The sequence below is a fragment of the Emys orbicularis genome, chromosome 6 (genome assembly GCF_028017835.1).
Source record: "Emys orbicularis isolate rEmyOrb1 chromosome 6, rEmyOrb1.hap1, whole genome shotgun sequence".
Lineage (NCBI taxonomy): Eukaryota > Metazoa > Chordata > Testudines > Emydidae > Emys > Emys orbicularis.
The window spans coordinates 117,547,947-117,692,125 of NC_088688.1; positions in this window are offsets into that span (position 1 = coordinate 117,547,947).

Here is a 144,179-nt window from a genome sequence, read left to right on the forward strand (position 1 = left end):
CCACAAAGGGGTTGGCACACACCATTCACAATGAGATGTTAGAAGGGTGTTTATATGCAATTGAGCTACTGTAGGGGTCATTTACCTTCTGTGACTGATCTGAAGTTCATCTCACATATTTGGGTAGAATAATTTGCATTCGTTGGGTGGTGTGTTCAAACAGTCCCCATTTTGGCCAATTTTTTCCTTAACGCCACCCGTTACCGGAGCATTTCCATACAAAGACAGATACATGGAGTGCACCTAAGGTGGGAGCAGCACCCAGATTTATTGTGCATAATAAGTGTTTCACTCTCTGATATAGGGCATCCAAAATTCAATCCAATGTTGAAAAGAAACTGATCTTGACAATGCAGCAAAGTATTTCCCCTACTGTTGAAATACTACATTTCTTTTTAACTTCCTAGAAACCATACCTGCATAGACTCCTCTGGATAATGGAAAATAATAAATCAGGTCACAAATCTCAAGCAAGTACTACTTTTCTATGCTTCTAATTAGCTTTTGAAGATGTACAGAAAGACAAAGTCCAAGGTGTGAATCTTCACAGTTGCTGTAAGTCGAGTATGCCTCTCAAAGTGGCTTTCCCAGTTCATAATTGTCACAGTGTTGCAAGGCTGCCATACTTCTGAACAAATAAATGATACCAATGTTATTCTTAACCTAACATACATGCTCGTATTGTCGTATCATGCCATTCTGAAACTATGCACTGGTGCTTGAAATATTTTACATTTCATGACTCAGCTTCAATATGTATCTGCAATTTTCTAGTTAAGAAGAGTTTCCTTGTCAAATGGAACATGTAAGATTGTGAGGAGTCATTTACTTTATTTTTACTAATCATTCATTAGTATTTTGTGCTGTATACTCGTCAAAATGTATTTTTCCCCTTTGCATATCCATGCAGTTGATTCATAACTTCTTCCTTTTTAAAAATTCTTTAGATGTTTTACTAACATTTTTTCACTCACTATGTTAGGGAAAATTGGTTCTTTTGTTGCAAATATGCTTGCTTCTAGTGAAATCTTTTCTGATTCTTTTGTTCTTACCATGGCAGAAGTGTTCCTCATAATAAATTAATTTTTCATTTAGTTATTAGAGTTCATTCTTCATTTTGTGAAAGTAAAAGTTGGAACTCGATAAGAAACCAAAGTCTGCCTTCAATAATATAATAAGAAAATGTGTTACGAATACAAATGCTTATTTAAAAAAAATGTGAACAAGAATCCTTTGCATTTTGTAAATTATAAGAAAAAGGTTGCATAGTGATTGGTGATAAAAGACCAATATTCTGGAGAAATATACCCATGTGCACGAACAATAGTGGGATAGAATAAATCAGACCATAGGGAGTTACAAGGACAGTATGCAGTAGGACACTTTTGTTACTGATTGACCTTGAACATCAAGCAGATATAAGGCAAACTGTTCACTTAACTCATGGACTCTGGTGGGAAAAAAAAAAATCCAAACCCACTGAACATCAAGCTCACAAACTTATTGCTGTGTGGAAGAACTACAGCCTAATGTTTTGCCTGAATGCATCCTGCATTTGCAACTAAGAGCAAATGCTAGTCTTCCTTGAAGATTTATTCAGCTTCTTAATATATCCAAACCAGACAGAAGAACAGAAAGTAATTTGAGAATAAAACTCACCAGGCCAAATCCTGCTGTGTTACATTCACGCATGTCTGAAGTTGCACCGCCAGAGTCAAATCTAGCAACTTGAGTGCATTGGTGAAACTAAGAATTTGGCTCAAATGGAAGACTACAAGCAACAATTCTGTGCAGCAAACACCATTATTTGTAGTAGAGTCAGAATTATGAGATGAAAGAGGAATATTTGGTCACTCAGTCCCATTGCCCTGCCAATACAAAAGGTTTCCTACAGTACATATTCCAGCGTTTTGTCCAGCCTCATATTAAAAATCCCAAGGAACAGGGCTTCCATTCATTCACATGTGATATGTTCCTGCTGCTGTTGAAATTGTGTCCCTGAAAGTAACCCTGATAGAAAACCACCACACCATGAATTCTGCTTGCCAACATGAGAAAGCTAGTAAGGCAACAAACACCACATAATCTAAAACCAAAGGGAAATATTTCATGACACGATGCAAAAAGGTAGATCCTTGGTCCTATATTAGATTTATTGTTATGTCATTAGACATATCCAACCTAATTTCACCACTCTCTTACTCCTGTGACATTTGAGTATTATCTTTGTTCATTATTTGCTGGGTAGTGGGCTTTGTATTATATTGTGCTAACATGAGACGAGGACCTTACTGCCCTCAAGGACTTCATAACTAAAAGGCTGCATACTTCACATTACATAGAGCCCAAAGAAAGGGAGCTCCATTCCCTTTGAGGCAGTAAAATGCCTCTCTGATGTATAGGGGAAGGATGCCCACAGCTACATCCTTCAGCGGCTGCAGCATACTGCCCCTACACATTGATCCCATTCAGCTGGCTAGTGGCTTAATAACCTATGTCCTCAAGACCCTGTGGATTCAAGCCTGTTTAGGGGGCAGGGAGGGAACAATATCATATATAATAATAATTATATTACCAAGACTGTTCTCCATTTTACCTCTGTAACTGTTTGAATGATAGCACTGCTCATTATCAGTAAGTGTCTTTCAACCCATGCAGCCTGCTGACCATCACATTAGCTCAACAGGATTTTTCATCTTAATGGGAAATCCTCAGTCTTGCTGAAGAGATGAGAAAAGCAAGCAGCTTCTTCTATAGTGTCCATGACTGTGACAGATGTGTTTATTTCTGTGCTTGTTTCATTCAGTGGAGAGATGCTACCATCAACAGGATTTCTGCTAGTGGATACATGCTGTATTACCAAAATCCTTTTGTAAATCTCTGCAAACAACTTCTCCAATATAAGTATTTTAAAATCCTACCTCTACCCCTAAATAGAACATGTGGGTCTGGAAATTATTAAGGAAAGGGGTGGAGTTGGGGCAGGGCCAGGGGTGGGAAAGGGGCAGGGCCAGGGCCCGTGGAGTGTCCTCTTTTTTTTATTTTTTAAATATGGTAACCCTAGGTTAGAAAAGTAGCTCAAAAATGTGTAAATCACAAAGAGTTCATCTATCACTCATGGAAATAATTCTCATGTCATATTGTTCACTTTCATCTACAGATCATTCTTTTGGGGCTAGTGTTAGAGACCTTATTCCTTCACTCTCCCACTTAGACTCATAGACTCATAGACTTTAAGGTCAGAAGGGACCAATATGGTCATCTAGTCTGACCTCCCGCATGATGCAGGCCACAAAAGCTGACCCACCCACAACAGAATCTTCCAGCCTGCGACCCCTGCCCTATGCTGCGGAGGAAGGCGAAAAACCTCCAGGGCCTCTGCCAATCTACCCTGGAGGAAAATTCCTTCCCGACCCCAAATATGGCGATCAGCAGAACCCCGAGCATACAGGCAAGATTCTACAGCCGGACCCTCATTTTACCCGCGATGGCACGTTAATGCCTAATTGACTAAAATCACGTTATCCCTTCAAACCATTCCCTCCATAAACTTATCAAGCCTAATCTTGAAGCCAGAAAGGTCTTTCGCCCCCACCGTTTCCCTCGGAAGGCTGTTCCAAAATTTCACCCCTCTGACGGTTAGAAACCTTCTTCTAATTTCAAGCCTAAACTTCCCCACGGCCAGTTTATATCCATTCGTTCTCGTGTTCACATTGCTACTGAGCTGAAATAATTCCTCTCCCTCCTTAGTATTAATCCCTTTGATATATTTAAAGAGAGCAATCATATCCTCCCTGGTCCTTCTCGCATGAGCAGAGAGCAACAATACCCGAAGTCCGAAGGTGCAAACAAGTCGATGTTTATTGGGGTGAACTTCCAGCAAGCTTAAATCCAAGTTCCTTTTTCCTTATTTTTGAATCCCAACTTACTTCCTGTTTGCCCCTAATTTATATAGTAATATTCTTAGCTATAACTTAACCAATCGTTCTACTAAAATTTACCTAACCAATCCTAACATATTGTAACATGATTAGCCAACCAATTATATCCCACCACCTTAATTAGTTTACACCCAGCAAAATTAATTATACAGCAGACAAAAACAATCACAGAACCAGACAGAGACCATGCAAATAAACATAGCAAAGTGGGAACTATAATGACAAAACAATACAGAAGTGAGGACTGCACAACTACATCTATACAGACATAAGGGTTTCCCTATTGATAAGTGAGTTCTTACCAGACAGAAAACTATCAAACTAAATTTCCTTTTACATCTTCTAGGCTCTTCCCTTTCTCTGGAGGTGATAGATCGGATCACCTTCCTAACAGCCCCAGATTGTCTTATTTCAATATGACTAGTTTGGAATGTGAGGATGTGACCGTTCACTTCCCAGCTTATGGCTGCCTCCGCTGCTTAGCCAAAGGCCTTAGCCTAAGAACAGGGCTTCAGACTGTCCCAGTGAGAGAAGGCCCTTACACAGATTCTTTCTTTTATACCTCTATAACTAGCTCCATGATAAACATATACCTAAATTCTTAAAGATAGGCCTTTACAGACAGGCTTGAATAGCTATATCCTAACAGCTGGATCCACCAAGAGACATTAGTATTACAACATTCAGGGTTGCACTGCCTACATTTCAGGTGCCATGTCACTGAGTGGAAAACACAGTCCTGATTCACCTGCCTAGATGCCTTATACAATGCATGGCAAAAATTAGTCACCTAAAAATAGGATTATATAAAAGCAGGCAAATTGAGTGGTGTTGTATTAAGTTAGATGGAATAAACAGTCCAAAAGTGTTAACAAAGCCCAGTCACAGTCCAACATTAAACAAGCACTTGGGTTTTGTATACAGAGACCTCAGCCTGCTTAGTATTATGGCAAACACACCATGAGCAATCCTTTTAAACCTTTCATTAAAGATACATAAAAGAAGGAAACACAGTTAAAACATTTGAAAAGTAAAGTAAAAATGAAAGCCTTACTTAATACAACATTTCTTGTTCCCTTTCCCTTTAGCTGAAGAGAGTTTTACAAGGAAAAACACCCTTGTTTGACAGTCTCCCAAATGGTATCAAAGATGGTAATATCGGTCCTTCTGGGTAAAAGAGAAGAGGTTACTTGAGATGAGCTGAAGCTGTTATTGTTAGTCTGATCCCAGGTCATCTCAGGTGGTGTTTGGGATTCATCTGGAACTGGTAGAGGTGATGACGTCCTCTGGATCCCTGTCTCTGTACTGGTCAGGCCAGCTTTTAGGATTAGGATGAAGGTGGTCTGGAGTCCCAGCAAATGATGGTGATGCTTGTTTCAGTAGCTTCCATCTGTTCTATCTTTTCCCCCAAAAGATGGAAAGGACCCAAAAAGGGAGTGATAGCTGGAATAGCACATCCCCTTATCATTTGTCCAGTAGATAGGCTTTATATGCATTCATTTAGTTCATTAATTTCTAGTTGCACATTTTCACCAAGCACAATTTCAACACAGTCCTTGAGCTATGTTAGTAGGCCTTTTTGTTTAGATTAATTCAGTCTGTCTCCCGTTTATACCTTTTCTCAGCAACATTTCTTATAGATTGCGACACTTTATGAACTTTCACATACTTTACATTTCAGTTTACAGTTACAGTAAATTTGTAGACCCAATTATCACAACCATGGGGAGCCACCTAAGCTAGCCAATGGAGGAGAAGGGAGTGGCCTAAGCCCTGTCCTTCAGGGAGGTAGGTGCCTAAATCCAGGCTGGAGAAAGAAACCACTCTCTGCCTGGGGTTTTCAGCCATGAACCTCCTCTTGGAGTTAGGCTCCAAAACTATTTTTGTAAAAGAAACACTAGAGGAAGAGATGATAGTGCGATTGTCCTCAGTTTGTAACTTTTAGCCCAGTGGTTAGCAAAATGAAGGCCCGGGTTCAATTTCCCCCTCTGCCTGATGTGGAGAAGAGATTTGTACTTGGGTCTTCACCATCCCAAGTGTGGGCCCTAACCTGTGTGGTATTGGTATTCTGGTACAAGTTTCTCTTCATCTCTCCTGTCAAAGCTGTTCCATTTTTGTATAAAAATACTTGAATAGGGATTGAGCCACAGAAGGTGTGAGCATAACTCTATAGATAGTGGTTAAGGCACTCGGGTTGTAGAAAACCAAGGTGAAGTCCCCCTACTTCTCTGATTAATTTACACATAGCGGAACAGCTTCAGCAAGACAGACTGATAAAGAGCTGTCTCAGAATGTCATGTACCCAGCGGTTAAGGAACTCTCCTTGGAGACAAGAGGCTCAAATTCAAATCCCAGCTCTACATCAGGCAGAGGGGGGAACTGAACCTGTGTCTTCTCTGTCCCAGGTGAGTGTGCTAACCACTGGGCTAAAAGTTATAGAGGAGACAGCTCTTCCTCTGGCCATTTTGTGTGAGGTTAGCCCGGTCTGAGAATGCTTAGCGACTGGGGAAGATAGATGGGGAAGATAGAATACCTAGTTTGAGAATCCTGGTGGAGCCTGAGCATAAGACGAGCACCCAAGCACCAAAAGTAAGGTGGCCATGCACATGCTCACTGGCAGAAATTAGGCACACAGGGGACTTGAACAGTTAGGCAGCAGCTGAGCAAAGGTTGAGGATCACAGGAGCACCTAAATCCATTGGCTGGCGACAGGTAAAAAGATTTGTTCCACTGAGAAGGTTATAGTGACGATAACACTGCTCTACAGCCAAAATGCTTCTGAAATAAATGTAGTCAAACTTCACTAATTCTGGGTCACTGAGAACGAAAATGATGCTTAAAATTGTTGATTGGCTCTAGTTTTCAAGATATGCTATTGGGTCAGTATATACGACCCTTGACTTGGGAATGGCGGAAGATAAGTGAGTTATAAAGGGAAGGGATCTCAATTTAAACCAGAAATGACTAAAATACATCTTTGACTGGATCTATGAATAAATCTATGACTGGGTTTGGACAGTACTTGCTTTTTAGGCAAAACAATGAATGATGCAATCTGAAGCTGGTATTGCGTCATACATGATATGAATTGCATCATGTTATTCCTAGAAGTCATGGATGATGCAATCATAATGAAGCTTACATCACTCTGCTGAACAAATTGCCCTATATCAGCTCTAGAAATCATACAGTGTCCTGCTCTCTTATTTGTCAGTGTTTGATTTTGCAAAGGGACACATTTCTGTTTAGCCAAAGTGAGCAGAGATGCCTCGTACTTGTGTGAACAGTGCAGATAACTTCTGCTATGTTTGTGGTGAAGTGACTTTTGCATCACAAAAGCGCAGTATAACCACTATGGTTAAGAAAGCCTATCACCTTTATTTTGGCTGCAAAATTGGAGATCAGGACAAGAGGTGGGCCCCACACAAATGCTGCAACACTTGTGCAACAAATCTTCGCCAGTGGTTGAACAGGAAAAGGAAATCTATGCCTTTTACAGTGCCAATGATTTGGAGAGAGCCAACAGATCATACCAGCAATTGTTACTTCTGCATGGTGCCTCCAGTTGGGAAAGGTGTGTCAAAGAAGAAAAAGTGGACTGTGCATTATCCAAACATTCCATCAGCTATACGCCCAGTACCCCACGGAGAAGGACTGCCGTTTCCTGATGCACCAGAATCATTCTCACTTGAGTCAGACAAGGAAGAGGAAGAGGATGAAACTTCTGGTCCTGAACCATCAATGTCACAGGACCCACATTTTCTCCCATCCTCCTCCTCTGAACCACACCTCATAACACAAGGTGAACTGAATGACCTTGTCAGGGATTTGGAACTACCCAAGAGTAAGGCAGAGCTGTTGGGCTCCAGACTACAGCAGTGGAATCTCCTGGCAGGTGATGTTAGGGTTTCCATGTTCCGTGACCGTCAAAAGGATCTTGTCCCATTCTTCTTCATGGAAGGTGATCTTGTAGCCTGCAACAACATCGATGGTGTGATGGCAGCCCTCAACATCGTTCACGATCCAGATGAGTGGAGACTGTTCATTGATTCATCGAAGACGAGTCTTAAAGCTGTTTTACTGCATAATGGCAATGTTTTGCCATCAATTCCAGTTGGTCATGCAGTCCATATGGAGGAAACCTATGACAACATGAAACAACTTTTGAGGTGCATAAACTATGACCAACATCAGTGGCAGCTTTGTGGCGATTTGAAGGTTGTTGCTCTCTTGCTTGGTCTGCAGACTGGATACACAAAGTACTGCTGTTTTCTCTGCGAATGGGATAGTCGTGCAAGAGATTCCCACTACATCAAGAAAGATTGGCCACTCCGACAGTCACTGGAGCCTGGGAGGAAAAGTGTTCAGCATCCACCACTTGTTGAATCAAGGAATATTTTGTTACCACCCTTACACATCAAGCTGGGTCTGATGAAGAACTTTGTCAAGGCCATTGACAAAACACAAGCAGCTTTCAAGTACCTCCGTGTAAAATTTCCAAGGTTAAGTGAAGCTAAGATAAAGGAAGGTGTCTTTGTTGGTCCTCAGATTCATGGACATCTTCGAGATGATGCATTTGACCATGCACTGCGTGGCAAGGAAAAGACGGCATGGAAAGTCTTCCAGTTAGTGGCAATACATTTTCTCGGAAACAACAAGGCAGACAACTACAGGTTGTTGGTGGAAAACCTCCTCAAGGCATACAAAAGCCTTGGTTGCAACATGTCACTAAAGATACATTTTTTGCACTCTCATCTAGATTTTTTTCCACCGAACTGCGGAGCAGTGAGCGACGAGCACGGCAAGCGATTTCACCAGGACATTGCAACAATGGAGAAACGCTATCAGGGCAAAAGGAGCCCATCAATGCTTGCAGACTATTGCTGGACAGTGACAAGAGATGCTCCATTTAATGAATACAAGAGACAAGCCAAGAAGCGCCGAGTAGACACTGAATAGGACTAAACTATGTACATAATAGTTTTTTGCCTTTTGTTTCATAATAAATTTTATTTATATAACCCTTTTGCTGATTTTTAAAGTGTTACATAAACAGGACAGGTGAAATATTATCATGTAAAGCAACCATAAACACATGAAAAGACCTAGGTTTACAATTTATGATTAAAACTCTACTATCTACACAATATACATAGACATAAAATGTAAAAACTTAAATATCTTAGAAACAGTAGCCAATCAGTTGTTTCAATTGTCATATTTGAATTCAGCACATCAAAATACATAATAAATATCACATTTTATCTCTGAAGCAGACGACTTCTCAAAAATTGTAGACCAGTGTAACATTTTCTTATATACATTTAGTTGACTAATTTTGTTTGGAATTGGCACGTCGATGCTTTTAAGTATGAAGCTGGAGAACAGCCCATTTGATTATGGGATTTGGAACCCAAAGGTGGCAAAATGGCAATTTGTTCTCAGAATTACAGGATAAGCAATAGGTAAACCATTCAATTAGACCAAATTGAGTTGGTTTCAGCTTCTAGCTTATTTCTGATTAAATATTCTTTCACATGTGGAGCAGAGGCGTTGGGTTTTGTTTTTAAAAATAATTGAAACTGCAATCTCCTGGACATTCTTTTCTTAAATTGGTAGCTGGTCCCTTGTCAAACCAGGCATATTTTTTCCATCCCTGAACAACCTTCAGATACTGTATATTGAACCTTTTTGTTGTTTCTTAAAATCTCTGATGTCCCTTATCCCCTATGAGAAGCTGCAGCCTTTTCTGTTATTAACTTGAGTCTTCACATTTACTGCATTCATTCTTTTCACCTAGCTTCTGAGAAAAAGCTTTAGATATTGAAAGCTGTTATTGTACAGATTCCCAGCTTCCAGTAATGCCACAGGAGTACCCCAGAATATTGCCATATCAACTCCTGGGGCTTGGCTTAAGAGTTTATAAAATCTATTACATTTTAATGTTGATAAACTTGTTTATTTTTTTTATCCAAACCATTTTTGCCATAGTTATTCTTTGCACAAGTATTAATAGAAAATATAACCCATTTTCTATTATGTTTGACTTTTCCTTTTGCAACTTTATAAGTTCTTCATTCATGCAAATGTTTTTAGATTCATGTTTGAAATATGTAACTTCTCGTACATCCGTTGGTGGCAATTCCTGGTTGTCAAACACAAACCCCAGATTCGGGGACAAAGTGGAGTGTTATGCATTTTTAAAGAGTTAACATGCTTTTGTTTGAGGAAGTGGTGTTATCTAGTGGTCAGTGCAGAGGGGCTGGAAGTCAAAACTCCTGGGATCATTAAGAATGCTACTTTTCCATTGTGTGACCTTAGTCAAATCACATTCAGTCATCTACAAGCCTGAGAATATACTTCCTCTCTCATATAGTATTGCAAGGTTAAATTAGCATCAGGAAAGAGCTTTGAGATCTTTTCAGATCTCTACATTTTTTTTTCCTCTAGGGAAAAATTCTTTAAAGCAGATGGGTTTTTTGGCTACATCACACTTGGACATGAACCACCAATGAAATTTCAAGACCCTGCAGTGGACTGGAGACCTACAAGATAGGAAACGTAGAGTTGGTGAGTGCACACCATGTGCAGAAGATTAAGTTTGGGCTTACATATAAAAAACAAACCAGAGAAAAGGCCCACAATAAGTAAAGTTTTATCACCGAGCAGGAACATTGGGGGTGATCACAGGGCCAACATTTTGCCTTTTTTACTAGTGCAAAGTTTGCAAACGTTTCCCTAGTGTACATGTATAGTTTAGAAAGCAAAATAGTATATTTTGCATAACTCTGAATTCTGTTCCAGCAGACACCCAGTTAGACTGGAACATCAGGGGTGATAGAGTCATGACTGAAATGCATTAGGTGAGTTTAGTGGGAAAAATTCCGTAACATGTGTCTAGCTTACATACATGCTATGATCATTGATTAATCCCTCATTCTTCTGAACATTAAATTCACTCAAGAAGAATAAAGCCAGGTTATAAACTCTTCATAGTTAGGACTGCAAGTTTTATAGTGCCTAACACAATAGGCCTTTAATCCTGATTGGGCTCTAAAATAAGAAACAATTGTTAATAGAACTAAACCTGTCTTGATTTTATTTTTATGGGGCACCGAAATGCTGAAACTGGCTAAGCATTTTTTGTTGCGTTTATCTCAAAGATAGTGTCAATAAAATATAAATAAAGCTAGAAACCAAAGGCAGTGTTCACTCCAGGGAAATCATATTACAAGTCTCTTCCTAAAGTAAAATTTAATGGGTAGGTTATTATAACTCCCTCAAAAGGCATTTACAGGAGACATATTGACAGAGCCTTAGCTATATAGAAAGTGACAGGCGGAAGCAATGTGAGACTTTCTATCAGCTATATTTTGAGATGTTAGGGATAGAGTGCTAGGAAATTACTTCACCAATGCCGTATGTGAAAGAATTCTCAAAATAAGTCCAGTGAGAGGGGTTTTTCGTTTGTGTTTTTGTCTTTAAACTCACATCTAATTGTTCATTTACTGCCATTATTCTACTTGTCTGGTCTCCAGTAGAGAACTGATGGTCATCAGAAAGAAGTCTTCCCCAGTTACCCATGAATGATATCCTTAGTGTTAATAAATTCATTCCGTGACTAGAGAGGGAGTAGTTCTCTCGTGAAGCATATATTTTAATTGAATTAAACTTTCATTTAGGAACTACCATATTTAATGTATCTTAACAGCTCACTATTACAGGCTTGACAGATATAAGAATCCCCCTAGCTTAAAATGCAAGACAGATATATTAATACAAAGAGAAACTAAATTGGGGGAGCTGGGTGGAAGGTAGGAGGGGGAGGAAATGGAGTCTAGAAGCCAGATCCTCAGCTGGTGTAAATTGGTGTAGCTTCATGTTAGTAAATATTAACTCTTTTAATCCTTTTCTTTCTGTATATTTGATTAATTTATATATTAGCTATTTTTTAGAATCTTTATGATATTAACAAAGAGCATGTTCAATTCTAAGGCTCAGAACACTTGACTGATAAATACCCCTACTCAGGAGTTCTGTGTGTTAGACTATCTATCTAATAATCAGTGACACCCCTGTCTATTAACTCCAGATAGTCTGAGAAACCATCCCCTTTATATAATGCTTACATAAGCATATATAAACCTGCGAAACTGATAAGAGATGATTGTTACAGCAGATAGGGAAGAAAGACCCACTGAAAGACATTCTCTTGAAGAATTGTTAGACCTCTCAGCTGTAAATAATTATGCCTTCACACATAATTCATGCAACCTGAGAATGTACAGACATGACATCAGAACATGTTTCTTTTGACAAAGAGGGTTTTCTTTGTTTAACCCCCTCCCTCCCAATATAACGAAACTGTTGTTGGAACTTAGGGAATCAAACTGGGCATCCCTCCAGTTACACTGAAGAGAGACAGTGAGAGAGTCTGTCTTGGGAGACAGACCTGTCCTCGCTTACAGACAACCCCCCAACCTGAAGCTAATACTCACCAGCAACCACACGCCACTGAACAAAAACACTGACCCAGGAAACTATCCTTGCAACAAAGCCCGATGCAACTCTGTACACATATCTATTCAAGTGACATCATCATAGGACCTAATCACATCAGCCATGCCATCAGGGGTTCATTCACCTGCACATCTACCAATGTGATATATGCCATCATGTGCCAGCAATATCCCTCTGCCATATACATTGGCCAAACCGGACAGTCTCTACGCAAAAGAATAAATGGACACAAATCTGACATCAGGAATCATAACATTCAAAAACCAGTAGGAGAACACTTTAACCTGTCTGGTCACTCAGTAACAGACCTGAGGGTGGCAATTTTGCAACAGAAAAGCTTCAAAAACAGACTCCGATGAGAAACTGCTGAACTTGAATTGATATGCAAACTAGATACAATCAACTTAGGCTCGAATAGAGACTGGGAATGGCTGAGCCATTACAAACATTGAATCTATCTCACCATGTAAGTATTCTCACACTTCTTATCCAACTGTCTGTACTGGGCTATCTTGATTATCACTTCAAAAGTTTTTTCTCTTACTTAATTGGCCTCCCAGAGTTGGTAAGACAACTCCCACCTTTTCATGCTCTCTGTATGTGTGTATATATATCTCCTCAATATATGTTCCATTCTATGCATCCGAAGAAGTGGGCTGTAGCCCACGAAAGTTTATGCTCAGATAAATTTGTTAGTCTCTAAGGTGCCACAAGTACTCCTGCTCTTTTTGCGGATACAGACTAACACGACTGCTACTCTGAAAACTGAAGAGACACTGACCTTCAATCTTACAAAAGGGTTGTAATGTATCTAGTCTTTCTGTATAGTGCTGTACTATTCTGATTGATAATCTGATTAATAATTCCAATTGAGCCCGCTATTCGACAATCTTGAGTAGTCATTAACTCAGACACACAACATCCATTAACTTCAGAGCTTCACTGACTTACAGCAGCTGACGATCTGGCTCAAGAGTTAAAGAGAAATGATAAATCAGCCATATTACACATCCTGCACGTTTCCATAGAGTGAAATTCTGTGCTGTGTCTGAGGCCTGGTCTACACTATGACTTTAATTCGGATTTAGCAGCGTTAAATCGAATTAACCCTGCACCCGTCCACACAACAAAGCCATTTATTTCGAAATAAAGGGCTCTTAAAATCGATTTCTGTACTCCACCCCGACGAGCGGAGTAGCGCCAAAATCGATATTGTCATTTCGAATTAGGGTTAGTGTGGCCGCAATTCGATGGTATTGGCCTCCGGGAGCTATCCCACAGTGCACCATTGTGACTGCTCTGGACAGCAATCTGAACTCGGATGCACTGGCCAGGTAGACAGGAAAAGCCCCGCAAACATTTGAATTTTATTTCCTGTTTGCCCAGCGTGGAGAGCACAGGTGACCACAGAGAGCTCATCAGCACAGATAACCATGCAGGCCGATAATCGAAAAAGAGCACCAGCATGGACTGTACGGGAGGTACTGGATCTGATCGCTATATGGGGAGAGGATTCAGTGCTAGCAGAACTTCGTTCGAAAAGACGAAATGCCAAAACTTTTGAAAAAATCTCCAAGGGCATGATGGAGAGAGGCCACAATAGGGACTCAGATCAGTGCCGCGTGAAAGTCAAGGAGCTCAGACAAGCCTATCAAAAAACAAAGGAGGCAAACGGTCGCTCCGGGTCAGAGCCACGGACATGCTGCTTCTACGCCGAGCTGCATGCAGTTCTAGGGGGGGCCGCCACCACTACCCCACCTCTGACCATGGATTCCGAGGCGGGGATAATCTCATCAGCTACACCTGAGGATTCTGCGGACGGAGAAGAGGAGGAGGAGGAGGAGGAGGACGAGCTTGTGGAGAGCACCCAGCACTCCGTTCTCCCCAACAGCCAGGATCTTTTTCTCAGCCTGACTGAAGTACCCTCCCAACCCTCCCAAGCCAGTATCCAAGACCACGAACCCATGGAAGGGACCTCAGGTGAGTTTACCTTTTAAAATATAAAATTTGTTTTAAAAGCAAGCGTTTTTTAATGATTACTTTGCCCTGAGGACTTGGGATGCATTCACGGCCAGTACAGCTACTGGAAAAGTCTGTTAACGTGTCTGGGGATGGAGCGGAAATCCTCCAGGGACATCTCCATGAAGTTCTCCTGGAGGTACTCCAAAAGCCTTGCCACAAGGTTTCTGGGCAGTGCAGCCTTATTCCGTCCTCCATGGTAGGACACTTGACCACGCCATGCTTGCAGCAAGTAATCTGGTATCATTGCATGACAAAGCCTGGCAGCGTATGGTCCCGGTGTTTGCTGGCATTCAAGCAACATCCGTTCTTTATCTCGCTGTGTAATCCTCAGGAGAGTGATATCGCTCATGGTAACCTGGTTGAAATACGGGAATTTAATTAAGGGGACAGAGGTGGCCGTTCCTACTGGGCTGTTTGCCTGTGGCTGAAAAGAAATTCTTCCCTGCAGTTAGCCAAGCGTGGGGGGGGGGGCGGGGGGAATTGGCCCAGAGCTTTTCGCGTTTGGCTAGCAGGGATCTTCCCTGATACCAGCCACGCGGTAGGGGGAGGGATAAAGCGATCATCCAGAGAATTGGATGGGAGGGGGTTAGTTTGTTTTCTGCTGCTGAAGGTTAACAGGAAAACCGCAGCACTCAACGGGCTTTGCTTGGTATGTGGGAAAGGAGGGCGCAGAAGCCGAAAGACAATGGCTTACCATGGCCGCATGCAAGCCGAATTCTGTTGCCCGGACCTGCGTTTGTGATCTCTAGCAGAAAAGCCACAGGCACTCAATATTAAGAGGCAAAATGCGACCTTGCACAGAAATCATATGTGCTATGTAATGTGAATAGTGTTGGTCACCGTGAAAGAGTATAAGCATTGTTCTGCAAAATGTATCATTTAAAAAAATTCTCTCCTTTTTTCCCTCCCTCCAGCAGCTGCAAATTCTTCAAGCCTCCCTCCTCCGTCCCGAAGGCTATCTCAGATAAGGTGTCGGAAAAAGAAGACGCGAGACGAGATGTTCGCAGAAATCATGGAATCCACCCACAGTGAAAGAGCTCATCTGAATGAGTGGAAGGACACGGTTTCAAAGTATAGGAAAGAAGCCAGTGAACGTGAGGATAGGAGGGACCAACGTGAGGAGAGGAGAGACGCTCGAGATGAGAGGTGGCGGCAGGAAGATCAGAGGAGGCAGGATGCAACGCTGGGGCTGCTGCGTGAGCAAACAGACATGCTCCGGCGTCTGGTGGAGCTTCAGGAATGGCAGCAGGATAACAGAGTGCCGCTACAGCCCCTGTATAAGCCCCCTCCCCCCTCACCATGTTCCATAGCCTCCTCACCCAGACGTGTAAGAACGCAGGGGGGGAGGCTCCGTACACCCTCCCATTCCACCCCAGTGGACAGCCCAAGCAAAAGGCTGTCATTTTTTTAACCTTTTTTTAGTGGCCTTTTCCTTCCCGCCGATCCTCCTCCCAAACCCCACCCGGGTTCTCTCCCTCTTTTTATAATCAATTAATAAAGAATAAATGATTTTTAAACGATAGTGACTTTATTTCCTTTGAAAGCAAGCTGGGGGAGGGGGGAGGGTGGGTTCCTTACAGAGAATGAGTCAATAAAGGGGGCGGGTTTTCATGAAGGAGAAACAAACAGAAATTTCACACTGTAGCCTGGCCAGTCATGAAACTGGTTTTCAAAGCTTCTCTGATGCACAGCGCTTCCTGGTGTGCTCTTCTAATCGCCCTGGTGTCTGGCTGTGCGTAATCAGCAGCCAGGCGATTTGCCTCAGCCTCCCACCCCGCCATAAAGGTCTCCCCCTTACTTTCACAGAGATTGTGGAGCACACAGCAAGCAGAAATAACAATGGGGATATTGGTTTGGCTGAGGTCTGTGCGAGTCAGTAACGATCGCCAGCGACCATTTAAACGGCCAAATGCACATTCTACCACCATTCTGCACTTGATCAGCCTGTAGTTGAACAGCTCCTGACTCCTGTCCAGGCTGCCTGTGTATGGCTTCATGAGCCATGGCATTAAGGGGTAGGCTGGGTCCCCAAGAATAACTATTGGCATTTCAACATCCCCAACGGTTATTTTCTGGTCCGGGAAGTAAGTCCCTTGCTGCAGCCGTTTAAACAGAGTAGTGTTCCTGAAGACGCGAGCATCATGAACCCTTCCCGGCCAGCCCACGTTGATGTTGGTGAAACGTCCCTTGTGATCCACAAGTGCTTGCAGCACCATTGAAAAGTACCCCTTGCGGTTTATGTACTCGGTACCCTGGTGTTCCGGTGCCAAGATAGGGATATGGGTTCCATCTATCGCCCCACCACAGTTAGGGAATCCCATTGCAGCAAAGCCATCCACTATGACCTGCACATTTCCCAGAGTCACTACCTTTCGTAGCAGCACCTCAGTGATTGCGTTGGCTACTTGCATGACAGCAGCCCCCACAGTAGATTTGCCCACTCCAAATTGATTCCTGACTGACCGGTAGCTGTCTGGCGTTGCAAGCTTCCACAGGGCTATCGCCACTCGCTTCTCAACTGTGAGGGCTGCTCTCATTTTGGTATTCTGGCACTTCAGGGCAAGGGACAGCAAGCCACAAAGTTCCATGAAAGTGCCCTTACGCATGCTTAAGTTTCGCAGCCACTGGGAATCGTCCCACACCTGCAACACTATGCGGTCCCACCAGTCTGTGCTTGTTTCCCGGGCCCAGAATCGGCGTTCCACGGATAGAACCTGCCCCATCAACAACATGATCTCCAAAGCGCCGGGACCCGCGGTTTGAGAGAATTCTGTGACCATGTCCATGTCCTCATCACGCTTGTCGCTGCGCTGCCGTCGCCGCCGCCTCCTCGCCTCGTTTTTCTGGTCCTGGCTCAGCATAAACTGCACGAGAACGCGCGAGGTGTTTACAATGTTCATGACTGCTGTCTTGAGCTGAGCGGGCTCCATGCTTGCCGTGGTATGGAGTCTGCAGTGTTCACCCAGGAAAAAAGGCACGAAATGGTTGTCTGCCGTTGCTTTCATGGAGGGAGGGGTGAGGCTGTACCCAGAACCACCTGCGACAATGTTTTTGGCCCCATCAGGCACTGGGATCTCAACCCAGAATTCCAATGGGCAGGGGAGACTGCGGGAACTATGGGATAGCTACCCACAGTGCAACGCTCCGGAAATCGACGCTAGCCCCGGCACATGGACGCACACCGCCGAATTAATGTGCTTAGTGTAGCCGCATACATTCTACTTTATACAATCTGTTTCCAAAATTCGAACTATATAAATTCGGATTAATCCTGTAGTGTAGACATACCCTGAGACAGCACAGAACTCACAGCCCTGGGAGAGGAGGGTACCTTAACCACTTAGGTCACCTTAGGCCTTTTCAGCCTCTCGATCGCAGGCTGCTCCAGGGGCTGGAGCAGCCCCCAGCATAACTAAGGCTCTCTCTATACATTGGGCTGGGGGTGTGATTCCCAGCTCAGACATAGCCACGCTAGCTCTGCTAGAGGTTGCATGCTAAAAACAGCAGTGTAGCCAGGGTAGCATCTTCGGCTAGCCATCTGTTTATGTACCTAGGGGGTCCATATAGGTGCATACTCCTGGAGGCTAGCCACCCATGCTGTCCTGGCTATATTGCTATTTTTAGCCTGTTAGCTTGAGCAGAGCTAGCGCAGGTACGTCTATGGGAGGTGGGAATCACACCTGCAGCGCCAAGTGTAGACATAGCCTATTTCAGTTACAGCAGCCGCCCTGGTTGACCTATGGCAGCAGAGCTGCTCAGAATCTTTACAGCGCTGTGAGCTGTAGCCCTGTGACCAATCCCTAAACCAGGGCTTGAGAGGGGGTGTCTTCTGGAGACAGCCTTATGGAGGTCATCCACAGTGCCTGCTCCAGGAGAAGCCTCCCCCAGGCAGAACCACTGCCCTTTACCCTGTTCGAGTTCTGTTGTATGATATATAAAAGCCAGAGCAGAGGTACCCTACTTCCAGATCACTTACAGATTTTAAGTCCAGAATGGACCCATGAAGCTTGACCTCAATAGTACAGCCCTAGGATCAGGGGTAGTCAATTACTTTTTTGTCAAGGTCCAAATTTCTTGGTCAAGATATAGTCAACATCCAGACTCCAGAGAAACATTTCCCCACTGCAATAACAATAATGAAAATAATTAGACTAACAGACGTATTGGAGCATAAGCTTTCGTGGGTGAATACCCACTTCGTCGCATGCATCTGACGAAGTGGGTATTCACCCATGAAAGCTTATGCTCCAATACGTCTGTTAGTCTATAAGGTGCCGCAGGATTCTTTGTCGCTTTTTACAGATCCAGACTAACACAGCTACCCCTCTGATACCCGATAATAATTAGGGTTGCCAACTTTCTGCTCACACAAAACTGAACACTGCTGCCCCGCCCCTTCTCTGAGGCCCTGCCCCTTGCCCCCGCTCACTCCATCCCCCCCGCCTTCTGTCACTCGCTCTCCCCACCCTCACTCATTTTAACCGGGCTGGGGCAGGGGGTTGGAGTGCGGGAGGGGGTGAGGGTTCTGGCTGCAGGAACGGGATCTGGAGTGGGGCCAGGGATGTGGGGTTTGGAGTGCATGAGGAGGCTTCAGGCTGGGCAGGGGGTTGGGGTGGGGGGGGTGCGAGGGCTCTGGCTGGGGGTGCAGACTCTGTGGTAGGGCTGGGGATGAGGGGGTTTGGGGTGCAGGAGGGGGATCTGGGCTGGGACCAAGGGGTTTGGAGGGCAGGAGGGGGGATCAGGGCTGGGCAGAGGGTTGGGGCATGGGAGTGGGGTCAGGAGTGCAGGATCCTGGCAGCGACTACCTCAGGCAGTTCCCAGAAGCAGCAGAATGTACCCCCTCCGGCTCCTATGCGTAGCCATGGCCAGGTGGCTCCGCATGCTGGCCTGTCCACAGGTGCTGCCCCCACAGCTCCCATTGGCCGTGGTTCCTGGCCAATGGGAGCTGCAGAGCCGGCATTTGGGGTGAGGGCAGTGCACAGAGCTCCCAGGTGGCCCCTACACCTAGGAGCCAGTGGGGGCACATGCCGCTGCTTCCAGGAGCTGTGTGGCATACAGAGTCACGGCCAGCAGGGAGCCTGCCTTAGCCCCGCTGGACCACCGACCACACTTTTAATGGCCCTGTCAGCGATGCTAACCAGAGCTGCCAGGGTATCTTTTTAACCAGGTGTTCCAGTCGAAAACCGGACACCTGGCAACCATAATAATAAGAAGTAAACAAAAAAAGATTTTTGTTGTCTGTTCAAAAGCACCTGGTGGTCTGGATTTGGCCTGCAGTCCATCTATTGACTATCCCTGCCCTAATTCTTCACCCAGTAATTGCTGCAGTCGGTGGTATTATTCTCCCCTACTACTTTAATAAAATTAGAGCAAGCTGAAATATTGAAGAAAAAAAGTCTTCTACATTTTTTCTAAATTGTTAAGTTGTTTCCATTTCACAGGGTTCAAAACAGAATACTTTAGCTTTTCCAAATTTTCGAATTCCTCCCCCTCACTGGGTGCAATAAAATTATTTTCCTTCTGCCACTAACTCTTACAAAGTTGAAGTTTGAGAAGTTACAGAGCAACAAACGAAGAAAAGTGAAAAAAGTCCAAAGCCATTATTCATTCTATTGCACAGAGTAGCAAAAAAGGAACAAAGGAAAATGGGGAAGAAAAGGAAGAGATGACGAAATACTTCTTAAATTATAGAAAATAATTTAAAAATTTAGACTTGGGAGGGGTTGGACAATAGTGTATTTTTTAAATATAAAAACAGCTTTTTCTAAAATATTTAATTTTGGAAAAAAAGCATTTTTCATCAAAAAAGTTTTGGGGAAAAAAAACACTTAGCCGTAGTAACCATGAATTGAGTGCAGTATGTTCTGGCTGAAATACAATATATCTTTTAGTAAGACAGCCCATCTTCATTTAAAGACTTCAAATGATGGAAAATCCACCACATCTCTTGTTAAACTATGCCAGCAATTAATTGCCCTTATGGTTAATAAGCAGCATGTTCATTCCACTTTGAATTTTTCAAACTTTATCTTCCAACCATTGAGCTTGTTGTGCTATTGTCTGCTAGATTAAAGAGCCCTTAAATATCAGGTATCTTATTGTATTAGTACTTAGGCCATGATCAAGTTGCTCTTAACCTTTTCCTTGATAAGCTAAATACTTTTATGGGTATGCACTTTACAATATAAATGGTGTAATTTTATTTCATTTCCTTTAGATTCACTTTGCTTGCTCTCTGGAACAGGGAGGACATACTGCTAAAATGCCCTACCACCTGCATTCACAAGATTGGATGAGGAAAGAGAAATAGCTTTCTCCCCCTGCTTGCAGTTCTGCCTTACTGAATAATTTGCATTTTAATCATTTTAAAGATTACAACAGTGGCATTTAAACATCTTTAACAGTATGAGCACTTCTGCTGTATTTGTACTAGCAAATTCCTGAGTATCAGTATATTTTATTTTCCTCCGAGCCCATGAGTTCCTTTCTTCAAAGAATGAGGCTACAAATAACATTTAATCTGTGTTATAGTGGCTTGGGTAGGAACTGAACCAGGTGAAAAAGTGGTACGTTCCATGCTTCAAGCACAATGTAAGTACCACCCACTTAACAAAAGCTAGAGAGAAATGCAATACACAGTAGCGTAGCATATTAGTTGAATTCAAGCCTTTCCTGGGGCTGACAACTACAGTTGTGTCAAACTTGGCAAGTTCCATCCTTGCAGGTTCTTTTGAATTAAGATGAGTTTCTATCCTCGGTATTTTTGGTTTGAGTAAATCTAGTGAAACCTATCGAATTGCCTAATTTTTCATGGTGGTGGCAACATGTAATCATGCAAAACTACCAAATGTCACAGGTTTTCCACCTATGTATCAGTGCAGGCTTTCTTGAAATTGGACCTGTGCTCACACAAATCATGAACATGACCCATATTCTGGGTTTCTAAGAAGCCCAGAAACCAAGGAAATTTCACCTATTTGGGACTATTATGAAACTTAAAACACAGCTCTGGCTATAACCTCCACACTGAAAGTTATAATCAGAATCACAGCTATCAGACTGACTGCTGCCATAAGTCAAGGGCAATAAACTTCCAATTACTTCAATAGCCAGATCCTTTGATCTAGCAGAGCTGCTCCCACAGATCCTATAATTGGCTGGGAACTTTCCCTGTTCCCCTATTCCAGTCCAATCAGATTTGTATTTATCCAACACATTACCATGGTAACTAAGTACCTCACAATTCCCAGCATAATGGGAGCTCCACTGAAAAAATGAATGAAAATCTCAAGGTGCACTATTTTTTCTTCATGTTCTCCACTCAGCCATGTGTTCTGGCCCACCACCACATGCTTCATTACTATGTATTGATCTCAGAAGCAGTGGTTTGCATTGCTCAGGCCCAGACATGTGGATGATCATAAAATCCAGGCAGAAGGGGTGAAATACGTGCGTGGAGGGACCCCTACACACACACGCACATTTCAGAGAGATGAGCAAGACATTCGATATTTCTCAGCTGCACAGGTAAGATCTGCGTCTAACATTTCAGGTGGTCTTACTCGAACACTTAAAGCTTAGAATGTGCCACTCTTGCTCATGCTGATCAGTACCTGGCTCCACAAAAAGTCTTGTTATGAAAAAGTCCTTTGGGCTACTTGTACAGTATGGCACTAATCACTATCCATGCAACTGTGGCCAAATCTAGCCCATTTAGCAGTTTAAGGGCTGGAAAATAAGTAGATTTCACTTTTTAAAGATGGCCTCAGAAGGAACCAGGGACATTTTCACCTTGACACATTGTATGCAATTATATCTGGAATATCCTGAGGCATTACCCCAACTTAAAGTCGGGCAAACTTAAAGTTGACATGGGAGCCTGGACTCTGAATATCTTAACTTTGATGTGTTTAAAGTCAGACCAACATAGCTATTTGCTTTGTTTAGGAGCTGATTTGCTCCTAAATATTGTTGTTTCCATTTGGCATCAGCTGCTCTTTAAGGGTACTTGAGATCCTTCCTTTATGTCATCCGCTGCATTTGTTAAAAGAGAGTTTTGTGTATTTTAATCAGTCTTGGCAGAGCTGGAGGTGAAAACTCTCCTTGATTACTCTGGTATTCACTGTGTCATATACAGTATTTTCTTACCTCGGTATCATTGAACAGATGTAGAATAAGCATTCAGGACTTTCTGAAGAAGCATCCTTTGTAGCAAAGGGAGTTAGCTTTTGATGAAAGGCTAATAGGACAATATTCCCTCTTATTTTGCTTTGTTCGCATTCTTGTATTCAGTGACATTTTCCCTCACTGAACGCTCTTTTCGCTTTCTCTAGGAGATGTGGAGAAGATCAAGAAAAGCACTCTAAAATCATAACAACGACAGCAAAGAAATTTCAAGAGAGGATCAAAACTGGCTGAAAAAGAAGGCCTGTTTAAAAGAAAAGCAAACACCATATCCAACCGGAAAGAAAGCATTTTATAGTGAAGAAAGATCCCACAAGAAAGCCACCAATAAAAACTCTCGTAAGAGACTGAGAAGACATGAATTCTTGCAACAAGGAAGGTAAACAAAAAAGAAAAACAAAATAATGAAACACTTCTATGGGGAAATACAAATATTGTACCCCACTGTGAGTGCAGCACAGAAAACTCAAGCCTTTCATCTCTTCCTTTTTAAGCGGACATTTCTCCATTAAGGACTATGGTAGGAAGAAGAAAGTCTTATAAAGCTTGAAGGAATTTAAGCCTATGTAGGGATATAAAAGAAGGTACTAACAGTGATTCCCCAAGTGACAGTGACCCCCTCATAATTTGTCCCTCACACTTTAAAATCCAACAGTTTCACCAAGTACAAAAATCTCTTGGGTCTTCTGTTAAAACTTGTAAGCTACTGTCTGTAGAAACCATTGATTATATCTATCCTGTGAAAGATACTTTATTACTATGTAAAACTTACAAACAAGTTAATTGACTTTGTTCTTGAAGTAATTGATACAATGTAAACAAACACTATAAGCCGTTAAGTGACTTTCACTTCATTCAACGGCTCCTAGGACAGACCCCCACCCTCTGTGATTAAAGAGCCGGGAGTCTCAAATGAATTAGCACACACCCTGAAAGTGGTGGAGACAGTAAATTAAAATATGGTTAAGATATGGAATGTATGTTGATGAATGCTTGATGTACATAAATGGTTAGGGAGGTGCCAGCCTAGAAAGGGAGTATCCATCGGCCGAAGAATGTGTCAAGTAGGACCACCAGACAAGAATGTGTCAAGTAGGACCACCTGAGGGTAAACTGGGATCCACCCCATCACCTGGAAGGATGAGAAACACAAACTTTGGATAGTGTGGAGCCACCAGGAATGTGCCACTTTGGACAGGAATGTGTCCCATCTGCTGATTGAGTCAGCAACAGCAGGATGAAACAGTTCCCATAGACTAACATAGGAATTAATTCCTATAAGAATGGACTCTAAAGACTGATGACTTTGAGTCTCTGGTTCTGCTGCCAACCTCCAGGAGCATCAGGTGCACCTGACACAGACTCGGCTCCATCCTCATGACCAAGATACCTGGCCAGTAACTTGGCATGAGCAACTTCTAGGCTGGTAACTATAACACCTATACAGAACTTAAATGAATGATTGTGTGAATGAATCTCTCTCTCTCTCTCTATGTGTGTGTGTGTATAAGGAATAAGTAGTGATAGGAATAAGTAGTCAAAACAACGTTGTTTACTTTTATCTTTTGCTTTATCATTATATTTACAATAAATGTGGCATCTTTGCCTTATCCCTCTTAATAAGATCCTGCTGGGTTTTATTCTATTGGTATAACACCTAGACTTTCAAATATGAGTGCATGAAGTTAGGTCCTGATCCTGCAATTGACTCCAGATAACCCCTGCCCCTGATCAAAACCCCACTGACCTCAAGGGGTCTCCCCACAGGCAATAGGTCCCCCTGCATGGACACTGACCAAAGCACAATATCTCTTGCAGTTGCCTAGCACAAACGGAGGGTGCACACTCCAAACCATCCATTAGGGTAGCACAGATTGCTTTCCCTGCTTTCGGAGAGTGGGGAGCTGCTACATAGGCCAGGGCAGAAGGTGATGAGGAGAGAGTCACAACCCTACCTCCTTCTTGTCCCTTTTCAGCTGATTTGCTGGCAACTGGCAACAAGGGATGAGCAGTTCTATTGAGCACAGACTGATGATGTAACCAGCCCTTGATTGACCATACATGGTAGATGGAAAAGGCTCTTTCCTACAGCCCCTCTCCTTCCCAGTCAATCTGTCTCACAATGTATCAGCAATACAGAGACATGTATCTAAGATTACAAAAGGTGTAGTTTAGATATATGTGGTGAAATGGGCCAAGAATTTCACCAAAGACAGTTCATATGAGTTTATGTACATAGGTCCTAATCTTGTTCCTATTTAATAAAAATCAACCAATGGGAGTTTTGCTGTTACCTTCAGCAAGGGCAAGACTGGGGCCCAGAGTCACGCTGTAAAGTCAAAGAAGTATGGGGGAGAAGGGAAGAGCACATTTTCATTCCTTTATGTTACTTTATAGAGCTGGTCAGAAATGTTTCCTGACAAATATCTTTGCCTAGCTCTAGTGTATTCCACTGTTTGCATTACTAACACATAACATTAGGCATCATGACACATTTGGCAATGTAATACCTTATTGACATCTATTTGCACAAGGGATCAGAGTTAATCTCAATTTCTTGACTCTTTACAAATAAATTCACAGCCTTGACATTTCACTAATGTAAGTTTCCCCTTTAAAATGTCTAGGCATTAAAACTGAAACAAATTATTTTAGATATTGCATCAAAAACACACCTGCATTTATTGGATTTCCAACAGCCCTCCAAAAAACAGCTGAATAGATTTTTCTCTCCAAGTTTTCGGAATGTTTTTTTTTCTATAGGCTGTCCACAAGCATGAGACTTTTCCAGTCCCCGAGGTAATTATAAGCCACTGGAAATAGAAACAGAGAATAGAAAATTATCTCAACCATAACTTTAATAAAAAATAAAGCTAATGAATAAGCATGTTCTGGCATTAACATATAAAAATTGAAAAGCCCAATGTGAACAGTGTGGTATTCAGGAAAGTATCTAAGTTATGTTTACTATTATGAGGAATTGATTCCAGCAAGAAATTGAACCAGAGACCACCAAATCTAAAAGCAATGGTTCTAGGAAGTTAAGGGACTTTTTTTGTTGTCATTATCAGTCCTATTTGGAGGCCATAAGCTCTGGAAACCATACCAAATCAGGTGCAGTCAGACCAATGTAGCCCTGCTCTTCCCATAATCCAGCTACTTCCTATAGCTCAAACTATTTATTCAACCCAGGTTAAACATTCATGTTTGCTGTATTATTTTAGAGATGAGCCTGGGTTGAAAAGTATGGATTCAATATTTATAAGGGTCAAAACTTCATAAAAGTTCAAGGAGTTATTGTTATGGAGCTGGGGAGAGTCACATCAAAAAGTTCAGATAATCTAATGCCAGACTCCCCAGAGTTCAAGCAGTGTTTCAGTTCCGGCTTATTTAGATGGTGCTTGGTTTTGTTATACATTAGCAGAATTACTGTGAATAAGTTTGCTAAAAGTGAAAAGCCGCTGATAGTAGATTTAGAATGGAAGTGGACATGTTTAGAGTTTCACACATTGGCATTCACTTTTAAAAAACAGAGGACAGAATGAATGTATTTCATTTTCAGATGCCCAAAAGAAAACAAAGCTCACATGAATTATTTAACGTATGTAGGCCTCATGGCCTAGTGGCTAGAGGAATGGAGTGGGAGTGAGGACACCTGGAGTTCAGTCCAAGCTCCGCCACTGGCCTGCTGAGTGACCTCAGGCAAGTCAGTTCACCTCTGTGCCTCAGTTATCCCCATCTGCAAAATGGGGATAAGGATACTGTCCTCCTTCATGAATTAATTTTTTAATTTAAAGTGTTTTGAGGTCTCTTGATGAAAATGCTGTGCAAGATATAGGTGGTATTATGTGAAGTTTATATTTGGGAAGTTCTAAAAACGAAGCTTTTTTTCAAATCTGAGTTTATAAAAAAAAAGTCTGAAAAATATTAACACTTGAAAAGTAATTTCTAACCCCCCCCCCCAACTGCATTCTGAGAACTCAAATACAGCTACATTAATCCCCCACCCCTGCCAAAATCAAATATATGGAATCTAGAAAGGTAAGTCCATGAGAAGCCTCAAAAAAGTCTACACAAGTTATTCCAAGTTCACTTTGTGCATGCTGCAAGACCACACTACTGCAGGGTCTGTTCGTAGAGGTAAGGTGTATTGACCCCTTCCACTTCCTTGTGGATACAGGTTGTAAGCTCTAAGTAGTTATCTCAGAGAGAGAGAACTGAGGCAATCTAAATAGAATAGATTAGAACAGAACTGACATTTCGAATGAAGTGCAGTGACCTGTTAAGAGTTAAACCCAAAAACATTTACATGTGAGAGAAACAGAACAGTCCCCTGGAGAGAGAGAAATGTGAAGACTTGTTTTATTTCTGGCTTTGCTAGTGACCCACTGACTGACACTGGGCAAGCCACTTAATCAATACGTTTCCCTTTTTTGTAAGATGGAGATAAAGCTTTTTTACAGAGGCAGGCAAGCATCAAATACCATAGAAAATGTCAAGTATTAATTAATAAGCCAGGCCCCGGTTACTTAGTCCAACAATGTACAAGCGTATGTGAGTCGCTGGTATTCTGTAACATCAAGACTACTCACTTGCTTAAAGCTGTGCAAGTAGCTAAGTTCTTAGCTGGATCGGGGCCTTCATGACAGTGTTTTCAGAGGTGCTCAGAACCTGAAGTCCCCACTGATGTTGTGACTCGGGTCTTAACATTTAACCTGCATGTTTGGAAATTTTGGCTTAAGGCTTCATCTCTTTATGGCATTCTCCTATAGTAACAACAAAATCTTAAAATTAACATGGGAGTTTCTGGATTTTAGTGTGCTATTTACTCTGTTTTGATAGCTAACACATTTTAGTTCATAGGAAAGAGAGGCGACCAGTCACTATGAGCCAGACAGTGACCTGTCTCCCACACAGGAATCATAGCGCATGCCCTTACCACTTTGCTCTAACTACCTGTACTGCCTCTCAGCACAGGAAGGGAAGCAGACACCACATAACTGGTATGTTGTCTCTCAACACAGGAAGGGGCAAGGAATGGAGCAGAGAATTGGCTCCGACCTCCCCAATGCACCAGGTGGCATACCTGTAGAGTGATGGGTCAGAGGTGCACATTGTGCCAGCTATAGACATGACATAATTTACTCCCTCCCCGGAGCAGAAGGGGAACCAGGAAGGAGGCTGACTAACAACATCCCTTCTATACTGCTCCAAGGACAGCACAGCAGCAGGCTATCCCTTATTCCTCGAGGAGAGTTCTTGCCATCTAGCCCTCTGAGCACAACGTTCTCTGCTATACAATCATAGGCTTTGTCTTCACTACCCGCCGATCCGGCGGGTAGCAATCGGTCTATCGGGGATCGACTTACCGCGTCTAGTGAAGACGCGGTAAAATCGATCCCTGATCGCTCTGCCGTCGACTCCGGAAATCCACCTCGGCAGGAGGCGGCAGCGGAGTCGGCGGCAGCGCGGCAGCGGTCGACTTTCCCGCGTCCTCACCGCTAGGTAAGCCGACCTAAAATACGCAACTTCAGCTACGGTATTCACGTAGCTGAAGTTGCGTATCTTAGGTCGGACCCCCGCTGTCGTGTAGACCTAGCCTCAGATTCGGACTTTAAGGCCAGAAGGAACCATCACGATCATCTTGTCTGACCTCCTGCACATGGCAGATCACAGAACCTCACGCACCCACTCCTCTAATGGACCCATAAACTCTGGCTGAGTTACTGATGTCCTCAATTTATGATTTAAAGACTTCAAGTTACAGAGAATCCACAATTTACTCTAGTTTAAACCTGCAAGTGACCTGTACCCCATGTTGTGGAGGAAGGCAAAAAAACCCCAAGGTCTCTGCCAATCAGAACCGGGGGGGAAATTCCTTCCCGAGAAAACTATGTTGTATTTCATCCCAATTACTATTTAGCTTTATGTCCTACTTTCTCTTTCAAAAATTTTCCAAGACCTTGCATACAATTGAGGTCAAACTAATAGGCCTGTAGTTTCTCAGATCACTTCCACCCCCGTTCTTACAAACAGGTACTACATTAGCAATTCTCCAGTTATAGTGCACGACCTCCGAGTTTACAGATTCATTAAAAATTCTTACTATTAGGTTTTCAATTTCACGTGCCAGTTCCAACTAGCATATATATAGAGAGAGAAAGAGAGAGAGCAGAGGTGACAACAATTTTTTAGATCTCTCAAATTTAAATTGGACTGAAATGGTAATCTATGCTAAAAACAAAAAGTAAGAAAGGGACAATGAAAGTCATCCAGACTGTAATGTATAAATGCGTCTGCTTTATAATATGGATATATAAAATTGCTTTTTCTCAATGCACAATAACTATCAAATTAAAGTTTCCATAAATGAGAGTTCAATGTCAGGTTTAATATAGTTTAAATCACCAAATAGTTGGCCATTCCTGTTAATATACCATTCACTAAGCTGTCACAAGAAACATCTCGACTTACTGTATGTTCTCTCCTCATCCTATCTTCCGCTAGTATTACTCAACTCCGAGCCTGTCCACTTTCTGTCAACTGGTTTACTGCATTTCTATTCTACCCAGGAGAGCACACAAACAGATGTGTGCACACCTGATTCCAATGTCATTTTTTGCCTGGTTAGAAGATATTTTAGTACACTGAGGTCAGTAGCTGCCCCTTGAGCCCAAAATGTCACCTTGTTGAGCCCTCATCAGCCTAAGGGTGTGATTTAAGGTTAGGAGCCTTCCACTTATCAGTGCAATGAACATTCCAGTATCGCCAGCTGCCAGCATATTTTTTAAGTTTCAAAACTAAAAAATCAATCGTGGAGCTGTTCACAAACACACTGTTGGACAACTTATAATGGGAGTTACAGCTGTGGGCTGAACTTTTAAGATTTAAGATGTGCCAGGCTGCAAATACAGATTTTAAATCATTTAAAAACCATACACACTTAATTTAAGAGAACTAATTTTCTTCTGTTTCTAATAGAGAAAAACAAAGTAAAATGAATAAATAAAACCAAGAGAAGGAATAGCAACTTTTCTAATAAACATTCCCCAAATTCAGTAGTGGTACAAAGTAATCAGACTGCAATGGTATCTGCAATTCCACCAACAGACACTGATGCTTGAGTTGGGGGGCAGGGGAAGTGGGTAGGAAGCAGTGATAAATGATTTAAGACAGCTAAAACCTATGCACTGTTTCTCAATATTCAGGGTGGGAAAAGAGTAAGTTTTGTTTTTCTTGTTGGATGATTTATTTAATGTTAACATGCCACTGAATTCCCCCAGTAAAATTAGCTTTATTTTGTGTTTTTTGCCTGTTTTAGAGCTCCATTAAAGCAGCATAGGGTAGCTGTGGATTCAACCAGCACAGTGCATGAGGATAAGCCCCTGGGAGTATGAGATAGTGATCTTCAGCTACAGAACACTTGAAAGACTATAGGCTTACTTCAGAGTTGGTGTTGGTGCTGACTAAACCATCTGCCCCTGCAGACGAGTTGCAAAATACCAAAGTATCTGCGGAAATATGGGATATTGGTGGAGGAAGCAGAGGTGAAGAACTGTATCAAGGATTACCGAAATGCTGAGGAAGCATATGGCTTCACAGAAAAGGGGAGCGATTGGGGGGGCCATCAGTTAGCATACAAAAGCAAGAGGTGTAACTTAAAGTCAGGTCTGTCTCCTTTAAAAGGAGGGAAACAAAGCATTCAGGCATCAGGCATATTCAGCATGGTCCAGTCAGCCATCCATGTCAACAAAACCAGGGAAGCCTTTTGAGCAAGTACAATTGGGTCAGCATGAATTGAACTGTGTTTGAAAGGAAAACATAAAATCATTCACATAGAACAGAGGATCCATAGCTGTGAGTATGTACAGCTTTGTCATCAATTCACATAGGTTCTAGAGTTTATGATGAAAGCCTCAGTGGTATTTTGATTACTTGGGGGATAGTCAGTCAAACTAGTATTCCAGTTAAACAGACTCCATTTCTAACCCTTTTTGTGTGCCCATGTTTCCCAACATATTTGATTTTACCTGAATTCTTTTGTCCTCGCATACTACTGAATGGTGCACCGTGCACACATCTTATTGATCTTACACCTCTGCTTCTGTATACAAGTAATTCTATAATTTTACAGTCAGTTATATTATCAGTGTGCCTATTGCATGACTTCTTGGGGCAGTTAATATCTTAATGGAGTTGGCAGATCAAGTTTAAAAACTAATGGGACAAATTCATCCCCTCACGTAACTCCACTGATTTTTGTGGGTGACGGATGAATTTGGCTCATTCATTTTTCAATTTAGATTTAACTCAACATAGATGACAAGTCCTGATCCAGCAAAGCATTTTAGCACATGCTTAACTTTTGGCACATATATAATCCATGGGATGATGCACATGCTTAAAGTTAAGCACATGTGGAAGTGCTTTGCTGGGACAGGGATTAAACCTGACAGAAAGAATAACAATTTTAATGAAAGATAAGGTTATTCAAGAGTTTGTCTTGTGCATGTAGATCTTTAAATAAGTCAATTCTAGCTGGCTCATTCATAGCCATTACTCTGTGGGTCACTCCTGGCCACACTACTGTACCACCTTTCCTTTCATTTACTTACCTCCAATTTTCCCTTGTGAACAAAGCACTTTCTTGCCATCTCTGCAATTCTATCAACTTTATCATAGCCTCAATTCCTCCCATTTACTCAGTCATCATAGGGTCTTAAATCTTTTTTCTGCACATTGAACTAAGGTGCATTTACAATTACATTTCCCTTGACAGTTCTCACTCACTTGGACAAGCTCTCCTCTGCTCAGCAAAGCTGTAAGCTTGGAAAGCTTTTCCAGGCTTTTCCTGTTGTCATTTATTTGCTTACTCAGCTCTGCCAACACCAAGGGTTACATTCTGTACCAAGTCGTACCCTGTGTAACTTCAGAGGAACTGAACTCCTCTCCTTTCCTACCACATGCTCTTCTGACTCTCCTACTGGTGACAACTCTATTCTCCGTGTACCTAAAACTCACAACCTTTGTGTCAACCATGAGTCCTCTTCTTCCCTCTCTACATGGCTGATGCTGCTAAATCCTGCAAGGTCTTATGCTACAAATCTGTCTGTTCATTTCTACTGAGAGTGGGCACCCAATCGTTGGTTATTTCTCTCTTTGAAAACTGCAGCCTCTTTTTCTCTCCTCTCCTGAACTCATCTTCCTCACCAGGGTCCATCCAAAACCCCAGCCACAAAAATTGTTGCCTTTGCTCAGGGCTCTGACCCAGGGCCACCCAGAGAATTCAGGGGGCCTGGGGCAAAGCAATTTCAGGGGCCCCTTCCATTAAAAAAAGTTGCAATACTATATTCTCATGGGGGCCCCTGTGGGGCCCGGGGCAAATTGCCCCACATGCCCCCCCCCTCTGGGCGGCCCTGTTCTGACCATCTCCCAAGCCCTTCACTAACTTGCTATTACCTTCTGCATCAAATTTAAGCAGTTTGTCTTTGCCTTCAAGTCCTCAGGCATCACCTCTCTCCTCTAATCTCTTTTCATTGCCCTGCTCAGTCCCGTTCCTCTACTCTGTGTTTGTTTATGCACTGTTGGTGCTATAGAAATAATCTTGGTGCTAGTTATACTATGGTTACACATGGTCAGATTCATAATCATGTTGCAATTTTAATCTATTCATGCTGCATTTAAGTGCAATGGAATATTTGCATGTACAGAAGCACCCAACGTTCCAAAACAGTGTTCATCTGATTTCCATCTGTGATATAAGGTCAAGTTTATAGTAGTTAGATCAGTGGCATGGAAGTTAAAAAGGATCTAAATTATACTCCCATTTGAGCCCTATGGGCCTAAAGCTTTAATGCCTATTGAGCCATATGTACTTGCACAAGCAGTCCCCTATTGCCATTGGGTACCTCTGATTATGCTGTATAGTTTTTAAAGATGCCACAGATCCTACCAGACTGATTTCTGAACTGTGCGACGCTACCATCTTGAACACCACATTTCAAAAAGTAATGAAACCAAGAGTGCCAATTTACACCACCTGAAGGGCTAGCTCTATTTCACAAGCACGTCCAGACGTATGGATGTCACTTGCCCAAACCTCTAACTTGTCAATATAAAAATCAAAGGACCATTAGATCTCATTATTTGAAGAATTCCCATTGGGTCAGTTGTACATTTCACTTTCCCTTCCTCCCCATTTTACCATCCAGTCTAGTTCAGAACATGGGTCATTTAAAATTCCCACAACTTTTTTTTTTTTAAATGGGCTCAGACTTCCTTATAGACTACAGAAGTGGGTCTGCAGAGACCTGGCTTATGCTTGTACAGTTTTAAATGCACACACATAACTTCAGATTCGCTAGAGCTTTATTTTTAAATGACAGCTGTCTCTTGGATTTAATAAAGAGCAAACACTGCCTTAAAAGGAGGACCTAGCCTATGGAGAGATGTTTCAGGCAATCCATACAATATGATAAGCAAACATACTAAAGTTTTTAGAGCTGTAGTCACTTAATTATTAGCAATGATTAAGGAGCAAATCACTCAGATTTTCATTTAACATTTTGACATCCCAAGGAAACATTATTTTATAAAATTAAATATAATAAATTCCATAAATTAAGTATCTAAATACATGATAGTGCCTGCTGAGTAAAGTATTTTAGCATGATAAACCCGTAAAAGCAAGTCAAGGAATGCCAATGGCTATCAGGTATTCCTTGGCCTTCCAATAGAACTTCTAATATACTTCACAGAAAAGTGGAGTCAACAGGCATAATTATTTCTAGAGATTATTTGTAAAGCTACAAGTTCATGGAAAATTGCTCCAGCCAGTGAGTTCATAACCCTACTGAGAGCTTAATTCAAATAAGAAATAAATGGAAAATAAACCAACGAGTAAAATGAAAGCAACAAGAAATTAAAAACTGCTTTCCTCATCATTCAGAGGCTCCCATTCATAAGCAATGACAACCTTGATCCAGCAAAGCACTTAAGCATGTTTGCTATCTTAATAAATATATATAAAAAACTTTACATTATAGTCAATTGTGTTTCTGGTTATATGGTGTATTTATTTGCATAGCAACAACAGTATGAAATCAGTGCAACTTTTTCAGCTCAATCATGAGCTTCCTTAATTTCCTCCTCATCCAAAGGTGATCAGGAGGGCCTATAATCACCCATGCAGACTTCGCACTTGCATTACATTTGGAAACTAGTTTGGACATCTACATATCTTTGACTACTTGCTATTTTCCAGTATGTTACATTTTCATCATGCCTGACACAGTCTGTGTACCACTTCAGTTATGCGGTAAAGACAAGATCTCATCTTTTTTAAAATATATATATTTTTTAGCCCTAATTAACTCTACCAGATGATTTTGTTCTCCCCTTTAACTTGTTTGTACAGTGGTGTACAAACCACCTGTGCCTTTATTAAAGTGTTCTTAAGTACTCTCCAGGATGATTCTGTGGCTCCTAAGTATTTGTGCTTTAATCTTCAGAATGCTCAAAACAAACATTCAGTTCCAGGTTTTTAAACATGGGTATAACGAACTAAATCTTAACTCAATATAAACTCACATTTAAACTTTTACATCTGACTTTTGTTTTGAATTCTTTATGTGATGTATGTGAGCAATATGTATATTTCTTAGTTGTATCTAGGTCTCTAATAGTGTGTCTAGACACTTAGAGATTTATATATAGACACCTGAATGTAGGCACTCAAGTTTGAAAGTTGGACTTTGGATCTGGTCCTTATGACCTATCAAGGTTAATGGAAGGACTCCCATTGTCTTTGGCTCACATCCTAATGGTCAAAGGCAAGGAAATAGTGCCTAGCCTCAGTAGGTATATCCTTGGAAGAGTAAAGCGAGAATGAAGTTACTTGAGCCTAGTGGCCCAACACACTGTGGGGAACATGAGGGGACACACTCCTTTCCCAACTCAACCCACTGCTACATATGGAAACGATGTAGTAGTACACATAGCACATGCTGCCTTTCAGCTACAGCCCAAATAGCTCAATGAAACCACACGAGCACTACTCGGAGGACAGCTCTCTCAGCTATGAAGCTGGCTCGCCCCCTGCAAAAAATCAGCTAGGGAAGAAAGGCAACCCATTCATACTGAGAGTTGGGCAAATCGCACAAAATGTAATGGAAGCTTTCAGAACAGATATTCATGTGTTTGATCACATCTGTGACACTTTCATGTTGACATCCCATGAATATTTGAATGCTCAAGCTTTACTAGCGTGTATACTCATGAAACATTGGGTTTTTACTTCAACTACTCAAATATATACTAAAAGGAACTTTAGTTTGCAGTGGTGCAAGTTGAACAAATTTCTCATCTGGAATTTTACGTGCCAGTGTTGCAATAGAGAATTCCCCGCGTGAATGTCAAAATTCAGTTTGCAAATCATGATGAGTTAAGAATCATTATGACTGACCAGAATTATTAACTGAAGAATTTAAAAAAGTAATATATACAAAATTCTTAGCCAACCTGTTCAAGAGGGATCTCAATACAAGAAGCAACAGAGGGTCCTGTGGCACCTTTAAGACTAAGGCCAGGTCTACACTACCGCGGTAGTTCGACAGCTGGCAATCGAACTTCCGGGTTCGATTTATCGCGTCTGGTCTGGACGCGATATATCGATCCCGGAAGCGCTCGCCGTCGACTGCAGTACTCCAGCTCGGCGAGAGGAGTACCGCGGAGTTGACGGGGAGCCTGCCTGCCGCGTGTGGACCGCGTCTGAACCGCGGTAAGTTCGAACTAAGGTATGTCGACTTCAGCTACGTTATTCACGTAGCTGAAGTTACGCACCTTAGTTCGAATTTGGGGGTTAGTGTAGACCAGGCCTAACAGAAGTAAGTCTACTACTTCTGTTAGTCTTAAAGGTGCCACAGGACCCTCTGTTGCTTTTTACAGATTCAGACTAACACGGCTACCCCTCTGATACTCAATACAAGAGTGTGGCTTATGTGGACAGACTGTTGTGCCTGGGCAGATTCCAGACAGGACAGGGGCCTTAATTTGCCATCAGAAAAAAAGTGTTGAAATTCACTGAATAAAGTATGCACTGTGAAGTATTCCATCACAGGACTATAAGGTGGATTAAAAGCTGGTGGATCGTCGGGCTCAACGGGTAGTGATCAACGGCTCGATATCTAGTTGGCAGCCGGTATCAAGCAGTGTGCCCCAAGGACCATTCCTGGGGCCAGTTTTGTTTAAAATCTTCATTAACGATCTGGATGAGGGATGGATCGCACCCTCAGCAAATTCGCAGATTATACTAAACTGGGGGGAGAGGTAGATATGCTGGATGGTAGGGATAGGGTCCAGAGTGACCTAGACAAATTGGAGGATTGGGCCAAAAGAAAATCTGAGGAGGTTCAACAAGGACAAGTGCAGAGTCCTGCACTTAGGATGGAAGAATCCCATGCACTGCTACAGGCTGGAGACCAACTGGCTAAGAGGCAGTTCTGCAGAAAAGGACCTTGGGATTACAGTGGACCAGAAGCTGGATATGAGTCGACAGTGTGCCCTCGTTGCCAAGAAGGCTAACGGCATATTGGGCTGCATTAGTAGGAGTATTGCTAGCAGATCAATGGAAGTGATTATTCCCCTCTATTCAGCACTGGTGAGGCCACATCTGGAGCACTGTGTCCAGTTTTGGGCTCCCCACTACAGAAAGGATGTGGACAAATTGGAGAGAGTCCAGCGGAGGGCAACGAAAATGATTAGGGGCCTAGGGCACATGACTTACAAGGAGAGGCTGAGGGAACTGGTCTTGTTTAGTCTGCAGAAGAGAAGAGTGAGGGTGGATTTGATAGCAACCTTCAACTACCTGAAGGGGGGTTCCAAAGAGATTGGAACTAGGCTGTTCTCAGTGGTGGCAGATGACAGAACAAGAAGCAAGAGGCAAGTTGCAGTGGGATATTAGGAAAAACTATTTCACTAGGTGGGTGGTGAAGCACTGGAATGGGTTACCTAGGGAAGTGGTGGAATCTGCATCCTTAGAGGTTTTAAGGCCTGGCTGGGATGATTTAGTTGGGGTTGGTCCTGCTTTGAGCAGGGGGTTGGACTAGATGACCTCCTGAGGTCTCTTCCAACCCTGATATTCTATGATTCTATGGCTCTGTTTGTAAGCTTGACTGCTACAATGTCTTTCTCCTAAAAATTCTAAACACATGCTAGAGGGAAAAAAAAAAAAAAAGAGCAGGCACTGAACTGTGTTAGTGTCTAATGGGACAATACTGATTATTTGTTTTAATTTACAAGAGAGCTAGTTATATCTCTCTTTCTCTATTCTTTCTTCATAATAAAAGCCATTAGAATAACAGGCAGGGGCGGATTTAGAGTTAGTGGGGCCCTGTGCCTAGCTTCATTTTCGCTGCCCCCCCCCTTAGAACCCAGCCAAGAAAAAGAACAGTCTCTCTTTTCTCCCCCTGGTTTTTTCATTCTTTTTTTCTTCCTCCTCCTCCTATATTATAAGTAATGGGAAGTAAATTAAAATAAAGTGAGATACCTTGATTGGGGCAGGGGGTTGGGGTGCAGAAGGGTGTGCGGGGGTCGGGCTCTGGGAGGGAGTTTGGGTGCTGGGTGCGGGCTCTGGGCTTGGGCAGGGGGTTGGGGTGTGGGAGGAGGGGTGAGGGATGCGGACTGTAGGAGAAAATTTGGGAGCAGGCTCTGGGCTGGGGCAGGGGTGCAGGAGGGTGTGCGGGGGTGGGCTCTGGGAGAAAGTTTGGGTGTGGGCTCTGGGCTGGGATGTGAGAGGGGGTGAGGGGTGCAGGCTCTGGGAGGAAGTTTGGGTGTGGGATGAGGCTCTGGGCTGGGTCAGGGGGTTGGGGTATGGGAGGGGGGCAGGGGATGGCACTTACCTCAGGTGGCGCGGCTCCCAAAGCGACTGGCACACACACCCTCCGGCAGCGGCTCCTAAGTGGGGAAGGGGGGGAGAAGGGGTCTCCATGCACCGCTGCCTACAAATGCTGCTCCCGCAGCTCCCATTGGCCACAGTCCCGGCCAATGGGAGCTGCGGAGTTGGCGCTTGGGGCGGTGGCAGCGCGCAGAGACACACACCCCCAGAGGCCACAGGGACATGCCAGCCACTTCCAGGAGCAAAGCAGCGCAGAGGGAGGGAGGCAGAGCGGGCAGGGAGCCGCCTTAGCCCTGCTGCTGGCACATCTCTGCGCGCCCTTTGCGGGGAGGGGGGGCAGCGGGTCTCCATGCGCTGCCAGGGGCGCGCAGAGACGTGCTAGCAGCCGGCCACTTCCAGGAGTGGCGTGGGGCCACTGACCACAGCATGCAGGTAACCTGCCTTCCTGAGCCCTCCTGCGCCGCCAGCCGGGACTCAGGGGCAGGTTGTCGGATATTTGTCCTGCATTTTGGGGGGGCCGTCATTGGGGGCCCCGTGCTACCACACAGATTGTTTCATAGTAAATCTGCTTCTGATAACAAGAACTGCCAACTTTTATTAAAACTTGCTATCTAAGATTGGAAGAAGATGTGAATTAAAACCTCAGAGCCAATTTACCTCCCCCCCACACACACACTCTGAAAAAGCAAATTAAAACCTTACATCTGGCTCCTAATTCTAATGGGCCAAAGCAAAGCCCTAGCTCAAAAATGTCAAACTGTGGGGAAGTTCAGATCCTAGCTTTGCCTCTTGGAGCACCATCTCTAATGAAAAAAGACACCTGGTATTTTCCTTTATGGTTTTTGTATGGTTTGTTTTGCCAGTGAAACCACAGCTTATGGGCAGGAGATGAGAGCAATAAGTCAATTAATTTCACCTCTTCAAAAGTTTGCCTTTCCCGCTGGATGATATCATTAATTTCACTGCTCTACAGCCAAAATGCTTCTGAAATAAATGTAGTCAAACTTTACTAATTCTGGGTCACTGAGAACAAAAATGATGCTTAAAATTGTTGATTGGCTCTAGTTTTCAAGATATGCTATTGGGTCAGTATATACGACCCTTGACTTGGGAATGGCGGAGGATAAGTTAGTTATAAAGGGAAGGGATCTCAATTTAAACCAGAAATGACTAAAATACATCTTTGACTGGATCTATGACTAAATCTATGACTGGGTTTGGACAGTACTTGCTTTTTAGGCAAAACAATGAATGATGCAATCTGAAGCTAGTATTGCATCATACATGATATGAATTGCATCATGTTATTCCTAGAAGTCATGGATGATGCAATCATAACGAAGCTTACATCACTCTGCTGAACAAATTGCCCTATATCAGCTCTAGAAATCATAAAGTGTCGTGCTCTCTTATTTGTCAGTGTTTGATTTTGCAAAGGGACACATTTCTGTTTAGCCAAAGTGAGCAGAGATGCCTCGTACTTGTGTGAACAGTGCAGATAACTTCTGCTAGGTTTGTGGTGAAGTGACTTTTGCATCACAAAAGCGCAGTATAACCACTATGGTTAAGAAAGCCTATCACCTTTATTTTGGCTGCAAAATTGGAGATCAGGACAAGAGGTGGGCCCCACACATATGCTGCAACACTTGTGCAACAAATCTTCGCCAGTGGTTGAACAGGAAAAGGAAATCTATGCCTTTTGCAGTGCCAATGATTTGGAGAGAGCCAACAGATCATACCAGCAATTGTTACTTCTGCATGGTGCCTCCAGTTGGGAAAGGTGTGTCAAAGAAGAAAAAGTGGACTGTGCATTATCCAAACATTCCATCAGCTATACGCCCAGTACCCCACGGAGAAGGACTGCCGGTTCCTGATGCACCAGAATCATTCTCACTTGAGTCAGACGAGGAAGAGGAAGAGGATGAAACTTCTGGTCCTGAACCATCAATGTCACAGGACCCACATTTTCTCCCATCCTCCTCCTCTGAACCACACCTCCTAACACAAGGTGAACTGAATGACCTTGTCAGGGATTTGGAACTACCCAAGAGTAAGGCAGAGCTGTTGGGCTCCAGACTACAGCAGTGGACTCTCCTGGCAGGTGATGTTAGTGTTTCCATGTTCCATGACAGTCAAAAGGATCTTGTCCCATTCTTCTTCATGGAAGGTGATCTTGTAGCCTGCAACAACATCGGTGGTGTGATGGCAGCCCTCAACATCGTTCACGATCCAGATGAGTGGAGACTGTTCATTGATTCATCGAAGACGAGTCTTAAAGCTGTTTTACTGCATAATGGCAATGTTTTGCCGTCAATTCCAGTTGGTCATGCAGTCCATATGAAGGAAACCTATGACAACATGAAACAACTTTTGAGGTGCATAAACTATGACCAACATCAGTGGCAGCTTTGTGGCGATTTGAAGGTTGTTGCTCTCTTGCTTGGTCTGCAGACTGGATACACAAAGTACTGCTGTTTTCTCTGCGAATGGGATAGTCATGCAAGAGATTCCCACTACATCAAGAAAGATTGGCCACTCCGACAGTCATTGGAGCCTGGGAGGAAAAGTGTTCAGCATCCACCACTTGTTGAATCAAGGAATATTTTGTTACCACCCTTACACATCAAGCTGGGTCTGATGAAGAACTTTGTCAAGGCCATTGACAAAACACAAGCAGCTTTTAAGTACCTCCGTGGAAAATTTCCAAGGTTAAGTGAAGCTAAGATAAAGGAAGGTGTCTTTGTTGGTCCTCAGATTCGTGAACTTCTTCGAGATGATGCATTTGACCATGCACTGCGTGGCAAGGAAAAGACGGCATGGAAAGCCTTCCAGTTAGTGGCAATAAATTTTCTCGGAAACAACAAGGCAGACAACTACAGGTTGTTGGTGGAAAACCTCCTCAAGGCATACAAAAGCCTTGGTTGCAACATGTCACTAAAGATACATTTTTTGCACTCTCATCTAGATTTTTTTCCACCGAACTGCGGAGCAGTGAGCGACGAGCACGGCGAGCGATTTCACCAGGACATTGCAACAATGGAGAAATGCTATCAGGGCAAATGGAGCCCATCAATGCTTGCAGATTATTGCTGGACAGTGACAAGAGATGCTCCATTTAATGAATACAAGAGACAAGCCAAGAAGCGCCGAGTAGACACTGAATAGGACTAAACTATGTACAGAATAGTTTTTTGCCTTTTGTTTCATAATAAATTTTATTTATATAACTCTTTTGCTGATTTTTAAAGTGTTACATAAACAGGACAGGTGAAATATTATCATGTAAAGCAACCATAAATACATGAAAAGACCTAGGTTTACAATTTATGATTAAAACTCTACTATCTACACAATATACATAGACATAAAATGTAAAAACTTAAATATCTTAGAAAAAGTAGCCAATCAATTGTTTTAATTGTAATATTTGATTCAGCACATCAAAATACATAATAAATAGCACATTTTATCTCTGAAGCAGACGACTTCTCAAAAATTGTAGACCAATGTTTCCTTTACATATGAGCAGAGTCATAGTGTAGAAGAAGCACAGTGCACTTATAGGATCAGTAAGAAAAATGTCTGCAAAATATGAGCAATAGGGCTAGAATAAATAAAAAATATATACTGTTACTTATTTAGCTAAACTTTTGCAGCTGCTTGTCATGGCTCACTTTGAATTATTGTCTAATTTAAAGACAACATTAGCTTTCTGCAATGTTGGCAAAAATATTTTTTCTACTGGAGAACGTATCACTTCTCCTGAGGGGAATATTATTTCTCAGTTTGTTATTGAAGTAGCCAAAGGTTGCAAGTGATAATCTCAGAGTAGTCAATACAATTATTTGTACTATCCATGGTATTGATGAATGCTTAATCAGTACAGAGTGACTTTATGCCTTTGTGACACAATACTCATAGTGTCTACAGGAGCACTTTTCACCTGTAGCTCTCAAAGGCTGTTTACAGAAATTTGCAAGTATCAACCTCTCCATTTTACCAGAGAGGAAACTGAGATGCAGAGACAGAGGGTCTAAACTCCAGAAATGCTGAGTTCCCAGAACTCTATCTGAAGTCAATGGGCACTGAAGGTAATCAACACCTTTAAAAAGAAGAAATCATTAGTGTTCTCAAGGTCACATATAAGGCAAGGGCAGAACAGGAACAGAACCTATGTCTTCAGCTACCAGACCATTTAGCTCATTCTTGGTAATACATTGCCAGTTCAACATTTATTAATGATCCTTGAAAAGTGTCATAAGTGTCCACAAGGGGAAAATTACGTAAGTTTTTCCCTCAATTTCCACCAAATATAGGTCCACTTGAAAAATATTCAGAATTTCAAAGTTTTGTTTTTTGATGGAAAAAAAATATTTAAAAAGCATGTGAGATTCTTTCCCCGCTTTTTTCCAACCAGTTCCATTCAATAAAGATACAGATGTGTTCTATGCCTACAATCTGTCAGTCATCCAAGCTGTACCTGTCACAACATTTCTGCTATCAAAAGAGCTGTGTGAAGCTTGGTTTCATTTCACAAAGATTTGTACTATGTATATATTTTTGTCTTACAATCAGCAAAATGTGTTCAAATCTCACTCTTCTATCATATTTTGCTTAGAGTTTAGTGAATGAACAGCACAGAACATAAAAACAGAGTGAAATTACACTGAAGCTGCCCAGTGTTTCTTTATTTTGTGTCAAACCTAGAATCACTGAACGACTGCAATGCAAAGCCACGAAACAGCCAGATTTGCTTGTAAGATTCTCCAATCATAAGTTTTGTTAACTTGCATAAATATACCTTCTAGGCAGTAGATTGGAACTTAAGAATTGATTTTAATTAGAGACACTCAGACAAAGAATAAACTTTACTGGTGATATGCACAATTTCTAAGTACTGTATCACTGCTAACATCATAGCTTTCTCCCCACAATCTAGCTGCCTATATATTAAAATAGAAATTGTAAGACTATTTCTATTACTGCCTTCTGATAACACATCCTAACATTTCACTACCCTTAGCAAGACTTTCAGGAAATTGCTCTTGATAGTAGTAGCAAAGGAAAGTTAAGGCAAGGACACAAGGACAAATACCAAGTCTTATAAAAAAGCATCATATGGTTTTTAGCATCCTCACAGGACAGACAGGACTCAGTTCTTTCAAACCTGTCCAAAATGTACTATTGGCAACACTTGAAACTTTACCTCAAGTCGTGCAGTCTTTGGTGCTTTTCTTAAAAGCCCCTGTTCCTGCAGTAATGTGATTACATGACAAGTTTAGTTTTCATTAAAAAGATAGTAAGTTTCTAGCCCTTATGACTGCAGGAAAAAAAAAAAACCTTGGAAAAAGATGAACCCTAAAGATTTGAAAACTAGAAGATAATTAAAAAGAATACATCATTCGTAAAACCTCACAATTTCATTAGGTTTTGGGACCTGACTCATGATGTGAGGGCTTGGCAATACGGATTTTTAAAATACATATAAAGAGAGTATTACACGCACACATACACGGACACACTACATGGAACTCTTTCAGTTCAGAAACAATGTAAAATCCCAGCAACCAAGGGAGCTGTAATTAACCAAGTGAAAAAGCAGTGAACCAAGCTTGATCATTGTGAAGGCAGAGTTCTCTCTCATTGTGAAGGCAGAGTTCTCTCTCATTATGCCCATTGCCAGGGGAGTAATTTCTTGCTGTGTCATTCTTGTTAGCATTTTTGTCACAAACATGAGGCTCTGGGATTGCATTTCTTGTTTGCAAGATGTGTTTGTGCACAGTCAGTACTTGACCTTTTCCTAATAGTCTGCATTTCACTTCTCTCCGTATCCCATGTTTACTTTCTTCCAAACATGTAAAACTTGCCCTTTAAACAGAAACCTATTGATAGCTTACTTGAATGATCTTTAAACACCAGTTAAATGAAAGACAAAACAGAGTCTCTGTCCTTCAGAGAGCATGTTACATATTCTGTCAGTTGCTGCTTCACCAATAAATTCATGTTGGAGAAATCCAGCACAAGATGGGTTGTCACCTGGTTTCTATTGTTTTCAGGTTTAGGAGTAACTTCTAGGTATAAGTGTTCAGAGTTCAGAGCTTAGCTTTACCAGATGAGAGATGGTCTTCCTCCAGCTATCCTTCTCCTTTTGTCTGTCATTACTTAATTTACTCAACCTAGTTTTATTGTCAACTTGAGATTATTCTATAGGAAGAAGCCCCAATATAGCCAGAGCAATATGTGATACTTAATAACAAGCCTTCTAAAGGTTCTTATTTTGACTTAGAAATCTTCTAACTTTCACAGAATGTTCAGCACTGAACTCCCTACTTACATGAATGACCTTCCTGTTCAGTGTAGTCAAGCATGAAGTAAAAGGAAAGCTCCCCTGGCTACAGAGCATATAGCTCACTTAAAGAATAATTTGCCTTCAAAACCAGTCATTCATTGGTTTGTTAGGGTATGTCTACACCCAGCCGCTAGTTCGGCGGCTGGGAATCGAAGTTCTGGGTTCGACTTATCGCGTCTTGTCTGGACGCGATAAGTCGAACCAGGAAGTGATCGCCATCGACTGCGGTACTCCAGCTAGACGAGAGGAGTACCGCGGCGTCGACGGGGGAACCGCGGCGTCGACGGGGGAGCCTGCCTGCCGCGTGTGGACCGAGGTAAGTTCGAACTAAGGTACTTCGAACTTCAGCTACGTTATTCACGTAGCTGAAGTTGCGTACCTTAGTTCGAATTGGGGGGTAAGTGTAGACCAAGCCTTAGTTAATTATCCTCAGCTGCAGTTCAAAGAGGTTCAAACATCTCTGGCAAACTGGTCATTGACTGTGGTAACTATGACGACTCATGTCAAAGAGACCACCATGGCTGGTTGCGGGAACAACAGCATCTTCCTACTACTTTGAAACAGTGACAACTGTAACAGGAAGAACTTTTTTTTCCCCACTGGAAGAAAAAATGGTGTAGACTGACATTCTTCACATCCTGATTTAATTAGAAGACAACTGTGATGGAAAATTGGTCATTTACTCTTAGTTAATGGTTTATTTTACACCAATAAGAATGAAGATCACACTCCATTTGTTTTGTAATAAAGAATTAAGCAATACGGTGACTTACCTTAAGAAGCATATGTGCAATGCCAAGGTTAACTGGTTTTGGCATAGTGAGATTGGTGTTTCTGATCCCAGCTCCCAAACCTGGCTCATTTCAGCACTGAACAGTTACTTCTCTGAAATATTTAGATCACTTGGTTCCAGAAATGCCATAAATATTGGGATTTGCAAAGAGGACTAAGAGAATTAAGCACCCAATTTCCATGGCCTATGGGGGAGATTTTCAAAAGTATTTAAGGGATTGAAAGCCAATGGAATTCTTGTTCCTATTTGTTAAGCCCTTTTGAAACTCTCCCTCTTTTACTGGGAGTTACATGGCTAATTCACCTTTGAAAATCCCAGCCCCAAAGTGAATATTTGTCTTCAGTGAAAGACAATTACACATCTGACAAACCAGTGTCTTTTCTGATGAGTAACAACCCCTTCTTCCTCTCTGCTTTTGTAGATTTTATACTTTCCCACATGGACCAAAATATGTTTGCATCCAATTGGACACAGAAATATATGAAGTTGAGCTTTAAAACAAAATTACAAAAAGAATTTTTCACATTTAATCCAGATCCAATCAATTTCAGACAAACATTTAATCTGGCAAGGGGTTAGGGAATTTCAAACTGTGGTAGATAAATTACATGCCATAAAACATTATGTGTGTGTCAGACATGGGAATATCAGGATTCCCCTCTTTGAACACATGATTATGTTCAAACAAAATGAATCTAAGGATTCATTTAATTCCCAACTCCATGCGTATTGACTTTTGGATAGTGCACTAGAGGTAATTAGATATCACTCCTTGTAGTACAGTAGTTTAGAAGAGAATGGGATTGCTTGATATAAAGAAGACCAAAGGAGGGTATCATGTTGAAGCTCTGTGCATATGTTTCACAACTCACTAGGTGATCAAGTTACAAAGATTTTTTTTCTGTCCACATATCTAATTAGCAGCACATAAAGATGAATGTCAGTCTTTCCTGTGTGTTTTAAGATAATTTGTTTGCTGTCCTACTTGGTCCAATCACTTTATTATTTACTGTCAACATTGTTATACTTTTAAATCCCACTATTTTAAAATATATATTGATAAACAGAAAAAGATAAGGAACTGATGTATTAAGGGGCTTAAGGGGTCGGTACCGGGAGAGTTTGACTGGTATCAGAGCGCCTTTTCTTCATCGACTCCTGAGTTGGAGACATGGTATCTTGTTTTTTTGCCGCCTTCTTAGCAGGTTGGTCAGGAACCCTTTCCATGGAAGAGGGGTTCTTGTCCGAGGCTGCAGTCGGCAATTTCTGGCCGGGAGGGCTCAGATGCTATGCTATACGAAGAGATTTCTCCATGAGGAGAAGTTTTAGCTGGAGATATTTTGCCTTTCTGGTGCGAGCTTTCAATTTGTGACAGTGCAAGCATTTCTGAGGTTTATGTGCTTCACTGAATGCACTGAGAATGCCCGTCTGAAAGGGATATTGAGAGCCTGCAGGTAGTGCAGCGCTTGAACCCTGGGGAGCCAGGCATGCCCCTCAGGGAGCATACTCTCTCTCTAAGATGGAGAGATGTAGGGATATCATGCTGAGGAGTGTCGCAAGCCTGGCACCGCACTGCCCCTTTGGGGTGGGGGGGGTGGGATGGGGTGTCGGAACATCACCACTCCCAAGTTCGTGTGCTCGCCTCTCTGTGGGAGGCCCGATGCGACCTAATAGCCTCCCTCCATGCAATCACCCCTTGGTCGGGGTAGTGTACCCTAACCGCCAGAGTCCATATAAATCACTCCCAGCATCAGAGCAGTGCGGCCCAATGGCCAGAGACCATACAATCCCCCTCGCAAGCGGGGTAGTGCAGCCTAGCAGCCGGAGTCCGGGTAACTCACTCCAAACGTCTGGGCAGTGTTGCCCAATGGCCAGAGTCCATATGATTCCTGTGGCGGGGGTAGGGGGACCTGGGCCCGCCCTCTCCACCGGGTCCCGACCCAGGGCCCTGGTGGTGGCAAGTTCCCCTTGCCACCGGCTCGGCGGGGATCCACCCAAAACATGCCGAGCCTCTGTGTGGCTTTAATGCTGTTTCCTCTAAAGTTCCCCTGGGTCGCTTCCGACCATAACCTCCAGGTCCTCTGCTTCAGGGGGTCCTCTGGTCTGTTCCCCTTCTGTGACATACTCCTTCTGGGCATCAGGGCGTGTCCTGGCTTGGCTGGCTTCCAGATCCTGGAGCACAGGCTGTCCCTCCTCGGGAGCTGGCAGCGAGCCTCCTTCCCCTCTGGTGGTCAGCCCAGACTGTGCAGTTCTTCAGGCTTTTATACCTGTTCTCCAGTTGGAGCATGCCCAGCAGAGCCCCAGGGGCATGGCTTCCTCTACTAGGAATGAAGGGTAACCCCTGCGGTACCAGTGTGGGGCCGCCCTGCCCTGTCACAAGGAGAATTAAAATATTTTTTTAAAGGGACGGGGATAAGTAGGAAGGTTAAGTATTCTAATCTATTCTAACTGAAAACTATAAACTAAGACTAATGGAAGAAAAGGTATTTCTAAGCTGTGAGGCGCTGCTGAGTGCTCCAACTCAAGCCAACAGCGGTAGAGAAAGATCTGAGAGGGAGTTGGTCGCACAGTGCCAGTTAACCGCCTGAAGTGGCACAAGACGGGGACCGTGCATGTGCGACCCCACCGGGCACTGCTACCATAAATCTCTGGCTACGAGCGTGGGGCGCATCGACACCCAAGGGGAGCACCCATAGGGACATCACTCAAAGAAGAACCATAGGTTCACTGACATCAGAGCTATAAATTAGCCTGGCTATAGACGATCTGGCTCCCAGGGATTTTGTGTTAAACTGAAATGCATTCCACATTCTATAATGTGATCTAATGCTATTCCAGGACTATATTAAACAAATCCTAATACAGATGTAACATTTTTGGGGCGTGTTTTATCCAGCTTGAAGACTCGAGAATAAATTCCTGAGAAATGGGGAATAATTCTGTTAGCAACTTTAATCTGTTCCATAATATTTTTGAAGTTTGAACATAATCAATGTGATGACCAGGAAGTCATAGGGCCAAATCTTTTTGCCGGGTTAAAATGTGCCATTGACTTGAGTGGAATTTTGCCCATTTAGCAGAAGAGAAGTTTGCCTAAAATTTGAATAGTGAGGTAGAACTGAATATATGAGCAATTACTGATTTTAAAAATATCATCCCATCCTTTTATTGAATGATTTATTTAGGTCAATAGGTTATTCTTTAATGATTTACAGCACTGACTATAGGGAATAGTCCAAGTTTAGATTAAAATTCTGGTCTGACATAATAGAGAAAACACTAATATGATTAAGCAAATATGAACTCCAGATTGCACCATAAATGCTAGTGGTTTTTATAAACATAGGGCATGTCAAGGCTGCTTCCCCACTTTGAACTTTAGGGTACAAATGTGGGGGCCTGCATGAAAACTTCTAAACTTAACTACCAGCTTAGATCTGGTCCGCTGCCACCACTCCCAAAGCTAATTCCCTTCCCTGGGTAGCCTTGAGAGACTCTTCACCAATTCCCTGGTGAATACAGATCCAAACCCCTTGGATCTTAAAACAAGGAGAAATTAACCATCCTCCCTCCTTCCTCCCACCAACTCCTGGTGGATCAAGATCCAACCCCCTTGGATCTAAAAACAAGGAAAAATCAATCAGGTTCTTAAAAAGAAGGCTTTTAATTAAAGAAAAAGGTAAAAATCATCTCTGTAAAATCAGGATGGAAAATAACTTTACAGGGTAATCAAACTTAAAGAGCTCAGAGGACCCCCCTCTAGCCTTAGGTTCAAAGTACAGCAAACAGAGATAAACACTCTAGTAAAAGGTACATTTACAAGTTGAGAAAACAAAGATAAACTAACACGCCTTGCCTGGCTGTTTACTTACAAGTTTGAAATATGAGAGACTTGTTCAGAAAGATTTGGAGAGCCTGGATTGATGTCTGGTCCCTCTTAGTCCCAAGAGCGAACAACCCCCAAAACAAAGAGCACAAACAAAAGCCTCCCCCCCCCCAAGATTTGAAAGTATCTTGTCCCCTTATTGGTCCTTTGGGTCAGGTGTCAGCCAGGTTACCTGAGCTTCTTAACCCTTTACAGGTAAAAGGATTTTGGAGTCTCTGGCCAGGAGGGATTTTATAGTACTGTACACAGGAGAGCTGTTACCCTTCCCTTTATAGTTATGACATGCCCCCCAAATCACAGATAGTGTTGGACAGCCGGTTCCACACTGGCTGTGATTTCTTCCTGGAGCTCTAGGAGAAAACAGAGTTAATAAGACACATGAACCTTTAGACATACTACTGATTATATAAAAACTAACAATATGTTCCACATTCCAAGAACAATTTTTAACCAGTTGATTCTGGGAAACTTTCCCAGGAGAGTGCATCAGCCACTTTGTTAGAAGCCCCTGAAATGTGTTGTATTTCAAAATCAAAATCTTGGAGAGCTAAACTCCACCGAAGAACTTTTTTGTTATTCCCCTTGGCGGTATGAAGCCACTGTAGCGCAGCATGGTCTGTTTGTAGTTGGAAACGCCGTCCCCAAACATATGGGCGTAGCTTTTCCAGCGCGTACACAATGGCGTAGCATTCCTTTTTGCTGATTGACCAGTGACTTTCCCTCTCAGACAGTTTCTTGCTGAGAAACACGACAGGATGGAATTCTTGATCCGGTCCTTCCTGCATTAAAACTGCTCCCATGCCCCGCTCGGACGCATCTGTGGTTACTAGGAACGGTTTGTCAAAATCTGGGGCCCTTAGCACAGGGTCAGACATGAGTGTCGCCTTAAGCTGGTTAAAGGCCTTTTGACACTCATCAGTCCACTGAACTGCATTTGGCTGTTTCTTTCTGGTTAGGTCTGTCAGCGGGGCGGCGATTTGGCTGTAGTGTGGTACAAATCGCCTATAATATCCGGCCAAGCCAAAGAAGGATTGGACCTGTTTCTTTGACTTTGGAACTGGCCACTTTTGGATAGCATCCACTTTGGCCTGTAGGGGATTTATAGTTCCTTGACCCACCTGGTGCCCCAGGTAAGTCACTCTGTTTGGGCCTATTTGACACTTTTTAGCCTTAACAGTTAGTCCTGCCTGCCGGATGCGCTCGAAGAATTTTTCCAGTTGCTCCAGGTGTTCTGCCCATGAATCAGAAAAAATGGCCACATCATCGAGGTAGGCAACTGCAGATTCTCCCAATCCCGCTAGGAGACCATCTACAAGTCTTTGGAAGGTGGCGGGTGCATTTCGCAACCCGAAAGGGAGTACATTGAATTCATACACCCCTGCCTGGGCGACGAAGGCTGACCTTTCCTTAGCGGGTTCATCTAGTGGTACTTGCCAGTACCCTTTGGTTAAGTCTAAAGTAGAGATGAATTGGGCATGTCCCAATTTCTCCAATAGCTCATCTGTGCGTGGCATTGGATAGTTGTCAGGACGAGTTACAGCATTTAGCTTACGGTAGTCCACGCAAAAGCGTATTTCCCCACCTGGTTTGGGAACTAGAACCACTGGAGATGCCCATGCACTGTTAGAGGGGCGGATTATACCCATCTGTAGCATGTCCTGGATCTCCCTTTGTATAGCAGTTTGGGCATGAGGTGACTCCCGGTAGGGTGGGGTTCTAATTGGATGAGCATTACCTGTGTCAATGGAGTGGTATGCCCGTTCGGTCTGTCCTGGAGTGGCTGAGAAAATTGGTACAAAGCTTGTGCACAGCTCCTTGATCTGCTGTCTCTGCAGACGTCCAAGGGTCGCGGAGAGGTTCACCTCTCCCACGCCACTGTCACTTTTTCCTTCGTAGTAGACACCTTCAGGCCACTCCGTGTCATCTGTTTCCTGGGCTGTAAACTGGCAAACGTTTAATTCTCTGGAATAAAAGGGCTTAAGAGAATTAACATGGTATACCTTAGGCTTATGTTGGAGGTGGGGGAGGCTATGAGATAGTTAACAGCTCCTAGGCGCTCCTGGACCGTGAATGGTCCTTCCCACGACGCTTCCATTTTATGGGCCTGGAGCGCCTTTAATACCATGACTCGGTCTCCTACTTTGAAGGACTGTTCTCTGGAATGTTTATCATACCAGGCCTTTTGCTCTTCCTGAGCATCCTTTAGGTTTTCTTTAGCAAGGGCTAAAGAGTGTCAGAGGGTGCTTTGTAGGTTGCTTACAGAGTCTAGAATGTTAATTCCTGGAGAAGGCATAAACCCCTCCCATTGCTGCTTCACCAACTGTAATGGCCCCTTAACCTCGTGGCCATACACAAGTTCAAATGGTGAAAACCCTAAACTGGGATGTGGTACAGCCCTGTAGGCAAAAAGCAACTGCTGCAACACTAGGTCCCAATCATTGGAGCGTTCATTTACGAATTTACGTATCATGGCCCCCAAAGTTCCATTAAACCTCTCCACCAGGCCATTGGTTTGATGGTGGTAAGGGGTGGCAACCAAGTGATTCACCCCATGAGCTTCCCACAGGTTTTTCATGGTCCCTGCCAGGAAATTAGTTCCCGAATCTTTAAGGATGTCGGAGGGCCAACCTAACCTGGCAAAAATGTCTGCTAATGCCTGGCACACACTTTTAGCCCTGGTGTTGCTTAAGGGTACTGCTTCCGGCCATCGGGTAGCAAAATCCATGAAAGTCAGTATGTACTGCTTTCCTCTGGGTGTCTTCTTTGGGAAAGGACCCAGAATATCCACAGCTACTCGCTGAAATGCGACCTCAATTATGGGTAGTGGCTGGAGAGGGGCTTTAACCTGGTCTTGGGGCTTTCCCACTCGTTGGCACACCTCACAAGACCGGACATAATTAGCAACATCCTTGCCCATTCCCTCCCAGTGGAAGGACTTCCCCAACCGGTCTTTGGTTCTGTTCAGCCTAGAATGGCCACTGGGATGATCATGGGCTAAGCTCAAGAGCTTTACCCGATACTTAGTGGGAACTACCAACTGTCTTTGAGGATGCCAGTCTTCCTGGTGCCCACCAGAAAGAGTCTCCTTGTATAAAAGTCCTTGTTCTACAACAAACCGGGATCGGTTAGAAGAGCTGAGAGGCGGTGGGGTGCTCCGTGCCGCCGCCCAAGCTTTCTGAAGGCTGTCATCTGCTTCCTGCTCGGCCTGGAACTGTTCCCTTGATGCTGGAGACATCAGTTCCTCCTTGGACTGTGGACTGGGGCTTGGTCCCTCTGGAAGTGATGCAGGTGATGGGGCTGTTACCATTGACTGTGAACCGCTGTCCGCTGGTGCACTATGTGGTATTTCAGGCTCTGGCTGAGCCTCTTGGGTAGGGTTATCTGCTGCTTCTGCCAGTTCAGGCTCGCTGGTGCCCTCTGGCGTTGGAGTGGTAGACGGGTTTGCAAGCGCTGGACTCAATGCTGGCAATGGTTCTGGTGCTGGTTGCGTTGCCAGTTCCGGTTCTGGGACTGGCTTTGGCTGGGTCTCTGGGATTGGATCCACTACGGCTGTTGCAGTCGTTGGCAGGGGATCTGGTTCCACCACCTTTGTTTGGGTCTCTGGTAACACAGACGGGGCCCTGGTGGATGGCTCAGGAACAGGGATGGGGGTGAAAGCTTGCTTAGCCTGGCTGCGGGTGACTATTCCCACCCTCTTGGCTAGCTTCACATGGTTGGCCAAGTCTTCCCCCAGCAGCATGGGGATGGGATAATTGTCATAGATTGCAAAAGTCCACATTCCTGACCAGCCCTTGTACTGAACACGCAACTTGGCTGTAGGCAAGGTTACAGACTGTGACATGAAGGGTTGAATTGTCACTGGAACCTCCGGGTTGATGAGTTTGGGGTCCACTAGGGATTGGTGGATAGTTGACACTTGTGCCCCAGTGTCCCTCCAAGCGATAACCTTCTTTCCGCCCACTCTCAAGGTTTCCCTTCGCTCCGAGGGTATGAGAGAGGCATCTGGGTCTGGGGATCTTTGGTGTGATTGGGGTGTAATGAACTGTAATCGGTTGGGGTTCTTGGGGCAGTGAGCCTTTATATGTCCCAGTTCATTACATTTAAAACATCGCCCTGCTAAGGTATCACCGGGGCGATGTTGGTTGGTGGAGACTGGTGTGGTGGGGTGAGAAGGCGTCTGGGGTTTCCCTTGGAATGTGGGTGTGGCCTTGGGTTGTCCCCGGTGGTAAGGTTTTGTTTCGGCTTGCCCCTTCTGATATTCGCTCCAACTGCTACTAGTTTTTTTCTTTTCTGCCACCTCCACCCATTTGGCTGCAATCTCCCCTGCCTCGGTTACAGTTTTGGGCTTCCCATCTAGGATGTACCTTTCTATTTCCTCAGGAACACCCTCTAAAAACTGCTCCATTTTTACTAGGGAAAGCAGATCTTCCAGAGATTTAACATTTGCTCCTGATACCCAGGCATCACAATTTTTGTCAATGTGGTAGGCATGTCGGGTAAATGACACGTCTGGTTTCCACCTTAGGGCCCTGAACCGCCGACGGGCATGCTCAGGTGTTAGCCCCATTCTGAGTCTGGCCTTGTTTTTAAAAAGTTCATAACTGTTCATGTGTTCCTTAGGCATTTCAGCCGCCACCTCTGCTAAGGTCCACTGAGCTGCGGCCTCAGCTCTACCATGTACTGGTCTGTAGTGATGCTGTACCCAAGGCAGGCCCTTTCAAAATTTTCCAAGAAGGCCTCTGTATCATCGCCTGCCTTGTAGGTGGGGAATTTTCTGGGATGGGAAGTGGTACCTGGAGAGGGGTTGTTAGGGTTGGCTGGTATATCTGGCCTAGCCCTTGCTAATTCCAGTTCATGCTTCCTCTCTTTTTCCCTCTCCTCCATCTCTTTTTCTTTCAGCTCCATCTCTTTTTGTTTTTCCTCCATAGCTCTTTTGTGGGAATCCTCTTTGGCTTTCTCTTCTCTTTCTCTCTGCTCCATAGCTCTCTCATCAGCTTCTTTCTCAAGTTTTTTTTAATTGAAGCAGTCTCTGATGTTTTTTTTTCATTTTCTTCTGCTTCTAGTCTGGCCAGTTCTAGTTTGTTAGCTACTTCTTTGGTAGTCATTTTCCTGTTTTCTTGTGCTGGGCCACACCCCTCTGCAGTTGACTGAAACTGGGATGCACTCAGCTCAGGCTGCTGCTGAGGTAACAGAGACTTTCTAACTAGCTATCCCCGAGAGGTAGAGAGAAAAAAAACAATTCAGCTTGTAAATTCCTTTTACCAGCTGTTTGCTCACTGATTGAACCCTTCTCTTAACAAAGACCCTTGTTAAAAAAAACTTAACACCTCTGCCTTCAGGCAAGGAGAGATAAGATATGCATCTACCTTCAGCTCTGCTTTCCAAGCAGCTAGAAAGGAGAAAAAAAAAATCTTACTGGCTTTTGGTTTAAAATGATCCCACCGCTCTGCCACCATGTCAAGGCTGCTTCCCCACTTTGAACTTTAGGGTACAAATGTGAGGGCCTGCATGAAAACTTCTAAGCTTAACTACCAGCTTACATCTGGTCCGCTGCCACCACTCCCAAAGCTAATTCCCTTCCCTGGGTAGCCTTGAGAGACTCTTCACCAATTCCCTGGTGAATACAGATCCAAACCCCTTGGATCTTAAAACAAGGAGAAATTAACCATCCCCCCTCCTTCCTCCCACCAACTCCTGGTGGATCAAGATCCAACCCCCTTGGATCTAAAAATAAGGAAAAATCAATCAGGTTCTTAAAAAGAAGGCTTTTAATTAAAGAAAAAGGTAAAAATCATCTCTGTAAAATCAGGATGGAAAATAACTTTACAGGGTAATCAAACTTAAAGAGCTCAGAGGATCCCCCTCTAGCCTTAGGTTCAAAATACAGCAAACAGAGATAAACATTCTAGCAAAAGGTACATTTACAAGTTGAGAAAACAAAGATAAACTAACACGCCTTGCCTGGCTGTTTACTTACAAGTTTGAAATATGAGAGACTTGTTCAGAAAGATTTGGAGAGCCTGGATTGATGTCTGGTCCCTCTTAGTCCCAAGAGCGAACAACCCCCAAAACAAAGAGCACAAACAAAAGCCTCCCCCCCCCCCAAGATTTGAAAGTATCTTGTCCCCTTATTGGTCCTTTGGGTCAGGTGTCAGCCAGGTTACCTGAGCTTCTTAACCCTTTACAGGTAAAAGGATTTTGGAGTCTCTGGCCAGGAGGGATTTTATAGTACTGTACACAGGAGAGCTGTTACCCTTCCCTTTATAGTTATGACAGGGCAACATGACATTTTGCTGTACAATAGACAACCCTTGGTGAGCTAGGATGCTCATATTTCCCTCTGAAGTTATATCTGGTTTTATTTTTTGGCTTATTTGTAATTAATTCCTACTTTGCACAATGGTTGAAATGTTGCTTTGAAGAATTAACCTGCTATGTAGACATCTTTAAGAACTTAATATTTTATTAAAATATACACTGCATATTAAACTAGAGTTTTGTAGATCTTCTCCTGTTAACATGTTTTTCCAATCCAGAAACAACAGAATGAAGCATATCAACCAGGAACAACAACATTTGTATCAGCCTTCTGCATCTATTCCTCAGCTAAAACTTGGAGCAGTTTTTTCCCCTCCAATAGGTACATATTATACATCTGCAACGTGGTCTGGGACAATAAGGTACTGAGGCCTCTGAGACAGCCGTAGGATAGCACTGCATGATAGACCAACATAAATAAATCATCACATTCAGTCCCTATTTAAATGTGTAACTGCATTCAACTGTATATCCTCTAGCAAAGCAGGCTGGTGCATGCTCTGTTTACATATGGTAGTTGCTTTCTAGCTTAAAGAAAGCTTTTGAACAGCTGTGGAATACTTAAGCCCCACCACACTGAACCTGGATTCTCATTTTACTGCTACTAGTACCGCCACTGGTGGAACTGAACAGAAAATCGCATTGTGGCAGGAATAGACCATCAGTCCCTGACTTTACATATAATCAAAACTTGCCAAATGTCAAGTTAACACAATGTGTGTAAGATGCAGGGACAGAATCAGTAGATTTGTTGTTGATATGTAAGTGCTCTAATAGATTTGGGGAACTATTATGCCAGCACGGCATTTCAGGACGACAAGTTCGGAGGAGTGTGGCCACTGAACATTTAAATTGGATAACTAGGGACTCAGGACATGAAATGAACATGCTCCATGCAATGGAAAATGGCAATAGTGTGGGCGAGTCCTGTTTGCCTTCTTCTTAATAATAGTGTAATAGAAATCAAGGGCACTGCTCAGGTGCTATGCTGGATCAGGGCCAGATAGGGTGACCAGATGTCCCGATTTTATAGGGACAGTCCCGATTTCTGGATCTTTTTCTTATATAGGCTCCTATTACCCCCTACCCCTGTCCTGATTTTTCACACTTGCTGTCTGCTCACCCTAGAGCCAAACTGTTCAGTACCTTGCAGGAACTAGCCCTCAGTGATTTTGACCTGTCACACAGGATGGAAGTTTGTTGCAGAGATGGAAAATTGAACCCAAATATCTCAAGTCCCAGTCCAGTGCTTTTGCCGTAAGATTGTTCTCCCTTTTCTGGGTTCATGATTTTCCTCCTTCATTTACAGTGCCACAGATCATCAGTTTTGCCAAAGATTTACCACAGTGAAATGCATCTGTCACAACACTAAAGCTGCTTCACTGAAGAGGCTGAACAGTTTAGTGGCCTGCAACATGATGGATAATGATTATGATGGAGTATGTATGGTACAGTCAGACTTCTGCACTATTTGCTAATTGGATGCTAATATAGCTTTAAAAAAATCCTCATTGAAAAATACATTAATATTTTTGCTCTTCCAGTTCACTTGCATCAGATCCTATCAGTATAAAGGACTATTTGTGTGAATAAATTTCCCTACGATTCCACTTAAGCTGAGTTCCCTCCTGCCCCCACCCTGCACAGATGTTTTCTATGTAGATATTTGTTCAAGCCTTACAGCCCTGTGTGTGATATGTGGTCAAGCAGCAGACTGAGGATAGGCACATACATATGACGGCCTTCTAGCTCAAAAGACAGCATCACTTTATTTAATCCAGTCAACTTTCAAAATCCTGCCTTTAAAAATATATGGCTTCAACAAAGAGAATATTCTTCTCTTTAAAGTGTATAGTTATTAGATTTTATTAGTACATGTACATAACTTCCTTCTGTGAAATAAAAATATGTAGTGAAAATGCTGTGGGTACTTACTACTTATTTAACATATACGCCCGTTAGTGTTATAGCCCATTACATTATTCAGCCCTAGGAACATAGGAACTGTTATAGCAGATCAGCTGTCTGTCTAACCGAGTATTCTGACAGTGCCCAGTACTAAAGGCCTCAGTGGAAGATGCAATAAACTCCACAGTTCACAATTATGATATAACTAGCCCATACGGGAAGATTCCTTCCAACCATCATTGAGACATTGGCTCATGCCCTAAAGTATAAAACACCAACAATAAGATTTTTCAAAGGTATTTAGGTGCCTAAAGATGCATCTTATCACTATTGAAAGTCACAGTAAGTGTATGCGGCCTGGTCTACACTGGGGGGGGGGGTGGGAGGGAGGGATCGATCTAAGTTACGCAACTTCAGCTACATAGACTAGACGAGACGCGATAGACTAGACACGATAAATTGATCCCCGCTGGATTGATCGCTGCCCGCTGATCTGGCGGGTAGTGTAGACATACCCTGTATCTTTTAGGCACCTAAAATAGTTTTGAAAATCTGGCCAAGAGCCTGATCCCTGAGCTGTTGAGTAAAAAAGTGCACAAACAAAAAGTTACAAACAGCTTCTCTACGTTATTAATGCATCATCCAGGAGAATCACACTCACTTATCCTCGGGAAAAGGGGTGCTGGAAGGCAGGAACAGCAGGTATGTGTTAGAGGGCTTTCCCTCCACCCTCCCACTTCCCCAGTTCTTGTCACGCAGACAGCAAACAGCAAAAGACCATAAGTCTGAAGTGCAGAGTATGCAATGTTTATTGGGGTTAATTTCCAGCAAGCATGATTCCAGTTTCCCACCTACTTCCTGTTTGACCCCAGTTTATATAGTAATATTCTCAGCTATACCTTAACCAATCATTTTACTAAAATCTATCTAACCAATTCTAACATATTGTAACATAATTCTCTAACCAATTATATCCCACTACTCTAACTTACACCTAACAAAACTAATTATACAGCAGACAGAAACAATTAGAGAACCAGACAGATGAACAATAGAAAAGTGGGGGCCATAAAGATAAAACAATAAAGAAATGAGGGTTTCACAACCACAACCATTGATAAGTGATTTCTTGCCAGATAGGATGCTATTAAACTAAGTTTTCTTTAGCCATCTTAAGATCTGTTTTTTTATCTGGTGGTGATAGGCACTATCAGGACAGGATCATCTTCTTAACAGCCCAATACCACCTTATTTCAATGTGACTGATTTGGAATGTGAGGATGTGACCCTATGCTTCCCAGCTTTTGGCTGCCCCTGCTGCTTAGCCAAAAGGTCTTAGCCTAAGAACAAGGCCTCAGACTATCCTAGTGAGAGAAGGCCTATACACAGGCAGATTTGTGATTTTGATTCTTTGTTTTATACCTCTATAACTAGCTAAGTGATAAAAATACACCTACGTTCTTCAAGTATAGGCATTTACAGGCAGGCCTGCATATCTATATTCTAAAATTATGTACTGTTAGATGCCTTATCTTCTCAGTTCCTTGCTTGTGTGTTAGGTATGTTATGTATGCAACCTTGCCTCTCACAGAAGGATTTATAATATTAAAGAATAAAAACAACGGGGAGTCCTTGTGGCACCTTAGAGACTAACAAATTTATTTGGGCATAATCTTTCGTGGGCTATAACCCACTTCATCAGATGCATGGAGTGGAAAATACAGTAGGCAGGTATAAATACACAGCACATGAAAAGATGGGAGTTGCCTTACCAAGTGGGGGATCAGTGCTAATGAGGCCAATTCAATTAGGGTCGATGTGGCCCATTTCCAACAGTTGACAAGAAGGGGTGAATATCAACAGAGGGAACAGAGCTTTTTGTGGCTACCAAAGCCAGTTCAATCATGGTAGATGTGGCCCATCCTCAACAGATGAGAAGAAGGTGTATCAACGGGGGGGGGGGGGGAAATTATAGTGGGGGCACAAGACAATCAGCAGTATTGTACTGCTCTCTAACGAGCAAGATCGTGCAACAACTAACTTCCCATTCCCATGTTCTCCATTAGATGGTCATTGGGCATACTAAGGACTGAGTCATGACACAATACTAATAAAAATTGAGAGGGTCTCCCTCCAAAAGGCTCCTGTTTGTGAAGAACTGCATCCACTTCTGAATCAACTAGGGGAGTGGTTCTCAAAGCCAGTCCGCCGCTTCTTCAGGGAAAACCCCCGGCAGGCCAGGACGGTTTGTTTACCTGCCGCGGCCGCAGGTTCGGCCGATCGCGGCTCCCACTGGCTGCGGTTCGCCGCTCCAGGCCAATGGGGGCTGCGGGAAGCAGCGCGGGCCGAGGGATGTGCTGGCCACTGCTTCCCGCCTCCCCAATTGGCCTGGAGCGGCGAACCGCAGCCAGTGGGAGCCACGATCGGCCGAACCTGCGGACGCGGCTGGTAAACAAACCGGCCCGCCAGGGGCTTTCCCTGAACAAGCGGCAGACCGGTTTTGAGGACCACTGAGCTAAGGGACTTAATCAAGACCATGATATTAGTCAAAATAGCCCTTGTTTTGCCGCAGACCCTATTCTTCATGAAACTCTTTAACCGGTTCAACTGTGTCACTCCTGAACTGACTACACAATCAGAGACCGCGAGCTCTAGAGGTGACTGGAAGGTTTCACAAAGAATAGGATGTTTCTAACACTGTAGCTGTTGCTTTGTTGAAGATGCTGTTCTCAGTGAGATTGTTTAGTAGAAAAGCTTCATGAAGCTCCTGGTCTTTGACAAGCCAGCAGCTACTACTTTGTAGGGGACCCTGCTTGCTATAAGTCTTGTTCTTCTTTGGCTCGGTGTAGTAATAAATCAATTATGATAAAGAGCTATTTTTTTAAATTATTTTTGTTAATTAGAAACTTTACATAAATTCTGGCAGCCCCTATTTCTCACGACATTCACATTGGTTACTCTCGTTTGTAGTTTAAGCTAGAGGAGCCTGGAAAAGAAGTCATATGAATAATAGCGAGCTTTTTTGTGCCAATTTTTAAGCGAGTCAAACTAATTAAACAGTTATCTTCAGACTCACTTACCCCCCCCCCCCCCGAATCAACCTTACTGGGATTATGTAATGCAAATTTGGAGCTGAAACACCATGGCTTTTTTATTAAAAAACAGGTCGAACTCCCACTTTAAGTGCAAAATATTATACAACCTACATTATGACATTGCACATTTCAACCAACTCTGCCATTATACTTAGAGTGACTGGTATCCAATGGCAAAGGTTGACATTTTAATGTTTGTTTCTTATTAATGGCCAGATGCTACAAGGCACAGCCAAAATTAGGTTCCAAAAGAAGAGAGAGCAGCAGTAAGGTTGCATGAATGTCAGTGTAATGAAAGGAATGCCATAGCCAGCCATGCTATGCCACATCACTTAAACGTGCATATGCAAATATCTTCCTCTTCATTAACACTTATGCTCCAGGCAGAGTGATGCTGCAATTCCCTCCCCCATTTTATGTAAACAATTGCCAATGTGTTGTGTTCCCCACCCCTCTATGGTTTGTCATGAAATGGTCAAATGAACAGTGTTTTAAAAATACACCCGTAACAGGTTCTGATTACATTCCTAGTTCTTATGGAAAATATCTTGCATTAGAACCATCACAGACTAATCCACGCACTAGCTTACATAGCTCAACATCCCTCTGTGAGGGCCAGAAATCCACACGGCCATGAGTACTGGGTTTTGCTGCTGCTTTTGGATCTCTGATGTAGCTGAAAGGCATGTAGACACTCATGCAGCCAGTCAGCTGTATATTAACTAGGCACCAGTGAAGGCTCAAGGGCAGTGTTCACCCACACTATGTGTATGGAATATTTTTTTCTCAAGAAATGAATATATGAGGCATAAGGTTGAGCCTACACCCTATTTGGCAGATATTCAGTCATTGATGCACCAAACACTGTTTTTAGGATGTTAGGATTTCACAGATTATATATATTTTGCCCTCACTGTCTTGTGCCCCCACTATAATTTTCCCCCCTCTGTTGATACTCACACCTTCTTCTCAACTGATCCCCGACTTGATAAGGCAACACCCAACTGTTATTCCAGTTTCTGATGGTTCCTTGTATTACTTGCATTATAGTAGCATGTGGATGCCCCAGGCAAGACGGGGCTCCTATTGTGCTAGGCCCTTCCCTCAAAAAGCAGAGAATCTAAATAGATGAGACACAACATGTGGGAGGGGAAGCCGAGGTACTGAGTGGTAAAGTGACACACCTAAGGTCACGCAGCAGGTGAGTGGCAGAACTGGCACTAGAACGTATATCAAATCCCAATCTAATGCCTTAACCTGTGACCACACTGCTTCACCTAGTGCATAGCCAAACTCGTGATCAGGCGCATATAGTACTAGGATTCATAAAATGGGTGGACATCTTGGAGCGAATACTCAGGTTGGCTAGCAGATGTTCAAGCTATTCATGAATCTACCATAATGGCATCGTTTGGGGGCTTGGATGATTATTTCAACAATCAATTGTAATAGAAACAACATGCCTAGAATTTCCTCTGTAACTGAAAGCCCACTCAGGTCCTTGAAGGCCTCTTGAATTTCTGCCAATGAGAAACAAAAGAAAAGAGGAGGAAACAAGCAAATAAAGAGAACGGGAAAGTCTTTACAACACCTGGGAGATCTGTGGCAAATGTTAGGACCTACAGTATGAGGGACTATGGGCTCCCCAATACAGATCCATCACAGAGTTTGGAAACCACTGGGATAATACTTTGTTCTATCTAAACTTTCAATGCACAAGAGGATGGAGCAGCTGACCTAGCTCATAAAACTTGGGAGACAAGTTTGTGACCTCAAAAAAAAAATCAGAGAATAAATGAAGTTTCTGAATCTCAGTTAATTTTCTGCATGCCTACATGAAACCCAATTGCTAATTATGCACATCAGCTGCTAGAAGTAAGTATACCTCAGGGTTTAGTGCTGTATCATTGCAATGTGAACCAAGATCAGTGATTGATCACAGTGCTGGTAGCCATATGTGGAACATGGAAATTTCTGGGGAGTCTCACATAAAAGCTTTCCACCTGTCTGGATATTTATACTTAGAATAATCTTCCATCCAGACTTGCTGCTGTTGGGAGATTATAAGCCTCATTAGTATTCCCTTATGATAAAAAGAAATAGCGAGATATAAACCTGTCCTGTGCACTGCTTGGAAATTTAGCCCCCAGTGTTGGATACAAGATACTCCAACGTTAATAGCTTCATGGATAGTATCAGGCTTCATCTTCACTATGAACTAGGGGTGTGATTCTCCTACTTGTGTACACATACTTGCACTTGCGTTCATCGAGCTATCACAAGTATAAATAGATTCATAGAAGTGTAGGACTGGAAGGGACGTCGAGAGGTGATGTAGTCCACACCCCTTCACTCAAGGCAGGACTATGTAATAACTAGACCATACCTGCAGTAATAGAAGTCTTGGCAGCAGGGGCATGGCTGAGATGGGCAGAGTACAAACCCTCCTGAAACTGGGAGAATTGACTGGTTAGGCTATATTGTGCTTTCCCTTACACTGAGCAGTTCTTTATTCTGCAAATAGTGCCAGCACCTTTGCTGAGCAAGGAACTACTCAGCAGGAGTAATGTTGGAACTGTCTGCCCCTTTGTTTTGTTGTCATGGTGAAATAATCTGGAGTTCATCAGTAACTATACAATTTTAATCTTTGTTATGGGGGAAGGAACCAGGCAGTGCTGTTCTACAGAGTCTGTCAAGTTCTTTTTCTTAGAGTGCAGTGTTCAGTCTGAAGAAATGCCACATTGCTACTCTTGTGGTGCCATTTGTTTTGGGGGGACATGGGGCGGGAAACAGGAGAATTTGTTCACTGCTTTAATATCTCTAACTAGTGTTAATTCTTGAAGCAGAGTGTCTTCTTTGGAACCAGACATTGCTGTTCTGGCAGAGATTCCTGAAAAAGGGGATTGATTGCTTCTTGCTATTTGTAACCACCTCTGTTCTAGGACTAGCAGATGGGTGTAAAATTAATTACACTAATATACTCTGACTCTGAACTGCTCGTTTTTCTCCCACAGATTTAACTCTATGGCTCCAAGACACCTACTACAGTTGAGCATGGGGCAACTATACACAGACAACGTACACCCCCACACACTCTGCACATTTATATTTGAAGAGCTATTCTTAAAAAAAAAAAAAAAGTGTAGCAGAGTAATATTTACATCTTCTTACCATAAGATATGCAACTCTTACTACAGTAATATTTATTTAAATGCATCTAAGTATTGAAATTTAGTTACGGTATGTAAGCAGTCCATTTACCCCACATTATCGATGATCCATAGTGCACAGCAGAAAAGCTCCATCAATGCAAGCTCCCACTTGTACGAGTGCATTTTATCAAGTACGCGTTGTGGCATGATTTTTTTCCATGATTTTCTTTCACAGGAAATTTTTGTTTGTTTGGCAAAGTGCAATGGAAAAACCCAGTTCCCACATAACTCTAGCATGACGCTCATGGCCCTTAACTGGCAATGTTAAGGAGTTTGGGCATTGCATAAAGACACCAAGTGACTGTTGTTTAAGAAGTCTCCAATCTCTCACCGGCAGCCAGAGTTCTTCCCCTCCAACATTCCCCCTTAGGTAAGCTTCTGGGAGACAGATGCTTAGACTTGGTAGTGTAGGGAAGAAATCTAGTGGTTAGCCATTTCAGATTTTGGCATGTGTTTTGTCTTGACGTTAGGCTAGATTGACGCTTGCTCACTGGCTAAAGGGTAAAACTGATGACTACTTTCTGGGGTTAGGAAAAACATATTTTCATGATGCAGCAAAGTAGTCATGCCATGGTTTCAGGGCACAGAAAATGCCTTTGTCTGGGCACTGTCAATAACAGCATGCAACAGGGGAATGGTTATGGCAGGTGGCTATTTCTCTTGGCCCAAAGGACTACAAGATAGTATCCCCAGATTCAACTGTTTGTTATCCATGCAACTTAGAGTTTCTGGTTAGTTCTTATGCAGCAGCTTTCTGGGGGTGGGCCCTGAAGTGACTCATCTCTATTCCCCCTCCAATATCTAGGCTTCATCAGGATGCAACTTGCACTAGAAAAAATTATGAACTTAAAACAATTGTTATACAAATAAAATTAAAGAAAATGTATTCACTTACTGCAGTAGTGAATTAAGTAGGGTCATTTGCATCATCTTTCCCAGAACCCCCTACAATTGGTGAGTGAATGTTTTAAGAAAAGTCACAATTAAAGTATAATTGCAGATCAACAAATCATGTCCTCTGATGTAAAACCAGGCTGATGTCAGAATGATTGATTGTGACTCACTCCCTGCCTCAGTGTGCCTGACAAAATCACCATGACATGTGTGTGGTGCTCGGGTTTGCTTTTTTATTAGTCCTCTATTGGTATTTCACAAGCCCTCTGATGTTACTGCTGTACACAGGACCGCATGTGTGAACAAAGCAGTCAAATAACCGGAAATCTCTGGTGTAAAATAATTTCTAACACATGCAGGGAAAAACCTATTCAATTATTCACAAGTTGCAAGTGAGTAAGAAACACTGAACAAATACAACCCAAATATAATAGATAGAATGTGGGGAGGGAAGAAAAAGACTATGAAATCCCGCTTAACTGCATAGGAATAAACCACTCAGGCCTGCTATACTAACATATTATAAGAAAAACCTTGGTCTACCTTGAAGCAACGACAGCCTGTAATATAGCAGTGTTTCACTTCTGCAGTATAATTTTATGTTTTCTTCTGATGTGAAATCACTTGGCAGAAGGTTGTAGAAAGAAATAGAAGAGAGGCTCTAGAGACAAGAGAATGAATGAAAAAGATTTGATGACTCAGTGAGAGCTGTTGCTTTCATGTTAATTTGTATGGTAGTGTGAAGGTTCTTTGCAAGGACAGAAACTTTACTTTTCTTTCTTCACACACCCCTGGATGCTCCTTTGAAAAAAAGCTAAGTATACCCCTCTTTTGTGTTTGAACACTGCTGCATGAATAAGAAAAAAATGGGTTAAGCAGGTTTGAATGAATTCAGGGACTCCTGAAGACAGGCATATTTGCTGACTTGCAGATACCATAGGTAATTGTACTTCTCACATGCCACCTTAATTTATGGTGACTGGCTGAATCATAGAATCATAGACTTTAAGGTCAGAAGGGACCATTATGATCGTCTAGTCTGACCTCCTGCACAACACAGGCCACAGAATCTCACCCACCCACTCCTGTATCAAACCCCTAACCTATGTCTGAGCTATTGAAGTCCTCAAATTGTGGTTTAAAGACTTCAAGGTGCAGAGAATCCTCCAGCAAGTGACCCGTGCCCCACACTGCAGAGGAAGGCGAAAACCCCCCAGGGCCTCTGCCAATCTGCCCTGGAGGAAAATTCCTTCCCGACCCCAAATATGGCAATCAGCTAAACCCTGAGCATGTGGGCAAGACTCACCAGCCAGACACCCAGGAAAGAATTCTCTGTAGTAACTCAGATCCCACCCCATCTAACATCCCATCACAGGCCATTGGGCATATTTACCACTAATAGTCAAACACCAATTAATTGCCAAAATTAGGCTATTCCATTATACCATCCCCTCCATAAACTTATCAAGCTTAGTCTTGAAGCCAGATATGTCTTTTCTCCCACTGCTCCCCTTGGAAGGCTGTTCCAGAACTTCTCTCCTCTGATGGTTAGAAACCTTCGTCTAATTTCAAGTCTAAACTTCCTGATGGCCAATTTATATCCATTTGTTCTTGTGTCCACACTGGTACTGAGCTTAAATAACTCCTCTCCCTCCCTGGTATTTATTCCTCTAATATATGTATAGAGAGCAATCATATGGTTTGGAGTACCGGTTTGAATTTCAGGGAAGGGTTTAGCTTATGTGAAAGATGGCCTATGGTCTGAAAAACACCTCATATGAGTGCTCATTGACTTCAGTACTTCTAGAAGACCCCACATATATGTACGTAGATAAGATTGTTTACAGAGAATTGTGAAGACCAAGTAGTTTCTGGTAACTGACAGATAGAATCACACATCTGAGAAACAGTGCATAAATCCTCATGTTTAAGGACAAAGGGATAACATCAATTTGAGACTAACGCATTAAAATGACTAACTAGATTTATGAGGGCAGAATTTGGTCTATACTGAGACTTAGATGGCTGATGCTCCTCTTAAGAATGCTCTATTTCCTCTAAAAAACCTGCCTCCTGGGTGTTTAACTTCTGGGTCATAGCATTGTATTTAGTAAAGTAAATTTAAAACAAGCAAGTTTGTCCCCACAGCCCCAAGCAAGGAGAAGCAGGAGCTATAGAGGAGCTTTTCTTGCCCAAACCAAGGAGAAGGGTGTGGGGAGCTCTCCTTCTGCTTTTAGCAGACAGTACACCTGACCCGATCCCTACAAAGAGCAACCAGCAGTGAGAAGATGGGGTAAAGCATGACCACCTAGCCCCCTCCCCCAACTTCCAAATTAAGCATTGCCCTCAATGAGGTCATGATTTCAACCCCATGTTTTCAGTAGGCCAGATTCTGTCCCTGCCCTTGTGACCACTGAGTAGTGCCTTACTCTGGTACATAGTTTCAGTAAATGAACAGGTTACTTGCAGAAAAAGACACTACTGAACAGGATCAAGGGTTATATAATCTGGCCTAATGTTTGATTAGAACTGAGTGATGTACACTTCCACTCTTACAACCTTGCATTCTGACAAATAATGTGTTAATGAACCTAACGCAGTAATATAAACTGAGGAGAGAGACAAATAATTAAGTCTCTGAAATGAGGAGATAGAAATAACAAGAAGCTTCTTCTAAATAATGAGTTTGCACAAATTCCAGATCGAGCAAACATGTAAATGATTAAAATCTAATAAGCAAGGATTGGAGACTTTAATTTGCATCAGAAAAGTTTTTAACCAAATACAAAGTAGTAAATGAATTAAGTGTAATTAGAATCACATATATAGAAAGCCTCTTCCTTTAGAGTCTTGTATGTAGAAATACATTATATATTACAGGCAGCAATAGATTCAGCCAAGTGGAGCCAGATAATTCAACAACAGCAAGATTAAGTATTCTTGGTTAAGGGACTAATGTGCCGTGGATTTTTTTTGGACTACTGCCACCGTATTTCATCCTAAATGCATTATTTTCTTACTTTAAGACAAACTACTTTAAAGACCATTTTGGGGGACTGCTCTTGACTTATCTACAACAGATCAAGTTTCTTTCATTTCCTTGGCAGAGTACTAAGAGTTGATCTGGTAGCTGTAACCTGTGCTCTCTTAGAGAGATATCATTGAAGGTAATATTTAATAAGAGACAAGTATATATTACTTGGTAGTAGGTAACACTTTTTGCTTGATTGTTTTTCTTCCTTTATCACACATTCTTGTCCTCAGCTTAATCACGGCAGGCCTAATTCAAGGCACAATGGTGTCAATAGCGGCCTTTCCCAGTAACTTGAAATGGCAATGCATCAAGCCCCAACTAAGAATGATCTTTCTTTTACATCACGTTTCTTTTCTTTCACTTACAGTAGCCACCATACTCTGTTGCTCCACTTTTCATAGGGTCTCAGACCAGAATACCTGCCAAGATGTCCAGTTGCTGCTACCCACCCAAAATACACATGTACCTGATGAGAGCCAGTCCTGGGGTCTCTGTTCTCCTCTAGCATGTCTGATGCTGGTATCTTCCCCCGCTCCACACCCCACACCTTTTGGGGTGGAGTACAACAACTCTTCACTAATATGTTGCATTGCTGAACACTGACTATAGACTGTATCCTTCCTGTTGCTTTCTTTGGTAATTCACTCTTTAAAAATTGTTTCAAGATTAAACCTTAATTTTTAAAAAAGTCATATTGCCTTTATAAATATTTTACTGTAGGTGCCACTTTATCTTAATCAGAGAAAAGACTGTAAATTAACCACTACAAAGTGCAAATATAGAGAAGCATAAATCCTTCTTGTACCATGACCTTAGTGCAATATTTATTGTTTAGTGGGGAAACTGTGATCAATAACATTAGACTTTATCTGATTTTTGAATAATTGAGCTAAATGGAACTGAGCAGCATAAATGATCCCTGATACCAATCATTTATCTTTGTATCACTATGAGGCACATTCATATTTGATCAAAGTGAGGGTTTGTTAAAGAGTCTTGTGAAAATTCCTCTCTTCCTCTCTATCCCCAAAGCCTTTTGCTTACAACAACAAGTGGCCAGTTCTCTGCTGCCTTGCACAGTCATTTATTTACCCCTCTACCAAGTGGGTATAAAGTGCTATCATTTTGATTTGGCAGCATTTTGCAAAGGTTCAAATGACTGTGTAAGGTGCAAGTAAGACGGGGACAAAAACAAAATCAGGCTTAAAGGGCTCATCATTTCACTGTATTTAGTCTTTGTTCTTACTTAAACACAGTCCAGATGTCAAAGGGCTGACTGGCCTTTGAAACACTGAGGGGCAGCCAAGGGAGCTGACAACTTGATCAGATACCACAGTGACGTGATCCATATGGAAAGAGATGGGGGTGCTTAATTCTGGTATAAACATTTATATTTTAAGACGTAAAAAAAAATCTACAAGCTTTGAATATTTGCTTATTTATACTTCCATCAATAGAGCAATGCCAGTTCATTGTCTGAATTATCCACATCTCATGTATTACAGAACTAAGGTTTCCTGATGCCTGACCTTCTGTAGAAGACTTTGTATCCCATTAGAAGTGCTAACAGAAAGAAACTGGATGAAGAGCTTTGCAAAGGTGAATTGGTACCTAACTCCCACAGACTCTCTGTAGGAATAAGGTACTTACCTCCTCTTTGTGCTTTTGATAGTCTCCCACAGGATGATGTTCATCCTAATGTTACTTATCACCAGGGACACCAGTGGCACTTTATAAATAATAAAGAAAGGAAAAGGGAAGAAGACTGAAAAGGTTGAACAAGATATTCTGTACCTGCAGCTGGTGGTGTTTCAGCAGGCCTCCCTGGACTCAGTCTCGAACCAGACCAATGGGGCCATCTCGGTACCCTCGCTGGCCTGGCCAGGTTCTGTGCTCAGTCCCCCTGGGCTAGTTCACCCTGCCACAATTATATTCAAGGAATGGATGAAAGTGATATTGAAAAATTAGGGCCTCGTCCAAAGTCCACTGAAGTCAATAGGATTCTTTCCACTGAATTCAATGCAGAGTGAGTTGATTTGAATCTTTGACTGAAATCAATTTTAATCATGATTTGAATCAGCAAAAAGGAAAACTTGATTTTAATCTTGTTTTGCATTTGTTCATTTTAGTTATTTTCTGAAAGAGAGGATCATTCTCATTGGCTGGTATAACTATTAAACATGGTTTATTTGCAACTAAATATAGTCTTTACTCTAAATTTGGTACTTCTTTTTGCTAGCTAGGAGAATGCACTATATCATTACATGCGTATTTAAGCAATTACATAGCCAACATAAAATTAAAAGTCTGAATCTGTGTTACTTTATATTAGAAAATGGTGAGTGACTTATTTACTAGATTCATTTTTTTTTTTGCTTCTAATTTGAGTCAAGCTGCATTTGAAATGGAATTCAATTATAAATGCACAAAGCTCAGCATTTATTAATTAACTAAACTAGCTTAAATGTGCTGGATAGATAAGAAAAGTGGTATGTTTATCAAAACATGCTTTGCACTTAAAACTGGATTTAAAAACACATAGAAAGTATTAACTGTAGTGAATTCAGGGATTATTTCTGGTCACCATAGACCAGAGTTTCAAAGGAATTTAGGCATCCAAACATGCAAATAGTCACTTTTGAAAATCCTTCTAGGGCATATGTGCACCCTTTAGATGCACAAAGCTCTTTGAAAATTTGGCCTGTTGTCCTTAAAGTTTTTAAAGTTAGTAGATCTCATTCTCTCTCTCAGATTTTATTTATATATTGGAAGAGGCAAATGAGCTTTCCTGCTTTTTCAATTCTCAGTTGGTTTCTCAACTTTGAATGAGATAGTGCAAATGATGAAAATATCCTTGCTGCACCTGCAAAATAATCTTAAACCAAAAGTAATTAACACAAAAGATTTACCGCACAAAATCTGAAAGTACTGATATTTGGACAGATGTAAGTACCAGCATTTGCTCTACTGTAAAGATTTAAAAAGTTACTTGATGTTTATAAAGCTTGGGTTGACCTCAAATGTTAATGTTTTCTCCCTATTCAATACATAACTAAAACAATAGCACCCTTTAATTCTTTAAAACTTGGAAGACTCACTGATGCAGCATTTTTTTTCAGCTTATTTACATGACTTTAGGCCTTATCCATAGGATGGACATTTCAAATTTCATTTGAAACAGGTGGATTTTTAATGAAAAATGAATTTAAATAGTAAAAAATCCAAATTTAGGTGGGGGAGATTTTAACTCTGTTTTTTATTTACTGTGCTTCCAAGTACTTTGTATCAGACCCACAGTGAGAAAAAGTTATAGAAGAGTGAACAATTATATCCCAAAGTAGATGGGATGAGTATTTTATTGACGTACACGCGCACATAACAGAAAAGGAGAATAAGTTAAGAGAAGCTTCATAAGATGGCAAGTGGGAGAAATCAAACCAGAAGAAGGGGGATAAGGAAGAAGAATATGGGGAAAACCCTGTGTATTTCCAAATGAAAGCATTTTTACTAGGAAGAACTTGAACAATATGGAAGAAATAAACACACTTAATTTGGTCTATTACATGCCGTGTTGACATGATCCAAAGCCTATTCAATTCAATTGACTTAATTGGGCTTTAGACCAGGCCCTGAGAACAGAGTCTATGGTGTGTAAACTGTCCAGGCCTGGGGACCTTTCTTCATAGTGGCACCATGCTGGTTCAGTTCCTTAAGAGCTTCTGCAGCATTTGACTCTGGGTATGTCTACACTACGAAATTAGGTTGAATTTATAGAAGCCGGTTTTATAGAAATCGGTTGTATACAGCCGATTGTGTGTGTCCCCACATAAAATGCTCTAAGTGCTCTAGTCGGCGGACCGCGTCCACAGTACCGAGGCTAGCGTCGACTTCCGGAGCATTGCACTATGGGTAGCTATCCCACAGTTCCCGCAGTCTCCGCCGCCCATTGGAATTCTGGGTTGAGATCCCAATGCCTGAATGATGCAAAACAGTGTCGCGGGGGGTTCTGGGTACATGTCGTCAGGCCCCTCCCCCTCCGTCAGAGCAACGGCAGACAATAGATTCGCGCCTTTTTACCTGGGTTACCTGTGCAGACATCATACCACAGCAAGCATGGAGCCCGCTCTGCTCAGCTCAGCTCACCGTCACCATATGTCCTCTGGGTGCCGGCAGACGTGGTACTGCATTGCTACACAGCAGCAGCTAATTGCCTTTTGGCAGTAGACGGTGCAGTATGACTGGTAGCCTTCATCGGCGATCTGGGTGCTGGCAGACGTGGGTCTGGCAGATGTGGGGCTGCATTGCATACAGCAGCAGCCCCTTGCCTTTTGGCAGTAGATGGTGTATTAAGATTGATATCCATCGTCGTCATATTGCATGTCAATCATGGGCACGTGGGCAGACATGCTCAGTCCTATCGAACTGTCTTGACGATGATGGCTATCAGTCTTAGTACACTATTTTCTGCAAAACGCCCAGTATTTTCTGCCAAGCACCCAGAAGATGCCGAGGGCTATCAGTCATGCTGCACCGTCGTCTGCCAGCTTAAGATGTAAAAAATAGATTTGTTCGGTATTCATTTGCTTCCCTCTCCCTCCGTGAAATCAACGGCCTGCTAAACCCAGGATTTTGAGTTCAATCTTTGGGGGGGCCATTCTGTGTGACAGTTGTTTGTGTTTCTCCCTGATGCACAGCCACCTTTGTTGATTTTAATTCCCTGTACCTGTACGCCATGTCGTCACTCGCCCCTCCCTCCATCCCTCCGTCCGTCAGATACTAGTTTCGCGCCTTTTTTCAGACCAGACGCCATAGCACTGGGATCATGGAGCCCGCTCAGATCACCGTGGCAATTATGAGCACTATGAACACCACGTGCATTGTCCTGGAGTATATGCAGAGCCAGGACATGCCAAAGCAAAACCAGGACCAGCCGAGGAGGCGATTGCAGCGCGGCGACGAGAGTGATGAGGAAATTGACATGGACATAGACCTCTCACAAGGCACAGGCCCCAGCAATGTGGAAATCATGGTGTTACTGGGGCAGGTTCATGGCGTGGAACACCGATTCTGGGCCCGGGAAACAAGCACAGACTGGTGGGACCGCATCGTGCTGCAGGTGTGGGACGATTCCCAGTGGCTGCGAAACTTTCGCATGCGTAAGGGCACTTTCATGGAACTTTGTGACTTGCTTTCCCCTGCCCTGAAGCGCCAGAATACCAGGATGAGAGCAGCCCTCACAGTTGAGAAGCGAGTGGCGATAGCCCTGTGGAAGCTTGCAACGCCAGACAGCTACCGGTCAGTCGGGAATCAATTTGGAGTGGGCAAATCTACTGTGGGGGCTGCTGTGATCCAAGTTGCCAGGGCAATCAAAGACCTGGTGATATCAAGGGTAGTGACTCTGGGAAACGTGCAGGCCATAGTGGATGGCTTTGCTGCAATGGGATTCTCAAACTGTGGTGGGGCCATAGACGGAACCCATGTCCCTATCTTGTCACCGGAGCACCAAGCCACCGAGTACATAAACCGCAAGGGGTACTTTTCAATGCTGCTGCAAGCCCTGGTGGATCACAAGGGACGTTTCACCAACATCAACGTGGGATGGCCGGGAAAGGTACATGATGCTCGCGTCTTCAGGCACTCTGCTCTGTTTCGAAAGCTGGAGGAAGGGACTTTCTTCCCGGACCAAAAAATAACCGTTGGGGATGTTGCAATGCCTATCGTGATCCTTGGAGACCCAGCCTACCCCTTAATGCCATGGCTCATGAAGCCGTACACAGGCAGCCTGGACAGTAGTCAGGACCTGTTCAACTACAGGCTGAGCAAGTGCCGAATGGTGGTGGAATGTGCATTTGGACGTTTAAAAGCGCGCTGGCGCAGCTTACTGACTCGCTCAGACCTCAGCGAAAAGAATATCCCCATTGTTATTGCTGCTTGCTGTGCACTCCACAATATCTGTGAGAGTAAAGGGGAGACATTTATGGCAGGGTGGGAGGTTGAGGCAAATCGCCTGGCCACTGATTACGCGCAGCCAGACACCAGGGTGGTTAGAAGAGCACAGCAGGGTGTGGTGCGCATCAGAGAAGCTTTGAAAACAAGTTTTGTGACTGGCCAGGCTACGGTGTGAAACTTCTGTTTGTTTCTCCTTGATGTACCCTCCGCCCCCCCCCCACCTGGTTCACTCTACTTCCCTGTAAACCAACCACCCCACCCTCCCCTCCCCCCTTCAAGCACCGCTTGCAGAGGCAATAAAGTCATTGTTACTTCACATTCATGCATTCTTTATTAATTCATCACACAACTAGGGGGATAATTGCCAAGGTAGCCCGGGATGGGTGGGGGAGGAGGGAAGGAAAAGGACACACTGCAGTTTAAAACTTTAACTCTGATTGAAGGCCAGCCTTCTGCTGCTCGGGCAATCATCTGGGGTGGAGTGACAGGGTGGCCGGAGGCCCCCCCACCGTGTTCTTGGGCGTCTGGGTGAGGAGGCTATGGAACTTGGAGAGGAGGGCTGTTGGTTACACAGGGGCTGTAGCGGCGGTCTCTGCTCCTGCTGCCTTTCCTGCAGCTCAGCCATACGCTGGAGCATATCAGTTTGATGCTCCAGCAGCCGGAGCATCGACTCTTGCCTTCTGTCTGCAAGCTGACGCCACCTATCATCTTCAGCCCGCCACTTGCTCTGTTCAGCCCGCGATTCAGCCCGCCACCTCTCCTCTCGTTCATACTGTGCTTTTCTGTAGTCTGACATTTACTGCCTCCACGCATTCTGCTGTGCTCTCTCAGCGTGGGAGGACATCTGGAGCTCCATGAACATATCATCCCGTGTCCTCCGTTTTCTCCTTCTAATCTTCACTAGCCTCTGCGAAGGAGAAACATTTGCAGCTGGTGGAGGAGAAGGGAGAGGTGGTTAAAAAAGACACATTTTAGAGAACAATGGGTACACTCTTTCACGTTAAATTTTGTTGTTCACATTACACAGCACATGTGCTTTCGTTACAAGGTCGCATTTTTCCTCTTATATTGAGGGCCTGCCGGTTTGATGTGAGAGATCACTCACGCAGTGCCAGGCAACAGATTTTGGCTTGCAGGCAGCCATGGTAAGACACAGTCTTTTGGCTTTTTTAACCTTCTTAACATGTGGGAATGGTTTCAAACAGTAGCGCTCTCATTTCCCATACCAAGCACCCGTTGGGTTGGCCATTTAAAATGGGTTTGCAATGTAAAAGGAGGGGCTGCGGTTTCCGGGTTAACATGCAGCACAAACCCAACTGACTCCCCTCCCCCCCCCACATCCAATTCTCTGGGATGATCACTTCACCCCTCCCCCCCACCGCGTGGCTAACAGCGGGGAATATTTCTGTTCAGCAGAGCAGGAAGGTGCACCTCTGAATGTCCCCTTAATAAAATCACCCCATTTCAACCAGGTGACCGTGAATGATATTATTCTCCTGAGGATAACAAAGAGCGATAAGGAATGGATGTTGTCTGCATGCCAGCAAACACCGGGACCATACGCTGCCATGCTTTGTTATGCAATGATTCCAGACTACGTGCTACTGGCCTGGCGTGGTAAAGTGTCCTACCATGGTGGACGGGATAAGGCAGCCCTCCCCAGAAACCTTTTGCAAAGGCTTTGGGAGTACATGAAGGAGAGTTTTCTGGAGATGTCCCTGGAGGATTTCCGTTCCATCCCCATACACGTTAACAGACTTTTCCAGTAGCTGTACTGGCCGCGATTGCCAGGGCAAATTAATCATTAATCATTAAACACGCTTGCTTTTAAACCATGTGTAATATTTACAAAGGTACACTCACCAGAGGTCCCCTGTGTGCCCTCAGGGTCTGGGAGCACGCCTTGGGTGAGTTCAGGGGTTACTGGTTCCAGGTCCAGGGTGATAAACATATCCTGGCTGTTGGGGAAACCGGTTTCTCCGCTTCCTTGCTGCTGTGAGCTATCTACATTATCTCCATCCTCATCTTCCTCTTACCCCGAACCCGCTTCCCTGTGTGTTTCTCCAGTGAGGGAGTCATAGCACATGGTTGGGGTAGTGGTGGCTGCACCCCCTAGAATGGCATGCAGCTCCTCGTAGAAGCAGCATGTTTGCGGCTCTGCCCCGGACCTTCCGTTTGCTTCTCTGGCTTTGTGGTAGGCTTGCCGTAGCTCCTTAATTTTCACGCGGCACTGCTGTGCATCCCTGGTATGGCCTCTGTCCTTCATGGCCTTGGAGACCTTTTCTAATATTTTGCCATTTCGTTTACTGCTACGGAGTTCAGCTAGCACTGATTCATCTCCCCATATGGCGAGCAGATCCCGTACCTCCTGTTCGGTCCATGATGGAGCTCTTTTGCGATCCTGGGACTCCATCACGGTTACCTGTACTGATGAGCTCTGTGTGGTCACCTGTGCTCTCCACACTGAGCAAACAGGAAATGAAATTCAAACGTTCGCGGGGCTTTTCCTGTTTACCTGGTCAGTGCATCTGAGTTGAGAGTGCTGTCCAGAGCGGTCACAATGAAGCACTGTGGGATAGCTCCCGGAGGCCAATAACGTCGAATTCCGTCCACACTACCCCAATTCCGACCCGCTAAGGCCGATTTTATCGCTAATCCCCTCGTCGGAGGTGGAGTAAAGAAACTGGTTTAAAGGGCCCTTTAAGTCGAAAGAAAGGGCTTCATCGTGTGAACGTGTCCAGGCTTAATTCGATTTAACGCTGCTAAAGTCGACCTAAACTCGTAGTGTAGACCAGGCCTCTGAAACAGAGTTTTTGTAGTTTAACAGCCTAATGTTGGAGAGTACACCGAATATTTGTCCTGCATGACCTCTGTTCTGTTCCTGTCTATATCTCAGAGTAAGCTATCAGAATTCATAATGGAATTTAGACATAATGGTTATCACAGACAATGAAAATGATATTTTGTTTCAACACTGTCAGCTAGAAGGAGGAAATATAACTGCTTTTCCAGTCTGCGTTTAAATGGCCGTGCGTTATTAGCAGAACAGCACATACTCAAACTGAGCATTTCCTTCAACACAACCACATCTTTTCAGTAAGACACATGATTTCTCAAATAATTACATGCTTAGGATATTTGAGAACTGGGCCCACTACATGGAACTACTTGTTCAGATTTGTTTCTGTGACTGTAACACACCCTCTACTAGGCCATGGTCATTCAAAGACTTTCATACATGCTTAATTTCACATAATGCAGCTTAATTAACTTCAGTGGGACGAGACCAATTAAGTAAAGATAAGTACACAGGTAAGTCTTTACCTGATCGGGGCGTTACTCTGCTTCATAATTTCCCTTCTCAATTTTGTCAGAGAGGTTCTATCAATTTTATTTTGAAATAAAATGTACAAATACATATATTCAGTGTCCATTACAGTATCCAGAAAACTACAGAAGTTGCACTGAAATGAGACCATGTTTAAAGAGACCAATCTGCTAAACATAAATAGGGAGAAAACCCAGGTGGGATGAAGGCAGAGGATAAGAAGGTCACTCAAGAACTTAGACTTAGTTTAATAAGGTCTTTTTTATATCATCATCAAGGTGGTGAATATCAAGTGACTCATGTTGCAGGTGCATTGTGTGCTTTCCCACAATGTAAGTTTTCAGGGCTTTTTAATCTTTTCTAAAAGCCACCTCCATGACTTCTCATCCCAGAATAAGAAGTGAATCTCAGAATAAGACAGGACTTAACATCCCAAGTAATGTGGTGCTCAGCTCAGAAAAAAATATAGCCTGGATGCCTTCCTTCACAATGGACTGTCAGAATGAAAGTTGCTGCTTTCTGGCTTGAGTTGGCTGGGCTGAAATCAGAAAATAAAAATAGAATTCTGGCCACTTAAAGGACTGCTCTTTTTACCTTGGCAGCTGCCCTATCCTGGCATAGTTCAACAAAAACAAAACAAACACAAACTCCTATGTTTAAGTAAGCAAGTTTCCTCTCACTACTTCCCATTACTGTGGATGTGTGTAGATAGACTAACATCTAGCTGGACTACCTTAAAATGCTAGTAAATGGAGTTAAGGTTTTGTTACTTTAAATAACACTGTTGTGAGATCATGTAGAAGGAAATATTTTGTATGATGCCTTTCTATCTAAAACAAGTCTTAATACATTTAAAATAAGTTCATTCCACCCTGCAATGACATACAACCAATGATAGGAGGGGACACTTTGCAACAGTTTTAGGCTAGAATACCTTATTCAATTGAAACTGCAGGTCTCAGTTTATAGATTGCACACCTAGCAGCAGTGTCCTACACCACCATTTTAGATAATGGTTCAGTAGAGTTTAAGGGCCTGATTCAGCTCCCATTGAAATCAATGAAAGTTTTTCAGTTGAATTTAATGGAAGCTGAATTGTGCCATAACAAAAAAGCGTGTCACCTACTAAATCACCAGCACCAATTTCTGTAGCAGCATATAGACCATTAATGGCCCAGACTGCCCCAGCTTAGCTTGTAATATGCCAGATATTTGAGTAAATGCATAGATTATTTAATAAACAAGATTTACTAGCGCTGTAGACAGGAAACGTTTGTGTATCTGGATCAACATCCCAAAGAAGTGTCCCAAAATCTGTGATCATTTACTAAGCACGAACTGTTCATCCTTCAACTCAATACATTTAATTGTTTAGCCTCTCGTGTAACACCAACTTGAGTTATGAGAGTCAAACCCTGACTAACAACATCCAGTGGTAAAAATACAAAAGCCACTCACTAGTCACAAGAATTTGTGGATAGACACCTTTTTTTAGCAATGAACCTACAGTCTGTCTAAACTATTCAAATATTATAGCATGGCACAAAGCATGTCATACACATTCCCAGTGTACAAACAATTCAATGGGCAACCCTATATTAGGGTACGTCTACACTTACTTCCTGGTTCGGCGGCAGGCAATCGATCTTCTGGGATCGATTTATCGCGTCTTGTCTAGACGCGATAAATCGATCCCGGATCGATCCTGGAAGTGCTCGCCGTCGACGCCGGTACTCCAGCTCGGCGAGAGGAGTACGCGGCATCGACGGGGGAGCCTGCCTGCCGCGTCTGGACCCGCGGTAAGTTCGGACTAAGGTACTTCGAATTCAGCTACGTTATTAACGTAGCTGAATTTGCGTACCTTAGTCCGAAGTGGGGGGTTAGTGTGGACCAGGCCTTAGTAAGTACACAACATTCATAGAAGTATATGTTGGTACAGCACACACCTCCAAGATGAATAAATATCCCAGTGAAATTTGTACAGGAGATTACCTTTCTTAGGAAATCTCTGTTCTTAAATATCCCCCCTGCATATCAGGTACAATTCAGTTCCACAGCATCGGTTTACCTTGCCCAGCATCAGGTCATCTGTACTCGGTTTCCTCCCTGGTTGGATAGTGGATTTGGTTCTATGGCCACAACAAAAAACAAGAAACATCCAAACAAACCCCAAAACAAAGCAGTATTTTATTCCTCTCAAGGCTCAACAGAGTCTCTCTCCTCTCTGTGCAAGGGCACCCACACCACCTCTCCAGGCTAGCCACAGGCAGATTCTAAATTGTAGACATCACTCTGTACTCAATCCAAGTTGGCTCTGCTTTAATGTTTTCCAGGATTACTTCCCACAGTCCCTGTTGCTGGTCAGCCCCTCCCCCGCCCCTTCTATAGCTCGCCAGTTCACAAATCCCTACCCTGTGTCCTTCTGCAACCCACAACTAGTCATCTGTTCTAGCCATTTATTGTATCCTTCCACACACCCCTCCCAGTCTCCTTCTCCAGCCACTCTTCTTATCAAGAACGAGGGCCGGTGCAAGGATATTTTGCGCCCTAGGCAAAACTTCCATCTTGCCCTCCCTCTCCCCCCCTCCCCGGTTCATTGAGGGGCAAATCCCAATGAGCCTTTATAGACCCCAGGGGCCATCCATGCCCAGGGACTGCTCCCCAGACCAGGTTCCCGCCCCCCGCCCCCTGAACTCCCCTGGAGGGTGCACAGCCTTCCCACAAGCCCTCCCCACCCCACCCCACCCCGGCGGTCCCTGCCCCGAGTCCACTCAGGGCCGGCTCTGGCTTTTTGGCCGCCCCAAGCAAAAACAAAACAAAACAAAAACGGGGCGGCCAGAACGGCAAAGCAAAAAAAAAAAAAAACCTGCGGCCCGGCTGGTGCAGTGGGACCGGCTGGGGGGGGAGGGAGCGGGCGGGAGAGAGAGAGAAGGGGGCAGCCAGGGCTACAGCAGGGGCGCTGCCACGCGGCCCCTCCCGCTGCGCCGCCTCCTGCCGCCTGCCGCGTGGACTCCGCTCTGGTCAGCGGGGAGGGAAGGAAGAGGACTGCCCTGCAGGGCGCTCTGGTTCTCCACGCTGCTGCCCCCTACAGGGCGGCCGGAGCGGAACAAGAAAAAAAAAAAAAAAGCGGCCGTGCCGCCCTAGGATTGGGTGGAATGCCGCCTCCAACAATCTGCCGCCCCAAGCACCAGCTTGCTCAGCTGGTGCCTGGAGCCGGCTCTGAGTCCACTCACTAGCTTTGCTGGGCTTGGGCCGCTGCAGCAGTTTGGCAGGGAGGAGCCGCCTTCTGGAGGCACCAGAGAGCCAGAGCATCGGCTTGCGGGGGCGGTGAGCCCCAGCCATGGAGGAGCCGGTGCGGTGCAGGGGGGCAGCAGCCCTGCAAAAGCGGTGGCATGGCTAGCGGGGAGCAGCCACGCCCCCTGCCCCTCCTGCCCAGGCTGCGGCCAGGCACCCCCCCCGGGGGCTCCTACAGGCTGCAGCAGATGCAGGCCCCCCATGCGCTCCCCGGCTGTCCCCTTGCTGTGCTCAGGCTCTACGGCTCCCGGGATGTGAGCTGCCGCCGGGGCGCAGGGCCCTGAGCCTGCTCCGGGAGGGGCAGCAGTGGCTCACATGCCCGGGAGCCGCAGAACCCGAGCGTGGTGAGGCGTAAACCAGGGGGTGTGCCTGCCTGGGCTGCAACCCACCTGGCGTCCCCCCCGGGGGCTCCTGCAGTGGATGCACGTGGGCGGCAGCCCCTGTGCACCTCCCGGCTACCCCCTGCCATGCTCAAGCTCTGCAGCTCCCGGGAGTGTGAGCTGTCGCTGCCCCTCCCAGAGTAGGCTCAGGGCCCTGCAACCCGGTAGCTCACATGCCTGGGAGTCACAGAGCCCGAGCACGACGAGGGAGGAGCCAGGGGGCGCACGGGGGGCACCGACCACATGCAACTGCTGCAGCCTGGGCAGCAGGGGCAGGGGGCATGGCTGCTCCCCGCTAGTGGCGCCGCCGCCTTTGCAGGGCTGCTGTCCCCCTGTGCCATGCCGGCTCCTCCATGGCTGGGGCTCGCCACCTCCGCAAGCCGACACTCTGGCTCTCCTGTGCCTCCGGAAGGCGGCTCCTCCCTGCTGATCCAGGGCACCGCTTTTTTAGGGTTACCATATTTCAACAATCAAAAAAGAGGATTGGGGGGGGGAGAGCCCCACCCACATACACTCCCTCCCACTTCCTGCCCCCCTCAGAATGCCCAACTCCCCCTGCTCCTTGTCCCCTGGCTGCCCCCTCCTGGGACCCCTGTCCCTACGTGCCCCACAGGACCCCACACCCTACCTAAGCCTCCCTGCTCCTTGTCCCCTGGCTGCCACCTCCTGAGACGCCCCCACCCTATCTGTCCCCCTAGGGCCCTACCCTCTACCTGTCCCCTGGCTGCCCCAACCCTTATCCACACCCCCGCCCCCAGACAGACCTCCGGGACTCCCATGCCCCATCCAACCGCTCCCCGCCCCCTGAGAGACCTCCCCAGAACTCCCGACCCATCCAACCCTCCTCCCGCCCCCTGACAGCCCCCCCCGGGACTCCCCTTACCACCACGCTGCTCCAGCCGCTGGCTCCACGTGGAGCCAAAGCAAACAGGCTGCGGAGCACACAGCCTCTCCCCCGCAGCGTGCCGGCGACGCGACGCTGAGGCAAGGGGGGGGGGAAATGGGGGAGGGACTCTGCCTGCTGGAGGCCAATGGGAGCGGCTAAATCAGGCCAGGCACCCTATCAGCCACGCCACACTCTGTGTGAGGGGAAGGGAGGGGAGGGAGGAAAAATCTTGGACACCCCCAACCACTTGGCGCCCTAGGCGACCGCCAAGTTTGCCTATTGGTTGCACCGGCCCTGTCAAGAACCCACCACCACAACTTCCTGATTCCTGAAGAGCCTTCAAGCACAATGTGGATCTTATCAGCTCACTCACCCTACCCTGCCTCCCCCAGTGAGGACCTTGTTACATTTCCCCGGAGGCCTGCTTCTCAATTCACATAATATATGGGTAAATGGGGGTCAGAGAGAGGGACTCAGGCACAACTGGGGCTTGAGGACATTAAAACCCAACCTTAGCCAGTGGCAAACCTTTACCACAAGATCACGTATCACATCTGATATTTGTTAGATTCTTACAGCAGGTTTTGCTGTAGAACATGTAAGATGGCTGAAAGTACTGCAAGTCATGGATATTCTCACTTCCGTGTTGCCAACTCTTGCAATTTTATCATGACTCTTGTGTCAATTGGTGGATTTCTTAATGTTCCCGCTCCCGGATTCATGTGATTACAGGGGAATTTCAGCTTTACTTTTTTAAAGCAAGTTTCTAGCTCTCATGGTTTCAGAGAAAAGCTTGAAAACAAAACCCAAATGCACCCAAAAACTTACAAATCAAATGAAAATCACCCCCAAATTATTATTTTTTAAATATTATTTTAAAGCCAATATTATGATTTGTGATTGCTTGGGGTTGGCAATACTGTCACTTCAAATGGGGAAAAAAATGCTCTCTGTTCCTTGTAGGGTTCATCTTCATTTAGTTGATATTGTTATACAATAGTGTGATGGGATAATTACATATAGTAACATGGAATAGGCTCAGATAATCAGAGTGCAGTTTGCCAAAATAAACAATGGACTTCCTCCATGTCAGTAGACTTCTGAACTGTGATTGGTTATAGAGTGTGGTCTGCATAGTCATTGCGCACTTATTTCTCAGTAACTGCACAACATGCATATCCTTGTGCTGTCATATGTCAGTAGCAATTGTTAGCTAAAGAAAGTAGAGAGATTTGTATACCTCAGAGTGTTTAAAAAAAAAAAAACAATCATATGGGGAGTATCCAGTTTTATTTACTGTGGCTGCTATGATCTCCCTACGCTGATGGGTCCACGCACTCAGAATGTTGAAGCCGTGCACCACTGACAAGGGAGCTCCTTCATGGCTTTCAAGAGAGGACGGAAAAAACTCCCAAGTGCATACAAGAGCCAAGGAGGAAAACACCAAAAAGCAAAGAAAAGGTGACGACTTATAAATATGAAATTCTTTACAAAAATGTAGACACACACTTTTGACTTGTTTCCCTCCTCCTCTTACAGCAATTTCCCTGATAGGCCCCATCCTGCAACTGTATCCACCAAAGCATTCTGTTGTGTCTGCCGGGAGTCCCATTCACTTTATTGCAAGTCTGCGTAGCTATCAGGGTCCAGTCATGGGATCCAGGTCTATACTTCCTTTCTCCCCTATCACTCAGCAAGTTCTTTGCCCCAGAATAATAGTCAGACATGGATACTCAAGTGATTTGTTCACAACTGAAGCATTTCAGCCCTTGCAACTCCTTTAATAAGCAAACACAACAGAAGTACAATATATAGTAAACTCTATGGGAACAAGAGATTTGCTGACCTGTGCTGATGAACGACAGAAGAGCGATGAAAGGAAGAGGAGGGGACAGGAAGGGCTGAATGAGGTAGGGAGATGGAGGGGTGGGGGTAGGGGGCTGTTTGCTTTTAAAAACACTTATCTTTCAGGGGTTTGACAGTCCCTTTTTGTACAAAGAGGGAGGATGGTCTTGTGGTTAGGACATTATTAGACAGGAACTCATGACATCTGGGTTCAGTTCTTCGTTCTGCTATAGACTCCTTGTGTGGTCGTGACTAAGTCTGGCACACAAGTTAGTAGAACATGGAGCAGGCTGCTGCAGCTTTTTTCTAATAAAGAACTCAGAACCTGCACTCTGGATTCACTTCCCCCAGACATTACACAAAGTGGTCCGTCCCTACAAACTGTGATGGAAAATCAAAACAGAGGGAAAGAAAGTCTGAAACTGAAGGAAAGAATCCCACTGACTTCAGTTGTCTTTGGATCAAGGTCCTTAAGTGCTTTGCTGGATCAGAGCCTGAGCACAGGGGCAGTTCCAATGTTTTCAATGGGCCCACTCACGTGCTTACAGTTAAGCACATGCTAAAGTGCTTTGCTGGATCAGGGCCACAGGAAGGTCACACTGGACTGACTTTGGGAAATTGGATGAGCAGCAGAGTCACAGGTTCTGAGCACGGGCACAGAAAACAATGTACAACTTGTGCGGGGGCTAAAGGCTTGCAAGGCGAAGTCTCAAGATGTCAGAACGGGTCTCAAAACACTTGCAGAGATGGGGTGGGGCATACCCCAACCTTGCGAGATACTCAGCTTGGCCAGCTTTGGAAAGGAACATTGGAACTTTAGCAAGGGGAAAGCAAAACCACTTCATACCACAATGAGAGAGGAGAGAGTTCAAGCTCTGTGATGAGGACTGCGGTTGACAACTCCACTCCTCGGGCACAGTGGAACTCTCTACCTTAAGGGAGGAGCTTGCCTGTGCGGGAGACAGAGCTTTCTTGAAGGGCTGGTTAGAAACTGTGCAATGAACTCCCCCTGGAATTAAGGACTATCATCAACCTCACCACCTTCCGCTCCAACTTCTTTGATCTTGCCCTCCTTAACACAAACCCATTTAAAAACAAACAAGCCAACAACAACAACAAAAACCCTACCATAACAAACCACTATACTGCACACAGAGCTCACCTGGGGAGAGGATGAGTGACAGACTGAACCCCACGTGACAAATGCTAGTCATGTTGCTTAATGCATGATTGGAAGGGGCTCCGATACTATGGTGATGAGGGCAGTGTAAGAACTATGTTGAACAGAACAGAACCCAAGTCAGGACAATGGACATCCACCTAGTATGGACAAGACAGATGTCCAGTCAGGGTGCAAGAACCCCAATTTGGTCAAGCAATCACTATGAAAGAAGATAAGTCAGTGCTGAATCAGAGGAAGATAAAGGCATCTACATGATAGGATGACAGTTTGACCTTGCCAGACTTTATTGTTCTGAAAGCTGTGCTGAAAGATTAAAAAAAGATGCTTCTCCAGCATACCAGTAGCATTTATCTGAAATAAGCACATATGAAAGGACGAATGCACATGAATTTATGCTAGAAAACTAGAATCTGGATCGAAGCAGATGCTTCAACACAGTAGATTCAAGACTTCACACAGTTGCACACTGAAAGGGAAGTTCTTGAAAATGGACTCAAGCTAGCAAATGAAAGAAGAGATGGATTTATTACAAAAAAAAAAAAAAAAAAAAGACTGAAAAGGTGTTAAAATATGTGCAAGTGACTTTCCAGTAGCAAACAAAAGCAAAGGTAAAGCATAACTGCTGTTGACGGAACACTGGATGTACACAGACTGTAAAAAAGAGAAAAGGAAGAACTGGGAAGACAGGTAAACATTGCCTTGCATTCCAGGTCATTCAGAGATATCAGAAAAGAAATCAAGCCAGTTCTTAATGGAGGAAACAGATGCACAACATCACTAAAAACCAGGTGAAGTATTGATTATAAAATGTCTCCAAAATAGAGCAGTCCAAAAGACATATTTGAAAATTAGACCTCCTTAAAACCATTACAAATAAGAGCAGACAAGGAACCACCTTAAGAATATAAAGACAAGTGAAGAAGGTTTACATGACTGAAATAGCATCAAGCTATATGTAGCTCTCTGCAAAATTTTATGAAAATGTATTTGCTCTATTATAGCATGTATGCAAAAGGTAATAGACATATCCTCTGTGAAGATCTGGGATGATTATGTTTCAGTGCGATTTGTTTTGTTGAAAAGAAGATTAAAAATGGTTGGTGGAATGCGTTATGAAACTCATTCTGTCATTATTACTATTAACCCCTTATGTTCCCTGATCCCAGCCCACCAAATGTGTAGCCCCACATTTATATTGAACAACTTGTATCACTCCTAACAATACCAACCCTGCTATCGCACTCACTCAGTAACCCACTGTCAGCGTTTGCCTGAAAACTCCAACCAGTTAACAGGTGATGGTCCTGCTGGGAAATGCTATCTGAATTTTGCTGACCCACTGAAAGACATGGCTTTTTATGCCATAGGGTTATATGGGAGGTAGGAGCATGTATCTAGAGGGCGGGGGACCTAAGATGTGGATTGAGAAGAACAAATTGCAGCAACAAAGCCTGGAGGAAGGTTTGCATTGAATTTTGTTTCATTTTGGGGTCTTTTTGTCAAGAAAACCAAATACCGGGAAGAGGTTACATTTTAAACCTCCTACAGCTTGTATGGACTCATTGTAAACCAGGGCAGGGAGGTCATCTGCTCACATCCACGTTTTAATTCTTGCATATTGATTAAACAGGCTACACAGACAAATGACTAGTCTAACAAATAGACTGCTTGTAGAATGTTCCTGATGGTTTCGATCTGCATTCAACATTTAGAATTAGAAATTGCATTGCATGGTATTTGTTGCAGATTATATTGGATATTGTTGGCAAAACTGTCTTGCTGCCTGTTGATTATTCTGCTTTTGACTACCTTCAGCCTTAGTTTAACTTTTGTTCTATGGCCATAGATTGATTTTAATAATCTTAATCTAGTGCACACTAATTGTTCATTATGATTGTGGTACATACTAGGCCATTAGATTTTCCAACTTAGAAATTTTGAACTTTGCATTAATTGCCACACAGTTAATTAAATTAATTGTGTATTATGTTACCTCAGTTCAGCCGATGACACACAGATTTACTGATCTTTCAGTAAGAAAGTAATTTACATTCATTAGATAAGCCTCATGATTGCTTTGCTGTAAGACTTTGATAGATGGTTGCACATCATGATGTGTCTGAATACAAACAAAATGAAACTTCTAATGGATGACAAACTACTTTCATGGTACAGTAAAATGTCCAGGTGCCTACAGGGAGTTGTCCAGACCTTGGTGACACTGGGTTATCACCTACCTTAGTGACAGTGGGTTGTTATTTCAATGTTATGTTATTTGAGATCTAATTAGCTATATTTGAAGGATATCCTACCCAAGTCTTTGCATAATTACAATAGTAATTTCATAGAATTACTTTATTTAATGCACTGCTTGACTTAGGTCAAGTGCTAGATCCAATGTACCCTTTCTGACCCTGGGAAAACATGCCCTGATGTCCTGGATTTAGAAAGCCAAAGGCCAGCATTTTGTCCTGAAGGCAAACACTCAAATGTAAGCTACAGGGCACTCAATCCTCTAGCAACTCTTGTAGTTTCAATGGGTACCATAGGTAAAAAGTTGCATGCCTAATCTTGGCCTCCCCTAGAGAGAGGGAGGATTAAACCAGGATGGAGATCAAGGAGATCTAGTTCCTTCTCCACAAAGCTGCTGGGGGAAAGCCCTGAGTTGGGGGATCAAGCATGGAAACATTTATGAAACTGCACATTGATTTCCCTCCCAAAGGTGAAATTTCTTTGCAATTTTCCTCCTTCACTCCTCTTCAATGAAGTTCCTTAAGTCAAGGTGAGAAACAAAGAGCTAGCTTTTGCCCCCCCATCACTCCCGGATATCACAGGGCTGGGTTCTTTGTAGACACAGGATGGTTGCACCACTGTGGCTCGCTCCGAATGAGAGGGCCCTGCTGTCTATCCTTCATAAGGAGCATGTCCTCTTTCCCCCTTGCAGTCGACCTATTGGTACAGATTGGACAGTTGCCGGAGTGTGAACTATGCCATCTAGACACATCAAGTCACAGTGAGAAGCCTTCACCTGTTGTACTGGTGGGGAACAGGAAGGAGTTTTACTCCAATGAACTCAGGCCCTTACTCATTATTGGCAACCTCTTGGGAATTGAGAAAACATGGAGTCTGAGGGAACTCAGTGCAGTGTAGAGTTACTGATTGCGGTAAGAATTTGGTTATTGTTTTCGGCTCATACGAACTTCATGCCCCCTGTTGGAATTTCAGTGGCATTTTTCTGCCCAGTATCTATGAGCTTGGCATTTCCTAGGGTCCTTCCCTGCACTCCCCCAGGCTCCGTTTGTGGAAGTTGAAGAAAGCTCTCTGCAGGTTGGAATGTGCTCTTATTTAATTATTTTTTTATGGCAGAACAGGGGCATTATCCAGTCTGACTGCGAGACGTAGAAGCTCACCAGAACTCAGCCACAAGCAGACTCAACCAGTACCCCCCAATACAGCCTGCATCTACCTGCCCAAACCAAACTCTCTGGGATCCATGAATCCACTGCTCCCCCTGCACCAATCTGCCCCAGCCAAACTCCTAGACATATTACAACCAGGAACTCTCTCTGAGGCTTTGTCTTCACTACCCGCCGATCCGGCGGGTAGCAATCGGTTTTTCGGGGATCGACTTACCGCGTCTAGTGAAGACGCGGTAAAATCGATCCCTGATCGCTCTGCCGTCGACTCCGGAAATCCACCTCGGCAGGAGGCGGCAGCGGAGTCGGCGGCAGCGCGGCAGCGGTCGACTTTCCCGCATCCTCACCGCTAGGTAAGCCGACCTAAAATACGCAACTTCAGCTACGGTATTCACGTAGCTGAAGTTGCGTATCTTAGGTCGGACCCCCGCTGCAGTGTAGACCTAGCCTTATACAACCCCTCCCTGCCAAAGTCCTAAGCTCCTCAACGACTATCTTCTCCCTCTGAATCAGAGCAGCAGAAACACCTGTCTGTTTTCTTTATGTAACCCTTCTGCTATGCGAAGCCAGCAGCAACCGGGCCGGGTTCAATATTTAGGGGTCCCATTCCATCGATCCAACACAGAACCGGCTCAAGCCCCCACTCATTGGGAAAATTACACACCACCTCCAGGCACCTCTCAGAGGCAATACTTCCCCACTCGCCAGCACAGAATCTGAGTGTAGAAAAGAAATTTTTAACAAAAGGAGGGAAGTCACCCAACATTAATTAGGGAAAATGCCACAAGTGGGAGTCATAATCATAAAACTGTGAGCAGGACACCCACCCCAGAGTGTGTGGGGCAGTGCCTTCTGTCTCATGTTCTTGAGTTCTACAATCAAAGCTTCCTTTTCTGTGCCTCTCTCTGCTCTCTCACCGTACGCCACTCTCAATGGTTGTCCCTGGTCAGTGAAGATCCAGGGTCCAGAGGCGTATTTGTGAGAGTTCACCTCCCACCCGGGGAAGTTCTCCACCATCTGAGCACTTGCTTTGGCTGGCCGTCCCACCAGCTGCTGCGCCTCGCCGCCTGACCATCCCACCAGCCTTGCCAGCCGCTCGTTCTGCTCACCGCCTCACCAGCCACTCATTCGCCAGCCCATTGTCAGTCACCTTCTGCTGCCACTTGCCTCTTTGGCTGTGACCTCTACACATGAGTCTCTTAGTAATTTTCAGCTCTTTGCAGGCTGGGCAGAAACACTGCCCTATCTCAAGTGATTTCAGCTCTGATCGAGTATTTAAAATAACAAAGAGGCTCCTAATGAAGCCTATTTAGCTCTTTCTTTGAACAGTGGGGAGGAACAGGTTAAACCAGACCATGGGGAACCCTTGGGGAGGGTCCACATCTCCTGGCTGGGACACCTGTCCCCACCCCTCTGACTTTCACAGGGCTCTGGCTTTCGAGCCCCTGGCTTAATGAGGTCCTTTCAGCTGAGGGTGACCCCCTCATTTGGGTCAGGTTAGGCATAGTTCTGCTTCCCGGTATTCATACAACGCCAGCAACATTGGTAACAGCATTTCACTACCCCTGCATTCAGTACTAAAGTGATTTGTAACCCAACACCAGCCAAGGTTGATTATTTTGAGCAACACAATGCTCTATCTGCTGGATATCTAAGCAGAGTAGGTGTTTTCATGTAAATACAGTTTGCTCCTGAAGTCTCTCCTCGTCCCAGCTAGCTGTCAGGGGAGAATTCATTCTATTCATCTAGACCACTTTGGGGTCCCAACCCACAGTTTGAGAACCACTGATTTAGACACTTCCATCTATAATCTCTTATTATATAATTTTTGGCCTCATATTGCAATTAGAAAAAAACCCAGAACCGCCATTCCTAACACCAGAAAAATCCAGGTTCCATGGAAATCACAGCACTGTCGTCCCAGCTCTCAGCAAGGGATAAATCTTAAAGGTGCCAGTGATTTAAGGATTTCCTTGAACTTGTTACCCTGTTCACACTCTGACTCCTTTCCTCCACCGAACTTGTTCTTCATATATAAGGAACTTATCTACTCTTAGAACTTCCCTGGATTCCTCTTCTTTTCCTCACATGTGGCCCATTAAATCTCTTCATTATAGTTTTAATTGATCTTTTCTTCCCTCCCCCCCCCCCCCCGCATGTCTATGGCAATGGGTCTATGCATCCAACCCCACTCCTTCCACTCTGATGAATTGCCAAGTCCCTTCTGGAAAAGAAGGCTAGGCTTCAAAAAATGTTTCCTGTTTCCCATCTCCCCTCAGTTACAGTCATTCCTCAGTTTCCACTGGATTCTGGGTCTCCCATTTGCTATGTTAAATAACATTAAGGTTGCAAAAGTCAAACTCTCAAAAGTTAGGGAATATCAAAATTAAGGTTGTGCATGGAACTCTAATGCAACCTGCTAGTGTGCATGCATTACGATACAGCTTTGGATACATGATCACATACTATTTTTTCCATGGGATTGCTGCCTCCTTCAATACAAAGAATGGATGGTTTTCACTGAATGAGCAGCTGTCCAATATTTTCCTTTATCCTTATGGTTCCATGTGTCATCCCAGGCCTTATTTACAGAACACTATTCAAATCCTCCTCTGAAGGTGGCATTAGCTTCCTCATGGGATTTTCTATAGTGTTGATGTGAGCACTTCACAAACATTGATGAATAAATTTTCATAACCCCCCTCTTTGATGAGGGGAGTTATGAAAATATTTTATAATATAATTGTATATTATTATAATATAATTATTATTAACATTATAATTATTATTGTTTTTTCCATTTTACAGATCTAAGACAGAGAAATTAAGAGCAAAAGTCTCCACTAATTTTGGGTGCCCACCCTGAGATGCCTAGGATCTGATTTTTCAAAGTATTTACAATACTATAATACAAAGCATTTATAATACTTTACATGTCCAAAACACAGCTCCCATTAACCTCAGGTGCAGCTGGGTACCCAGGAATGAGACAATTAGGGACCAACTTGAAAAGTGTGGTTTACTTTAAGTCACTTGCCTAGAATTGCCTAGGAACTCTGTGGCAGATGCAGGGATAGAATCCAGTTCGCCAGGGGAGTATCCAACTGATTTCACCCAGGAGGTCTTTCTTTCTCTTCTTGCAGACTTTTGCCTGATTGGCTGCATAATATGTCATTAAAGAATGTATCACAGATTGCATCCACATAGATAATCATATAAACCATGTTAGTTTTAAGTGTCTCAACCATTCAGTAGTTGAGGGAAGGACATTAAGCAAGTCCCTGAGGAAACCTACCAGGCCTTGCCTATGGATGCAGCCTACAAATATGTGTCTGTCATCCTCTAATTGGTCACAGTGAAAAGGGGAGTCAAGATGGCCCTACGTACAGTCATTAGCTGCACATCTGATCACTCCACATTTGAAACAATTGAGCTTTACCCAAAGATGGTGTGAAAGGTCAAAACCAGGGGACTGACTTGTTGGCTCTGTCACAAGATAGGCACTGGCTAGGTTTATAGCTTGTTTTTGCCACCTTGTATGCCACCTGGAGAGAGGAAGATGTGGCATGTCTTGCACTTTAAGAAGTAGATTATGCAAATAGACAACAAACTAGCTCCTGGAGGTCCCAAAATATTGGTCTAAGTAAAACTTAGAATGGGCCGTCTCTCAGCAACAGTTCCAAAGCTGCCATAACAATCCACTTCAGTAAGAACAATGACAGTTTGTACAAAAGGTCTATGTGCCAGATTGTGTCATTTGGAGCAGTAAGATCTAGGAATACTCATCCTGTTTTCTGCCTGGTCTGGAAGCCATTCTCAATGTAGGTAGTGAGAGCCAGCACTGGGTTACAGATACTGTTTTGGTCTGAATCCTGCTAGGATATCACCAATGGCAAGGGCAATTCTTTGAAGTGTAAGCCTTTCAAGTAATTTGTACATGCAGCTTAGCAAAGAGATGGGGTACTAACTTGGTGAAAGTCAATGGCCTTTCCCAGGTTTTGGCAAGGTCTGTGCCAGATCTTCGGTATTTTAGTCTCCTGAATGACTCTTGCTAGAAAGTTGGCTCGGCAATCATTGTCTGATAGTTTTTTCAGGAAATTGGGGGAGATGTTACCAAGCCCACAGGTTTTACCCTTTTTCAATGTTTTGATTGCCCTTTCTATTTCATCTGCAATGAAAGGCTGGAAGTCATATCATAGAATCATAGAATATCAGGATTGGAAGGGACCTCAGGAGGTCATCTAGTCCAACCCCCTGCTCAAAGCAGGACTAATTCCCAACTAAATCATCCCAGCCAGGGCTTTGTCAAGCCGGGCCTTAAAAACCTCCAAAGAAGGAGACTCCACCACCTCCCTAGATAACGCATTCCAGTGCTTCACCACCCTCCTAGTGAAAAAGTTTTTCCTAATATCCAACCTAGACCTCCCCCACTGCAACTTGAGACCATTGCTCCTTGTTCTGTCATCTGCTACCACTGAGAACAGCCGAGCTCCATCCTCTTTGGAACCCCCCCTCAGGTAGTTGAAAGCAGCTATCAAATCCCCCCTCATTCTTCTCTTCTGGAGACTAAACAATCCCAGTTCCCTCAGCCTCTCCTCAGAAGTCATGTGCTCCATACCCCTAATCATTTTTGTTGCCCTCCGCTGGACTCTTTCCAATTTTTCCACATCCTTCTTATAGTGTGGGGCCCAAAACTGGACACAGTATTCCAGATGAGGCCTCACCAATGTCGAATAAAGGGGAACGATCACGTTCCTCGATCTGCTGGCAATGCCCCTACTTACACAGCCCAAAATGCCGTTAGCCTTCTTGGCAACAAGAGCACACTGTTGACTCATATCCAGCTTCTCGTCCACTGTGACCCCTAGGTCCTTTTCTGCAGAACTGCTACCCAGCCATTCGGTCCCTAGGCTGTAGCAGTGCATGGGATACTTCCATACTAAGTGCAGGACTCTGCACTTGTCCTTGTTGAACCTCATCAGGTTTTTTTTGGCCCAATCCTCTAATTTGTCTAGATCCCTCTGTATCCGATCCCTACCCTCTAGTGTATCTACCATGCCTCCCAGTTTAGTGTCATCTGCAAACTTGCTGAGAGTGCAGTCCACACCATCCTCTAGATCATTAATAAAGATATTAAACAAAACTGGCCCCAGGACTGACCCTTGGGGCACTCCGCTTGAAACCGGCTGCCAACTAGACATGGAGCCATTGATCACTACCCGTTGAGCCCGACAATCTAGCCAGCTTTCTATCCACCTTACAGTCCATTCATCCAGCCCATACTTCTTTAACTTGGCGGCAAGAATACTGAAATCTGCAATTTCAGCTATGCACCGTTTGTATTGCACCATTTCCTTTTTTTACCTCTCCTTTAAAATTCATGTTTTTTATCCACCTTTGTGACATTTATCCAATGGGTAGCAATACTGTTTGGAGAGACTGGGTAACTGTGCTGTGCTGGAGGCTTCTGAGCAGCACCACGTTTTTTTATTAGTGCCCAGGCTTTGTGACTGGATCGTGATGGTTAATTCCACAGTAGCCTGCTCCCATCTTACTCTTCTAGAAGCATTAACATTCTCTAAACAACGGGTGGCAGTATCTGGAGTACCACTCTCTTCACATCACTTGATAAGTTCTGCACACTCCATCTAGGCAGGGAACGTAGGTATTATAACAACCTCTTGGAATAGACTTGGTGGCAGCTTTGTAAAATCACTTTTGTGAACTGCATGTAAGCTTCTTCAATAGAGATGTTGTGTGGGATACAAGAGACATAGGGGTCAGTGAATTGCATAAAGTTGGGCCAATTTGATTTCATTTGTGCTCACCATAGGTATGATTACTCCAGCTTAGGTAAGGATAGGATAATGTGGGAAGTTTTTCAATATACTGCTCATAGCTTGAAGTGGCTGATTGCCTATGTTGGAAGTCCAGGTGAGGTCAGGGGAGTAGTCTTGCTTCCATCTGGCTGTATTATAATTCATACACACAAGAAGGGTGAATGAAGATGGAATGGGCAATTTTAATTCTGGCATTTCCTAACTTTTGAGTTCTTGCAAACCTAGTAATGTTTTTTCAACATAGTTATGTGTGTCTGTTGTTATTTATATTATGCTAATATTCTAAACAACTCCATGCCAGAACACAGAAGAAAAAAAATATTTTGGATAGTTTATGCTCCTGGCCCAGAGATGTATGAATCTGAGTTCTAGCTAACTCTCCACTCAGTTCTAGGGCCTGTAGCCATCATTCCATTAGAGTAGAGGGAAAAGCACTGAAAGGAAGAGTTCTGCTGGCAAAAAAGTGTTGCAGTTTGTATTCATGGTTTTATACATATACTGAAATGCACCTTTCAAAAAGCAATTAAACCCTTCCCCACCCTTTTTATTTCTTGAAATATTTATAATAAGAGTGAGGATGCATCATTTCCAATTAAGTTCTCTAGGTTATAAAGTTTACAGGGGGAAAAAATGCTAATTACAGCAATATCCACAGCAGTTTCATATACACAGTACATTTTCATTACAAAGTGCAATCGTGCTGTTCCCTTTTGCCCACCCCCCACTTTTTTTACTTGTACATTTGAAAGTATTTAAGTATGAGGATCTGTAGTTAGGTGCATACATATAAAGCAAAGTTAATAAGTGACATCTATTAGAGAAGATTGTGAGGTGTTCTCATCACAAGGAAAAGGAGTGAATATTGAATAGGAATACAAACAGAACTTAGAACAATTATGGGAGCACAGAGGAATGTTTGGGGGGCATGGTGGGGCCCAGGCCAGCCACCATACGGGGAAGGGGAGGAAGCACCCCCCTGCTCTGCTCTGCCTCCAGCTCCGCTCAAGCCGCAGAGCAGCCCCGCCCCACAGCCGAGGCCCTGGCTTCAGCTCCCAGCCACAGCCAGGGCCAGCCCCCATGAGGAGTGGGGAGGAAGCGCCACCCAGCTCCACTTCGTCTCTGGCCCCAGCCGCGCTCCAAGCAGAGTCCACGGCCCCAGGCTTTGTCACCTGGGTAAGCACCAGCGTTGTATATTGCTAATGCCTTAATATGCATTGGGAAGTATCTTGGGAAGGATTGAAGGTGTGAGTGTGGAGTGGAAGATTCCTTTGCAGGTTACAAGAGGCCGAAGGGAGAAAGGAATGGGTTAACCCGACAATCCAGCTAGGCCCAAAGAAAGGGAATGAAGCTACAGCCCAAGGCCAGCGCACACAAACAAGTTTTCTGCTGCCAAACAGCCAGAAGCCTCTGTCTCAACCCCAGCCAGCTGTGAGAAAGGAGAACTGAGCCAGACAGAACTGAAGGGGTGCAAAACTTGTAAGACTGCGAAGATCAGTGAGTTGAAAAATAACAGTCTCGCGACCCTGAGACCGGTGTGTTTTGGGGAAACTAAGGAAGCCGCGGAAGGCCAGTTCGGACTGGTACCGAGAGCATGGGGAATGAGGGTCCCTGGAGGAAAACGTCCCCGGAAAAACCCAGGGCCTAAAACCCTCCCAAGAGCTGAAGCAAGTTGGAGATTTACAGCGGACCCTAGACGACCTGTGCACAGGGCAGAACTCTCGTCTACCTTTCCCCCCCTTCTTCTTAAGTTACACCCAGGCTTGGCCAGCCTTGGGTTATGCGTGTGTAAGTATGAAAGTGGGTTAGAGCTCGGGCACTAACGCTTTCTTCTTCCCTTTGAGTGACGTGGGGTGCGCCCAGCACTCACTGCTGTTATTTGGTTAATAAAGCTTTAAACTTAGTCACTTGGTGTGCGCCTTCATCTCCTCCCTAAAGATCCTGCGGCTTCAACCTGATCACCTGAAGCCCCAGGCAGATTGGTAACATAAGTCTGTCACTCCTTGGGCCCCTGCTTCTGCTGCTGACAGACTACATTATGTGTGTGTGTGTGGGGGGTGCAGCATAAAAAGTTTGGGGACCACTGTCCTAGAGAATATAGAATACATTTCTAGACTGTTGAGGCCTAGCTTCCTTTTTTGTTGTGCAATTTGTACCTGAAAAATGTGTGCTGCTTGCACACACAACCTGTGGGTGCAAAATGTGGGCACAGATTTCGTGTCCCCCCTACCCCTAAAAAAAGAAAGAGGCTGCATTTTGAAAAATTGGCACTAAGCACCAAATCCTCAACTGGTGTAAATTAGCATAACTCTAGAGACACTAATTTATAGTAATTAAGGAGATGGATCCATCATGTGAAAATGACTATTACCTGCCTTTTCTAGATATAGGTCGGGGTGGCCAACCTATGGCTCCGGAGCCACATGCAGCTCTTCAGAAGTCAATATGCGGCTCCTTGTATAGGCACCAACTCCGGGGCTGGAGCTACAGGTGCCAACTTTCCAATGTGCCAGGGGATGCTCACTGCTCAACCCCTGGTTCTGTCACAGGCTCTGCCCCCACTCCACCCCTTCCAGCCCCCTCCCCTGAGCCTGCTGTGCCCTCACTCCTCCCCACCCCCCAAGCCTCCTGCACGCCATGAAACATCTCATCAAGAGGTGCAGGGAGGGAGGGGGAGGCGCTGATTGGCGGGGCTGCTGGTGGGTGGGAGATGCTGGGAGCGGGTGGTGAGACCTGCTGGGGGGCTGCTAACGTGTTACTTTGGCTCTTTGGCAATGTACATTGGTAAATTCTGGCTCCTTCTCAGCCTCAGGCTGGCCACTCTTTAAATAGGTGATTGGTGAGACGGATACACAAATGTCCAGCTTCTCAAGAAAATAGTCCATCAATCAGCTATGTAGGAGCCACCCCAGCATTGATTCTTGTATTGATTTTGCTAAGTTACTTACAGACTTGGAAAAACTTATTAGAGAATTAAGTAAACAAATCATGCTTTTTACCATGTTTTCCTGGACTATCTCACTTTTTATGAAGATGGAAAAATCTTTAAGTACTCAAATAAAATATCTAGTTTCAGACATGCTTTGTTGATTGTACATACCCAGTACATTTTGGTGTCTCCCTACCACTGTGCATAATCTAATGTATAATAGTGATGTCCCACACACAAAGATCACAATAATGACAACAGTATAAATATGCCAACGATACTTTTGCCATATGTTTTTAAATATAAGCTGAAAAATAGCAGATATTATCCAATAAACTGGTTAAGTTTTCCACATTTATCTGCAGTCAGAAATAATGGAAATGTTCATCGTTCAAACAATTTCTGTAATGCTGTTTAAAAAATGGTCAGGGAACCATTCACCCAGCTAGCCTAGAGCAGGCAATCAATAGGATATGAAATGGAAGGTTGTAGAAGGCCACTGAGATTTGATGCCTTATCAACCAGAACAAATCAGATTCACAATTCTCAGAAGATTTTCAAGTAATTTGCGGTCCCCTGAGGATTTAAACCATCTGTATGAGTGGGGGCAGCAAGGACTTTTGTATGACATTTGTAAGAACAGTTGGGAAACATCCTGTCTTAATTAAACAACAATTACTTACATGTTGCTCTCAGCTTTGTACTTGATCTCCACATGCAGAGGACAATAAACCAAGCCCATATGCTAGTTGATAATGTAATACTTTCCTGGATAATTAATAGATGTGGAAATTAATGAGGAGTGAGTCACAAAAGACTTGGAGGTTTGGTTTAATTAAGCACCTTGAAGTTTGAAGAGTTGTCTGAAATCCTCAAGTTTCTTGCATTGTTTTTTCTGCAAAACTGCACTGGAAAAGTTGGGACATATCTTGATAAACATTTTCTGGTTTCTTGTATCTAGAAACATGAGATTTTCCCTTTTTTAGCAGTATTCTGGCAATTCTACTGATAGGCCTGACTGGAAAAACAAATGATAAGGGACATGTTTTTTTATTATTATTATTTTTAAAAAATAACAAAAAAAATTGAAACTCTAAGCCTGGTTCAATGTACAAATTATTTTAATTTTCACAGAAGTTCTTAGAGGCCCTCCACTGTCTTAAGCACCATACAAACCTAAAGAACAAACAAACCTTGGACCACTGAACTGTCCTAAATATTTACTTGTTTTTTCCCCTTAATATAAACTAGTTCACCCATCCATAATGCAAATAAATTGCTAGATGATGTATTAACAAGGTGCTAGGTTGTGGAAAAATCTATTGAGAAGCATCAGCAAGAGGAAAACATTGGAGAGATGAGAGATGTCATGGAGTTTCTCCTAAATTCTTCTACTGGGAGTGTGGAGATTTCTCCCCAGAAAGTGAAAGTGAAGGTTTCACCCCAGAATGCACAGAGCTTTAGTTGGAAGTCAACAACCACCAGATGGTGGTCCTATGCTTCCATATCAGTTTAGGACCGCTAGACTAGAGCTGGGTGGGGACTTTTTTTTCCCCATCCTGCAAAATGTTTTGAGATTTCAGAAACTTTTCCCTATCCAGAATCAAGATATAAAGTCAAAATTAAAAATTTGAAAAAAAAAGTGCTCAGGGCAATCAAAGTGTTTCACTCTGATAATTTCAAATTTTTCATTTCAATTTCAACCATATAAAAATGAAATATACTATAATTAGCTTACATTTAAAAATTGTTGTTTTGAACTAGAAAACTGAACTTGGGTTTTTTTAAATGTTGAAATGGGATGTTTTGATAATTGTGAACTTTTTTCCCCAAAAGATAATTTCAAGCTGAGAAACTTGTCTAAAATGATCTTTTCCCTTGAAAAGTTTTGTTTTGACAAATGGGCATTTTTCAATTAAAAAAAAATAAAACACTCATCTAAAGGTTTCCAACCATCCCTACCTTAGATTCTTTTTCTTCCTGACAGCATAGGTCCATGAGAGGATCTCTATCATCTGTCCTGGGCCCTTGAATTCCCTAGTAAGTGAATTGCCAGCAATGAAGAGGCCTCACAAAATGTTTAGTTCAGCCTCAGGCTGTGTTTCTTTTGTATATGGTCTTCTTACTGGTTGCCACATGGAGCAATGAAATAACCCATTGCCCCTTGCCACCTCCATCCTACACCTGCCCTGAATCATTGTGTGGGATCAGGGCCTGGACAGGAAAAATGGTACCATGGAAATAGGTATTCCCCTTCCACCACCACTCCACGTGAGAAGGAGGAGGAGTTCTGTCCATGGAAAAACCCGAGTCCACATGACAATCTGACCCTCTGTTTCTAGTACTATAGAAGTCACCATGGGCAACTGCCATAGCGGAGGCAGCGAAACCATTGGAAAGGTTTGAAACTGAGGCTAAAGTCATTACATTAATTGATTGCTGACTATTATTTTGATGTGGCAGCAGATAAGCCAGCCTGACTGCCAAAGTGTGTCCAAATGATTGGTGACTCTTTAAGTCACCTGTACTGTCTGATTAAAAGTGGAATAAAATAAAGTAAAAACATGTAAAGAACAACATTAGTATTGCTCAAAAAAATGTAAAACCCATAGCAAATCAGCCTTCCCATAGCCAGACTATATGCACATCTATTGAGTCATAGTCATAGAATTTAAGGCCAGAAGGAAGTACTAGATATTTAATCTCATCTCCTGTATATCACAGGCCACCAACACCACTGAGCACCCACTAAACCCAACAACCTATACGAGACCAAAGTATTACAATCCACAAGAGACTAGACTAGATTATTATGTACCACTTTAACAAGTTCAGAATCTGGATGTTTACCCAAACTTCAAAAAAAAAAAAAAATAACCAGACCATTGCAGCCCTCTGTTTTGCTACTAGACATCATCTGGTCTCTTGGATAGATGGACCACTCTCCCCTCCAGAACTTTTGTTGAGGTGCCAAGCAAAGCTACTGGGGACATCTAATGTCCTGGATCTCACAGATCTTCATGATAGTGGGGAGGGAGAGTTGGAAAGAAAGTAGCATTCCCCACATGGTACTGCAGAATGGAGCAGCAAAGAACCACTCCGTGTTACTGCCAGTACGCATTTTTGCCTCACTGACTCAGACAGAATACACAAATTGCAGTCACTTCAATTATAAAAAAAGAGTCAAAATGGCTTCTGCTTATCCTTCTGTTCACTCAGGATATTCTTAGCCAGTCAGGAAAAGAGAAGAAGTAACATGTGACCAATGAAAGCCATTGATCCCCAGCTCCAAGTTAAAAACACCAAACACACATACGGGAAAACATGGTCCTATTGGGTATGATTTTTTGTGGAATAATTTCACATGTTCAGAAAACTGATTTCCTTTTAATGATAAACCCAACAACGGTAAAACATGCTAATTACAGTGTACTAGGGGGTAATTATGCTTATATCTCCCAGCTCTAGGCAGATGTTTTACGCGTGGCATCTCAAGACACAAGTTTCTAGTAACAGCCTTCTACTTATTAAAAATACATGAATAAAAATGATATGCTTGTTTTATATTCTTCAGTCAGACATTAGCATGCAATCAATCCCTTTCACATTTGTTCCATTGTCCTTGGAGTTTTAAGGAAAAACACCAGTGACAGACGGGCTAACGTGTTTGACAGAATTTAAAACCTATTTTTCCTTGAGTGATATGTCCCCCTGGACTATCCATCATATTTCAACCCCTAACAACCTCTTCATCAGTCCCACAACCCATTCTGCTCCCATCAGATCAACATTAGCAGGTTCAGAAATGACATACTTAGTAGACAACTTTTAATTGGACTTTCTACTGTGTTTCTTCATGACATTCAAAACTGTTATACATGCAGCTTCATAAATGACATCTGGTTATCACGTATTTATCAATCGGGTATTTGTCTATTCTTCCTGCACACTTCTCTGAACTGTCCTGCCTTTGCTAGCCTCTTTTCATGGGAAGTACAGTTGCTTTATGAACTATCTGGATTATTAGCCAAGATGCAGAAGCAGCCCGTGGCCTTCTGAGATGGAATGTGATGGTATATGTTCACAGATTGTGGTGATATTTTCCATATACATATTTACATCTGCAATAGCATCTTATTGATTTCCCTCTAACAGACAAATGCTCAGAAAAATAAGGACCTTGCATGGCTAATTAATGTCAGTCATTTTAACCTCTTCTGCTCTATAGCATTTCCAACAATAGATGGATTGAAATTTGGTCACATTAGATTGCGCTTTTTAGACCTAGGAGTTTGTCTCATATTACATGATGATTTTAGCTTTGAAATGAAACTCACAATTGTTTAATTTCCTAACCAGCTTCAAGTCACAAGAAGAAGGGAGTATGATGCAGTGAGGTAATACAAACATGATGCAAATGAGGTGATATTCACTAGCTGGCTTTTTTAGGAGGTCACATTTCCTGGGCTTTTTCCCCACCCTGGAGACAGCAGGATTATAGGAAGGCCAAATGTTGCCTAGTTAGGGCACACCTACACTGCAGACATGGGATGTGATAGCAACACATACAGGCGAAACTAAACTAGCTTTAATCTAGCTAGTTTCGGTACAAGCCCATCCAGAACCCTCAGGGGTTGAAACCTGTGCTACTGTGGCTTCACTACTCTGTTAAAGACAAAAGCTAGCTTGGCTATGTCTACATGAGTCGCAATCATACCCTGTGATCGCAGTATAGACATGCCTTTAGTCCCACCCTCCCAGGCACCACATCCTTCATGTCCCTTCATATTTTCCATTGTTGCAAAACATACCCTCCACATGACTTCCAACAGACACTCATCCTCCATCTACACTCTCCCTGAAAATAAATTTCATCCCATACTTGCTCCCCATGAGACATCCAAGCATTCTCCCATTAATTTAAACCCCACCCTGTTCGACATCCTAATGTATGTACTAATGGCTCACCATGCATTCCTTCCATAGGACAACTCCCCTCTTCTTGGAAGCAAATGCTTACAGTACCATATGGTACCATTTCCCCTGAGAGAAACCTAGCCACCAGGCCTGTTCCCTCACTTCCAAGTTCATCCCACGTAACTGTAAGATAAAGTATCAGAGGGGTAGCCGTGTTAGTCTGGATCTGTAAAAAGCAACAAAGAGTCCTGTGGCACCTTATAGACTAACAGATGTATTGGAGCATAAGCTTTCGTGGGTGAATACCCACTTTGTCAGACACATGTAAGATGAAGTGTTTGTTATGAAAAATCCCGTTTCCCATATCCATGCTATGGAGTGTTCCACGACTGTGTCTCTGTAGCTCTAGTCAAGGGCAAAAGATTATTTCTATTATACTATGCACAGATCCACCGATGTATAGGGTATCTAATTTCATATCACAACACTGGTGATGAATCACAACTACAGTCATTTATGCAGAATTGTAGAAATATATATAAATCATGTCTACAGATTTCCTCTGCTGTAGTTATTTTCATCACTACAACCCTCCCCTTTGGTACTAATTGGCAGCCTTGTTGTCAGTCTAATTAGACAGGCCAAGAATGAATGGGTGTACAGATTGGCCTACTCCTTGCCTACAGAGATTGCCCTTCTAAATCACAGCTGAGTCCCACTAATAGAGCAGTACAATGGAAATATGCATTGGGGCACTGATTCATGCACCTAGATAGATGAGTTCAACCTCCAGAGATGTCATTGTAGTTTAGGAGGGACTAAAAAAGGCTGGAGACCAAGAACCTGTGAGTTTAAGTCTTCTTCTCCCTAGTTTGTTTTTTTGGTAATTCACAGGGACATTAAAACAATAAATATCTGGTACCATTTCTGCTTTAGAACAAAATTGCATTTGGGTTTGTATTTTTAAAGTTAGCTTATTATAGTAGAAAATGGGAATGGGTATCATTAAGAAGCTAGCAGCATCTTCCTGTATTCAAGGCTAATTAGCTTGCACTCACCCTCAAGAGCCATTTGTGTTTATTACCCCTTTTCAAAATTCCTTTTATTTTAAGCACAGTATGCACAAACAGTTCATATGCTGTGAGTTTGTTGCTCCCCGCTTCTAATCTCCTTTTAGAAAACAGATTTTCCTCCCGGGGTAATAAAAACTCTCACACATGTTCAGAAAGAAACTAAAAATTCACGATGTCGGTGGAGGATTTGGAACAGGAGAAGAGGTTGCCCCAAGAGGGTAAAGGCTGGAACTAGAGAATGAGTGGTGGCAGCAGATTACTAACTGCTGCAAAAAGCCATGCTTCCTTTATGAGTTTTATCCTTTTCACTGAGTTGACAGCAAGTTCAAGCAAGTAAAAACTGTCTTACCTGATAGAAACTACATTACCAGCTCAGTGCACAGTACGAATTGCTATGCCGTAAGGGCCATAGCCCACGAGTCAGTGGATTTGGCTGTGATGTGCTGCCAAAATTTTAACAAGGGCACCCTCAAACATTTTCCAGCTTGAGTCTAGGATACACGTGATGTTCCCTGAGTAAAATACTCTGCCACCCATAAAATTCATTAGCCTAATATTCTTTCTCTATAATATTTCCAGTTGAATATTCCCTCTCCCTTTCATCCTTTTCCTGCCTCTCCAACTTCATCCATTCTTTCATCTGCAACCCTTTCAACTTGCGATGCTCCCCATCCCCACATCTTATGAAGGTCACAATAAAAGATTCCTTACCTGACAGATATTCCTTGCCATAGCAGCAGAAGGCAATTATACTTCAATCTTTCCTGGTGTCAGTGGGGAAGGCAGGATATCTTGCATACAGGGGGTTGGGTTGGAGCAGTTCCCCTCTGATGTTGCGCTGGGTGGTCGGATGGCTACGATATGGGGGGCGGGGGGACTACGAGCTCCCTTCCACCATTAGCTCTTCTAATATCAGAGTGTGGCTGGGCAGGTAGGGAAGAGAGCCAGGCTACACTTTCTGCAGGACTTTCCCTCAGTCCTCCTCCTGGTGCATAGCTGAAGCAGCCAGCTGGAGCTATATGGAAACGTCTGCATTCCTAAAGTGTCCCAGTTTGACATGTTCAAAAAGAAAAGTTTCACTGTTTCATGTTGAACTGTTTTTTTCGTTTTGAAATGTTAGTAAATTTAGACTAAAACGTTTAAAAAGAAACAGTCAAAATCAAAACATATCAAAATGAAATATTGCAATTGATCCACATCAAAAGGATGATGTTGGTTTTTTTTAAATTGACTTCTTGTTCTGTTTCAGGACGGGGAAAAAATAAACAAGTTCTCACAGAGATGGAAAAACTATTTCCCATAGAACCCTATTCAGGAACCTTAGCTATAAAAGCGTTTTGATGATTGTGCTAAAATTAGATAAACTGGTTATAAAATATGCTTTCCATGGACCCATGATGACTTCGTTAATTCTTGTTATTTCTAAGCACACTAGTAGATTGCATCCATCAGAATAGAAGACTTGCAACACTGCAGACTTCCAGCTGTATAGAACTGGCGCTTTGTAAACATGCCCGGTAGACGTACCAAGAAATGAACCCTCGGAAACATATAGGGACAGAAAAAACAAGCTTTGCTGTACTGTCTGAAATCCACTGCTGGATTGGTGTGGGCTTGTTAACAGAGTAAATTTCTATCTCTTTTCCTTGTGAAGGCATCTGACAATGTGAGCACTTATCATCCAGTGCAACCTGATTACTAGGGCTGAAAGGAACAACCAGCTGAGGTCTACTTCTGGAGCAGTGAGCAAGTGTGTAAGATTTCCATACACCTGAAAGCAGCAGGGGACAACTTTCATTAGTAGGACATAAATCTGAAACAGAATAACTTTTACTGTGTTGTTCTGGCATCAAGTCGCTTGCTTGCTTAGCAGGTCTGGCTGTGGTTGCTTTGCTAACCTCTGGACCAAGAGGGGCAACTTGCAAAGTATTGAAGTTCAACCAAGAAGAGAGCTATGTGAGTAATATAAAATGCTATGGAAACAGGGTCATCACTTGAGGGCGTTAAAGCAGCTACACCCAGCATGTTGCTCTGATGAAAAGATATGTTTGCCCCTTTATCTTTGAAGTGTCTGGGACAGAAAGAAGAGGATGTGTATCAATAAAGATCTATTGCTTCATGGTGTGTTCCTGAGAAAGAACCACACTTGAGGCTAGTACGCTATGTAATAATATTTGGCACTTGAAATCTTCAAAGTGGCTTGACAAGCATTAACAATTTAACTATCACCTCTCTATGGTAGATATCTCCATTTTATACATGTTGAAACTGAAGCGAATCTTATATGACAGAAGGCAAGGAAGGGAGTCACCATCAGAGCTGGCATTAGAACTCAGCAGGAGTTTCTGTTTCCCACGTCTGTGCTCAGACCATGTTAGACAATGACCCGTCCATATATGTAAAACATAATTTCTTGAAAGCCAGATGTTTGTCATAAACCTCATTGGTCTATTTATCACCATGCTTTATTGAATCAGGCACATTAAAGAGGCACTGGCATAATAGCTATTTTTAAGCATTTATTTCAGAGGTGAGAAAAGTTATGGAGAGGACTGAGATTTGTATACATGATTATGTTTGGTTACACAACTTGGCCCTCCAGACTGTATATTTATTTCTTCAGAAGCTTGTGAACTTCTCCATACAGCTAATAGGTCAAAGCCTCAACTGGCATAAATAAACACAGGTCAACAGAAGCCAATGAAGTTATGTTAGTTTACAGTAGTTGAGGACCTGTCCCAACGTCTTATACTTGGCTCTAATAAATTTGTTAGTCTCTAAGGTGCCACAAGTACTCCTGTTATTTTTGAGGATACAGACTAACACGGCTGCTACTCTGAAACCTTATATTCAATGATGCTTCATACAACTTCCATTGTGCTGCTGCTGCTGACAAGTGACAGTTAAGGAAGAAGGGGTCCCACCATTGGTTCATGTAACTGGTTCACAAATCCCTAGTATTGAAAAAAGTGTGACAGATCCTTGAAAAACATGGTTGTTAAGTTTAAGTATCTTTAGAGTCCACTGTTTTAAATGCAAAGGTTATGCATTACTGTGGGTCAGGATTGCATGTCATCTCTTTAGGGGCGAGAAGTGATGTGAATCCTAGGAAGTGTTATGAACTTCAAAGGACTGTATTGAACAATGTGCCAAAGAAGAATGGACTTTTGAGACAAACAGTATCAAGTGGTTTGCCTGGGGAATTTCAATGCAAATTCCCTCCCTTCCTCCCCATTTATGCAAAAGCCCAGTCTTTGAAGCTATACCCTGAGGAGGGAACCATTGTCTACTGAGTGCCTGTTCCTGAAGTCTCAAGGTAAAAGGCCCAATTTGTATAAAGAAACAGATGAACTGACTGCTGGTTGTGCTGTTTTGAACTTGTAACCACAGAAAAACCCTGTGTGGGGTTTGAAGGACTGCCAGAGCCCTTAATGGAGTTGGGGGATTATAAGCTCATTAGCATGTATGTACGTTCTTTTATTGTTTTAACATATTTTCTTTGTAATGCTTTCACCTTAAAAATAAATGTGCTTGCTTATAAAGCATTATGTGGTAACTTAACTGCTGGTAATCACGCTTTCATAGCCTTCAAAGAGAAAGCAAAGCATAGACACTGGCCTGTTTAGGAAGTCTGAGTTGCTGGGGATATCAGAGTATATGTTGGGAAACGCGCAGCCTGGAAAAATCTTGGTCAGAAAGCAAGGAGATGCAGGTCTTTACTCAAGACGGGTGACAGCTGAAAAGCCGGTAGCCTAGAGTGGGGGCCTTCGAGGGACCACAGAGAAGGAATATAGGTGCAGTTGCCCTTAACTGTGACAAGTTCAGTCAATATTGAACATTTGAGAAGTGCAGCTTTGGCTCTTCCAGAAGTTGATTTAAATAAAAATTCTTGTCATAAAATAATTGAGTTTAGTGTATTTTCAATAGGAAAGTTATTGTGAAAATGTGTAACAGTCTTCTGCAGAAAGTATACTGATAACCACGTAGAGTGGTTTGCAGAATAGACACTTTGACATACAGGAGTATGACACACAGGAATATAACTTAGCACTCTTTTAATCTGTATATATAACAACTTTGAGTGCAATTTCTTGATACTAGGTAAGAGCCTAAAAGCACATGCACTAATAAAATACAATAGAAATACCAAGATAAAAGATGTGTACCTCTAAGGCTAAGTAAGTACCGTAGTTAAATTGATAACTTCTGCCTAAATTATGGATTAGTGAATCAGATACATGAACCACTGCAGAACCTTTTCTTCCTTAGCTAGCACTAGTCAATATCAGCAGAATAGACATTTTATGGGCTGCTATAAACTGACTTAACTCCATTGACTTTCACCGTCAGAGGGGTGAAATTTTGGAACAGCCTTCCGAGGGAAACGGTGGAGGCGAAAGACCTTTCTGACTTCAAGATTAGGCTTGATAAGTTTATGGAGGGAATGGTTTGAAGGGATAACGTGATTTTAGTCAATTAGGCATTAACGTGCCATCGCGGGTAAAATGAGGATCCGGCTGTAGAATCTTGCCTGTATGCTCGGGGTACTGCTGATCGCCATATTTGGGGTCGGGAAGGAATTTTCCTCCAGGGTAGATTGGCAGAGGCCCTGGAGGTTTTTTGCCTTCCTCCGCAGCATAGGGCAGGGCTCGCAGGCTGGAATATTCTGTTGTGGGTGGGTCAGCTTTTGTGGCCTGCATCATGCGGGAGGTCAGACTAGATGACCATATTGGTCCCTTCTGACCTTAAAGTCTATGAGTCTATGAGTCTATGAGACTTCTGCACAGCTATGCCAACATACACCAGCTGAGGACCTAGCCCATTATGTGTTTGAAGAAGTTTGCAAGCCTCCGCAGGAAAAGATGTAAACAGTAGCTAGCCATACTGTATAATGAGACACAATAATGTTACTAAAACTCAATCAGCTCACTATTATTTCTCTCCTTTGTGCTACATGCCTAAAAACAGTTGTATGTCCAGGACTACTTAATATGCCTGCTTCAATAAAGCATGAGTAAATGCATGAATAAAATACAATATTGTATAGACTTTTCAGTAATTTATTAAAATACTACACAATACTACAAATGCTATACCATCTCAGGATGTTTAAAAAGTTGGATTTAAAACAGAAACATCGACCCAAGTGTGTCTGAGAGTAACCCCCAAATACCAGCAGGTAATCAAGAAAACCAAAACTAAAAATAACAAAACTACATTCAGTGCTAGCTAGAAGAGGTTATTCCAAAATGCCCAAAATTAGACCAAAAGAATTAGAATTACCCTAGCATTCTGCCTCCAACACACACAGGCTGCAACCAAATATTCTAATCCCTTCGTTTGCAACCAGGAAAACACCTCAGTCCACATGGCTTACCTCTGATCTGCCATGCAGCCTAGTCTGTGGGCTATAGCCTTCATTGTTTGCTGCTCTCTTTCCTAAATAAAGGCCATTGCTCCTTCTGTTAAGCAGTGAAGAGTGCTTGGCACACCTATTGTATCCAAGACATTTCTGCTGGCAGCCATTGATACCTTTTAGCATAACAATAGGTTGTCTCAGATGGGCAGCCCACATTGATAATCTGCTGCAGATCAGATTTTGTTGATTTGCTTGTTTGATGACATCAGTGCCCAGGCCCTCTCAGAGGTCCAGAGGGGCCTGGGCCACTTCCAGCTTTTGAGGCCCTTACAGAACACCACTAGCCGTTACCTTCAGCCCCCAACTAAAACCTCTCCAGTGCATCATCAAAGATCTACAACCTATCCTGAAAGATGATCCCTCACTCTCACAGATCTTGGGAGACAGACCTGTCCTCGCTTACAGACAGCCCCCCAACCTGAAGCAAATACTCACTAGCAACCACACACCAAATAACAAAAACACTAACCCAGGAACCTATCCTTGCAACGAAACCCGATGCCAACTCTGTCCACATATCTATTCAAGTGACACCATCATAGGATCTAATCACATCAGCCACACCATCAGGGGCTCATTCACCTGCACATCTACCAATGTGATATATGCCATCATGTGCCAGCAATGCCCCTCTGCCATGTACATTGGCCAAATGGGACAGTCTCTACGCAAAAGAATAAATGGACACAAAACTGACATCAGGGAATCATAACATTCAAAAACCAGTAGGAGAACACTTCAACCTCTCTGGCCATTCAGTAACAGATTTAAAGGTGGCAATTTTGCAACAGAAAAGTTTCAAAAACAGACTCCAACGAGAAACTGCTGAACTTGAATTGATATGCAAACTAGATACTATCAATTTAGGCTTAAATAGAGACTGGGAAGGGCTGAGCCATTACACACATTGAATCTATTTCCCCCATGTTAAGTATCCTCACAGTTTCTTGTCAAACTGTCTTAAATGGGCTATCTTGATTATCACTAAAAAAGTTTTTTTTCCCTCCTGCTGACAACAGTTCATCTTAATTAATTAGCCTCTTAGAGTTGGTTGGGCAACTCCCACCTTTTCATGTTATCTGTATGTATATATATCTCCTCACTATATGTTCCATTCTATGCATCCAATGAAGTGGGCTGTAGCCCACGAAAGCTTATGCTCAAATAAATTTGTTAGTCTCTAAGGTGCCACAAGTACTCATGTTCTTTTTACTATGATCACAATAGTTGCTCACTAATTACCCACTGCAGGTAGCTAGAGAAAGATTACTCCCTATAGGCCCCCATCTAGTGAAACTTAAGCATCAAGTGCTTCACGCTTTTAAAGAAGGGTGAAGATGGGCTGTTGGGATTTTTTGGGAAGGGCATGCACCAGCAAAGCACTTAAGTACGTGCTTAATTTTAGCCATGTGACTAGTCCCTTTTGACTTCTATGTGACTAGTCACATGCTTAATTAAGCATGTCTAATTTTTATATGTATATAATATGCATAGTTATGCAAGATATTAAAAAACCTCTCTATATGATTTTTTTTTTTGGTTTTCTTTCAACTAAAGATATGTAATGAGTTCCATTGTTGCTTGTGATCTGGTAGGGAAATAACAATGGTGTTGGAGGTACCCAATCTACCCAGACATCAAAGACTTCTGTGTTATACTAACCAGGCAGGCAGTCACTTTTGCAGAGCTCACATAAGAGATGCAGCCCAATAAATATATCTAAGCTCCCTAGCAAAACAATAGAAAATTGTTGAGCTATTGTTTGTATTAATCACCTGACTGTATTTGAGGCAGACAGCATGTCCTGTATTACTGAACATTCAGGACTAGATTCTGATCTCCATTACACTAGTGTAAATTCTGAGTAACTTGGTTTGATGAAGCCAGCAAAGTTACTCTGGGTTTATCCTGGCGTAATGGAGATCAGAAACTGGTCCAGAGTAACTGGGTGCAATGCATCTATTAAATGACAGAAGTATAGAAAGATACAAAAGGATTTAAAGCAAACAGGTTGAAAATCAGGCAGTGCCTTTTCGAGAGCCAAACAGATAATTTTAGTATGTTATATAGTTTTGGTCATACTCTTTCCTTGGTTCTTTGTTCCTTATGAATTATACTTATCTGCCCTTCCTGAAATGTAATTTTTATCTGAATTCATAATCCTCTGTTTGTTGCATCATTGTTATTTTCACAAGAAGGGCATCATGAGCAGGTTGTGATTACTTGTGAGGAATAAGAAGCTCATTCACCCCTAAAGAAACAAGGATCCTATTCTTGTGACGATGTTGGTGAGTGCTAAAGAATTAGGGAAGAGAAAGACATACAGAAATTACTGGCTATAAAAATAAATTTGTCTATAAAGAGAATCTTAAAAAAAACCATCTCAGAGGACATGAACTCTGCTTTAGCCGTTGGGATGAGCCATGATCTAGGGTTTAATCACACTGGTGCTAAGCACCCCCTATGACCGGGGTCCCAGTGGGGGCTAGCTGAGGTCACTCAATTAGCATGAACTGCAAAGAATAGGGCAGATAATCCCCAAAACTGGTGGATATTATCAATATTAGATTTACCAATCCAGCATAAAACAGCTTCTTAATTACCTCTCCAGTTGCCCAGAAGCCAACACAGTTCCCTTGAAGTAACCCAGCCTCAGGCCTCCATCCAGGTACCCAAGTCAAATATGATGAAGATTTCTGAAAATCTTATTTCATCATATAAAGGAAAAGGTTCTACCTATCCCAAAAGATTGAACACATTACCTCCCAGATTAATGAATATTCCAGATTTTACCCTAATACATGCTTATAGCCAATTCTTATGAACTAAACTAAAATTTATTAAAAAAACAAAAGAAAGAAAGAATGGTTAAAATATTAATATACATACAGACTTGAGTTCAATTCTTGAAGTTCAGATTCATAGCAGAGATGGTTAGCTTTGTAGTTGCAAAGAGTTCTTTTAGAATTTAGTTCATAGGTTATAGTCCAATGTCCAATATCATATCCATGGTGTACCAGCTTAACTGGGTTCTCATTTTACGACTCAAACTTCCCTTTATGAAGCTTAAGCAGAGCTGAGATTAAAAGGATCAGGACCCAAGGATCTTTTATACAATTTCATGTCTTCTTTGTCAAGTTGGATTCCCTTGGGGAACAATAGGTAATCAGGGCATCTCTGAAGTGGGTCCATCACCGGTACTTAGCTATATGAATTAACATAAGACAATTGCCTGTTTCTCCACTATTCACCGATGATTTACTATACATTTCAAAGAGAGATGAATACAGAGATATCCCGTGTTTACAATTCATTTAAATGCTAGGGTGTTCTTTTGATCTCTGAATTATCAGAATACAGCACAGACAGGGACTGTTGATTACATTGTTGACTACTACTTACACACACACACACACACACCATCTCCCTGCATGTCTTTAAGGGTTGAATCTGAGTCATTTATTTTTCAAGATGTTTAACCCTTTCTGGCCATTTGTCTGCATTCTTAACTAGTACTGAATTTAGTGAATTTCTAGGCACTCAGCAATTCACAACAGATTCAGCATCTGGCAGGATCAAGCTCTTAAGGATTACATGCTGGAGAGTGGCTTCTGATTGAAGGAAGAAACAGTGTTTTCTTCACTCTACTAAGGTCAGTTTTTGGATAGCCTGGACTACCTCACTCCTTGTTGATGGGTAGGTGACATAATACCCACTTTTTCCTTGGATAGGAGACACCCCGATGAATGTCCACTTTCATCCAGACAGATTGCATTATTTATAACTAATTGTACACATCAAATTCATCCATGGTATACCTGCACTCCAGTGACAACAATAGAGCTACTTTGAGAGAGTCCTGCATTTCCAAAATTCTGCTAAAGCAATGTCTCTTGTTCATTCAAAGTTATCTTTAAATAATGGGTTAACTTTGTTAGATTTACAACCTATGTCCTCCTGTTAATTCTGGGGTGTAATCAGCCATGGGACTGGGGAACAGACTAGCAGTTAACTTGCCCCAATGTATTTTGAGTTGAAACAATAAGGTAAGCATACACTGCACACGTTTTGTGCCTTATATTTTAAAAAGTAAAATGGCCGTTCTGTGTTCAGCTTCTTTTGCCTTTATCAATTTAAAACACAGACGCACTGGGCTGTGGATTTGGAATCTTAAGTGGACGAACATTTGAGTCCTCACCTCATAATGTGATGGAAGCTTTGAGGCATCATGTGGTTTAATCAAAGAAAGCCATTACAGATTAAATGAAAAACTAACTAAGGTTCCGTATGCTAATACAGAGAGATATCATAAATGGGCAACAAATTCCAGTTCTAGTAACAATAAAATCTTCCTTTGAAAATGTTCTCATTAAAGATTATTTTATTCCTTATTTTTCAACCCTGCTCATGTTTGCAGATGCTCAAAATACAGTTAGTGGAAATGATTTTTGCCAATAAGATGCTTTATCTCATTTGAGGCCAAGAAAATAATTTACAACTATGTAATCCTTTAAGGGGTTAGAGGCTTTCCCTTTAACCTTTAAAATGTTTTTTATGATTTATGCAGTACTGCATCTTTCTAAAGGTTAAATACATGGCACCAAGGGAATATCCCACAATCCTTCACTTTGCCCCTTTCCTTTAGACCAGATTAGTTTTATGCAATTTGCCAGGATTTAATTATATATTTCAGATTCCCTGATTGTTTTCATTAAACTGAGAAGTTCAGAAGTTAATGTCTGCTTTTCATCTTGCTGGTTTTTGCATTTTTGATATGCAAGAGAGATAGTTCACCGTAGAGGAATTTACAACACTAATCAAAGGCCACTGCCTCTTCTTTTTAACCCTGTTACAACTGGGTCAATGTCTTCTGCAGGTTGAAATTTACCTTTTGCCTTCATTTTCATGAGCAGTATCCTTGGGAATTACAGAGCGCACCACTGAAAATCCAACAGTCAGTATATGCAGTAGCAACCAGAATATCTTCCTTTACTTGGAATACGATACATAATGTAACTGAACCTGCAATCAGGGCCTGAACCAAAGACCACTGAAATCAACAGGAGTCTTAAGATTTTACTTGTACCCATGGTAAAGTCTAGGAACTGTTTGTATCTAGGTTCACAGTATGTAAAGTGTGATCCACAGATTATCAGATTATCTCCTTACATTCACACCCTCCATTAGCCATCCCAACATATTGCTTCTCCTCAGCATCTTGCTCTGGAATTATGGGTACTTGGTTGTTCACAAAGAATAGATCCCTTTTTGGTTCATTTTCAGTTTTATGGCATTGGCTTTAATCACACTTCCTTTGTCCCTGACTACACCCTCTACCTCACACACTCCTCTCTCTCTTCCTCAGAGAGTGCTAATGTTGGTTTATGTTTACAATTTAGCAGAAGTGGGAAAGATCCCTGGGGATTGCCTGCCGGTGTTTGCTGAAGCTTGCAAGACTATTTTCTGATCTTTCTGCTCATGCTACTTCCTCTGCCCTTCTAATCATCTTTCCCATTGCAACTATTCATTGTTCTTCTGAGCACATGGGGAGGACGGAGATCAAAATTCAGTGAAGCTAGGAAATCAATCTGAACTTCAGCCCAATGCTACCAGTAATAATCTTTCATTTAAACTGTTTAAATCACTCTCTCTCTCTCACTCACACACTCACACACACACGCTTCAAGGAGTGTTGTATATGAGAATGGTGTTCTCCTAGATCCTTTTCCTTTACTGGTAGCATTGGCCCATTTTGACTGGCTTCGTGGTGAGATCTTAATGGCAGCTTTTCAGTCAACCAGTAGCTACTGAATTCCAGTCTGGGAGCACAGAAGACTCTTGTGATCCCATAGCACTGCATAAGCCAAATTCTTCCCATGTAAATGGAAGCAAATAGTGATGTTACAATAGTGACAAATATGGCCCTGTGAACCTCAGCAGAGTTGCTGAACTGCACTGTTATTCCTTTTTTTAAAGGGGCTCAGATCTACAGCTTTTATAGCAATGGGCTTATATAAGCAATTACTTTGAAAAGATATCTTTGGGGGGGGGGAAATAAAACAAATCCCTATAAAAAAGGTCAACTTTTTTTTTCATGAAACATCTGAGACACAAAAATTCATCTCTAAAAAAGAAAATCCCTCATTCTTAGCTGCTGTCATTATCATTTCAACTTACTAACATTTTGTGCTTCAGCTTATTACTTCTTGGTGATTAAATGGTTTCAGATTTATAGGGTCAAACCCAGAAAGATGCTCAGCAGTGGCCAGATTTACAAAGGTATTTAGTCATCTAAGGATGCGGATAGGAGCCTAGCGGAATTTTCAAAAGCCCCTAAAGCTGGTTAGTCACCTAACTTCCATTGAAAATCCACTTTAAAGTCAATGGTAGTTAGATTCTAAGGTGCAGATCCTCAGAGGTATTAGGGTACCTAACTCCCACTGAAATCAATGGGAGTTAGGCATCTAAATACCTTTGAGGACCTGGGCCTAGCTCACTTAGGGGATTTGGTAAATCCCAATAGGTGCCTTTCTGCATCCTTAGGTGCCCTAAATACTTTCATAAATCTGTCCTCAGGTGCTCATGATTTGGCCCAGGCACAGTATTGTAGTACATTTCAAATGAAGGATACCAGTATTTTACAAACGTTTAAAGCCATTTATAAATCCTGCACCTGGAACTCATTTGGGAGTGAACGGGATCCATTGCACGAACAAAAAAAAGCAGGATGTAGCCTTAAGATCACCTCCCCCCCACACTGCAAAATGGAGTGATGCATATGGACCCAACAAGGCTTGAATAATCCCTTAACCAAAGGAAACTGAAGAAGGTATTTTTTTCTGTTACTTAGCAAGCAATTATCCAACCTGGAATTTGGGAAGGACAGCGTGAAATCAATTCTCAACAGGAAGTGGGTTAATACTAATAGAATGTAATGACCCCAACTCATCCGAAGCTCATTTTTACATCCCATCTTTACTGTTGGTGAATTAGAACTCGTCAAGGAAAAACAAGAAAAGGAAGTGGTGGGAGAAATGAATGAAATATTTTCCAGATAAAAAAATTCAACCAGCTCTAAGTTATTTGAAACAAGGAGGGAGAGGGGAAGAGTCTTGTGAAAGTGTTGTAAGTAGTTTTTCCTCTTTTCTTAAATCTCATAATGGTAACATTTCAACTAGCTATATTGGTGCTATACACTGATCCATCTTCCCAGGCACCCTTTGCTGGCAATGGCCCTGATTCAGCAAGGTAGTTAAGCATGTGCCTAGCTTTTAGCCCGTGAGTGAGATCAATGGATCTACTAATGTGCTTATAGTTAGGCATGTACTTAACTATCTTGCTGAATCAGGGCCAACACCAGGTTCATCTTCCAGCATGTGAGGAAAAGGTCATTTATTTGATGGGAAGTGCAGAAAGAGTTACCATGGTGCCACCTTCAGGGAACAAATGTAGAATTACCCTGGACTTATTTGCCAATGAGAGACACTGTGCATTGGTGCTGGGATCAATTTTTCGTTCTGCATTAAATAAAACTGTCACTGGGATTTGCCAAGCAACCTAAAGGAATGATTTGAGACCTGCAGCCTAGTCAGCCTATTAATATTGAGGAACAGTGGCTGGTCTGAATTTATATCTAAAAAACAACAAAAATTACAACCACTATTTCCATCTTTTTTCAAACCATAAACAATAGCATCCGGTCTTAGATGTTTGTGTGGAAAAACTAAAAGCCTACACATAAACACTTCCCATTAAATATATATATACACATGCACATGAACTTCACACATCCACACTGTCATGAAATAAATGGATTTACACCAGGGCTGCCTTTGTTTGTACGTTTTTAGTGAAGGGAGAATAATAAAAGCACATTTTCTGTATTTTCAAGCTGGCTCCTAACATAACATAAGTGTTCCATTAATACTCAGCTAATTACAAATGTATATTCATTCCCAGAATTATAGCTGGAGATGTAGGATGGCTCTTTTTTATTTCTCCCATCAGGGCCGGCTCCAGCATTTCTGCCGCCCCAAGCAAAAAAAAAAAAAAAGCTGCGATTGGCGGCGGCAGGTCCTTCGCTCCTAGAGGGAGTGAGGGACCTGCCGCCCCCAAATTGCCGCAGGTGCCGCCCCTCTCCCTTGGCCGCCCCAAGCACCTGCTTGTTAAGCTGGTGCCTGGAGCCGGCCCTGTCTCCCATGGAGCTTTGCCCCTCTTTTGATTCCATGCTCTGTAATAGGGTGTATACAGTCAAGACTATTTTTCTAAAAGCTCAGTCAGTATTCCCATGAATATTCTCCAGTATTCTCCAGTGTCTTAGCAAAGTGTATTATGCTGTTAGTACTACTCTGTTTGAATCAGATATTTGGTCCAGATTTTTTGGCAGTTACTCTAATTTAGACTTCCTGGCAGTAGCACTGAATTTCAGCCATACCCCTGACACTCTCCCAGTGCTGGGAATTGCTGAGGACGTGTACAGTTGCACAGAAGTTGGCTGTGCCCGCTTTAGTGTAACCGGGGATTCCCAAGTTGTGGAGAGAAAGCCAGTTTCTTACCCCTTTGTCTCACTGGATTGGTTCAAAGGGGATGAAGCAGGTGGGAGGGCCCAATATTGTCCCTTCCCTAGTCCACAGTGTCTTGAGAAAGAGAATGACAATTTGTATTACACTAGTGCCTCAAGAGTCTAATCTGGACTGGAATTGGGTCCTACTGTGCTAGGTGTTATACAAATTATAAATGAGCACAAATATTCCTTGCTGTACCTCCACTGAAGCCAATGAATTTATATCAAGGAAGAATTTGTTCTTCTAGAAAGGCACGTCCCAGTCTTTGAGAGTTTACAAACAAATTTAAACCTAGACTTTCCAAGTGGGTATAATAAGCAAGAAGAGGGAAGTGGAGGAGGGGAGGAGGGATGTCAAAGATATGGGGAACAGCAGCAGAATGTGAAACTACAAAGATCGGCTATGTGCAGAACTTGGTGGTCCTGAGTCATTTAATTAATTTTTTTTAAAGATATAAATGAACAAATCAGTAAGACAGATGATAAATACTGCCCTCTTTCAATGGTAGGGTTGCCAACTTTCTACTTGCACAAAACCAAACACCCTTGCTCCACCCCTTCCCCTGCCCCACCCCTTCCCTGAGGCCCCACCCCCTGCTCAGTCCATTCCCCCCTCCCTCTGTCGCTCGCTCTACCCACCCTCACTCACTCATTTTTACCAGGCTGGCACAGGGAGTTGGGGTGCGGGCTCTGGGGTGGGGCCAGGGATGAGGGGCTTGGGTATAGGAGGGGGATCCGGGCTGGGACCGAGGGGTTCGTAGAGCAGGAGGGGGATCCGGGCTGGGGTAGGGAGCTGGGGCGCAGAGGAATTAGAGGGCTCCTACTGGGGGTGCAGGCTTGGGGGTGGAGCTTGGGCTGAGGGGTTTGGGATGCGGGAGGTTGCTCCAAGCTAGGGCTGAGGGATTCGGAGGGAGGGAAGGAGCTCCAAGCTGGGGCAAGGAGAGAAGGCCCTAAACACAGGTATTTCTTTTTTCTTTCCTTTTTTCTCCCAGTTTTTGAAGATACAAGTGTAACGACCAAGGATTCACTGCAGCAGCGGGAAGGCTACTGAGGAGCAGCAAAAAAAAGGGATCTGCCATCATGAAATTATCCAAGCACGGTGTATTTTGAAACAACATATGCTGTTCAAAGAACAAGGAGGACTTGTGGCACCTTACAGACTAACAAATTTATTTGGGCATAAGCTTTTGTGGGCTAAAACCCACTTCATCGGATGCATGCAGTGGAAAATACAGTAGGAAGATATATACACAGAGAACATGAAAAAATGGGTGTTGCCATACCAGCTATAATGAGACTACTCAATTAAGGTGGGCTATTATCAGCAGGAGAAAAAACTTTTGTAGTGATAATCAGGATGGCCCATTTCCAACAGTTGACAAGAAGGTGCCAGTAAGAGTAGGGGGGAAATTAGCATGGGGAAATAGTTTTACTTTGTGTAATGACCCATCCACTCCCAGTATTTATTCAAGCCTAATTTAATGGTGTCCAGTTTGCAAATTAATTCCAATTCAGCAGTTTCTCTTTGGAGTCTGTTTTTGTTGGAGTATTGCGACTTTTAGGTCTGTAATTGAGTGACCAGGGAGGTTGAAGTGTTCTCCAACTGGTAGATGTGCAGTTGAACGAGCCTCTGATGGTGTGGCTGATGTGATTAGGTCCTAGGATGGTGTCCCTTGAATAGATATGTAGGATTGTTAATCCAGATTTCACAAAGACTTTTTTCTTTTTAGGAAATTAAAAAGAAAAAATTCTTTGGGAAATCTGGATTAACAATCCTACATCAGGTCACTATGGTCAATTTCTAGTTAGGTTTCTTTTCTCTATTACCTACAAACTGTTGGTTTGTACCTACAAATTGTTGCACTTTTTGTTGCACAAAAGCAGCACTTTTTTCCTCTGAAAACATATAGGGTCTGCTTTTAATGGGTTCCCAAATAGAACTGTGTGAATAACTTATTTTATCAGTCCAGTGGCTAAACCAAAAAAACAAAATCAATACATTTAAAATTTGTTTTGGGTCAGATGAAAAGTTACATATCACTTGAGAGATTTTTTAAAAGCCTTTTTAAAATAAATGATAAATTCTTAATATAAAATTGCTTTGAATAAAAATTGGAATGTGATTTTTTTTTCAAATTTCCTTTTGTTGGTTGGTTGGTTTGTTTTTCTTGATAGAAACAATCTGGTGAATTTGACACAAATTCATGAAATGTTTTGGTTGACCCACTTCTCCATTTTTCATCAGGAAGAAAAGTTTCAGCTGAAAAATATCACCCAGCTGTAGTCCCATCCTGGCCTCCACTAGGTACATGTGCAATTTTAGGGAGGTAGGAATTGCCTTACCTCATCAAACCAGAGCTCCACCTAATTGAGTATGCTGTCTCTTACAGCGCATCACCCCATAGGCTTGAGAGAAAAGTGCAAGAGACCCTGGTAGTTATGGAATCATCCATCCATGAGGAAAGTTTCTCTGTAAACTCCATTGGTTATAACTTTCCGTAAGTCTTAAAGTATTTTACTTGAACTCTATCACGCAGCTCATATTTTCATATGCAAAACTCATTTGGACATCTACGCAAGTGACAGAATCTACAATCTACTTGCACGATTGATAGTGCACAAGAAGTGTGCACATGTGTGAGTGGAGAATGTCTTCTGAAAAATCAGGTCCAACATACTTATTTCCTTTTATTACTCATGTCAATTAGAATAACACAATTTCTGGACCTTAGTTTACAATGGCTGGAATAAGTGCAGTTATTTTAACACATGTTTGCCTACTAATCCTTGCTTTGTTTGCACAGACTGCTAAAAACCTTTTACTAAAGTGGCTTTTGCCTATGATATGCATTTTGTTTGTGATTTACAACTAAAGACCAGCTCTGCGAAGTACTGATTGTAAACCACTCAGGTACTGGCTATTACCTTCTCCCCTCAGGAGCTGTTTTATAATCAGTTGTATTGAAGTGCTTCCACAATTATTCCTATGGTGGCAAAAAAGAAAAAAAGGAAAAGAAAACAGAAAAAAGAAAAAGAAAAGAAAGAAATGAAGTGCATTGTAACTTCTAGGAGATCAACCCCCCTCAAAGCTGATTTTAGTATTGGAAATGTATTTACATTATTTAATAAAATATTCCAAAGTAAGCAAACAGACTTGCTTCAGCTCTTTCCATATTAAGAACACGGCTAAGCTTCCTGCCTACTGATTCTTATGAAACTGGAAAGCCAGCATGGCTTTTCAAATTTGATTTCCAATTTTTCATCTAGAGGAGCAGCTGCTTCTCATCCTTTTAGGTGAGGCTCATTTAACTTGGAACTTCAAGCAACAATTTGGTTCAAGATTGCCCCCACCAGAGACCAGAACTGCCGCTAAAACAGATAAATCAAGAGCTGCCTCATCTGCAGCATAAGGATAGAATGAGAACAACAAAGTATACAAACCAGTCTTAGTAGACAAAGATGAGGCAAAAAGGGAGGAGACGGTAATTATGATCCTAAAGAGAAAGACAGAATTTGATTAGTATGGGTTATAAATAGCAATTTAAAACCACAGGGTAAAATCAATTCTGCTAAGTGGTAATTTTACTGTATTAAATTAATTCTGTCTATTCTTCTGTCAAATGCTTTCAGTTTAGTTCTCTTAAGGAAAGGGAAAAAATCCTTTGTTTTACAAAGATCTCATTGCTTTTAGATATGCAGAATGCAGTTTGTCAGGAAAAGTTTAATGACAATTCAGGGAAGTTCTCTTGAAAGATCTGCACTATTGTTTGTGTAAGTGCTTCCCCCCTCCCTTCAAATTACCAATACAGCTCTGCCTTCTCTTCATTAAATGCACAATGAAATAATGAAATTTTATTACATTTGTGACAGATCGATCATAGCCACTAAGCATATTACATAGTTAGTATTAGAGACAGTAAAAATAGCTCAGAATTACTCACTACCGATTGGCCCATTGTGCCAGCCTCCACTGCCCACTTGTTACATTTTCAAACAAACACCATTGTGTTTTCTCCCATGCTGGCCCACACTAGCCAGGCGCTCCCATTAACATCTGTAAAGCTACCTCATTACCTCTTTCAAGTTTCTCCTTAAAATGGTCCTTTGCCATAATGCCTACAAAAAAACATGACAACACTTGGCCTGCCAGAGTGTAGAGACCACTATCTATCATGCTGACCAATATGGTCTATTTGTTTGTACTTCCTTGTCTGTCTGCATCCATCTATTGCCTCTTGTCCTCAGGGCCGGCTCTAGGATTTTTGCCACCCAAAGCAAAAACAATTTTGCCCCCCCCCCGTTTTTTAATTACCCCACCCCCGGCCCCGCCTCAACTTCGCCCCTTCCCCAACTCCCCAGCCCTGCCTCCTCCCCCCAGGCCTCCCAAGAGGTCTGTGGTAGAGGGCTGTTGTGGATGGGATATTTCTTCTTTCTCTCCCACCACAGGGATAGAATGAGGGCAACCTCTTATTCCACACACAGGTTATCACTTCAGTTTTCAATGAGAGTTGGATGCCTAGCACAGTTAGGGCTGGTCTATAAGGGCCAGTACTGTGCTGCAAGCCTGGGTGTGACTCTACAGTGCACCAACTTGCCATGCAGTAACATCCTGTGTGCACACTACAACAACACTGCTGAATGTTCTGGAGGGCCATTTCAAATCGGAGTACATCCAAAGCACATTCTAGAACTTTCACTATGCTGTAGCGGTGTCCACACAGGAAGTTACTGCCCAGCAAGTTAGTGTGCTGTAGACTCACACCCTGGCTTGCATCACGGTAACATCCCATGTCTACAGCCCTTAGACGCTGAATGCTTTGGGGAGGCTGTTTTGGCCAAAGCTAAGTTTCATTCCCAAAAGAAGTTCTTTGAACTTCCCTGTAAATAAGGGTTTAACTTCCCTTCTTCTGATTATTTTTCATCTCCTACCAATTTTTACTGCCCACATGGTGGCATACTTCTTCCCCCTGCTGCTTCCTCCTGCCCCGTGGTCTTTCTCCGCATATAAGAGGTGGCACCTCAGTCCCACCACATAAGTACTGAATTATAATAGCAACCTGAGATTGCAGACAGCTTCATATTCAACAGGACTCAATATTCAGGCATCTCTCCAATGAAGGCGCAGCAGTGGAAGTTCTCACCTGGAGGAGCCAAGGCCATCACAACCTCTGGGTATCTCTGTGAATGGACACCTTCCTCGGCTTGCTTCTTCTTAGGGAAAGAGGCCACCCTATTACAGTGGACACCATGGATTGTGCCCTTTCTCCACGATAGGTTGAATTATGGGACATGCATGGTGTTGCAAAAAAATACCAAGACTCAGAGGAAGTGGGTGACCCTTTGCCAGGGCCCAGTATGAACAAACAGAGGATTATGACTTAGGCATCAGTTAGGAAGGACACTGACATCTAGCTAGCACTTGGGATTTTCATCAAGAAACCTTTAGAAAATTATAATGAATTCTGAGGTAACTCAAGAAGAGTTGGTGCAACTAGCACAGCAGTCTGAGCTGGTGAAAATGCAAGTCACCCAGCAGGAAAGTAATGGAAATATGGTGCAAGAAACAACAAACAAAAATCCCACAGGGAAAGAAAGACCTAGTATAAATACATGCCTTATGTTCTCTGGGAAGAATGTGACAGAGAACATAGGTAGAACCAGTGGAAGCATGAGTAGGAAACATGAAGAAAAAAGGAACATATGGTTTGAAGTAAAGTAATTGGGGAGATAGCCCAAACAAAGGCAAGTGATGTGTATTTATTTGGAATTATGTCCAAAAATAGCATTCACAAACAGCCTTGGACTGCTAATGTGCACTTAGAGCTAGTTGAAATATAACTGAAAGAAAGTCTTCCTGGAGAGGGAGAGTGAGATTCCTCAAAATAGACCTTTTTTGTGGAAAAATGTCAATTTTGACTAATTTTTCCAACAGGAACCCTCAAAACATTTCATTTTGCATCAACATTTCAAAATGTCAAAAATGCTGACATTTCAAAACAAAACATTTCATTTCGATCAAAAGCTTTATTTTGACTTTCATCACATTTCAGGGGAAAAGAAATATCAGAATTTCCTATAGGGGGGAAATTCAGTCTTCCCAACAGCTCTACTTGCAATATTGTTAAATTTAAAGTGGATCAGGGACAGGGTGGTTGTGATTTACAAGGAGACTTTTAAGGATATGAGCCCTCATCTTGAAATGGAGCAGCCCAGGGGACACTGGTCAACTGAAGGCCACAAAGGCAAAGATCATGGCCCATATTTTTAAAAGATATTTTCAGTGTTCATAGAAGGGTTGGAAGGGACCTCAGGAGGTCATCTAGTCCAACCCCCTGCTGAAAGCAGGACTAATCCCAACTAAATCATCCCAGCCAGGGCTTTGTCAAGCCTGACCTTAAAAACCTGTAAGGAAGGAGATTCCACCACTTCCCTACGTAACCCATTCCAGTGCTTCACCACCCTCCTAGTGAAATAGTGTTTCCTAATATCCAACCTAGACCTCCCCCACTGCAACTTGAGACCATTGCTCCTTGTTCTGTCATCTGGTAGCACTGAGAACAGCCGAGCTCCATCCTCTTTGGAACCCCCCTTCAGGTAGTTGAAGGCTGCTATCAAGTCCCCCCTCACTCTTCTTTTCTGCAGACTAAATAAGCCCAGTTCCCTCAGCCTCTCCTCATAAGTCTTATGCCCCAGCCCCCTAATCATTTTCGTTGCCCTCCGCTGGCCTATCTCCAATTTGTCCATATCTTTTCTTTAGTGGGGGGCCCAATACTGGACACATTACTCCAGATGTGGCCTCACCAATGTCGAATAGAGGGGAATGATCATGTCTTTCGATCTGCTGGCAATGCCCCTACTTATACAGCCCAAAATGCCGTTAGCCTTCTTGGCAACAAGGGCACACTGTTGACTCATTGCTCTGTGTTGCTCTGCCCAGCATGGTAAGGCCTAAGACCCAAAACCTCAAAGCTATTTAGGCACCTAACTACCCTTGAAATCAATGGAATTAAGCTCCTAACTACGTTTGAGGATCTCAGACTAATTGACCTAGGAGCTTAAGTCCCACTAACTTCCAATGAGACTTAAGAGCCTAAGTCATTAGGGCTTTGCAATGCTGAGCACAGCAACCCCTAAACATTTTTTTTAAAATCTGGGCTTGTGTGTTTGACACCTTTGTCATTAATAGGGTAAGAGCAAGTAATTTCCTGGTCTGTACCACAGCCATTGAGATGGACCTCCTACAACACAGAGGGAAATGGGGTACATAGCTTGCTTAAAAGAGGATCAGTGTGGGTTGAATGGAAAGAGAGGCCTCTATTACTGGGTGCTATTGTTAAGATTAGAGGGTGTCAATCTCGCTGCTGCTTCAAAGTGAATAAGACAGGATGGGAGAAGAATGGTGTAAACGAGCCTATTATTGAACCGCTTGAAAGGTGCCCATCTTTTCCATGGAGAGGCTATCTCTGAACCTGAGCAGACAGAAAGGCGCTCAATGACGCAGAGGAGGAGGCTGTTTAGAATCTGCCAAGCTAGAACCTGGGGCTATAGGGGTTCTGGATCACTGACACCTCCACATCGACACTAGAGACTTTGGCTGGGTTGCCATGGGCGGGCACTGTGAGGTTAGGTTTGGCAGGAAGTATCGTCCAGTAGGGTCTGAGTGGCGGCTCCTCACAGCCCCCTGATTGGCTGCTATCAGTACTTAAACCAGGAAGCCATGAAGGGGAGCTATCTGAGCAACACCACAGACTGCCTGCCCATCTCTTCTTCAGACCCTGCTTGCAATAGACCCTAGACTCTGGCTTTTGACTTTGGTTTGTCTTCGACTTCACTATTTGATTGCTGTCTGTAACATGGTGCCCAACCCTGGTCTCCTGGTAACCTGACCCTGCCCGACAAATGCTCTGACCACTAGATCTGACTACCCTCATCTCGGTCACGACAGAGGAAGGTATAGTCTGCCCATCCTGGAAGATATAATCTCCAATTGGGCAGGTAAAACAGGCTGGTCCCTGGTCACTAGATCATGTTTCCTATTCTATAAATTGCTGAGTCCTCCTGTGAATTGTTGAACGCACTCAGCTCCCACCTATTTCAATGAAAACAACTAGAGGGTTCAGGCAAGTTTTGCCCCACCCAGATATTGCTGAGATGACAAACTTCATAAAGCCTTTCAGAAACTATTGCTTCATTGCCTCCCATCCACTATGCCTGTGCAGCCATAATGTAAGTGTTTCCTTGTGTCTCCTCCAACAGAGTCCAGTACCAACTGAGAGGTATGGTATTGAGTCTGTGTCAGGCGGAGGTGTTTTAATATTGTAATTAAACACTTGTTCATTCCAAAGGGTCAGAATATTTATTTGGAGATTATCTGGAGTGTAGCCAATTCAGAAAGGCTGTAAAAGCTGCAGTTAGCATCTCATACTGCACTTGCTTAAAGAAAAAAAAGAGGAATTTACTCCAAATCTTGATCCAAGAGGGAATCCAGCACAGAAATGTGTCAGGGGTGTACGTCAGCTTCCTCTGTAAACCAAACGTCACAGTCACTGAGCCAGACTACTGAGATTCGATTCCATTCTCCCAATAGCTTCTCTAATACATAGGTTTGGAAAACTGCTTAGAACTGCTTAGAAGATCTGCTAGGAAAACGTCCAAACTGGTAGGTTTGGGCAATCCTCCATTTGGAAGTGAGGCCTCAGCCTGGGTTAGGGAAGCAGATAGGGTGTAAACAGATTCATCCCAGTAAGACTCAAGTGTCTCCTTTGCACAATAAGTAGTACTCTAAGTGGGGGATTGGACTTCTTAGAGGTACAGCTCAATATTAGAGCATTGGAGCTCTTCACTCAGGAGAGCCAGAACCAGACAAAAGCACAGCAGTGGGGCGTCTGGCCAAGTTGGTTGTTCAGTCTGTCCTGGTTCCTCCCAACAAGACCATACACATCTGAGGCAAAACAGAAACTATTTAGCAAAGCCATTCCTGTCTCTGTACTCACTCCTGAAGGGCCATCAAAATGACCATCGGGAACTCGTTGACTGACAATGACAAGTTTGAGAAGTAACTGAGGGAATATATCTATTTGAATAGGATACTAAAATGTAGCTATATTTGTTTTCTATTACAAGGACATGGACAGTCAGCTCCTTGACCACTCATATTCACCTTCTACCATCTGTTGTCTCTGTCATTAGATTGTGAACTACTTGGTGAAGCGATCATCCTTTCTTTACATTTGAAAGGTGTCATGTTGTAGACACGCCCAAGAATAAAACACTAACAAGTGTTGTTAGAGAATGGTTAAATATAGGGCTCAATTATAAGAGGTGGTGAACGAAACTGAGGGCACTGAGCACCTTACAGGATTGGGCCTAGACTGAATACAAAGCAGGCCCAAATGTTGAGCCATGGTTAGGTACCTACTGCATATGATTTAAGCAAATGAATGCTTTTTTCCTCTTAATACAGAACAAGAGAGACAATAACATCAATGCACATAATGTATATAAAACATTGCAATGTGTACATTCCATTGCAGTTTAATTACACACACACACACACACACACAATATACACATACACACATATAAATGATAAAACAGGAGAAAAATCATTGTGCCAAACTTAACCCAAGTCTAAAAGTGAAATACATTGAAAATCTGAAGAACTTGTAGATTGTATTATGCATTTACTGAGAAAATATTAATGGTTGGCATGGTGACTCAATAAGAAAGCCGGAGGGCTCACTTGTAAATCCCACTGAACTCTAGAGACAGTGCTTTGATTCCTAGAGCTTTCAGTCAAATTGAGAATCACAACTGTGGCAATTAGTAGCATGTTTCCAAATCTCATCACAGAAAGCAGGCTCATGGCTTCTTGGAGTGATTGCTTTTCTAAAATCATGCCATAATGGAGGGAGAGAACATATACCATGAACAACAGATTGTCGCTGTTGGTTGTCAAAGGCTGTGATATGGGGAATTCCAAGCAGGGTTTCAGTCTCAGCACGTGGCCTTGGCAAGTCAGTTAAGATCAATTTTCCCATCTGGAGCCATAGCTAGACTAACAGCGAGAAAGCTGCTGGGAAAAACACTGGGAGGGGAGCATAAATACACACTTAACACTGAAGTTTGTGATTTTCCCTTTCCATTCCAGCAGCCTAACCATATACATCTTGACCACAACCTCTCTCTCTCTCTCACACACACATCCCCACAGTGTCTTCACCCTCCAGAGTGAAGGAAGGCAAGGGATTACCCAATGGGAGTTGGGATCTTCCCCTACTCCCACCATGAAAAGATGGGCCCCATTGCCAAGACTCAGGGGTGAGGAAGCCTAGTTCTTTGCAGTATGGGCGAATTTTCTGTCTACAAGAAGAGTGGGAGATAGAGAAGGGGTAGAGGTGGATGGGAAAATGGGGACACTTCATACTGGACAGACTAGATTGGGGTCACAGACAGAGCAGAAATATCTCCTTTAGCCTGGCTTGCCTTGACTCCCACAAGGGGCTCAAGCCTATAAGCTTGGGTGAATTTCAACCAACATTTGAATCAGAGACCTGTAGTTGCATTGGGAGACACCTCATCAGAGACCTTGAAGGTTTGGTTCCGTGTGTTTGTCTCATCTGGGCGTATCACATGTGGGAAGGGAATGGTTGATGTGAAATACCTCTGTGGGACGTAGCATGAACAGTTTATGTGGGGGTGTGCTCATGGCGGCCATTGCACTATGGGCATGGGTGGCCCATGACTCTGGACCCACCTGAGAAGAACCTATTCCCAGGTTCTACTTCAGGGGCTTGTTGAATGGCTTCTGTGAGCTTTAGAGAGTCAGGGCTGGGGCAGAAAACTGCTGATGCATGTGTCTCCCAAGGATAAGTGTGTTTGTTGTCAGGCACTTATGTATAGCACCTTGCCAGAATGTGGCACTTAGACACCTTTGCTGACTGACTTAAGAGAACTCATAACATGACTTCCATTTAACAATTAAAAAAAAAATCTTTCAAATTACAAAACATGTGGAGATGCATTAACAGCAGCATCAGAGTATCTGCATCTCACTCTCAGATCTGCTACACTGAAATATCATTCTTTTACTTCTATAAAATGTTAGCAATCAAGGGCTAGATCTCACTGTCCTGCTGGAAAGCCTGCAGGGATGAGGAAAAGGGGAAATCTCCTTGAGATACCTCCAGATTCTCCTTTTGCAGGAGCTGGGGTTTGCCCCCACGTGAAGCAAGAGAAAGTTCTGGTCTCGCAAACCTTATGGATTGTCTGAGACATAGATTAACCTTACGGAATCTCTGGGGACAGAGAGCAATCCACACTAACTCAGCATTTGTGGCAGTCTCTGGATCTCCTCTTTAAGGAAAGTTCCCCTTTGCAGAGGGAGGTCTGCAGAAAATTTTATACAGTCTCTTGCAGTATTAAACATTCCTGAGTTATGTCCACAGATTGACCCCTCTAGTAATACGAGTTCCACCTCCTGGCCTGCCTCTCCCCATTCACAGACCACTCCCACCCTGGGCAGGTTGCGGGGGAAGATCCTGGGAAGGCAACCCACTTTGCACATGGCTGGGGGTTAGTTTGCATGTGTAGGGCAAATTCCATGCATAGACCAATACATCATAAATTCAGATTTCAATTAAATAATGCCGTAAGTGAAGTAAGTGTACAATCAGTCCGTTAAATATGTCGCTTGCAGAAGAGCTCATGTTTATTATCAGGAAAATAAATGGGTGACTATTTGCATTTATACAATAAGAATGAGCCATGGCTCTATGAGATGCAAGTAGGACCATCTTAAGGGGGAAAGTAATAGCTTTTGTGACAGAGAGAAATATTAAGAGAATAAGAATTGACAGGAAAGATTAAAGGAAAGGAATGTATATGGAAGATATCCCAGTGGGTAGAACATGCCAAAAATACTAGAAGCCAAAAGTGAATAAAATAACCTTGGAAGCATAAAACTAAAATCATCACTATATAGGCAAGTGGGAAAAAAGATACTATGAAAAATGAGATGAGGCGTGACAGTTATTGGAAACAAAACGAAGGCAAATGGAAACATATAATTTAATAGCTGGAAAATGCAACACTAAAGAATACTGTGGGAGAATGAGAGGAAATTAAGCAGATACCTCCTGCGTGCTGCAGAGAGCTATATGAATTAGATTAAGAGAGAATAAATAAAAGATTGACTCTTTCTACATATAGCAGAATTGACAACATACCCAGAAATTGATGGCAAAATCATTGGGACTCTAATATTAGAGAAGGACATTATGGAGTTGATGGGGGGAAAAAACAACCTCTAAGAGTAGGGAAAATATATGGGTAACATTCTCACTTACCTTGCCCATATACCAAGAAAATATTACACACGCTCAGGCTTTGCGGGTATGAGTCAGAATGCAGCTACCCTCATTTTGGTTCCCATGAAAACACATTCAAAAAGTGTCTAAGTGATATAAGAGCTTAAGTCCCATTTTAAAAATGCATTTGGGGACCTACAGACCATATTTACAGAGATATTTAGGTGCTAAAAGATGTATATAGATATTTAGTGGGATTTTCAAAAGATCCTAAGTGAGTTTGGTGCCTAACTTCCATATCTATGTAACAGCAGTTAAGCACCTAACTCACTTAAAGTCTTTTGAAAATCCCCATTAGGTATCTATACCTTTTTGCACTTAAATACCTTTGTAAATCTGGCCCTTAGAAACCTAAGCTACTTGGACTTTCAGTGAGCCTTAGGCTGCTAAATGCCTCAGCCACTTTTGAAAATGGAATTTCGGCTGCTAAATCATATAGGCACTTTTGAAAATGGCATCTATTGTCTGTTTTGCAATGCCTCTATGATGAGATCCACAGAGGGGTAGAACAGGAGCATCAGGAGTCTGTGCAATGTTACCATACACATACAGAGTCAGGTTCTTATCTGCTATACAGGTTAAAATCCAGAATAACTCAATGAAAGAAAAAAAGCAAGAGTTTGAATTTACACCAAGATTTTCCTAACGTACGACGACAGCTGGTTGATGAGCAGTGCAGGAGGAAAGTTAAATTATGATAAAAAATAAAAAACTTTGTTGAAAACCTGCAGTCATCCCTAATGATAACCCCTCCAAAGGAGGGTTACAGAATGGGCAAAGCTCCCTAATCACCAGTATTACTATTATCATGAGTGGCTATTGGCAAATCTGTTAAGGCAGGAAGAAGGAGGGGTTTTGAAAGTGGAGTTTAAATATGCTTATTTGCAGATGACCTGCTAATCGAGGTGTTGAGTTATAGCAAAACTTCACTGATAATAATCGGAAATAATAGCAAGAGAAGGGGCAATTTGACTTCTCTCTCCTATTATTTACTCCATCATAAGTCAGGAGAAACTCCAGTGAAGTCAGCTGGCTTGATAGTACATTGCATTGTGGCACCTCTAAGGTGCAGTCCCTTTATGGACTGGAAAGAGGTTAGAAATGGTCCCTGGAAAATACCGCACCCCCACCCCCTGCATTAGAGGGCTTCTCTGCTAGTTTAGACGTAATAGAATAGTTCTATGTCAGCCTCATGGTCCATGGACAGGGGAGTATCAGGGCCATTTTGTGGGGGTAGACATAGGTGGAAGGAAGGGGCCTAGGCAATTCATTGCATTCTAGCTACTGTCATCTGCTCATGACCACTGGACACTTTGGGCAGCCTGAGCATAAATTACAGTAGCACTGAGGTTGCTCTAAGTTATGCCAGAGGGATGGGCAGGACTTCAGATGCTTTAAAACTAAAAGGCTCACATAGGCTACCTTTAGCCTCTCTCCTTTCATTCCAGCACCAAGTATGGTCAGAGAGCAGAAAATCAGGGCCAATAAAGTTAAACCTATGCCAAACCAGGGTAAGAGAGGAGAATCAGGCATTAGGAATAGAACAGGATGAGGGGTAAGTAAGAAGTGAGATTAGATACAGAGAGTATTCTGCCCTGAGGCTAGTCACAGAAACTATGAGCTAGTAACTAGCAACAGGGTTTAGATTGCCTTAGTGTAGTTTGAAGTCAGGGGAAAATGGATAGTGTGTGAAGCATTGATCTAGATTATGGCTGATCCTAAGAGATGGCTGATCCTATAGCTGATACCATAGGGGCAAAGCAACTGTAGCTCTGCACTTATCTTTCCCTGCAACAACCCATGGGGCAGGCTAGGCACACTGTGGAAAGCAACTGCACCTTATAAGGCACCTTTTTTCCTAGAGTTCCCATGGAGGCGTTGTGACTCTGTCTTGTGGGTGTCTGCCTGTCTGGTACACTTTGGCTCTAAGAGTGGGGAAATCTGTAACCTCAGTAGTAGAGTATGTGTCTTGGTCCTATCCTATTGGCTAGTCCATGGAAAAGGTTTATGAAACCTACTGCTTCAAACTGATAGACTAAGCTTTTTAGCTCAAGTAGTAGAGGGTCATGACTTGTTCCAGAAGGTCCATCATTCAAATCTCACCAATGCCCCAAGCAGGGACATTTGAACTATCACTGCCCATTGTCCTCTTTGGGGGATACAGACAGGCTTCAATCTACATCAGTGGCTCTGAACCTTTCAGGAGTCTGATTTGTCTTCCGTAGCCCAAGTTCCGTCTCACTTAAAAACTACTTGTTTACAAGATCAGACATAAAAATACAGAAGTGTCACAGCACGCTCTTACTGGAAAATGGCTGACATCCTCATATTTACCATATAATTATAAAATAAAATTGATTGGAATATAAATATTGTACTTACATTTCAGTGTGATAGTTGAGCCTGTTTTTCACTTGTGAACTTGTCATTCTGGGAGGCAGTGAAGCACCAGGAACGACTATGTTTTTCCTCCACATTGAGTCTATTCCTACTCTCAGGACCAGCGTTAGGGGGTGTCAAGCAGGGCCATAGCCTGGGAGCCCATGCCAGAGGGGGCCTCGCAAAGCTAAGTTACTAGGGCTTTGGATTCAGCCCCAGGCAATGGGGCTCGGGCTTCGGCTTTCTGCCGTAGGCTCCAGTGTAATCAAAGGACCTGGGTCCTATAAAAGCTACTTTGGAAAAGCCCTCTCAAAAACTAACTTCTGCTAGCCTCCAGGAAGACTGAACTCCATACATATCTCTGTGGGACCTTTCAGCTGGGAAAAGACAACTAAGGGGGGATATGATAGAGGTCTATAAAATCATGACTGGTGTGGAGAAAGTAAATAAGGAAGTGTTTACTCCTTCTCATAACACAAGAACTAGGGGTCACCAAATGAAATAAATAGGCAGCAGATTTAAAACAAACAAAAGGAAGTATTTCTTCACACAATGCACAGTCAACCTGTGGAACTCTTTGTCAGAGGATGTTGAGAAGGCCAAGACTATAACAGGGTTCAAAAAAGGATAGGTCCATCAATGGCTATTAGCCAGGATGGGCAGGGATGGTGGCCCTAGCCTCTGTTTGCCAGAAGCTGGGTGTCGCGGAGTATGCACACCGCATACCCCTTTCAGGGCGGGGCAGGGTTGTGATACCACTGCCATCTCAGTCTCCCCAACAGCCTCGCGGCCAAAAGCAGCCAGAGTCAATTCCAGCAACCCTTGTGTTCAGGACCGCGCAGGCTAGTGGGCAGATTCAGTTATGGCAGCCCTTACATTCACGGCAGCATGGCCCAGTGGCCAGAGTCAATTCCAGCAGCTCTTGTGTGCAGGACAGCATGGCCTAGTGGCCAGAGTCAATTACGGCAGCCCTTAGACTTGTGGCAATGTGGCCTAGCAGCCAGGGTCCTTATAACAGCCCTCTGGTATGGTGTAATACGTCCCAATGGCCGGAGTCAATATCGCAGCCCCTAGGCGCGGGGCAGTGAGGTCCAATAGCCAGTATCAATATTGCAGCCCCTGGGCATGGGGCAGTGAGGCCCAATGGCCAGTATCCAAGGAGGAAGAAGGGGCCACCACCAGGGTGTGGTGGCCTGGGTAGGGAGGCCTGGGCCCACCTGACTCCACCGGGCCTTGACCCAGGGCCCTGACAGTGGCAGAGTGGTCCGCCACTGGGTCAGCAGGGACTCTCACCGAAACACCCTGACCTCACTCAGGTGGGAGGTACCACTTGTGCACCCTCCCTAAGTCACTTCCTACTGCATTTCCAGGCGTGGTAGTCTATTGAGCGTCAGGGTTCCCAGGCTCCTCAGCGCGGGTAGTTCCCTGCAGCTCCCTCAGCTGAAGCCCTCCGGTCTGGCTCTCGGGGTCTCCAGTTCCCACAGGAAAAGGCTGTGATGGCTCTTCAGCTGGAGCCTTCGCCCAGGTCCTTCCCCTCCGACGGTCAGCCTAGAATGAGCTGGGTTGCACCCTTTTATACTGAGACAATAATTGGAGCATGCCCAGCATGGTCTGAGGGGCGGGACTTCTGCCACCCATAGCATGGGGTTAACTCCCTCTTGTCCAGTGCGGGGTATGTTCACCCTGTCACACTGGGAATGGGCGACAGGGGATGGATCATTTGATTACCTGTTCTGTACATTCCCTCTGGGGGACTTGGCATTGGCCACTGCTGGAAGACAGGATACTGGGCTAGATGGACCTTTGGTCTGACCCAGTATGGCCATTCTTATGTTCTTATGTGAGTGAGTCTAACGCCGGCCCTGACAACCCCATCAAAATGAACTCACAACCCACTTTGGGGTTGCGACCCACAGTTTGAAAACCACTGATATAGAATATAGAGCAGCATAAACATGTCATTGTATGAAATCTTTGTACTGACTTTGTTAGTGCTTTTTATGTAGCCTTTTGTAAAACTAGGCAAATATCTAGATACGTTGATGTAGCCCTGAAAGTTTTTTTATTTTCTCTTAGAAACTCGAAAAAGCTATGCAGTTGTTTGAACAGCTAAAAAGCACTTGTGAAAATTACGTGCTATTGATTTATTTTGCACATTTTAAATTCTGTCAGCATAAAAAGATCCTGCGACATTCACTGTCTTTAATATTAAAGTGACATCCTTTGTTTTGTACATCAAAGAGACAGTATCACTTCATTTTTTTTTAAAGTTCTTCTTTTGTACACGCTAGTTAGATTCTTGCCGTCTAGAATAGGATTGTTGAGTTGGGCTGGCTCCATAGTAACTGAATCAACAAACAGATGTGTATGGAGTTCAGTCTTCCTGGAGGCTAGCAGAAGGTAGTTTTTGAGAGGGCTTTTCCACAGTAGCTTTGATAGGATCCAGGTCCGTTGGTTACATAACACGTAACTGGCTTGGAGGAGCTCATCTCATGCACACAATGTGTGTAGCAGCAGCAGACCGGAGGCTAAACAAAACACTGTTGCATTTCTATTCCTTTTCATAATAGAACAAAGATAGCTTAAAGAAAAGAGTTTGGTGAGACGTGAAGGCAAAATGGCTTGCTGGCTAGCAGAAACAAAGGTAGGGAAATGTTTACCCCATTCACATGAAACATGTTGGTTAACAACTGCTCCCTGGAGTCCTCACACTGAAGCACATACATTCCAGATCACTCACAAATAACTGTGAACCATTTATACTGAACCAACATGTCAGATTTTATTTGCAAAAATCACTGGGATTTTGTTGTTGTGGATTTTGTGTGTGTGTTTGGTTCTAATTGAGAAGAAAAGTAGTTGAAAGATTAAAAAAACAAAAAAACAAAAATGGAAGCCTTTCCCAGGTTTGACTGGAAAAATGTTTCAATGAGGTTGTCAGACCAGCTGGCCAGCAAACAGAAAAAGATTTGTCAATGTTTTGACAATTTGTTTCCTTCAAACGTCCTTCCCCCAACAATAGTCATGATACAGCTACAGTGATGGCTAATGGCTTGTCTATATGAACAATTAGTTTGCAGGAAGCTGGGGTATGAAGCTACCCCACACTAGCCAGCCACAGACTAGCTGTCTCAGTGGACTCTGCTGAGGCGCATTAACAATTTGTTTGTGCGCTCTGTTCTAGTCCTCTTTGAAACAGGACTCGCACCCCAGCTTGCCACAAATGAATTGTTCATGTAGACAAGCCCAACTCGACTGACCCAGGTCTAAGGCAGGATTCTTCCAAAGGCAGAACAGTAATTGAAAACTGCTTTCTTGACCTACAAGGTGGGGAGTGAATTGGTAGCATCAGAGCTAAAGGCACGAGCTGCTAAAGAGCAAAGGCTTGCTAGCTAGGGTTGTAATGGACTCATATCCTCTGTGGATCGGGCAGAGGGGAGGTCTGTAATACACTCTCATTAGCGGTTCATAAGTAATATGGATTACAGTTAATGCTATGGAGCAACAGCTGTCTTCCCAGAGGTATCAATTTAAAGGCTTGAATCACCAAATGCCTGGCTATGGAGATGTGGGATATAGGCTAGTTTTTTTAAGAAACAATATTTCTGGGAACCTGCCTGAAAGGGATATAACAGAGCTCGCTTGGGTTCTTACTGTAGGAAATAAGAATTGATTTTGGCCAGAACACATGAGAGATATTTAGTACCCTGGAGGCTGAGACTGTATGTGTGTGTTTGGTATTTCACAGAAACATAGGACTGAAAGGGACCTCTGTAGGTCATCTACTCCAGTCCCCTGTTCATTTGATATCTTTGTAAGCAAAGGGCTGGAGTGTGATTTTAAAGCCCCGTGAGCTTTAGGGAGAGTGCAGAGGTGAACTGCCAGAGAGATTCTGACTGTGGAGAACAGTAGCAGTTCTATAAAAAGTGTGCAGCATATGTTCCTTGAGTTTAAGGCCAGAAGGGACCACTAGATCATCTAGTCTGACCTCTGCCTCCTGTGACATGGGATCATCTAAATCCAAGAGCAGAAAGACCAGGGATATGAGGCCTAGTCTCAGTTTAATAGCCACAGGAGAACAAAACAAATACTAAAAAAATTAAGCACCATCCATACCTCCAAATTGAGTTCCCTTCTCCCTTAATGCAGTCTCTGCAAGTCTTAGTCACCAGCACCCGTCTCAGACGATCCTGCTCTTAAAGGGACATCATCCTATTACTCATTCCCATAGAATTAGACATCAGTTGCTAGCAGGTTCAGAAGGACAGCAGAAGTGGGTCCATATCACAACTCTTTGTGGCATCTAACATTGCTCACGGTCTGATGCACCTTGCACTCAGGAAGAACAAGCACCATAATACTGACTACCCTTCTTGCCAATTGTGTATAAAGGGTCACCACACTTCCCCCCCCTCCATCACACACATCCCAGCAGCCATAACCTCTTTGGTAACTGTTGGCAAATGTAAGTTGTTAGAGGCAAGCAGTGCACTGTAGTCACCTCCAGGGCTTCCACCATTACTACCCTGTAGTCATCAGAAAGCATTCAATAGCATTTAGCCAGCACCCTCTGTGATGGTTCAGACCCCCCCCCCCCCATCAGGGGTGCCACCTGATGTGCTGGGGTCCCACTGAGCCGGCCCATTCAACCAGCCTAGGCTTCCTGCCTTGCTGTGCCAGGCCCTCAAGCCTTCTCTGGCCCCCACACACAGGTAATGCCACATCCAGCTGCAGACACAGACTGAAATCAGCTCTGTGTGGGAGGATTCAGCTTGGGGATTTACCCAGCACTCATGTGCTCACTTCCTTTCGGGCATAAACCCCAAATAATATTGTCCTGCACTGTATAGAGAGAGCTGTACCACGGAAGCACATAAAAATCGCCCCCTCCCTCAATGTGGAGGGAGATATGCACAGCTTTCCTCCCCCCTCCCCCCCAATATGAATTGCACAAACTGGGTTTTTGGAATAAACAATAACAAGTTTAACAACTACAAAAGGTAAATTCTAAGCGATTATAAGGGATCAAACAGAACAAAGCAGATTACTGAGCAAATAAAACAAAACACGGAACCTAAGCTTAATTCACTAAAGAAACAGGTTACAAATAGTAATTTCTCACCCTAAATGTTGTTTTAGGCAAATAGCAGAGTTTCTGCAGCTTAGAGTTCCAGTTATTTCTCTTCACAGGCTAAATGCCTGTCTTAGTCTGGACTCAGCTCTTGCCTTTCCCACTGCTCAGTTCCTTTGTTTCTTCAGGTGCTATCAGCAGTCTTCCTTCTTGGGCGGGGAGGCAATGGAGAAGAGCCCTGATTGACTCACTTCCCAGTCTTAAATAGGATTTACATAAGGCGGGAATCCTTTGCTTCCTGTGGAAAAATACCAGCAGTGTCCAAGGTGGTACTCCGTATGAGGTGACATTATCACATGACCTTGCAGTGTTAAAGCCACCATGAGACAAGGTTTATTCGTAACATTCACAGGAAGGAACTCCTGGAAGACGAAGATCAGCATCTTCAAAGACCCGTTGTCTTTCCTAATGGCCCATCCAGGCTGATTGCATACTGTCTGGTGGGCGTTTCCCAGGTGTAACCACAGTTGTAATTGTTACATAGTCAATATTCCTAACGTCAGATACAGAAATGATACATGTATACAAATAGGATTCAGTAAATCAGAACCTTTCCAATACCACCTTACATGGCCCATCTTGCATAAAACATATCTTTGTTATGTCATATTTATATCATAATATTTCTATGAAGAATATGGGGTGTAATGTCACACCCTTCTTTTGTATGACAACTATTTTTCCATACTCTTGATTCTTGGCAGGACAAGTTTTTGGACAGCAGCCTCCCACACAGCAGCGTAATAAATGACTGTTGTGCCACAGTCATGGACTGATTCAGTGGAAAGTCAATGGACTGATTCATGGAAAAATTGTTACATTCATATACCCAATCATTCATACAGTGGATTGCCACTTCCCTGGGATCCTGGTCACTTTGGGGTTTTTGGTTTTTTTTGGCGGCATGTGATGTCACTCCATCTAATTCCTTCCTTCCCAGCTCCATCCCTCTAAATGGTAGGTGAATAGTTCCCCTTTATTGAGTTGGGAAGAGTACTTTAGCAACTTGGTGTGGGGGGGTTTCCCTTTGCATCTTCCCACTTCCAGTAATTTCAACATTTATTGGGGGGGGGGGAGGGGATTCCCTGCCAGGACTTGGAACCTTCTTCCCATAGGGTGTGCTCCATCACTATGCGCAGCCTGCTAATTTTATTTTAAAAAGAAGGATTTTCAAGGATAACAACATAAACTGACCGATTTTTAAAGGGAAGAAGGAGAACCCCCAGTAGTTAAAAAAAAAAAACTGAGTTTGAGCAATTTTCCAAAAGGACATTCATTTTTCTTTTAAACCTCTGCTCTCTTTAATCCAGCAAGCCTTAATAATGCCAGGCACCTATTTTTGCTAGAAGAGGTGCCAAAAAACTACTCTGAGGTGTGATAATAGTGTGAGTAATAAAGAATAGATTTTTCCCCCCGTCATTTTACGAGTGGTCTAAATTTCTTGATTCCCACTTCCCAAAGGTGATAAAATACAAGCTTGTTTTCACACAAATGGTCATGGCCCAATGTAAGCCATATATGTCAGCACTACACAATTTTAAGTGTAACTCTCATCTTACTTATAATTATAAAAAACCTGCAAAATAATAGTGGAGCAATGAAAAAAAATCTGACCTCTTTCAAGAGAAGGTGACATGGAGCGCTCAGCTATTATTGTTATAGGAATAGGATTGTTGCTAAGCAACAAGTCTCACATAATATTGCACAGCTTTTGTATCCGAAGAAAATTGAGGCAAGGAAAAGTTTGGAAAGCTAATGAGGAAGAAATAGCTTCAGTGCAGAACAATCAATAGTGCACCTGACCAGAAAATAAACTATTAATGGGACCAGAGAAAGCAAAGCTATTTAGAGATGCTTGAAAGCAAATTTATTATCACTAGGTGTGTTTAATTGGTAGCATACTAATTCCCCTTTATCTCTGTGTCCTTTCAGGGTGTGGATGGTGGCACTGCTTCCTTGGATGTGTCTGCAATAACATACAGAAGCTTTTCTGCTCTGTGAGTTTTAACAGTCGCAAAATAACATTTTGATCACTTAATTTTCTTGTAACATTTAAGCTTTCACTGAACTGCCCAGGACTTACAATAGTGCTGTGGGAATATGAAGTAGTATCACTGACAATTTTGGACAATGCCTGGCTGGAGACTTAAAGTAGTGGAAGATACCTGAACATCTGTTTGAGTGAACGTTTGTGATGTAAACACATGCCATTGGTATCTAAAGGAAGATGCATGTATTTTCAGGCATGGTAAGTGAGCAATGATTTCTACTGCAACTTCAACTCACTTATGCAGGGTATTGGGCCTGACTCACTCTGTTACATTGGTTTTATGTCAAGTTATACCTGCATAAAACTGGTGTCAGAGTGGAGAATCAGGCCTATTTCATCTGTAAATACAGTTTTATTTAGGGTGTGCTTTGTATTGGTCTGGTGTTATATAGGCTCAGGGCACAGGCCAACATGCTGAATTGCAATTATAGGCAACATCAACCAAAAATAAAAACTATTAGGCTTTTTGCCATAGGAAGAAGAGAACTGCAGATGCAAGTTATCCAGCTACTTGACTTCTGTTTAGTTACACAGGTCCAGTGTGTGACTGGAACCTGATCAAACTATTTAAGTAGCCAGACAACAAAAATAGGTTTCACATAACAAGGCTTGGGATAATCAACACATGCATATGTGCACTGGAAATTTGACATCAATTAACTGAGTTACTACATATAGTCAGCCTGTCCTCTGCTCTTTGAACCAGACACTATTCTTAATCAGCAAGTACAACCCCATTGACATCAGCAGGAGTTGCATACATACAAACTGAAAGTAACATATGACTCATAACGGTGCTTAGATTGAAAAATTCACCCTGAATACAGGTGTCTCAAAAATCTCTCTCATCTGAGAAACTGTTGGTGAAAAAAAAAGATGCTTAGGTTTGAAGACAGAACGTTTAGTTCCAAAAGGCACACTTCTCCCCCTACTGGCATGTAAAACGGTATGTGTCAAGTCTGTCTAGATAGTAAAATCAAGAGGAAAATCTATCTATTTTTATTTTTTAAGTTAGTTAATTGAGTCTATGATATACCAAGCTTGGGGGGGGGGGGTCGCTTCATAGAATGACAACCATTAAAATCATTACCACTTTGCCTTTTGTCTAATTAACTTTGCATACTTATCATGGTATTCTTGGTATTACATGTACTGTACTGTTAATTGTTTGCAAATGACAGTTGGAAAGATTTTACTAGTGACCAATACTCCTTAGGAATATATCTGAATTTCAGTTATCAAACATACTTGGCTGGAATTTAAACACATGCACATATCTGAGGCAAGGAGTTAACTGAGCAGCATCTGTAGTTCTTGTTCTGTCACAGTCCTGACATTTTGAATGCTGCCGCAAGTTGATGGCACTGTAAATTAAGTGGTTTGGGAGAGGGAGATGGAATGAGAGAGAAAAGAGAAAGTGTGATATTGCTGGGTATTGTCAAAAAATACTGTCATGGAATTAATTCTCACAGGGTTCCAAAGGTGGCCTCCGTTGGAACTTTCAGAAATAGTCAGTCTTGGGGCACATTTCCTCTAGATATGCAAGATTGGAAGGCTGGCCTTGTAGTTGAGGCACTGAACTGTAATTCAGATTCTTGTGTTACCTAGTCTTTCTGTGATTCAGTTTCCCCATCAGTAAAAAGGACATAATAAATCCTACTAGTGAAAGGAAGCATGGACCAGTGGTGAGAGTGCCAGCCTCAATTCCCTGCTCCACCACAGACTTCCTGTGTGAGCTTGGGTAAGTCATGAGGCCTCCCTGTGCCTTGCTTCCCCATGTGTAAAATAGGGATAATAGCACTTCCCTACCTCACAGGGACTATGTGAGGATAAATACATTATTCATTCCGAGGTGCTCAGATGCTATGGTAATCGGACCCATAGAAATATCTAGGACAGATAGAAATACTACAGCACTGGGGCCATAGGAGAACAGATACATCTTTCTCTTCTACACAAACTTTTCTAGGTTTTTTTTTTAAATCATTATTACAAAAATATCAAATTTACCACACTCTCTCACAATCAACAAGGCAACTTGGACAATCACAGTTCAATAGATTCCAAGTTATAGAGCCATATCCCTGAAAAATACAGGCATGCAGATTTACTGAACTTCCTGTAATGCCATGAACACAATAACAGCAGCAAATTCTCTTTATACAGAAGAGCTTTCTCAGCTGCATATCAATCATTTTCTCCTCCATCCTTCAAGTGCTCTAAATGTTTTGATGACTAAAGTCAAGATATTCATCCACAACAGCATAAACAAAAACACCTAAGAGGGTGGGGGGGGAAGTTAGGTGGTATAGTGAATAGGGTCCAGGGCTTAGTTTCAAGCCACTTGTGTCCTACACCTCATTCTGCCACTGACCTGCTGTGTGACCCAGGGCAAGTCATTTCATCTCTTTGAACCTCTGCTTTCCTCTCCCCCTGTGACTGACTTGGCTATTCAGACTGTAAGCGCAGTGCGTTTGCACACAGCCTGTCGCCATATGGTCCTAATCGTTGCTAAGCACCATTGTAATACAAATAATTAATATTATTTTTAAAAGAAATCACATATTTAGAGTCATCTTAACTTTAAAGATTTAAATATGAAAACAATAACAAGTACTTTCCTCTCCCCACCCCCCTTTATATGCCTGTCCTTACTGCATGTCAGATGAGGGCCCAAATCTGCCAGAATCATTTGCAGTGGTGTATTTTCCCTCAAGTATGTGGTAGTTGCAATTTCTGTTCTTTATTTCTGTCTTACCCCAACATAACTTAATTGAATTGAGTGGGGTTAGTCCTGATTTACATTGCTGTAAGAACAGGCCCAACTGTACATGAAAATTATTGCAAGCCCTGAGAATTGTTCAGAGAGGACTTGTGAAGGATTCCTCTCTTCCTTCTACCCCCCCCCCCTTTTTTTCCCTACCCCTCATTTATGAGATGTCAAACTGTGTGTATCTATGTTTCCTCAGCATATAGTACCACTACAGTCTGTGGTAAGAAATCCATCTTGTTATGAATATGCACAGCTCACTCTCTCTGAGCAATAAAATATATTTCATTCTCTACGTAATATTTCCATCAAACATTCACTCTCTCTGTGAGCTGTAAATAAAAATTTGAACCTTAGAGAAGCTGCCATCTAGAAAATGAGCTGGTGCTAAGCAATGTAACTATTCCCTTTCAGATGTCCAATGGGAATTGCATTGTAAGCACTATTTCATGCTCTGGTGTCCATCACAGCAATAGATACTCATAGAAATCCACCTTTTGGTTAAGGGTAAGAAATCGCTTACGCCTGTACTAGTTCACCCTTGAACAAAGTGACTGTCATTAAATTTCGCACTCAATTACAAAAGCTTTTCTTCAGCTTGAATGTCACATAATATCAGAATGTAAAAGGCAGAAATTGTTACCAATGGGGGAGTTGCTTTATGGGAATTCTATTGCACGGCACAGTAGGAGCTACTCTTTGAACTACACCCTACAGTGTTACATTATTGCAGATTATGTTAGTTAACAACAACAGTAAATGCTGTAATCTCAGGGCTGTGTATAATGTTTCCTGTGTAAATGAGAACATACTGATATATTGAATATTTTGTCTTCGCTATTAGGTAGGTTCGACAGTTATCATGCACTACTGAGGGGAATTCTCACCCCTGTGCTACAGCCCTGAGCTCTGCCTAACCTGGCCAGAACAGGCTGTGAAGGGCATGGTAAAGCCACTCTAGGGATTAATCAGAGAGGGAACTGCACAGCCTGCTCTTGTAGGAGATGCCAGCACAGAGAGTGGTCCAGGGCTGGTGGGGAGGTGGCTGGAATGGTCCTGAGTCACAACAATGATACAGACTAGCCCGGAGTGCTGCCCTACTTTCTGCCAGCCTCCAGCTCTGCCTGTATCCGGGATGTGCATGCAGCCTCCCTTCTGTTCTCGCACAGGCGCTGTGTCAATGGTAGGCGCATATTTTATGGTATACATCAGTGAGTCAATGTGGTGCCCCTGAAAATAAGAAACGAATGGCTCCAGTTAGAATCAGTGTAGCTTTGACAGCTGCTGTGCAAGTCTCCCCACAGAGCTCTGCCAATGCACCTCCCTCTCAGCTGGGAACACTCCTGCTTTTCCAATCCTGGGCTACAGTTGACCCTGTGCTGCCTGTCAGTCACATCTAGTAATTATGCCATGCTTGTCTGGTGATTTCATGTTTACGGTACTTAAAGGGCAGGTGACAAGACCACCACTATTGACCAACATTGAAATTGAAACTCACGCCTCCAGAGGTGAAAGGCTAGTGGACATTAATTTCTAGATAGTAAATAGCCCACTGGTCACGTTTAATGTTTCCCGTACATGCAATTTCATGTTTGAGTCCTATAGCTAGAGGGCCAGATTCTGATCCCATTTACAGTGGTGTAAATCCAGAGAAACTCCAATGATTGCATTAAAACTAGTCAATGGATGAAAGAGGGCGTCATTCTCTGGTGTACTTTTCATAAGTAAGAAATTCACACAAAACGGATAACTGGAATTTCATATACTTCCAGAAAGATTTGGTCCAGATTTTGGACAATGATATTTTTTGTACCCAAAGTCCCTAGTATCAATCCTCTTCTTTTCACACAGCATTTTTCACACACTAAACTGAAGAGGTGAAAATAAAAACATGAGAGTGATCCAAACATATGGAAAGATGTTAATGCCCTGATTTTGCCTGTACACGGAGATCCCTTTACACCTCTCTGGCAGTAACAGACCCTCATGTACACGTGAATCAGAACCAATGCTTCCCGAAGCCTGGCCACGGTGTACTTCCTACTACTGAAAACTCCATAAGTCTACATACCTCCATACCAGCAGACTATGTCACTGAACTCTGGGCCTGACCCAAAACCTATTGAAATCAGTGGGAACTTTTTAAACCTTCACGATTCAGGTCATAAGCCAACCTCTTTTTTTTTTTTTTTTGCAGTTCTTGCAAATACTCTCTCTCTCTCTGCTGGGGGGGGGGGGGGGAACCCACCCCACAATGCTACATAGACCAAAGAAAAGCATATTTTCAAGATGGCTTTCAACCTCCTGATCATTTTTTGCAATCCACTTCCTACTTTACCTGCTTTGCCGTTTGGCAACTCATGGGTGGAGAATGCCCTTTAGTCTAGTGGTCAGTCTGCAGCCCCAGATTGTGATGTAGGGAGTCCCTCAATGCCAATTGGCAGAGGGCACACCATACCGTAACTCACACCAGGCCTGACACACTCATTGCCCCAACACACTCTTGTCATAATCTGTAACTAAAAGGTGTCACATGAGGTGTCATATGCAAAACTGGTAGCACGCTGGTCCTTAATATTATTGCATGATATATGTATCGGCGGTGTATAAAAAAAAACAAAACTATAGATGTGGGATAGAAATATGTTCTTAAAAGGTGTTTTGGAAGCAGTGCTTAAGCCAAGCCTGTCCTAGACAAAAGAAATGTTTTGCCCGTTTTCCTGTGTAGAGGGAGCCAGGTAACACCTCAGAGAACAATAAAAAGTACATACACATAGAAGATAAACAAAACCATCAAACTAAACAAGCAGGAGGAAAGACTGCCTAATGATCACAATGGGGGGAATACAGTCCACACCCCAGGAAGCATTCTTGGCTCTTGCAACAGAGACAATAGACTTTGGGAAATACAAGCAAAGGCAGAAAGCCATTTTGGAATCCATTCCCTAGGAGACAAAGGGGGAGCACCTCCCTTTGAACTCATAAAAAGTGGATCCTCTTGGCCTGACCACCAAGGGTACTGACTATAGGTGAGAAACCTGCTTACACAAAGATTGTAACTTACTGAAGTTAAGTTTTAGTCACTAGAAAGTGTATTCTTTTGTTTTACTTGTCACCATATCTGTCTTCTCTTTTTACTTATTATCAGCTAGACATTTGTTCTTTGTTAATAAACTTATTCTTGTTTTATTACAAAACCATGTAAGTGCAGTATAGTAAACTGGAGAGTGAAGTCCTCAGCTAAGCTAGCAGACTGGTGTGTAATCTGTCCCTCTGTAGGCAGCAAACAGGGCCGGCTCCAGGCACCAGCTGAGCAAGCAGGTGCTTGGGGCGGCCAAGGGGAAGGGGTGGCACGTCGGGCTCTTCGGCGGCAATTCGGCGGAGGGTCCCTCGGTCCCTCTCGGAGGGAAGGA